At 47.0% G+C, this 144,179-nt stretch overlaps 4 protein-coding genes across 8 annotated transcripts in view; 3 read left to right on the top strand and 1 right to left on the bottom strand.

Moving 5' to 3' along the window:
- CHD4 (chromodomain helicase DNA binding protein 4) overlaps positions 1-3,532 on the top strand; it is a 22,998-nt gene extending 19,466 nt beyond the window's left edge. Inside the window, exons 34-39 of the mRNA XM_040434826.1 lie at positions 185-310; positions 421-529; positions 723-855; positions 1,603-1,798; positions 2,744-2,907; positions 3,013-3,532. Of these exons, the coding sequence (XP_040290760.1) occupies positions 185-310; positions 421-529; positions 723-855; positions 1,603-1,798; positions 2,744-2,907; positions 3,013-3,030 (746 nt within the window). The 3' untranslated portion in view covers positions 3,031-3,532. The remainder of the gene's footprint in view (positions 1-184; positions 311-420; positions 530-722; positions 856-1,602; positions 1,799-2,743; positions 2,908-3,012) is intronic.
- Positions 3,533-11,728: 8,196 nt separating this feature from the next.
- On the top strand, positions 11,729-25,026 carry NOP2 (NOP2 nucleolar protein). Of its 4 annotated transcripts, none has more exons than XM_040436166.1 (18): positions 11,729-11,811; positions 13,278-13,420; positions 14,202-14,241; positions 14,327-14,394; positions 14,475-14,713; positions 14,744-14,879; positions 14,964-15,015; positions 16,224-16,315; positions 16,529-16,725; positions 16,880-16,969; positions 19,505-19,592; positions 19,681-19,821; positions 19,899-20,038; positions 21,540-21,629; positions 21,733-21,855; positions 22,306-22,403; positions 22,898-23,028; positions 23,969-25,026. In XM_040436166.1, the coding sequence occupies exons 2-18, from the start codon at positions 13,315-13,317 to the stop codon at positions 24,736-24,738; spliced, it is 2,601 nt and encodes an 866-aa protein (XP_040292100.1). In that variant the 5' UTR covers positions 11,729-11,811; positions 13,278-13,314; the 3' UTR covers positions 24,739-25,026. The 4 variants fall into 4 exon arrangements, with proteins under 4 accessions (XP_040292100.1, XP_040292101.1, XP_040292099.1 ...); XM_040436167.1 differs by having other exon boundaries at positions 14,475-14,879; positions 23,969-24,430; positions 24,512-25,026; XM_040436165.1 differs by having other exon boundaries at positions 14,475-14,878; positions 14,966-15,015.
- A 7,487-nt stretch (positions 25,027-32,513) lies between these two features.
- Positions 32,514-79,003, top strand: IFFO1 (intermediate filament family orphan 1). 2 transcript variants are annotated; one of them, XM_040436956.1, is made up of 9 exons: positions 32,514-33,321; positions 63,333-63,393; positions 69,324-69,419; positions 69,881-70,054; positions 70,213-70,379; positions 70,904-71,024; positions 76,657-76,752; positions 76,846-76,982; positions 78,062-79,003. In XM_040436956.1, exons 1-9 carry the CDS (start codon positions 32,756-32,758, stop codon positions 78,150-78,152), a joined length of 1,509 nt encoding a protein of 502 aa, XP_040292890.1. In that variant the 5' UTR covers positions 32,514-32,755; the 3' UTR covers positions 78,153-79,003. The 2 variants fall into 2 exon arrangements, with proteins under 2 accessions (XP_040292890.1, XP_040292891.1); XM_040436957.1 differs by having other exon boundaries at positions 32,756-33,321; positions 69,881-70,021.
- Positions 79,004-120,387: 41,384 nt separating this feature from the next.
- On the bottom strand, positions 120,388-126,589 carry GAPDH (glyceraldehyde-3-phosphate dehydrogenase). The gene is made up of 12 exons (XM_040437334.1): positions 126,487-126,589; positions 126,368-126,411; positions 123,890-123,989; positions 123,547-123,653; positions 123,011-123,101; positions 122,819-122,934; positions 122,256-122,337; positions 122,015-122,166; positions 121,784-121,862; positions 121,328-121,411; positions 120,869-120,966; positions 120,388-120,607 (listed from the first exon to the last, which is right to left on the bottom strand). Exons 2-12 carry the CDS (start codon positions 126,385-126,387, stop codon positions 120,538-120,540), a joined length of 999 nt encoding a protein of 332 aa, XP_040293268.1. The 5' UTR covers positions 126,388-126,411; positions 126,487-126,589; the 3' UTR covers positions 120,388-120,537.
- Positions 126,590-144,179: the final 17,590 nt, after the last annotated feature.

The raw sequence follows: 144,179 nt of genomic DNA, 5'->3' as shown, positions 1-144,179 counted from the left end.
GGAGACTTTTTATAGTGCCATTGATTTTAAGTCAAGCTATAGCTTCAGTCAAAGGAGTACATCTTGCTCTATCCTATGGACTGTTGTCACTCAATGGTTAAACTTTAATCAGTAGTGCTACAAAGTTTGAGTTGCCGAGCTCTTAATGAATGTCTCAACACCCCAATTCTTCCTTCTTTTCTAGATGATGTCCAGCCTGTAACATTACAGAATGGAGAGACCCCCAAAGAGTCCACGGAGGAGATAAAGAAAAAGGCTGCAGCCACCAAGCAGAGGTTCATGTTTAACATTGCAGATGGAGGCTTCACAGGTAACGCCGGAGGGGTCTGCCTTCTTTTGGTTTGAGTGAAATTAATGTGGAGTGGTGATTTTGGCTGTGTGTTTTGCAGTGGTTTTAAGTGTGTTTTCTATGTACCACAGAACTACACTCGTTATGGCAGAACGAAGAGCGAGCAGCAACCGTTACCAAGAAGACTTACGAGATCTGGCACCGGAGACACGACTATTGGCTGCTGTCTGGCATTATAAAGTATCCTTTGATTGGAAAGCAAATGCGGTGTTAGTGCAGATAAACTCTTTACTTGGCCTGGTTTTGTGGACCAATGACAAGGAAATTAGTATGGGGGGGGGGGGGGGCTTACTACATTTTATAGCTTTGCACGAAGAGTTGTTATATGTGATGTTCTTGTATGAGAGACCTTTTCCTCAGCATCCTCTCTCAGCCATGGCTATGCACGCTGGCAGGACATTCAGAATGATGTGCGGTATGCCATCCTCAACGAACCGTTCAAAGGAGAAGTGAACAGAGGCAACTTCCTGGAGATCAAAAACAAGTTTCTGGCCCGACGGTTCAAAGTTAGTTCTGCGTCATTTCTTTAATAGATTTATTCCCTCATTTTCCTCCTAGTCATTCTCCACCTATTCTATGTTGCGATAAGAAGAAATAGTTAAAAGGGTTATCTGAGAATTTATATTTCCCCAATCCTCAGGATAAGTCCTCAATATCAGATCGCTGGGGGTCTAACCAAGGCGCCAGCTGTCATGGAGCACCTGGCCTCTAAGCCATGTGGTGTTGTCATACATCAGGGCTGGCCAACCTGCGGCTCTCCAGCTGTTGTAAAACTACAACTCCCACCATGCCCTGCTGTTGGCTAATAGCTGTAGGCAGTCTGGGCATGCTGGGTGTTGTAGTTTAGCAACAGCTGGAGAGCCTCAGGTTGGCCATTCCTGTCATACATTGTCACATGGCCTGGGTGTAGCTCAACGCCATTCAAATCAATGGGTCTGAGCTGCAGTGCCAAGCACAGCTGCTATACAATGTACGGGTGTGAGCACCCAGGAGGTTGAAGTGCTCACCAGAGGTCTGTGGAGCCCCACAGCTGATCAGTGGGGCTGCCGGGATTTGGATCCCACTGATGTGATATGGATGACCTATCCTGTGGACAAGTGAACAAGGTTCAGCTGCAATACCTGGCACTGCCCATGGAGGGGCATAGCGCTGTTTCTGGAGGGAAGTGTCTTAGGCAGTCCCTTTCGCTCACATACGGAATAACTTGCAAATGGCGTTCCCTGATTCCCCCCTCTTTCCTCCTTTCTGTACAGCTTCTAGAACAGGCACTTGTCATAGAAGAGCAGCTGAGACGAGCTGCTTATCTGAACATGTCTGAAGATCCCTCACACCCGTCCATGGCTCTGAATACTCGATTTGCGGAGGTGGAGTGTTTGGCCGAAAGTCACCAGCACTTATCTAAAGAGTCTATGGCAGGGAACAAGCCAGCCAATGCTGTTTTACATAAAGGTAAGAACTACACTACTTCCACTAGAGCACGGGTGCCTCGTAGCTAGCGCTGCAGTAAACTATCATTTTAGAAATAGAGTATTCTATTGATCGTAAAAATAGAGTATTCGAATAATAAAAAAATTAAGACTGTTTTTCCTTTATAAAAAGTCATCAGACCCCAACACCCTTTTTTCCCCCCTATGTGATCAGCCCAATTGCTTCAGTCCCCCCCCCCCCCCCCCCCCCCCCCCCCCCCCCCCCCCCCCCCCCCCCCCCCCCCCCCCCCCCCCCCCCCAGTGCCAGCAGCTCTCCCTCCACCCCCCTCTTGTGCCAGCAGCTCTCCCTCCACCCCCCTCTTGTGCCAGCAGCTCCCTTCCTGCTCCTTCTGACACCCGGAGTGCACAGCTTCATTGGTTGCTATGACGCTGTGCACTCCGGGCGCCTGGCCTTAGTCACAATTTCCAGCAGGGGTGCCCGACACTCCATCGTTCCGCGCTGCTCTGCGTCTGACTTCACACAGCGCGTCAGGTCACGGCGTGCATACGTCAGGAGATCAGTGCAGCGCGGGACCATGGATGTGCTGTGGAGTTTCCGGAGCCTCTTGCTGGAAAGTGAGTATTGCGGGAGATCACGGAGCGGGAGTAAATAGCAAGCGCTTCACTCCCGCTCCATGTTCATGTGACACAAGCGAATCTTCGATGCAAAAAAACTTGCATCGAAGATTTTTATTTTTTTTGTGTGTCTAATTACTTTAATCGCGTAATCGTTTCAGCCCAACCCATAGTCTATCCCTTGTACAGGCGCACGGGTGCCCCAGTAGCCTATTCTGTGCATGGGTGCCCTGTCGCCCGTTCCACACATTTGACTAGTTCCTGTGAATAATACTTGGTCTTTAGAGGCTGACAGGTGATTGTCGGTTCATAACGAGATGTCTCTGTATGTCGTCTTCTATCCCCTCCATAGTACTTAAACAGTTGGAAGAACTATTGAGTGATATGAAAGCAGATGTCACCCGACTTCCAGCCACCATCGCTCGAATTCCTCCTGTGGCTGTTAGGTTACAGATGTCAGAACGCAACATCTTGAGCCGATTGGCAAGCAGGAGCGGTGAACCTCAACCCCAGCAGGTAAGTCTGTGTTGCAGCATCTACTCGGTGCACTTGAAATACTTGCTGCCGTTCTTCCCAGATCGCATTTGTCTAATACAAGCCTTTCTCTCGCTCTCTCTACAGCAGATGGCTCAGCAATAACAATCCCCCTCCTCTGGTCAGGAGGAAAAAGCGTCCACCCACCCCATACATTCCCAACTGAGAGCAGATAAGCCGGGAAAGAGCACCGGACCTGTTCACCAAATCGACATCCAGGGAGAAGACTCAGCAGAGCTGAACCCCACCCCAGGAACTATTATTTAGGGGGGGTCACAGGAATCCTGATCCTGCGAGGCGTCACTGTGACCGCACTAGCCTGAAGGCAGGTCAAATGGTGCTGCTGCTTCAAAAAAATGGGGTCCACCCCTTCATCCAGGGGTTCAGGGTTGCACCAAAGGCCAGAAACTCGCCCTGTGCACAGGAGCAAAATGCATCCTGGCTTGAGAAGGAAATACTTTTGTTTTTGTTTCGTCTTTAATTTTATTTGCTCCAATCCCCTCATGCTGCCCGAGGGGGGCAGGAGGGGTGTCACCCAGGACAGACACCCTACCTCCATCCTTTTTAATACAGAACGCGTTGTCGTATAATAAAACACAAAACACTATTGAGAGCGCTTCCTTTCTGAGTTCTGTATGGTGGGAGGGGGGCAGGGACCCCCCGGCAGTCAACACACAAACCATACATTTTGTGAAATGGAAGTTCAGCCATTTTGCACTGAGTGTTTTTATTTTGTTTTTTTGGGCTGAACTAAACTTGTGAAGCCGGGGGACAATCTTGATGGAAAAGCCTCTCCTCTGAAAATCAAAATGTCGCTTGTAAACCTGGTCAGTTGGGTTGTACTTGTGGAACTTGAGGTGCCATGTGTGGGTTAAATCTTGTACAACCCCTTTATGTATGGGGAAACTGAATCTGAGGCTGCGGAAATTAAAGGGGTTTTCCCGGAGCTTAAAACTTGATGTCCTTTCATCCAGTGAGTACGGCGGCCTCTTCCTAGCCCAGTGACGTCACCTGGCCTACGTAAAGCGCAGTCCCATTCAAGTGTATGTGTCTGGGCTGCAATACCAAGCACCACCACTATACCATGTATGGCGCTCTTTAGTATGCTTGGAGGAGGGGGTGTCGGGTGTCTGATATTGATGACTTCTCCTCAGGCCATCACTACTGAACTCCTGGAAAACCCCTTAAAGGCCTCATCTGTATTGGCTTGCATCTATGGGCTCAGTCTGGTGTTGCATCTCAGCCCCATGGAGGTGAATGGTTAAATGCCAAGCACAGTCCATGGCAATAAAGCAGTCCTATAAAACTGCCGTAGGAAAGCGAGGTGATGGCAGTACTTACCACCCAGCTTTCTGGGTGCAGCTTTCAGGACCATAATGCAGGTTAATGTGTGGTACATGGTGCCTTTCTAGGTGACCTCATGTGAAGTGTTCCAAAACGGGCAGAAACTCCATGTTAAATAACGTGCACTGAGGGTTTTCTTCATATTGGCCCTGACCAGGGTTCGTTTGCAGTCGGCTACCTTGGGCACACAAATCTGCATAGGAGCTGTGTGCACAAAACGATAGGAGATTCTCAATGCATCTAAAACATGACCTGACGCAAGGTGTCCATGTCCTTGAGTAAAGTAGGAAGTCCACCTGCCGGTTAATCGGGGCTGAATAGGAACTTATTCAGTCACTGCTTAGAAAGTAAATGGGGTTTGTAGCTGCGGCATTTCACCCTGAATATAACTCGGTGTGGAAGTGTTCGGCTCGTCTGAATGGGCTGGAAGCTGCGGACAGGCTTGTGTGCGGACACCTTGTTCCCTCGAAGTAAAACTTCTAGCGGAGAAATCTCTCTGTATGTATGGAGTCTGATATACGCCTCAGTTTTCTATTAGATGCTTGTGTATGACATTAGATGTCCAGTAGGTGGCGTGCTATGGACCGTACATAGCCGAGCCCTGTACACTGCGGGGCAGATTCACTAATCCTGTAGGTGGCGCCCTATAGACCCGCCGAGATTCATCACAGGAGCTTCGCCTGGAGAGGTGGACGCTTTTTTCTGACACAGGATTGTGGTGGGAATTTGGGATTCAAACAGGACATCAAAAAGGTATGGGGTAACTGGTCACCCACCAGACCACGGGGCACCCAGCTTTCAACCTGCTCCTCACCCCAGACAATCCACCAGCTTGTTTATCTTCTCTCCTTCCAGCTGCAGCGTTTTTGTGTCCTTTTTTTCCTCCATTGGGCCATGTCATGTCTCCTCGGGCTGCCCGGGCTCTCTGTGATCACATGCCCGCAGGCTGACCATGGCACTCATGCCCCAGCTCGTTGCGGTATACTAGATTGCACCGCTCGAGAGCAGTGGACTGAGCTTTATTATTTTTCTTCACCCTATGCCCATGGAGCAGAGATTTACTGCGCCCTCTCCGTAGTCTACTAGGCCACCACTCCACAGCTGGCCGAACAATCCCAAATGATCGGCGAATTCAGGCGATCCTGCAGCATGGTCGCTCATAGCTTCGGCAGGCGAGAATATCCTGAGGTCCATCGCAAATGATTGTTCACACGAGAGTCGCCCATAACGTCCGGCCTCTACCTCGTGTGTATGGCCGGCATAACCGAAGTGCAGGCTTCATGTTTCTAATGAATCGGGTGGAGCTGCTTCCACTCCTCTCTCTCTCTCTCTGATCAATAGTCTTAGGGGGCGGTCATGCTGCAGTTAGGGAACGCATGCGGCCCACCACGTGTATAATCCCGCCGTTCCGGTGCCTGCGATCACACATGGGCTGCGGTTTGAACTGTTGTGAATTTTCGTGGTTCTTTATTATTCTGGATAACTTCAAATAGTGACGCGTCTGGGGGAAATGTCAAACGTATCTGGTCACTAGTGTTGAGAGAACTGGTGGTTTAAGTTCGGCGTCCAAAGTTTGGGTTCAGGTTATCGAAGAATCCCGTTATGATCCGTGGTAGTGGAATCCATAACCTGAACTTTGGTCGCAGAACTTGAAACACAAGTTCGCTCCACGCTACTGATCAGCTGTAGGGTCGGTGCGGTCAGCAGCCGTAAGTATTTGAGCATGGTTTATTACGTGCGGTCTTACAAGTGCAATCACAGCCCGAATAGTGAAAGGTCTGTCTCAGAAACCTATTTCCCCCTATTGTCTTCTAGTGGGAAAGGAGATGCTGCGGTTCGTGACCGCGGCGGGCGGTCGTACCCTTTAGGCTACTTTCACACTTGCGTTCAGGGCTCCGCTTGTGAGCTCCGTTTGAAGGGTCTCACAAGCGGCCCCGAACGGATCCGTCCAGTCCTAATGCATTCTGAGTGGACGCGGATCCGCTGAGAATGCATCCGTCTGCCAGTGTTCAGCCTCTGCTCCGCTCAGCGAGCGGACACCTGAACGCTGCTTGCAGCGTTCGGGTGTCCGCCTGGCCGTGCGGAGGCGAGCGGATCCGTCCAGACTTACAATGTAAGTCAATGGGGACGGATCCGTTTGAAGATGACACAGTATGGCTCAATCATCAAACGGATCCGTCCCCCATTGACTTTCAATGTAAAGTCTGGACGGATCCGTCTGAAGCTACTTTCACACTTAGAATTTTTTCTACAATATAATGCAGACGGATCCGTTCTGAACGCTAGTGTGAAAGTAGCCTCTCTCCTTCAGTATAGCACAGAGGGAGGCCCACCATCACTAGAGGGCAGCACTGATGGGGCCAGGCGTGGAGCCCGCTTGTGTACAGCTCTGCAGTGATTGCGGGTGTCAGACGCCATGTTACCCCCTCCTGTAGGGTGAGTAATTGTGTTCTACAGATTCCCTGCCGGACGGCGCATGTTGACTGGTATAACGTACGTGGCTATTGTGAGCACCAGGCAGCCATGTTACCCCCTTTCAGAAGCTGTTGTATTGCTTTAATTTAAAGGTTACCCTCTGCCTACAAAGTGTCTCACGTTACTACTGGGTCGATACTGCAGGCATTAGACGGCCATGTTTCCCTCCTTCCATAGCAGAGTATTCGCCAGGTTTCCTCTTCTGCTAGACTGTCATCTAGAGCTAATTTATACTCTGCACCTATTGGTGAACCATCCCTTCACAACCCCCCAGTTCTGAAAGCGTCCTCTGTGCCCCCTCCAAGTCTGATCTATACTGTTTGACCACCTTAAACTGGACTTGGCACGAAACTTGCCCCCCCACACTTCTAGGTATCCTGGACCAGTCAGCTGCGTCATCTCTTCCCTGGATGTTGCGGCTGAACCTCAGTTGAAGGTGCTACCCTCATGGGTGTCGGGTCTCGCTCTCCATCATCTGCCTCCTCTCCCACCTACAGTTTTGTTCTGACAACTTCTGTCAACAGCAAAAGGACTTGCCCCAACGCCCCCCTTATCTGAATGGTGCTCCAAGTGGCTGCCATGGTGGAATGCCTTATTGCTGAAGCCTGGGAGACCTTAAAGATTGAGACCCCTGGGCCCTCCACTCCAGTTGTGAGTTGTTTATTTTGGAGCAAATTCTTCTTTTCTGCACAATGGTATTCAAAAATAAAATAAAACCATTTGTAACGTTAGTCGACAGCAGCACGGTGTAGGATTATAGGTACATGGTTCGGCGGGAATGTTTCACACAAACCCACCAAATGTATATTGAATGAGGGGTGAGTTTTGCCAAAGCCACATGCACCGTCCCTATGGCGCCACTAGCATCCTGCCGACGCAAATCCACTTGTATCCACGCTAACGGTTCCCTGCTTCACTATTCCCTAGCCTGTGCACCCCGCAGGTGCAATGTGATGCCATGGAGGGGAGGAGCAGGAGGTCACCCTCTGGCCTGTGCACCCCCTGCCCCCCTCAGATCACAGTATTGCACCTGCTGTTGGGATCAGCATAATGTGCTCTGTTCACGGGGGAAAGGGGTTAGGTGAGTACTATCTTATTATATTTTTATATATATATTTTATTAAAGGTGTTTTCCAAGCGTACTGTACTCAGAATAGGCCACCAATATCGGATCTGTGGGGGTCCGACTCCCACCGCTTATCTATTTGCAGAGGCCCTGGCGCTACGGTGAACCTCCTCGCAGCTCACCAAGCACAGCGCCGTATGGTGGCTGTGCATGGTATGACAGCTCAGGGCCGTTCACTAGAATAGGGCTGCGGCCAGGTCATGTGACCGATAAACGTGACGTCACTGGCCTAGGAAGAGGATGCAGCGCCATCTGTTCAAACAGCTGGTTGGTGGGGGTGTCGGGAGATGGACCCCCGCCAGATATTGGTGACCTGTCTAGGCTACATTCAGACGGCCATAAACCGCCTCCAGACCTCCTAACGCAGGATCACGTTCCAGGGGCGGCAGCCCTGCGCACAGTCGCGCATATATGCGTCATCTCGCGAGACGCAAGATTTCCTGTGAACGTGCGCACACAGGATCGGAAGGTAAGCGAGTGGATTTCCGGCCTGCCAGCGGCGATCGTTCGCTGGCAGGCTGGAGATGCGATTTTTTTTTTTAACCCCTAACAGGTATATTAGACGCTGTTTTGATAACAGCGTCTAATATACCTGCTACCTGGTCCTCTGGTGGTCCCCTTTGTTTGGATCGACCACCAGAGGACACAGGCAGCTCAGTAATATGATGCACCAAGCACCACTACACTACACCCCCCCCCCCGTCACTTATTAACCCCTGATCACCCCATATAGACTCCCTGATCACCCCCCTGTCATTGATCACCCCCCTGTAAGGCTCCATTCGGACGTCCGTATGTTTTTTACGGATCCACGGATACATGGATCGGATCCGCAAAACAAGTACGGACATCTGAATGGAGCCTTACAGGGGGGTGATCACCCCCGTCATTGATCACCCCCCTGTAAGGCTCCATTCAGACATTTTTTTTTTTGGCCCAAGTTAGCGGAACTTTTTTTTCTTTTTTTTTTTCTTACAAAGTCTCATATTCCACTAACTTGTGACAAAAAATAAAATCTCACATGAAGTCACCCTACCCCTCACGGAATCCAAATGCGTAAAAATTTTTAGACATTTATATTCCAGACTTCTTCTCACGCTTTAGGGCCCCTAGAATGCCAGGGCAGTATAAATACCCCACATGTGACCCTATTTCGGAAAGTAGACACCCCAAGGTATTTGTTGAGGGGCATATTGAGTCCATGAAAGATTGAAACTTTTGTCCCAAGTTAGCGGAAATGGAGATTTTGTGAGAAAAAACTAAAAAAATCAATTTCCGCTAACTTGTGGCAAAAAAAATATTTTTCTATGAACTCGCCATGCCCCTCATTGAATACCTTGGGGTGTCTTCTTTCCAAAATGGGGTCACATGTGGGGTATTTATACTGCCCTGGCATTTTAGGGGCCCTAAAGCGTGAGAAGAAGTCTGGGATCCAAATGTCTAAAAATGCCCTCATTAAAGGAATTTGGGCCCCTTTGCGCATCTAGGCTGCAAAAAAGTGTCACACATCTGGTATCGCCGTACTCAGGAGAAGTTGGGCAATGTGTTTTGGGGTGTCATTTTACATATACCCATGCTGGGTGAGATAAATATCTTGGTCAAATGCCAACTTTGTATAAAAAAAAATGGGAAAAGTTGTCTTTTGCCAAGATATTTCTCTCACCCAGCATGAGTATATGTAAAATGACACCCCAAAACACATTGCCCAACTTCTCTTGAGTACGGAGATACCAGATGTGTGACACTTTTTTGCAGCCTAGGTGGGCAAAGGGACCCACATTCCAAAGAGCACCTTTAGGATTTCACCGGCCATTTTTTACAGATTTTGATTTCAAACTACTTTGCACGCATTTGGGCCCCTAAAATGCCAGGGCAGTATAACTACCCCACAAGTGACCCCATTTTGGAAAGAAGACCCCCCAAGGTATTTCGTGATGGGCATAGTGAGTTCATGGAAGTTTCTATTTTTTTTGTCACAAGTTAGTGGAATATGAGACTTTGTAAGAGCAAAAAAATAAAAATCATCATTTTCCGCTAATTTGTGACAAAAAATAAAAAGTTCTATGAACTCACTATGCTCATCAGCGAATACCTTAGGGTGTCTACTTTCCGAAATGGGGTCATTTGTGGGGCGTTTCTACTGTCTGGGCATTGTAGAACCTCAGGAAACATGACAGGTGCTCAGAAAGTCAGAGCTGCTTCAAAAAGCGGAAATTCACATTTTTGTACCATAGTTGGTAAACGCTATAACTTTTACCCAAACATTTTTTTTTATCAAAGACATGTAGAACAATAAATTTAGAGAAAATTTTTTATATGGATGTCGTTTTTTTTTTGCAAAATTTTACAACTGAAAGTGAAAAATTTCATTTTTTTGCAAAAAAATCGTTAAATTTCGATTAATAACAAAAAAAGTAAAAATGTCAGCAGCAATGAAATACCACCAAATGAAAGCTCTATTAGTGAGAAGAAAAGGAGGTAAAATTCATTTGGGTGGTAAGTTGTATGACCGAGCAATAAACGGTGAAAGTAGTGTAGGTCAGAAGTGTAAAAAGTGGCTTGGTCATTAAGGGTGTTTAAGCTAGGGGGGCTGAAGTGGTTAAAAACTGACACACTGACTCTGGCCCTTAAAAACAAGAATTTCATTGGCTTTTTTAAAAATCTCCCAACCCCCGCAGCGCCCTCACAGTATACATAATGCCCCCCATAGTGCCTCCAGGACATGACATGGCCAGCCCCCATAGTGTCTCTCCGGTATAAATAATGGGCCCAGCAGGACAGTCGCTCCTCTCTCGATGCAGAAGGACCCGCGGGATGAGGTCGCCCTGTGCTCATGCCCCTTCTGCGGCGAGAGAAGAGCGACTGTCCCTGTGTTTCCAGGTGCGTGAGGTAATTTTTATTTTAACGATTCAAAGGCGCTTTTACAGCCGTTAGACGAGTGCGCGCCTGTCTGAACCGCTAGCAGCAGCCCAGAGATTTCACGGCCAAAAATAGGACAAGTTCTGTGTTTTTCGCCGGCCGCTATCGGTGAATTGCCCTATAGATGGTGTGAATGTACCCTAACACTACAGGGGCAGCAGTGTCTGTAGGGGGACGACTGGGTGGCGGCACATGGGGGACTGGAAGGGGGGTGCCGCGTGGTACGAATGCTGATGCTGTTGACCCTCGTTGGGAGGTTTGTGTATTATAGACCAGGAGGCGCTGGGTGTGCCGCCACAGGTGCAATGCTAGGAGAATACCGCCATCATACAGCATCTGACAGAACTTGCCACAATTAGCGTTATACGATAAATTTAGAAAAACGCGTAGGCACAGTATGGACCCATATGGGAGTCATATAATGGATCAGTACTTCAGAAATCCGCGATGTGACTCCCTGCGGACACTGTGCGACAGAAATCTCAGCGCAGCCCCTTAAATGGCGCAAGTTCTGCAATCACCCTCCACAGGAATCCAGAAAAATCGCACATCGCCCCCCTCCCCCCAAGAGGATACAGATCGTGCATTCTGTGCGGTCACAATACAGAAAAGACAATCTCATTTACTGGACGATTTGTATGAACCACAAGTCCCAGCAGCACTAGCCTGGAAACAAGCGAAATGGCGATCGGACAACTCAGACTGCAAATGAATTCATGTGGCACACAGGAGGTTAATCGACGACACGTCACCCAGAGAAGTCCCACGAAGAGCTCTCCCCTAGAGCTCAAACTGTTCCTATCATGTGCCGCCATTTTTCTGGAGACCAAACTGACTAGTAGCGTCCAGTCTATGGCTCCTGAGAAGGGACATTCCGAAACACATAATCACGTTTCGCTCTTCCTTAGTCATGTGATCCCACGCGTCACTCTATCGAAGGAACGTGGTCTGACGTCACCAGGAAGCGCCTCTCTTCAAACACGTGAGGGAGACGGAGCGACGAGCAGGTCTGCGGGTCTCAGGTACGGGGAGGATTCCTGGGGCTCCTCTGTGTTATATGTAGCCGAGTGGGCGTCTCTTTCCTGTAATAGACTGAGGTCTGTGTTTTATATTAAATGTGTCAAAACGTTTACAGCTGCAATTTTCTTTATTTCCTGAAACTTAAAGGGGTTCCGCAAGATTTAAAAAAAATGTCTGCTTTCTTTAAAAGAGAGTGAAACGCATCCTTCGGTTACTCAATGGAAGAGATTGTTGCTGCAATACCTCACACAACCCGTGGATAGGTGGGGGGGCTCTTTGAAAGAAAGTAGTTGTGCTTTTCTAAATCTGTACAATCCCTTTAAAGCAAAACTCTCAACCCTGAGCTATGAGGCAAGGGGGTAATGTGAAGCTCCTTACTTATCCTGTACTGATCCTGAGTTGCATCCTGTATTATACCCCAGAGCTGCACTCACTATTCTGCTGGTGCAGTCTCTGTGTACATACATTACTTATCCTGTACTGATCCTGAGTTACATCCTGTATTATACTCCAGAGCTGCACTCCCTATTCTGCTGGTGCAGTCACTGTGTACATACATTACTTATCCTGTACTGATCCTGAGTTACATCCTGTATTATACTCCAGAGCTGCGTTCACTATTCTGCTGGTGCAGTCACTGTGTACATACATTACTTATCCTGTACTGATCCTGAGTCACATCCTGTATTATACTCCAGAGCTGCACTCACTATTCTGCTGGTACAGTCACTGTGTACACACATTACTTATCCTGTACTGATCCTGAGTTACATCCTGTATTATACTCCAGAGCTGCACTCACTATTCTGCTGGTGCAGTCACTGTATACATACATTACTTATCCTGTTCTGATCCTGTGTTATACTCCAGAGCTGCACTCACTATTCTGCTGGTGGAATTGCTAGTAGGATGGTACTGCAGTCCTCCTTTAGCAATACAAATCTGGTAAACTAATGAAAAAAGCTTTGGACGGTGGAGCGAGCTGCTGCAGACGTGCTGAGGATCTTTGTATAATGAACTGATACATTGTAGCAAACCATCAGGACTGGAGCTTCTGCTTGTTCTGACACAGGGGCGCCGAGCTCCATGGGGTCAGTGTAAACACATGTGAAACACATGAATTGCTGAAGGAAGCCAGGGCGCAGAAGTAGTGTGGTCACCCGGCTTACATCGGGGGGCGCTGCTGATCCCCACTAGATTCTGGCGCGGCTTAGCGGTATACAGACAGCTGCCACTGGTATATAGCCAGTACTAGAGCGCAGCTTCCCCGAACAGTTCTGCATATACTCTGGCACCAAAGGCGGAGGGGGCTCAGCAGCTAACCTGCCCCCATACTACTCATGTCCCTGTCTATTAAACACACCCAACTAGATTGTAAGCTCCTGGGCACAGGCACCAGTGTGATGGAGGACATTCTCTGCTGTACATTGCTGTCTATTCTCGCGTTCACTCTCTGCTCTTCTTACAGTCGCTTAGAACACCTGTCATATCCCTGAACGTGCATCATGGGTAGGAAGTTAGACCCCCTAAGGAAAGCGCCGCGAGGACCCGGCCGGAAATCAAGAAAGCAGCCTGGAGCCGAGAACGAGCTGAGCAAAATCCTTAGCGATGGTGAGTGCGACACGTGGTCAACCTACTGAGTGCCAGAGGGTAGCGAGTAACAGGTGACCGCTGCTGTTTGTAGTCTGTAACCATGGAGACACACGGGGCTGAATAGGGACTGTGAACACCAAACGGTACACTTACGATGAAGACTGTTTGCAAAGTCCCTTGTACCCAGTGTGCCTAAAACTTTCCAGCTCAGGCGCTCGGCTGTATTATGGATCCTTTTGGACTTGCGCAGCGGTGCATGAGGCCTCTTTTGTACCTCCCTATGCCTCCAAGTTCATCCAGGGGTTGTGTATGAATGGGACACAAAAAACGATGGTGCGCTTCAGCTGGAGCATTGCTCCATACACAAAAAGACCGGTGGAGGCTCTACAGCCGTTTACTCAAGGAGACCTAGAATATCTCTGCTTTCAGTCAGTGAATGGACCATATGCGTTAATTCTGTATTATTGAATTCAATGATTGTGCTGCTATAATGGGAAGAGAAAGTTTCCTCTGTTACATGTTGTAGGCATATAATGAAGGGGCGCGTGCGCTCACATTCCCATAGCAGAGCAGTGTTTATGCAAATTAGTACTTGAGGGGGTGTGTGGCTTAGAACACTACTGGCAACCAGGACAATCCAAAGCCTCAAGATCACAACTGAGCATGCTCGGGGTTCAGACACAGACGGCTCTTTTTAGTTCTGCACATCATCATTATCAGAAGATTAATGTTACACAGCTGTCAGAACTTCATAAAATGGATTTAAGGTGATTTCATCCATTGTTTCCCTTTTGAACAGACTCCGAAGTAAAGCGCCTGTCCAGCCACGGCAGAAAGAGGTGAGGCGCCCCCCTGTGGGCTTTCTTCATGGTTATTAAATTTGATTTGTTGTTCTCCTTATTTATTCTTATCTCGTCTTAACAGAGCAGCAAAGAGGCGACAAGTGAAAGAACAGAAACTGAAGCCAAGTAGACCAGAGGCGAAGCAGAACGGTAAGAAGAAGGCTCCTCCAGCATCACGTGCGCACTCGCCTTTTACAGGTTATCGCCATTTTCATATTCATGTTCCTTAGGTAACGTACACGCTGTCCTGAAAGAGAAGGTAAAACGGCCTGGGTTCAGCGATGATAATGCCGAGTGGCTGAAACCTGCTAAGAGACCGAGGACGGAGGAGGAGGAAGAGGATGAGGATGATGATGATGATGATGATGATGATGATGATGATAAGGAGATGAAGGAAGAACTCAGTGACCAAGAGGTAGACAGTGGAGATGAGGAAGCTGGAAATCTAGAAGAAGAGGATGATGATGATGATGATGATGATGATGATGAAGAGGTGGAGGATAATGAGGAAGAAGAGGAGGAGAGTGGAGATGATAAACCTGCTAAAGAGCTGGAGCTTTCCGACAGTGATGATCTGGAAGATGACTATGGAGCATCCTCAGAGGATGATGATGATGATGGTGGTGACGATGATGTAGGTCCCCCAGCATTCTTGTCCTCCACCCTTTCTAATAAATTTGTTTCCCACATTTTCACTCTGTGATTTGGCTTCTTGTTTTAGCTTCTTCCAATTGAGAAAGCCGCTGAGAAACAGAAGAAAAAGAGTAAAAGGTAAAAATTGGAAATTGGAGTCAAATGTCTCCTCCTCCACAGTGTGATGCTCCTTTCCCTTTCTTCTCTGTCTCCTCCTCCACAGTGTGATGCTCCTTTCCCTTTCTTCTCTGTCCCCTCCTCCATAGTGTGATGCTCCTTTCCCTTCCTTCTCTGTCCCTTGTTCTGTAGTTTCTGGTCTGTCTTCTGCTCCATAGCGATGCTCCTTGTCCTTCTCTGCACCCTGCCCTTTCTATCCTGTCTTCTGCTCCCTACTGATGCTCCTAGCTTTTCTCTGTCTCCTCCTCCATAGTGTGATGCTCCCTGCTCTTCCTTCTTTGCCTCCTGCTCCATAGTCTGATGCTCCTTGCCCTTCCTTCTCTGCCTCCTGCTCCATAGTCTGATGCTCCTTGCCCTTTCTGGTCTGTCTTCTGCTCCATAGTGATGCTCCTTGCCCTTCCTTCTCTGCCTCCTGCTCCATAGTGTGATGCTCTTTGCCCTTTCTTCTCTGTCTCCTCCTCCATAGTGTGATGCTCTTTGCCCTTTCTTCTCTGTCTCCTCCTCCATAGTGTGATGCTCCTTGCCCTTTCTTCTCTGTCCCCTCCTCCATAGTGTGATGCTCCTTTCCCTTCCTTCTCTGTCCCTTGTTCTGTAGTTTCTGGTCTGTCTTCTGCTCCATAGCGATGCTCCTTGTCCTTCTCTGCACCCTGCCCTTTCTATCCTGTCTTCTGCTCCCTACTGATGCTCCTAGCTTTTCTCTGTCTCCTCCTCCATAGTGTGATGCTCCCTGCTCTTCCTTCTCTGCCTCCTGCTCCATAGTCTGATGCTCCTTGCCCTTCCTTCTCTGCCTCCTGCTCCATAGTCTGATGCTCCTTGCCCTTCCTTCTCTGCCTCCTGCTCCATAGTCTGATGCTCCTTGCCCTTCCTTCTCTGCCTCCTGCTCCATAGTCTGATGCTCCTTGCCCTTTCTGGTCTGTCTTCTGCTCCATAGTCTGATGCTCCTTGCCCTTCCTTCTCTGCCTCCTGCTCCATAGTCTGATGCTCCTTGCCCTTTCTGGTCTGTCTTCTGCGCCATAGTGATGCTCCTTGCCCTTCCTTCTCTGCACCCTACTTCCCGCTGACATGAATTGCTTTATGTTGCCTGTATGAAGTGTTCCTGCCCTCTCTGTCTGATTGTCACTTACTCTTTCAACCTCCTTAATCTACAAACAAAGTCTCATTCAATACAGGGAGAAGACTGATGACGAACAAGACATTCAGCTCAATGTGGAGGCTGATGAGCATTTTACCCTGCCAACCACAGAGGAAATGGACAACCAACGTATCCTTGTTTGTACTGAAAAACCTTCTTGTCTGGGTGTAGCTTTTCAGAGGGGATCTTCAGTAATAGAAAAAAGCAGAGGCTTATTACTTCCATCCATAAGGGGTTTTATTTAGGAGCATGTGATTACCAGATCCAGTGCTGATTCCCCCCCTCATACTTGTGAACCTGTACATCGCTATTGCATGTCCACCTCCTTACATCACTGTGCAGTCTCCGGACCCCTGGACCTTACCAGCGTGCAGGAACGGATTAAGGATATCGTAGCTGTTTTACAAGATTTTGCCAAACGTGCAGGACCGCATTCAAGGCAGGAATACCTTACTGTGCTCCGCCGAGATCTCGCCACATACTACAGTTATGGTGACTACATGATTGAAATGCTCAGTGACCTGTTTCCAGTGTCAGAGGTAAGGAGTAGCATTAAGATTTTTATATATATATATATATATATATATATATATATATATATATATATATATGAAAAATGTATTTCAATGTACAAGGCGATGTTCTTCCCTCTTTCTACTAAACTGACCATTACTTCTCTCTGTTCCTCTGAAGTTGGTTGACTTTCTTGAATCCTGTGAGGTTCAGCGTCCAGTAACCATCAGAACCAACACTTTAAAGACCAGAAGACGTGACCTGGCACAGGTATGTAATCCTGTTAGGTCCATTCATACAACTATTTCATCTACTGTCGGTTACACATATTCTTGTATCCACAGAAGGAGAACTACACTAATACTGCTTCATATGTATTACTATAATACTGCCTCCTATGTACAAGAATATATCTACTATAATACTGCTCCTATGTACAAGAATATATCTACTATAATACTGCTCCTATGTACAAGAATATAACTACTATAATACTGCTCCTATGTACAAGAATATAACTACTATAATACTGCTCCTATATACAAGAATATAACTACTATAATACTGCTCCTATGTACAAGAATATAACTACTATAATACTGCCTCCTATATACAAGAATATAACTACTATAATACTGCTCCTATGTACAAGAATATAACTACTATAATACTGCTCCAATGTACAAGAATATAACTACTATAATACTGCTCCTATGTACAAGAATATAACTACTATAATACTGCTCCTATGTACAGGAATATAACTACTATAATACTGCTCCTATGTACAAGAATATAACTACTATAATACTGCTCCTATGTACAAGAATATAACTACTATAATACTGCTCCTATGTACAAGAATATAACTACTATAATACTGCTCCTATGTACAAGAATTTAACTACTATAATACTGCTCCTATGTACAAGAATATAACTACTATAATACTGCTCCTATGTACAAGAATATAACTACTATAATACTGCCTCCTATGTACAGGAATATAACCACTATAATACTGCTCCTATGTACAAGAATATAACTACTATAATACTACCTCCTATGTACAAGGATATAACTACTATAATACTACCTCCTATGTACAAGGATATAACTACTATAATACTGCTCCTATTTACAAGAATATAACTACTATAATACTGCCTCCTATGTACAAGGATATAACTACTATAATACTGCTCCTATGTACAAGGATATAACTACTATAATACTGCTCCTATATACAAGAATATAACTACTATAATACTGCCTCCTATGTACAAGGATATAACTACTATAATACTGCCTCCTATGTACAAGAATATAACTACTATAATACTGCTCCTATGTACAAGAACATAACTACTATAATACTGCCCCCTATGTACAAGAATATAACTACTATAATACTGCTCCTATGTACAAGAATATAACTACTATAATACTGCCTCCTATGTACAAGAATATAACTACTATAATACTGCTCCTATGTACAATAATATAACTACTATAATACTGCTCCTATTTACAAGAATATAACTACTATAATACTGCTCCTATGTACAAGAATATAACCACTATAATACTGCCTGATATGTACAAGAATATAACTACTATAATACTGCTCCTATGTACAAGAATATAACTACTATAATACTGCTCCTATGTACAAGAATATAACTACTATAATACTGCTCCTATGTACAAGAATATAACTACTATAATACTGCTCCTATGTACAAGAATATAACTACTATAATACTGCCTCCTATGTACAAGAATATAACTACTATAATACTGATCCTATGTACAAGAATATAACTACTATAATACTGATCCTATGTACAAGAATATAACTACTATAATTCTGCCTTCTATGTACAAGAATATAACTACTATAATACTCCTCCTATGTACAAGACTATAACTACTATAATACTGCTCCTATGTACAAGAATATAACTACTATAATACTGCTCCTATGTACAAGAATATAACTACTATAATACTGCTCCTATGTACAAGAATATAACTACTATAATACTGCTCCTATGTACAAGAATATAACTACTATAATACTGCTCCTATGTACAAGAATATAACTACTATAATACTGCTCCTATGTACAAGGATATAACTACTATAATACTGCTTCTATGTACAAGAACATAACTACTATAATACTGCTCCTATGTACAAGAATATAACTACTATAATACTGCTCCTATGTACAATAATATAACTACTATAATACTGCTCCTATTTACAAGAATATAACTACTATAATACTGCTCCTATGTACAAGAATATAACCACTATAATACTGCCTGATATGTACAAGAATATAACTACTATAATACTGCCTGATATGTACAAGAATATAACTACTATAATACTGCTCCTATGTACAAGAATATAACTACTATAATACTGCTCCTATGTACAAGAATATAACTGCTATAATACTGCTCCTATGTACAAGAATATAACTGCTATAATACTGCTCCTATGTACAAGAATATAACTGCTATAATACTGCTCCTATGTACAAGAATATAACTGCTATAATACTGCTCCTATGTACAAGAATATAACTGCTATAATACTGCTCCTATGTACAAGAATATAACTACTATAATACTGCTCCTATGTACAAGAATATAAGTACTATAATACTGCCTCCTATGTACAAGAATATAAGTACTATAATACTGCCACATCTTGCAAATATGCATTACATGGTCGCTCCTTTACGGTTAGACTGTTACTCCTTTGTACACTTATTCTTACTCCTTTCTTTAGGCTCTTATAAACCGTGGGGTCAATTTGGATCCACTTGGCAAATGGTCAAAGACAGGGCTGGTCATTTATGATTCCTCTGTGCCAGTTGGTAAGTTTGGAGTGTGGCGGTATAGAGCTTAGCACGGTCCTGTTCTCGGTATGATGTGGGTATATAATAAAGTATTTTCTGCTTCCAGGCGCCACTCCTGAGTATCTAGCTGGACATTACATGCTGCAGGGAGCATCCAGTTTGTTACCAGTCATTGCTTTAGCTCCTCAAGAAAACGAGCGGGTCCTGGACATGTGCTGTGCTCCTGGCGGGAAGACCAGTTATATGGGTGGGTATGGCGGAAGGCTGTGTCACTGATCTGTTCTTGTGCAGTAGCACTTACTGACAAGTCTGCCTTGCCCACAGCCCAACTGATGAAGAACACGGGGGTTGTTGTCGCCAATGACATGAACGCCGAGCGCCTCCGCAGCGTAGTGGGAAACTTGCACAGACTGGGAGTCACAAACTGTATAATCTGCAATTATGATGGGCGGCAGATCCCTAAGGTGAGTGGTCACATAAGCAATTACTTTCCTGCAATCTTTCCACATAGACATGAGTTTTTTTTCACCAGTTGTCTCCAGTCCATGGACTCCTTCTGACCCCTAAAAACTGTGGTTATCTCCCTTCACATTATTGGGGGTGACTAGTCAGGGATGTAGTGAGCATTGGCTAGGCGGATTTTAACCACCTAACAGCTTTGCCTTTGCTCTGCTCCGGCTTTGAGAAAAGCACTCAACAGTTCAGCTTGTGCAGAGCGCAGGCAGCAGGGTGAGGGGGCTACTGCTCATATCTCGGGATTGTTATCAGCTAGAGATATTGGCCTGGCTTTCAAACAAGACCAGAATCACAGCTTTATCTCCACCACATCAGAAGATATAGCTGTTAAGCTACTTTCACGGACCTCCGGCAGGCTATTCCGTCGGGTGAACAGCCGGTCGGATCCATCCTGCCGCTAGTGACCGCGTGCCTCCGGACTGCTGCTCCGTCCCTATTGACTATAATGGGGGCGGAGTTCTGGCGAGGCAAGCGAGAGGCTGCTGGAATAATGTCGGACATGTCGTAGTTTTATTCCGGCAGCCTCTCGCCATGCGCTGCCGTGCCTCGCCGAAACTCCGCCCCCATTATAGTCAATAGGGACGGAGCGGCAGTCCGGAGGCACACGGTCACTAGCGGCAGGATGGATCCGACCGGCTGTTCACTTGACGGAACAGCCTGCCGGAGGTCTGTGCCGCTAGTGTGAAATCAGCTGAAAGCAGTGAAATCAGCTTTTACGTTCACTTTCAGCTGCTTTCACTGCCAATCCAATTTCTAACCGTGATATATCTTCTGATGTAGTGGAGATAATGCTGTGATTCTGGTTTCATTTAAAAGCTTGGAATGCCGGCTTTCAGAAAAGGCCATAAATCTAGCTTCTACAACTCCCCAGATAAGAGCAGCTAAAACAACCCTCTTCAGTCTGGATGAGGGGGGGGGGCAGTTGGGATGCTGACAAAATATATATAAATCTGGCATTATCATCATTGTACTGACCGACAGAATAAAGTGATCATGTTACTTATACCAAACAGTGAACACAGTAAATAAATTCCACATAATGTTAAAATTGCTGAGTTGTTTTTTTTTTTTTTATATGTCCCCCTAAAATTAAGTGTCTTACACTTTGGAAAAACCCTTTAAAATGGTTTTGCCAAGTTTCGATGTTACCACCTATCCACAGGCCCTGGGGGCCCGTCCTATCATCCTAATAGAACAGCAGGTTGAGTGTGTGCCCTACCGATCCTTTTATTCTGTATGGGACTGACGGGGATAGTGACTACAGTGGTCGGCTGTCTACGACTGTCCACTCTGTGGCTGCTGCCTTCATATGCGGTGAGGGGCTCAGGATCCCTCGTTCTCGTGATTGGAGGGGGTCCCAGCAGTCAGACCTGTCCCCTTCTCTGTGGATAGGCGATAAGTACAAATGTTGGCACAACCCCTTTAAGCATCTCTTCCCCCTATTACCAGGTTGTTGGAGGATTTGACCGGGTGCTCCTGGATGCTCCGTGCAGCGGAACTGGCATCATCAGCAAAGACCCAGCTGTGAAAACGAACAAGGTGGGTGACGTAGCAGAGGGAAGAGATGGGTGTCTAGCCGGTTGTATCATTCAGGGGCTGGTGGGTTCATCTATGGACTGACATGCCTCTTCTATATCTGCAGAACGCACAAGACATCCAGAGGTGCGCCCACATACAGAAGGAGCTGATCCTGAGCGCCATTGACTCTCTGGATGCCCAGTCTAATAGTGGAGGATACCTTGTCTATTGTACTTGCTCCATCACAGTAAGTGTATTATTACACTAGGTCCCCCTCCCATCTCTCCCTACACTGGGACCCCCACGTGTTGATGGGTGGTCAATGGGTGGTCTATTAAATCTCAATCCATATAGGAGGAGGCTGGGAAATCGGAATTCTTCTTTATTTTTCCTTTAAAGGAGTGGAACATCAGAAGTGTCTTTCTTAAGGTGGTTGTCTCCACTGCTGGTGGGATGTCCTAGTGAAGTGAAATGGGACAAATGTTCCTGTAGGTTCTGGTCCCTGAAGATCTGTTACATAAAGTAGTGATCATGGGGGGGGCGCTACAGTCACGCCTCCCCCGGCCTAAAGAATGGGAACAATAGTGAAGCTGCAGTCTTCGAGTCCCTTTACTGTCGCTGTGAGACACTTTAGGGAACGTCGGCCGTTCGTCCCTTGACCCCCTTTATGTGTGTAACTTGTGGTTTGTGGCTACAGGTGGAGGAGAATGAGTGCGTGGTGGATTACGCCCTGAAGAAGAGAAACGTCAAACTTGTACCAACAGGTCTGGACTTTGGCAAAGAAGGATTTGTGAGGTGAGGACCCTGCTCGTCCGTCCCGTGCTCTCCTGCCTTCCAATATACTATGCGTGTAAAGGCTGTTATGGCGCTGCAGAAACGGTGCCGTCAGCCGCAGGTATCAGATGTGTGCAGCCAACATGCTGCTGCACTAATCGGGGTCGTAGATGGTCGTTTAACCCTTTAGGTGCTGCAGCCCATGGTGATAACAGCATGTAAGCGGTTAAGACCCATCGGCGCCCCTGCAGTGCGTTTGTAGGGTACTGATGGGTTGCCTAAGAATGGGCCTTATGTAACGCAGAACTATTGCAATGTATTATACAGAAGTAATCCAAAGATCGCAGGTTCAAGCCCCCTAGTTGGATTTAAAAAAAAAAAAAAGTTTACAGAGAAAAGTAAAAAATAAAAATGTGTATATAATTGTAATTGCCACATCCGTAACACGATTCTCAATGAAGAAATTTAGCGGGTACCCCAGGATTTTATAGTAATGTTTCTTCCGTCTCCTTTAGATTCAAGGAGAGGCGATTCCACCAGTCTCTGCGCCTGGCATGCCGGTTTTACCCTCACACTCACAACATGGACGGCTTCTTCATCGCCAAATTTCGCAAATTTTCAAACACCATCCCATCTACTAAAGAAGGTGAGTGACGTTCCATGTCTGCGTCTTATCCCTGATGGAAGATGTCATACACGTGAGCGGTTATTCCTGGCACTGCAACTCCCAGCAAGCCTTTTGTACTTATAAAGTGGGTTTTCCAGGACTTCACACTGGATAGGTCTGACCCCCCCGGTGCCCTCGCCAATTAGTAGACCGAAGGTAGTGGGTTGCAGTGTCGGGCACGGCCACATGGGCTGCGTGGTGTTGGTTACTGGAGCTGTTTTCGTTTCCTCCCAAACCAGGAGTTAACAGAAGATGAGGAAACTTTCTAACGAATGTTTTGTCTCAATTCTCAGCAAATTTCCTGATCAGTTTGCTGTCAGTGAACAGAAATATTCTGTACAATCAGAGGCTGAAGAGCCGCCCTGATCTTGTCATGCCCACACAGCTGTAGAGCTCTTATGTGCTGTAACCAGTCCAGCAGCTTTGTGAGCAGCACTGTTCCCATTCACTGACAGCAAGCACAGATCTTGATGAGTAGTTGAAGGTAGAACAGAATTGTGCAGAACCTTTTTAGTATAAAATAGTAATTTCTTACCCTCTGCAGCTGTCTCCAATATGACTGCCGACTGGGTAAATTCAGATGCGGCAGATTCACAGCGCTAATTCCTTGCCACAGATCTGCAGAACATGACGTCACAATGCATGTGGTGAAGAGTCGAAAGCCCCCTCCGCATAGTGGAAATATGCCACCATGTGTGGACCTACCCTAATGGTTTCTACAGGAGTCCTCACTTTACTAGCGTCCTTAGTCATGGTTGTGCCCCAGCTTTCCCAGAAACCAATGCTTCACCTTGACTGAGGAGGACTCCCTGAACCCCAACAGTATAGAAGACCTTTGCCTTTCTTAGGCTATTTTTATTGTTTTGGATGAATTGTTCTGCAATTTTCCATTTAATCCTTTTTCTCTCTCCCGTTCAAGGAGAAAAATCTGGTGCTGAGCAGACTGAGAAGAAAGAAGTAGAAGAGAAGAAAGCAAACCCTAAACCTGCACCCCAGGCGCAGAAGAAGGGGCAGAAGACCCTGCCAACGAAACCAGGGCAGAAAACACTGCCAACGAAACCAGGGCAGAAGACCCCGCCGACGAAACCAGGGCAGAAGACCCCGCCGACGAAACCAGGGCAGAAGACCCCGCCGACGAAACCAGGGCAGAAGACCCCGCCGACGAAACCAGGGCAGAAGACCCCGCCGACGAAACCAGGGCAGAAGACCCCGCCGACGAAACCAGGGCAGAAGACCCCGCCGACGAAACCGGGGCAGAAGACTCCACCACCGAAACCGGGGCAGAAGACTCCACCACCGAAACCAGGGCAGAAGACTCCACCACCGAAACCGGGGCAGAAGACCCCGCCGACGAAACCGGGGCAGAAGACCCCACCGACGAAATCGGGGCAGAAGACACCCTCAACAGAACCAGGGCAGAAGACACCCTCAACAGTACCAGGGCAGAAGACACCCTCAACAGAACCAGGGCAGAAGACACCCTCAACAGAACCAGGGCAGAAGACACCCTCAACAGAACCAGGGCAGAAGACACCCTCAACAGAACCAGGGCAGTCCCCAGAATCAGGCCAGTCCGCCCAAAAAACAAAGGAAAAGAAGCGTCTGAAGTATATAAAAAATCAGAAGATGTTGCTGAAGAGGCAGAAGCTTTTATTAAAGAAGAAGAAAGATAAAAAGAAGAGTAAATAGTATAACCGCCTCCTCCAGACCCCGACCACCATCTCCCGTTCTGCACTGGTCCCAGTTCAGTGCTGTTCCACCCTCCTGGATGAGCAGGCACGCGCTGGACTCCACGACATGACAGCGAATGGTCTCCGTATGTGCAAGGTGCTCTCCTCCACTCGTGGACTCTGATGCTCTGCAAGAGCTTGGACAACTATCCTGTGCGGCTGAGATGTTCTCATCTTCTCCGTTCCGTGAGCTCTCGGCTGATTTTGTCATTTGTGACTGTTTTATTATAAATTGGATACAAACGAGGGACTGTTTGTGTTGTGAATGCGTCATTCTCCACTGACAGAGTTCCTGGGCAGGGTCATTAGGGCCACACATGGTAATAGCTCTGGAGGTACTGTTACATGATTTTTGTTAAAAAAAAAAAAAGAGAGCATCTTAATGAGTGCACCTCCTATGCAGCTCGAAGAACCAGAATTGTGTGCTGTGCCAGGCATCCAGCTGGAAAGGACTTGAGAACGGAGAGATCTTCCTGTATGTCGGTCAGCTACTCTCAGCCAATTAGCATCACCAGGCATGCTGTTTGGCCAAGAGGACCTGACAGATAATAGCAATGCTCCTCCCATATTTCCTTTTCAGTTGGATGCCAGCCACTGTATATACAAGTCATGTCTGTAGAATAGTGAATGGTTGAGACGACGTAACCATGGGGTGCTGGCAAGTCAGTGGGGTCAGTATGTTTTTTTCTAAGATTACCAGTCAGCACCCATCATGCTGGGCACCATTGCCAGTCTCTTAGGGAGGCACCCTGCCACACATGCATCATGGGCTTCAGTTTTGCCATCTGAATTTATGCATTGAGCGGTGCTATGCTTGGGGCTTCTGGTTTCTATCCACTTCATGACTGGAGTCTCTGTGCAGCTGCAGAAGTCTCCGGTGTCTGGGCGATTATTCCGCCACTTGAGTATAACTCCCATCATACGTCACAGACGCCTTTAATGAATACAGACAGGCTGGGGGCAGCTGTCTCTGTCCTCTACCCCCGTGTATGGTAGCCGACAGCTGTGCCCGAAATCGGAGAGCGTGGAATCCTGGGACGTCTATAGAGAACATACGATGGGAGGTGCTGCGGTTAGACAAGCGGAAATTTTTGTGAGATCAAGTTCACCAATTATGTTATTGGTGTATCCTTAAAGGGGTTGCCCCATGAAAAACAGTGTACATTTTATAAACCAGCACCTGGATCTGAATCCTTTTGCAATTGCATGTAATTAAAAATTTAGTATCACCAGTGAGTTATTCACTGAAATCCATCTGTATAGCGCCACCTGCTGTTTGCTCTTTTTGTAATTTCTCTGACCTTTTTACACCGAGATGGAAGCACATGTTTAGTTCCATCTTTCAACTGCAGTAGAAAGGACACGCCCCCTGAGCGGCCAGCCTGAAATAAATCTACCGGATCAATGGACGGGGAGATCTCTGGATCCGTGTGCGGTGCAGGGCGGGTTCTAGCTTTGTTAGTAAGAGATTGAAATGTTCTAAATCTATAGGATATGGGATTTTAATTTTTTTACATTAATTATGAGATAACCCCTTTAAGGATAGGCTCTACCTGTCTGATTGGCGGGAGTGCCCGTCCTGAATGAGATCACTGCTCCCTCTAAGTAGACCATCAGTGTTTGATTAGTAGGGGGTCCGACCTCCAGGATAAGGAGGGGGCTTCGACACTCGCATGTGTGCCAGGCACAGCTGCCCCCCCATGCTGTGGTTTTCTTTCCGTCATGGGATGCGGAGCGAGACGGATCCGTCATGACCCCAATGCAAGTCAGTTTTCTCCGACACAATAGAAAAGTGATTCGTCCCCCATTGACTTTCAATGCAGTTCATGACGGATCCGTCATTGCTATGTTAAAGATGATACAACCGGATCCGTTCATGACGGACGCAGACGGTTGTATTATCAGGAACGGAAGCGTTTTTGCTGAACCCTGCCGGACGCGGTAAAGACGCTAGTGTGAAAGTAGTAGCCTAAGTCCGGTGTCCTTGGAGCTAAGAGCCACTTATTTAAAAGACAAATTGATTGCTTAGAGCCACAGACATGGATGTGAGTCTAATCCGTAACGCCTGCTCCTTCCTGAGCGCGGCGGCCGCGCCGGACCCTTTAAATACACGTCGTCAGATTAACCCTGGGTGAGAATGTTCTATCCCGATTTTCATACCAGCCATGGGGATTATTCAGACGCAGCGGTCTTGCTAAAAAAACTTTTCAAAAACTGCCACATTTGAATATCCCCTTAAGGGCACAAGCGCACGGCCGTAGCCCGTTTTTTTGCGATCCGCAAAACTCAAATACTGGCCACGTGCGTTAGGCATTTTACGGAACATCCAGCCCCTAATAGAATAGTCCAATCCTTGTTCATAATACAGACAACAATAGGACATGTGCGATTTATAAAAAAATTTGCGGGGCTGCGTAACGGACATACGGATGCGGACAGCACACTGTGTGCTGCGCGCATCTTTTGCGGCCCCATCGAAATCAATGGGTCCGCATCCGACCTGCCAAAAATGCGGATGTGGACCCAAACCACGACTGTGTGCATGAAGTTTTTGGGACTACTTGGTTTTTTTTCCATGTGCGGCCCTTTTTGAAAGAGGGTGGAGCTTAATGGGAGGGGAGGGGCCTGTGATTTACTATGACTTACAACAGATACTAAGACCAGCGTAGTAAACTCCAGGACAGAAGTTGTCATTAGAATCTCAGTAGTGCAGCCTGAGGCTTTGGGCCTATAGCTGAGCGATCAGATCTCTGTATGGAGCGTTATGGAGCATTCCTTTTGGGCTTGTAGGGAATTGCATTATGAGCAATTTTCCAATATATTTTACGATGTGAGAATTAGTTCCTTTATAATCGGGTTTGATGTGAGGTACTGGAAAATTGAAGGGGTTCTGCAGGATTAGAACAACATGGCCGCTGCCTTTAGCATAGTCCCTTTAAGGGTACTTTCACACTAGCGGTTTTCTTTTCCGGCACTGAGTTCCGTCCTAGGGGCTCAATACCGGAAAAGAACTGATCAGTTTTATCCTAATGCAGGCATGCTCAACCTGCAGCTGTTGTAAAACTACAACTCCCACCATGCCCTGCTGTAGGCTGTTCAGGCATGCTGGGAGTTGTAGTTTTGCAACAGCTGGAGGGCCGCAGGTTGAGCATGCCTGTCCTAATGCATTCTGAATGGAGAGCGATCCGTTCAGGACGGAGATAATACCGCAGCATGCTACGGTTTTTATCTCCGGCCCAAAAAAATCTGAACACTTGCCGGAATGCCGGATCCGGCAATTTTTTTTCCATAGGAATGTATTAGTGCCGGATCCTGTGCAGACTGGAAAAAAGGTGAAAAAAAATAAATGCCGGATCCGTTTTTCCGGATGACACCGGAAAGACGGATCCGGTATTGCAATGCCTTTTTCAGACTGATCAGGATCCTGGTCAGTCTTACAAATGCCATCAGTTGGCATACGTTTTGCGGAATCCTCTGCCGCAAGTGTGAAAGTAGGCTAAGTTGGCAATGATTCGACTATGTGATTTCCGCAAAGTCTATTAATCACAATATCACGTGCCCCCCCATAGGGGTTCATGAGCTGCGGTATTATTGCCGCCACGTTAGCGTGTTTGCATTGGCCGGATACAAGCAGGAGCTTCAGTTCAATCCCCATAACCTCAAGGAAGTGCATTGTTCTTGTAGATCTGCTGCTGTGGGGGGAGGGGCGACAGCTGGTGTCAGTTGAGGGTATTGTTTGGTTGGGAAGGGGGGGCGGGCGCGACCCAGAAGTCAGCGCCGCAGCATTCAAGCAGGTGACCAGAGAAACCTTCTCATAAACGTCAAGTGACTTTTACATGCTTTTCCCCACTTTCCTGGAGGTAAAAATTCACAAAAAGGCGAATGCTAAGTTTCCAAATTATTTGCTGTTTTTGCGCTTTTCTCGACAGAAAAGTGTAAAGAATTTTGCAGGAAGAAGCTGTCAACAGACTAAGGCTACTTTCACACTGGCGTTTCTGGGTCCGCTTGTGAGATCCGTCTAGGGCTCTCACAAGCGGCATAAAACGGATCCGTTCACCCCCAATGCATTCTGAATGGATAAGGATCCGCTGCGTTTGGTCTCTGTCGCGTTTTTTAGACGGTCACTAAAACGCAGCTTGACCGTCTGACTATGCGGAGCCAAACGGATCCGTCTAGACTTACAACGTAAGGCTACTTTCACACTCGCGTTTTGTGCGGATCCGTCTTCTATCTGCACAGACGGATCCGCACCGATAATGCAAACACTTGGATCCGTTTGCATTATTCATTAAAAAAAAGTCTAAGTCAAAACGGATCCGGACCCAGAAATGCCAGTGTGAATGTAGCCTTAGTCAATGGGGACGGATCCGTTTTTCACTGACACCGTATGATGCAATTGAAAATGGATCCGTCCCCCATTTACTTTCAATGTAAGTCAAGACGGATCCGTTTTGACTTAGACTTTTTTTTGAATGAATAATGCAAACGGATCCGTTATTAACGGATACAAGCGTTTGCATTATTCGTGCGGATCCGCCTGCGCAGATAGAAGACGGATCCGCACCTAACGTGAGTGTGAAAGAGGCCTTAGGGCTCACGTACAGTACACGGCCGTATGTATTTTGTGGTCTGCAAAACACTGTGTGACATCCGTACTTTATCCGATTTTTTTTTGCCGGATCCATTGTAACAATGCAAAACGGGCAAGAATAGGACATGTTCTATTTTTTTTTTTTTTTTTTGCGGAACAGCCATGCGGACATACAGACAACTGATCACGGAGTCATTTTTTCCAGACCCATTGAAGTAAATGGTTCCTCATACGCATAAAAACGGAACAGACACGAAAACAAAATGCGTTTGTGTGCATGAGCCCTTACAGTAATTTTCAGCATAAATTGGTGCAAACTATAACGGAATTCGACGCCTGTTCACGGCAGGAGCACATTTCAGTTTCTGGCGCATGAACAGCCAAAGATGCGCAAAATTTGACAAGGTGCTCGTCCCCGCAAATTGGCCTCTTGCTCCAGTGTAGTTCAGCTTGAGACCTGTGCACGAAATGAGAAAATGTCCCCCTTTGGGAATGAATAGTTAATTGTATTCCAGATCATTGCTTGCTGTCAGTGAATAGAAACATATTACCTTTCGAAGCTAACCTATTCAGCTCACGTGACACAGCTTTATATTCAACAACCACAAGCAGAGATCTCGAAAATTGGATTTTGATACAAACGGCCAGATTTATCATGACTGACGGCTCACTCCACTTTCACATACGGCTAAAGTCAGATTTATGATCGGCCCTTTAAGACTGTAATAAATGTCATTTGACGGTAGCAGTTTATCCGTCAGTAAGCAGCTTTACAAAAGTCGCACGTCTTTACGTAAAAGTCACACGTTCTATTAAAAAGTCGCATAAGATAAGCATGGTCCTCACTGGAGTGAAATTGCACATTTTTTGGCGACTTTTTAAATAGTCGCAATAGTAAATCTGTCTAGAGATTCATTTACATAAGAAAACACGCGCACTTTCAGAAAACTGGCGAGCATAGTGCAGAGCCAATAAAAGTCGCAAATTTTGCGCAGTTTAAGCGATTGCACAAAAATTTGCGTTTTTCACTCCATTATTCTGACTTGAGCTAATGATAAATCTGGCCCAAAGTGTATTAGAAAATCGGATTTAAGAATTTTTTGAGTTCTTAGATTTTCCAAAAATATATATATTTATTTTTTACTTTTTATTTATGTTTTTAGGCCTTTGTCTCGGTGTGTGCCCGTCGCATTGTCAGCAGCCCAGGTCCTCGCACCACTGCCCTTCCACCCAGCGAGCAACCACAACTATAATTAGTCTTTAGGAGGAATGAGTGCAAGGAGTTTTTTTTTTAAACTGATTTTTTATTTCTGCTGTTCAGTGTTAGTCATACCAGACACATGGGGCGAGGTCTACAAAAAGCATTCCTATGGTTTTGGCCTCATGCACACAACTCTCTATTTTGCAGTCCGAAAAAAATACGGATGACGTCCGTGTGCATTCCCCTAATAGAACAGTCCTGTCCTTGTCCGTAATGCGGACAATAATAGGACATGTTCTATTTTTTTGCGGAACGGACATACAGAAACGAAATGCACACGGAGTAACTTCCTTTTTTTTGCAGACCCATTGAAATAAATGGTTCCGTATACGGTCCGCAAAAAAAACCAGAACGGACACAGAATGAAAATACGTTCATGTGCATGAGCCCTTACAGGCCTGAGTATAAGAATGGCCGAGCCGCATATATGTAGCATGCCACGCGACGCTCTCCGTGCCGCTATATGCAGACTTACAAACATTCCTATTGGTCAATTTGAGGCATGTCTTTCGCCGTATCTTGCAGATCGTAGAGTGCACGCGGCCGATGGCCCCGTGTTTTTCGGACTCCCGATTTGCACGGAGGCACCACAGCCATGTGAATGAAGCCTTATACTAAGTGCAGCTTCACCCAGTTTTTTCAGACTCCTGAATGACACATCTGCAATGTTGCATACAGTAAGGTATCGTTCACGTTTCCGTTTTTCAATGACGTGTATGATCCGCATTTTCCAAGGACAGCACACATACCCATTGATATTAAAGCATCAGCATTTTTTTTTTTACGGACCATGGGTCAGTCAAAAAAAATAAAAAATCACAGCGACCTGCATTACATTGGGCCGTGATGCGGACCAAACACACCCACTATAGAGTGGCGTCCGTTTTCACTGACCGCTAATAGTAGATGCTCTGTAAATTAACTTTCAGTTGAACAGTGTATGGAGGGCAAAAAACGGACACAGGCACCAAAGACGGATCCTTCATAGATGTAACGCGGATTGATTTTTTTCAGAGATCTGAAACGGAAATGTTAGTGAGACCTAAAGGGAGTGGTAGAAATAAAAATTGCAAAAAAAAAAAACTGAAACCACCCTAAAGCATATTCACCAATTCTCCTGAAATGTGTGGGAGACGCCTCCATGACTCTCGGAAGTGTTGGCAAATCTCCCGCGCAGCGCATGAAGGATCGACCCTACGCAGGCTCGGACTGGCCCACAGGGGTACAGGGGAATCCCCCCGGCGGGCCCCTTAGTAAAGTGGGCCCCTAGTGTCTCACCCCCTGCACAAGTGGCACATAACACATTGAACTTACTGCACTCCATACATATATTCAGTCTACAGCACCGCAGCCTGTGTTCATATAAAAAAACTTGTTAGATTATTTATTATATTTGACTGTATCCGTATGGTGGGCCCCCAAAATAAATTTTACTGGTGGGCCCTAGGTACCCCAGTCCGACACTGACCCTACGTATAATTTAGGCGCAGCCATACGTGTTCTGAGGGGTCGGGACGCTCCACATTACCGCGTGTGCTCTACGGGAATCTTAATGTCCAGAGAGCGGCGGTCTGTACAGGGGGCTTCACTGCTCCTGACGGAATGTGATCATGTCCCTGGCCTCACCTCATAGATGAGAATGATGGGGGTGATTTCATTTTTCCATGAAAGCTCCATTCTGATTGGCTGCTATGGGAAACTTCTCCTTTGCACCAGTTTAGAATGATCCCCCCGATCATTGTATGTGTGGTTGTCCATGTTATCGCCCCTCCTGCGGGGGGGGGTGCCCTCCAGTCCCTCTTCCCCCCATGTCTGCCTCTCCTTCGGTCCTCCCCCACTCTCTGCAGTTGGTCTCTGTGTTGCCTGCGGTGGAGAGGAGGAATGTCCCCCCCTCTCACTGCACGTCACAGCTGATGTGCCCTCTTCCTCCAGCCCATTCCTCTCCTTCCAGTCATTATATTCTTCCTTCCCTGTTCCTTCAGTCGCCCTGCATCCCCTCACCTTCACAGATCTCCCTCACATCCATGTCCCCCAAAACATAGATGATGTGACTCCCCTTCCCACCACCATCATCCTCCTGCTTTTACTGGTCCTCCCCTTTGCAGTGCTCAGAACAGTCCAGCGATGAATCCTCTATTAACTCCCAATCTCCTCCTTGTCTCGTCGGATTCCCCTTTGCAGCCGGGGGACAGCCCCCCATCGCCTCCGCAGTCCTCGTTACTTCTAGGGGCCCCCTACGCTCAGGGTGGGGGGGCCTCAGCTTTGCGCAATGACTTTGGTTCCAACATCAGCGTCTTGAAGACCCTCAACTTGAGATTCCGCTGCTTCTTGGCCAAGGTGCATGAGCTGGAACGTAGGAACCGCTCTCTGGAGAGGGCGTTGGAAAGAGCCCAAGGAGCGGGGCCCATCACCAGGGACCAGGCTGTCCAGACCGGCTTTGTGGGGCCCATTTTACCGCCGCCTCTTCTGGGTCTGACTCGTCCAACTCCAACTCCTCCTCAATCATGGGTGTATGGGCCACGGAGGCTGGTGACCAGGTCCGACGTGGGGTCGGTCAGTGGTGGATGCGGAGCTTATTGGGGTCACGCAGATGGGGTTGGAGTTCAGATCGATACCATCACCCCTGAGATCAGAGCTCTGTACAATGTTTTGGGGAAGGTCAAGAGGGAGCGAGATGCCTACAAGCAGAGGTAAGGACCAGATCCCTACATTTCATGCCTATAAAGGACATTTTCCTGAAAGGACTCCAAGTCGGCCTCTTTTGTGAAGTCCCGTAGTATTCTGCTGAACTGTTCCTGACAACCACAAATGTCCACCATTACTCTGCCCCAGCAGTTGTCGCTGAGCTTTTTCTCTAAGTACCATGTGAATGCTCTGCACTGCTCTCTATTTGTTTCCATAACTCTTCGGGCAATTCTATAGCAATAGCCTAATGTTCATGAATCATGGGGCTCAGGATGAACATTCCCAGACATGGAAATGCTGCAGTACATGGGACTGTGAGAACAAAAAACTGAAATGTAGATGGTGGCATCAAAGTATGGCAGAGCCAACGTGTTACCCCGCAGCTCTGCAGATGATTCAAATTCCTGGGCCACAGAGCTTACACTCTACACTAGGCAGAATGTGAACCACATAGAAGACCGAGGAGGGCTGAGATGAGGTCTCAGCAGGGATTGTTTGGTGGAGTCATAGAGACAGTCCATAAATAAAGCATTAAATATAAGTGTGGACTGGATCTTGTACAGAGGGGGCAGCAAGGGCTCCGGCCCGTAATACAGCAGGAATCTGTAGGTTATAATTTACACGGGACGCAAATATCGCCTCTCATTACAGCACAAATGTAATATATAATTATAATGAATGAGTGACAGGAATATGAGTAACATCACAATGTGCAGATGGCTGTTTAGTCTGGGCTGTCAGGGTACTCAGTATCCCAATATCAAAGTGCAACTCCATAAATCTGTGGATGGCACACTGTTAGGGGGATCTGTGGAGGACATACTGTTATGGGGTATCTGTGGATAACACTGTTATGGGGTATCTGTGGATGACACTGTTATAGGGGATCTGGGGATGACACACTGTTATGGGGGATCTGTGAATGACACTGTTGTGGGGTATCCGTGGATGACACTGTTATGGGTGATCTGTGGAGGACACACTGTTATGGGGGATCTGTGGATGACATTTATAGGGGATCTGTGGAGGACACATTGTTATGGGGGATCTGTGGAGGACACATTGTTATTGGGGATCTGTGGATGACACTGTTATGAAGGATCTGTGGAGGACACACTGTTATGGGGGATCTGTGGATGACACTGTTATGGGGAATATGTGGATGACACTGTTATGGGGTATCTTTTGATGCAACACTGTTGTAGGGGATCTTTTGATGCAACACTGTTATGGGGGATCTGTGGATGACACACTGTTATGGGGGATCTGTGAATGACACTGTTGTGGGGTATCCGTGGATGAAACTGTTATGTGGACCTGTGGAGTATACACTGTTATGGGGGATCTGTGGATGACACACTTTTATGGGGGATCTGTGGATGACACAGTTATGGGGGATCTGTGGATGACACACTGTTATGGAGGACCTGTGGAAGACACACTGTTATGGGGGATCTTTTGATGCAACACTGTTATGGGGGATCTTTTGATGCAACACTGTTATGGGGGATCTGTGGATGACACTGTTGTGGGGGATTTTTTGATGCAACACTGTTGTAGGGGATCTTTTGATGCAACACTTATGGGGGATCTGTGCATGACGCACTGTTATGGGGGATCTGTGGAGGACACATTGTTATGGAGGATCTGTGAATGACACTGTTATGGGGTATCTGTGGATGACACTGTTATGGGGATCTGTGAATGACACACTATTATGGGGGACATGTGGAGGACACACTGTTATGTGGGATCTGTGGATGACACAATTATGGGGGATCTGTGGATTACACACACTGTTATAGGAGACCTGTGGAGGACACACTGTTATGGAGGATTGGCGGAGGACAAACTGTTATGGAGGACCTGTGGAGGACACACTGTTATGGGGGATCTGTGGAGGACACATTGTTATGGGGGATCTGTGGACGACACAATGTTATGGGGGATCTGTGGATGTCACATTGTTATGGGGTGTCTTTATTTGACACACTGATATGGAGGATCTGTGGATGACACTGTTGTGGGGGATATTTTGATGACAACGTATGGGGATCTGTGAATGACACACTGTTATGAGGGATCTGTGGATGACACACGGTTATGGGGGACCGGGGGAGGACACACTGTTATGGGGGACCTGTGGAGGACACACTGTTATGGGGGACCTGTGGAGGACACACTTTTATGGGGGATCTGTGGAGGACACATTGTTATGGGGGATCTGTGGATGACACACTGTTATGGGGGACCTGTGGAGGACACACTGTTATAGGGGATCTGTGGAGGACACATTGTTATGGGGGTTCTGTGGAGGACACATTGTTATGGGGGTTCTGTGGAGGACACACTGTTATGGGGGACCTTTGGAGGACACACTGTTATGGGGGACCTGTAGAGGACACACTGTTATGGGGGACCTGTAGAGGACACACTGTTATGGGGGATCTGTGGATGACACAGTTATGGGGGATCTGTGGAGGACACATTGTTATGGGAGATCTGTGGATCACACTGTTATAGGGGATCTGTGGATGACACTATTATGGGGGATCTGTGGATGACAATGTTATGGGGGATCAGTGGATAACACTGTTATGGGGGATCATTTGATGCAACACTGTTGTAAAGGATCATTTGATGCAACACTGTTGTAGGGGATCTTTTGATGCAACACTGTTATGGGGGATCTGTGGATGACACTGTTGTGGGGGATTTTTTGATGCAACACTGCTGTAGGGGATCTTTAGATGCAACACTGTTATGGGGGATCTGTGAATGACTCACTGTTATGGGGGATCTGTGGGTGGAGGACACATTGTTATGAAGGATCTGTGAATGACACACTGTTATGGGGGACATGTGAAGGACACCCTGTTATGGGGGATCTGCGGAGGACACACTGTTATGGGAGATCTGTGGATGACACAGTTATGGGGGATCTGTGGATGACACACTGTTATAGGGGACCTGAGGAGGACACACTGTTTTAGGGTATCTGGGAATGACACTGTTGTGGGGGATCTGTGGATGACACTGTTGTGGGGGATTTTTTGATGCAACACTGTTGTAGGGGATCGTTTGATGCAACACTTATGGGGGATCTGTGCATGACACACTGTTATGGGGGATCTGTGGAGGACACATTGTTATGGAGGATCTGTGAATGACATACTGTTATGGGGGACATGTGGAGGACACACTGTTATGTGGGATCTGTGGATGACACAGTTATGGGGGATCTGTGGATGACACACTGTTATAGGGGACCTGTGGAGGACACACTGTTATGGGGGATCAGCGGAGGACAAACTGTTATGGAGGATCTGTGGATGACACACTGTTATGGGGGACCTGTGGAGGACACACTGTTATGGGGGATCTGTGGAGGACACATTGTTATGGGGGATCTGTGGACGACACACTGTTATGAGGGATCTGTGGATGTCACATTGTTATGGGGTCTCTTTATTTGACACACTGATATGGAGGATCTGTGGATGACACTGTTGTGGGGGATATTTTGATGACAACGTATGGGGATCTGTGAATGACACACTGCTATGAGGGATCTGTGGATGACACACTGTTATGGGGGACCTGTGGAGGACACACTGTTATGGGGGACCTGTGGAGGACACACTGTTATGGGGGACCTGTGGAGGACACACTGTTATAGGGGATCTGTGGAGGACACACTGTTATGGGGGTTCTGTCGGTGACACACTGTTATGGGGGACCTGTGGAGGACACACTGTTATGGGGGACCTGTGGAGGACACACTGTTATGGGGGACCTGTGGAGGACACACTGTTATGGGGGACCTGTAGAGGATACACTGTTATGGGGGATCTGCAGAGGACACACTGTTATGGGGGATCTGTGGATGACACAGTTATGGGGGATCTGTGGATGACACACTGTTATGGGGGATCTGTGGAGGACACATTGTTATGGGAGATCTGTGGATCACACTGTTATAGGGAATCTGTGGATGACACTATTATGGGGGATCTGTGAATGACACTGTTATGGGGGATCTGTGGATAACACTGTTATGGGGGATCATTTGATGCAACACTGTTATGGGGGATCATTTGATGCAACACTGTTGTAGGGGATCATTTGATGCAACACTGTTGTAGGGGATCTTTTGATGCAACACTGTTATGGGGGATCTGTGGAGGACACATTGTTATGAAAGATCTGTGAATGACACACCGTTATGGGGGACATGTGGAGGACACCCTGTTATGGGGGATCTGCAGAGGACACACTGTTATAGGGGACCTGTCGAGGACACACTGTTTTGGGGGATCTGTGGATGACACTGTTGTGGGGGATATTTTGATGACAACGTATGGGGATCTGTGAATGACACACTGTTATGAGGGATCTGTGGATGACACACGGTTATAGGGGACCTGTGGAGGACACACTGTTATGGGGGACTTGTGGAGGACACACTGTTATGGGGGACATGTGAAGGACACACTGTTATGGGAGATCTGTGGAGGACACATTGTTATGGGGGACCTGTGGATGACACACTGTTATGGGGAATCTGTGGATGACACACTGTTATGGGGAATCTGTGGAGGACACATTGTTATGAAGGATCTGTGAATGACACACTGTTATGGGGGACATGTGGAGGACACCCTGTTATGGGGGATCTGCGGAGGACACACTGTTATGGGAGATCTGTGGATGACACAGTTATGGGGGATCTGTGGATGATACACTGTTATAGGGGACCTGTGGAGGACACACTGTTTTGGGGGATCTGTGGATGACACTGTTTTGGGGGATCTGTGGATGACACTGTTGTGGGGGATATTTTGATGACAACGTATGGGGATCTGTGAATGACACACTGTTATGAGGGATCTGTGGATGACACACGGTTATGGGCGACCTGTGGAGGACACACTGTTATGGGGGACTTGTGGAGGACACACTGTTATGGGGGACCTGTGGAGGACACACTGTTATAGGGATCTGTGGAGGACACATTGTTATGGGGGATCTGTGGATGACACACTGTTATGTGGGACCTGTGGAGGACACACTGTTATGGGGGATCTGTAAAGGACACATTGTTATGGGGGTTCTGTTGATGACACACTGTTATGGGAGACCTGTGGAGGACACACTGTTATGGGGGACCTGTAGAGGACACACTGTTATGGGGATCTGTGGATGACACAGTTATGGGGGATCTGAGGATGACACAGTTATGGGGGATCTGTGGAGGACACACTGTTATGGGGGATCTGTGGAGGACACATTGTTATGGGAGATCTGTGGATCACACTGTTATAGGGGATCTGTGGATGACACTATTATGGGGGATCTGTGGATGACACTGTTGTGTGGGATCTGTGGATAACACTGTTATGGGGGATCATTTGATGCATCACTGTTGTAGGGGATCATTAGATGCAACACTGTTGTAGGGGATCTTTTGTGGCAACACTGTTATGGGGGATCTGTGGATGACACTGTTGTGGGGGACTTTTTGATGCAACACTGCTGTAGGGGATCTTTAGATGCAACACTGCTGTAGGGGATCTTTAGATGCAACACTTTTATGGGGATCTGTGGAGGACACATTGTTATGAAGGATCTGTGAATGACACCCTGTTATGGGGGATCTGCGGAGGACACACTGTTATGGGAGATCTGTGGATGACACAGTTATGGGGGATCTGTGGATGACACACTGTTATAGGGGACCTGTGGAGGACACACTGTTTTGGGGGATCTGTGGATGACACTGTTGTGGGGGATATTTTGATGACAACGTATGAGGATCTGTGAATGACACACTGTTATGAGGGATCTGTGGATGACACACGGTTATGGGGGACCTGTGGAGGACACAATGTTATGGGGGATCTGTGGAGGACACACTGTTATGGGGGACCTGTGGAGGGCGCACTGTTATGGGGGATCTGTGGAGGACACATTGTTTTGGGGGATCTGTGGATGACACACTGTTATGGGGGACCTGTGGAGGACACACTGTTATGGAGGATCTGTGGAGGACACACTGTTATGGGGGACCTGTGGATGACACACTTTTATGGGGGACCTGTGGAGGACACACTGTTATGGGGGACCTGTGGAGGACACACTGTTATGGGGGACCTGTAGAGGACACACTGTTATGGGGGATCTGCAGAGGACACACTGTTATGGGGGATCTGAGGATGGCACAGTTATGGGTGATCTGTGGATGATACACTGTTATATGGGATCTGTGGATGACACACTGTTATAAGGGATCTGCGGAGGACACACTGTTATGGAGGATCTGTGGATGACACAGTTATGGGGGATCTGTGGATGACACACTGTTATGGGGGACCTGTGGAGGAAACACTGTTATGGGGGGTCTGTGGAGGACACATTGTTATGGGAGATCTGTGGATCACACTGTTATAGGGGATCTGTGGATGCCACTATTATGGGGGATCTGTGGATGACACTGTTATGGGGGATCTGTGGATGACACTGTTATGGGGGATCTGTGGATGACACTGTTATGGGGGATCATTTGATGCAACACTGTTGTAGGGGATCATCTGATGCAACACTGTTGTAGGGGATCTTTTGATGCAACACTGTTATGGGGGATTTTTTGATGCAACTGTTGTGGGGGATTTTTTGATGCAACTGTTGTGGGGGATTTTTTGATGCAACTGTTGTGGGGGATTTTTTGATGCAACACTTGTGGGGGATAGTTTGATGCAACACTGTTATGGGGGATCTGTGGATGACGCACTGTTATGGGGGATCTGTGGAGGACACATTGTTATGAAGGATCTGTGAATGACACACTGTTATGGGGGACATGTGGAGGACACCCTGTTATGGGGGATCTGCGGAGGACACCCTGTTATGGGGGAACTGCGGAGGACACACTGTTATGGGGGATCTGTGGATGACACACTGTTATAGGGGACCTGTGGAGGACACACTGTTTTGGGGGATCTGTGGAGGACACACTGTTATGGGGGATCTGTGGAGGACACATTGTTATGGGGGATTTGTGGATGACACACTGTTATGGGGGATCTGTGGACAACACACTGTTATGGGGGATCTGTGTATGACACATTGTTATGAGGTGTCTTTATTTGACACACTGATATGGAGGATCTGTGGATGACACTGTTGTGGGGGATCTTTTAATGACAAAGTATGGGGATCTGTGAATGACACACTGTTATGGGGGATCTGTGGATGACACACTGTTATGGGGGGTCTTTGGATGACACTGTTGTGGGGTATCTTTTGATGACAAACTGTTATGGGGATCTGTGGATGACACTGTTATGGGGGATCTGTGGAGGACACACTGTTATGGGGATCTGTAGAGGACACACTGTTATGGGGGATCTGTGGATGACACTGTTATGGGGGATCTGTGGAGGAAACTTATGGGAGATATGTGGGTGGCACAATGTTATGGAGGATCTATGGATGACATTGTTATGGGGGATTTGTGGATAATACTGTTATGGTGGATCTGTGGATGACACACTGTTATGGAGGAACTATGGAAGACACTTTTATGGAGAATCTGTGGATGACACTGTTATTGGAGATCTGCGGATGACACACTCTTATGGGGGATCTGTGGATGACACAGTTATGGGGGATCTCTGGATGACACACTGTTATGAGGATTTCTGTGGGTGACACATTGTTATGGGGGATCTGTGGATGACACTGTTGTGGGGGTTCTATGAATGACACTGTTGTGGGGGATCTGTGGATGACACTGTTGTGGGGGATCTGTGGATAACACACTGTTATGGGGGATCTGTGGATGACACTGTTGTGGGGGATCTGTGGATAACACACTGTTATGGTGGATCTGTGGATGACACTGTTGTGGGGGATCTGTGGATGACACTGTTGTGGGGGATCTGTGGATGACACACTGTTATGGGGGATCTGTGGATGACACACTGTTATGGGGGATCTGTGGATGACACACTGTTATGGGGGATCTGTGGATGACACTGTTGTGGGGGGTCTTTTGATGACACACTGTTATAGGGGATCTGTGGAGGACAATTATGGGGGATCTGTGGATAACACACTGTTATAGGAATCTGTGGATGACACTGGTATGGGGAATCTGTGGATGACACACTGTTATGGGGTTTCTGTGGATGACACACTGTTATGGGGGATCTGTGGATGACACAATGTTATGGGGGATCTGTGGAGGACACACTGGTATGGGGGATCTGTTGAAGACACACTGTTATGGGGATTTGTGGATGACCCACGGTTATGGAGGATCTGTAGATGACACACTGTTATGCGGATCTGTGGATGACACTATTATGGGGGATTTGTGGAGGACACTTATGGGGCTTCTGTGGAGGACACACTGTTATAGTGGATGTATGGATGTCACACTGTTATGGGGGATATGTGAATGACACTGTTATGGGGGATCTGTGGATGACACACTGTTATGAAGGATCTGTGGATGACACTGTTGTGGGGGATCTGTGGATGACACACTGTTATAGGGGATCTGTGGAGGACAATTATGGGGGATCTGTGGATAACACACTGTTATGGGGATCTGTGTATTACACTGGTATTGGGAATCTGTGGATGACACACTGTTATGGGGGATCTGTGGATAACACACTGTTATGGGGATCTGTGTGTGACACTGGTATGGGGAATCTGTGGATGACACACTGTTATGGGGGTATCTGTGGATGACACACTGTTATGGGGGATCTGTGAATGACACACTGTTATGGGGGATCTGTGGATGACACACTGTTATGGGGGATCTGTGGATGACACACTGTTATGGGGGATCTGTGGATGACACACTGTTATGGGGATTTGTGGATGACCCACGGTTATGGGGGATCTGTAGATGACATACTGTTATGGGGATCTGTGGATGACACTATTATAAGGGATTTGTGGAGGACACTTATGGGGCATCTGTGAAGGACACACTGTCATAGGGGATGTATGAATGTCGCACTGTTATGGGGGATCTGTGAATAACACAATGTTACGAAGGATCTGCGCATAACACACTGTTGTGGGGGATTTGTGGATGTCACTTTTATGGAGGATCTGTGGATGACACACTTATTGGGGATCTGTGGATAACACTCTCATGGGGATCTGTGGATGACACATTGTTATGGGGGATCTGTGAATGACATACTGTTATGGGGGATCTGTGGGTGACACACTGTTATGGAGGATCTGCGGATGACACTGTTGTGGGGGATCTGTGGATGACACTGTTGTGGGGGATCTGTGGATGACACTGTTGTGGGGGATCTGTAGATGGCACCGTTGTGGGGGATCTGTGGATAACACTGTTATGGGGGTTCTGTGAATGACACTGTTGTGGGGGATCTGTGGATGACACTGTTGTGGGGGATCTGTGGATGACACACTGTTATGGGGGATCTGTGGATGACACACTGTTATGGGGGATCTGTGGATGACACACTGTTATGGGGGATCTGTGGATGACACTGTTGTGGGGGATCTGTGGATGACACTGTTGTGGGGGATCTGTGGATGACACTGTTGTGGGGGATCTGTGGATGACACTGTTGTGGGGGATCTGTGGATGACACTGTTGTGGGGGATCTGTGGATGACACACTGTTGTGGGGGATCTCTGGATGACACACTGTTATAGGGGATCTGTGGATGGCACACTGTTATGGGGGATCTGTGGAGGACACATTGTTATGGGATCTGTGAATGACACTGTTATGGGGGATCTGTGGATTACATGTTATAGGGGATCTGTGGATGACATGGATGGCACACTGTTATGGGGGATCTGTGGATGACACAAAGATATGGGGTATCTGTGTGTGACACACTATTATGGAGGATCTATGGATGACATTGTTATGGGGCATCTGTGGATGACACACTGTTATGGGGGACCTGTGGAAAACACTTATGGGGGATCTGTGGATGACACACTGTTATGGGGTATCTGTGTGTGACACATTGTTATGGAGGATCTATGGATGACATTGTTATGGGGGATCTGTGGATGACACACTGTTATGGGGGATCTGTGGATGACACACTGTTATGGGGGATCTGTGAATGACACACTGTTATGGGGGATATTTGGGTGACACACTGTTATAGGGGATCTGTGGAAGACACACTGTTGTGGGGGGTCTGTGGAATATACACTATTAAGGAGGATCTGTGGATGACACTGTTATGGGGATCTGTGGAGGACCCTTATGGGGGATCTTTGGGTGACACACTGTTATAGGAATTAGTGGATGGCATTGTTATGGGGGATATGTGGATGACACACTGTTATGGAGGATCTATGGATGACATTGTTATGGGGGATCTGTGGATGACACTCTGTTATGGGGGATCTCTGGATGACACTATTGTAGGGATCTTTTGATGACACACTGTTATGGGGAATCTGTGGAGGATACACTGTTGTGAGGGATCTGTGGAAGACACACTATTATTAAGGATCTGTGGATGACACTGTAATGGGGGATCTGTGGAGAACATACTGTTATAGGGAATATATAGATGTCACACTGTTATGGGGGATCTGTAAATGACACAATGTTATGTAGGATCTGCGAATGACACACTGTTATGGGAATCTGTGGTGGACACTTATGGGGGATCTGTGGATGACACACTTGTATTGTGGATTTGTGGATGTTACTTTTATGGAGGATCCGTGTATGACACACATATGGGGATCTGTGGATGACACACTTATTGGGGATCTTTGGATAACACTCTCATGGGGATCTGTGGGTGACACACTGTTATGGAGGATGTGTAGATGATATACTGTTATGGGGGATCTGTGGATGACACTGTTATGGGGGATCTGTTGATGACACTGTTATGGGGGATCTGTGGATGACACTGTTATGGAGGATCTGTGGATGACACTGTTATGGAAGATCTGTGGATGACACACTGTTATGGGGGATCTGTGAATGACACTGTTATGAGGGGTTCTGTAGGTGACAAACTGTTATGGGAGATCTGTGGATGACACACTATTATGGGGGTTCTGTGGATGTCACTGTTATAGGGGACCTGTGGAGGACATTGTTATGGGGAATCTGTGGATGACACTGTTATGAGGGATCTGTGGATGACACTGTCATGGTGGATATGTAGATGACACACTGCTATGGGGGATCTGTGGAGGACACACTGTTATGGGGGATCTGTGGAGGACACACTGTTTTGGGGGAACTATGGGTGACACATTGTTATGGGGATCTGTGGAGGACACACTGTTATTGGGGATCTGTGGAGGACACACTGTTATGGGGGATCTGTAGATGACACACTGTTATGGGGGATCTGTGGATCACACACTGTCATGGGGGATCTGTGGAGGACACACTGTTATTATCTGTGGATGACACTGTTATGGGAGATCTGTGGAAGACACACTGTTATGGGGATCTGTGGAAGACACACTGTTATGGGGGATCTGTGGAAGACACACTGTTATGGGGAATCTGTGGATGACACACTGTTATGGGGGATCTGTGGATGACACATTGTTATGGGTGATCTGTGGATGACACACTGTTATGGGGATCTGTGGATGACACATTATTATGGGGGATCTGTGGATGACACGGATGACACTGTTATGGGGGATCTGTGGATGACACACTGTTATGGAAGATCTGTGGATACCACTGTTGTGGGGGATCTTTTGAGGACACTGTTATGGGAGATCTGTTGAGGACATATTGTTATGGGGAATCTGTGGATGACACACTGTTATGGGGAATCTGTGGATGACACTGTTATGGGGAATCTGTGGATGATGCTGTAATGGGGATCTGTGGAGGACACACTGTTATGGGGGATCTGTAGATGACACACTGTTATGGGGGATCTGTGGATGACACACTGTCATGGGGGATCTGTGGATGACACACTGTTATGGGGATCTGTGTGTGACACTGTTATGGAGGATCTACGGATGACATTGTTATTGAGGTTCTTTTGATGACACACTGTTTATGGGGGATCTGTGGAAGACACACTATTATGGAGGATCTGTGGATGACCCACTGTTATGGAGGATCTGTGGATGCCAATGTTGTGGGGGATCTTTTGATGACACAATATAATGGGGGATCTGTGGAGGACACTGTTATGGCGGATCTGTTGAGGACATATTGTTATGGGGGATCTGAAGATGACACACTGTTATGGGGAATCTGTGGATGACACACTTTTATGGGGGATCTGTGGATGACACTGTTATGGGGAATCTGTGCATGACACTGAAATGGGGATCTGTGGAGGACACACTGTTATGGAGGATCTATGGAGGACACTTATGGGGGAACTGTGTGTGACACTGTTATGGGGGATCTGTGGATGACACACTGTTATGGGGGATCTGTGTGTGACACACTGTTATGGAGAATCTATGGATGGCACGCTTTTATGGGGGATCTGAGGATGACACACTGTTATGGGGGATATGTGGACGTCACTTTTATGGAGATCTGTGGATGACAATGTGAGGGGAGATCTGTGAAGGACACACAGTTATGGGGGATCTGTGAATGACACACTGTTATGGGGGATCTGTGGATGACACTGTTATAGGGGATCTCTGGATAACACACTTATGGGGGATCTATGAATAACACTGTCATGGGTTTCAGTGGATGACACACTTTTATGGGGGATCTGTGGAGGACACACTGTTATGGGGGATTTGTGGATGACACACTGTTATAGGGGATATATGGATGATACACCATTATGGGGATCTGTGAATGACACAATGTTATGGAGGATCTGTGAATGACACACTGTTATGGGGGATCTGTGATTGACACACTGTTATGGGGGATCTGTGATTGACACACTGTTATGGGGGATCTGTGAATGACACACTGTTATGGGGGATCTGTGAATGACACATTGTTATGGGGATCTGCGGATGATATGTATGGGGAATTTGTGGATGACACTGTTGTGGGAGATCTTTTGATGCAACTCTGTTATGGGGATCTGTAGATGACACACTGTTATGGAGGACGTGTGGATGACACTGTTATTGAGGATCCGTGGATAACACACTGTTATAGGGGATCTGTGGATGACACACTGTTATGGGGGATCTCTGGATGACACACTGTTATGGGGGATTTGTGGATGTCACTTCTATGGAGGATCTGTGGATGACACTGTTATAGGGTATCTATGGATAACACTCTCATGGGTTTCTGTGGATGACACACTATTATGGTGGATCTGTGGAGGACACACTGTTATAGGGGATATATGGATGATACCCTGTTATGGGGGATCTGTGAATGACACACTGTTATGGGGGATCCGCGGATGACACATTGTTATGGATGATCTGCAGATGATACTTATGGGGAATTTGTGGATGACACAGTGTTATGGGGGATCTGTGGATGACACTGTTGTGGGAGATCTTTTGATGCAACATTGTTATGGGGTATCTGTGGATGACAGACTTACGGAGGATCTGTGGATGACAATGTTATGGGGGATCTGTGGATGACACTGTTATAGGGGATCTGTGGATGACAGACTTATGGAGAATCTGTGGGTGACACTGTTATGGGGGATCTGTGGATGACACGCTGTTATGGAGGATCTGTGGATGACACACTGTTATGAGGGATCTGTGGATGGCACTGTTATGGGGGATCTGTGGATTACACTGTTATGGGGGATCTGTGGATGACACACTGTTATGGGGATTTGTAGATGTCACTTTTATGGAGGATCTGTGGATGACACACTGTTATGAGGGATCTGTGGGTGACACTGTTATGGGGGATCTGTGGATGACACTGTTATGGGGGATCTGTGGATGACACTGTTATGGGGGATCTGTGGATGACACACTGTTATGGGGATCTTTAGATGTCACTTTTATGGAGGATCTGTTTGTGGGTGACACTGTTATGGGGGATCTGTGGATGACACACTGTTATGAGGGATCTGTGGATGACACTGTTATGGGGGATCTGTGGATGACACACTTATGAGGGATCTGTGGATGACACACTGTTATGGGGGATCTGTGGGTGACGCACTACTATGGGGGATCCGTGAATAACACACTGTTATGAAGGTTGTGCGAATGACACACTGTTATGGGGGATCTGTGGGTAACGCACTACTATGGGGGATCTATGAATAACACACTGTTATGAAGGATATGCGGATGACACACTGTTATGGGGATCCGTGGATGACGCACTATTATGGAGGGTCTGTGGGTGACGCACTGTTAGGGCTTGTTCACACGACCGTTGGTGTTCCGTTGCCGTATTGCGAACCGTATTCACAATACACAGGAACCGTTCCGTTGTCAATCTACATCACGGATGCGGACCCATTCATTTCAATGGGGATCTGTGGATGACACGCTGTTATGGAGGATCTGTAGATGACACACTGTTATGGGGGATCTGTGGATGACACTGTTATGGGGGGTCTGTAGATGACACACTGTTATGGAGGATCTGTGAATGACACACTGTTATGGGGGAACTGTGGTTGATACTATTATGGAGGATCTGTGAATGACACACTGTTATGGGGGAACTGTGGTTGATACTATTATGGAGGATCTGTGAATGACACGCTATTATGGGGGACCTTTGGTTGATACACTTTTTGGGGGGATCTGTGGATTTCACTGTTAAGGAGGATCTGTGGATGACACTTATGGAGGATCTGTGGATGACACTTATGGAGGATCTGTGGATGACACTGTTATGGGGGATCTGTGGATGACACTGTTATGGGGGGAATCTGTGGATGACACTGTTATGGGGGTCTGTGGATGACACTGTTATGGGGGATCTGTGCATGATACACTGTTATGGGGGATCTGTAGATGACACACTTATGTGGATCTGTGGATGACACTGTTATGGGGGATCTGTAGTTGATACACTTATGTGGATCTGTGGATGACACTGTTATGGGGATCTGTAGTTGATACACTTATGTGGATCTGTGGATGACACTACTATGGGGTATCTGTGGATGACACACTGTTGTGTAAGTATGGCTCTTGCTCTGACAGAACTGGCTCACACATAAATTACTACATTGTTTAGAGAAGTTAATAAGACAACTATTTATTATTTAAGACAATTATTTTCCAGCTTCAAGATCTATGATTGCTGTCAGTGAATAGAAATGTTCTTGTTTATCTACAGAGGTCGATCTAATCCTTCTTACAACTGATCTATACCCATATCCAGGATTCCGTAGGATCACTGCTGTCCCTTTCTGATGATGAGCACCCCACCACCCCCATGCAGTATTTATGGTCAGAGATGATAACTGACTATGTAATAACTTGTATCAGCAGAGTGGCGGCACATTTCTCAGTAATTTATAGACCGTTATCTGAAGAATGAAGGTTCAGCCACGACAGCAGCTGCCAGCCCTTTGGCGTGGCTGAGGGGACGGGTGGGGGAGGTGTGTGTGTTGGGGTGGGGGTCATCGCATATTTTTGCAGCATGAATACTGGCATTATTTAAAGGAGTTGCCCACCTTTCATAATCCCTTTGTCAGCTGATCATAAGGTGACCTGTTGCTGCTTACACCCAGCTGTAATCTAAGGAGGAACCTGGCAGCACATGCTCAATTTCCCTGCAGCGCCTCCACAGGAGAAAAGAAGCATTACACAGGTTACATTGAAATCAATGGACTGTCCACACCCAGTGCTTAGATGTGCCTGGTCCTCCAGAGAAAGAGTCATTATTTTAATTTGCTCTTCGCTCTAACAGATGAGGGTCCTGAATACGGGACCCCCTGCATTAAAGCTAAAGCTGCACTGAGACATTTTGGAGCTTTACTAATTGATTTTTTCTATAAAGTGACAGCTGCAGTCCACAAGATCAGAGACTTTATCAAGTCCCCTGCGCTGAAAAAACCTGCACATTATTATTCCTCTATTTGCACTAAACTTTTCTTTAAAGCGGGCAGAGAGAATCGTGGCCTTAGACTGCCGGGGCTTAGGCTAGGCCGCCAACTTATTGCGCCAACCTAGTCTAAGCACTGCACAGAGCAGGAATATATTACAATATAATAATATATCAGTATAGAACTGACAGTATAATACATTGTACTACATAAGAAGTACAGTGTATTATAAAAGCAATGGCGCATGTCAGTATAGCACTGACAGTATAATACACTGCACCGCATAATTAGTACAGTGTATTATAGAAGCAATCAGAAGATCATTTGTTAAAGTCCCCTTGTGTGGCTAGTAAATGTTTAAAAAAAAAAGCGAAAGTTTTATTTAATATAGTTAAAAAATGCTTATTTTTACCATTGAAGAAATGCTTTTCACTGGAAAAAAATAGCAAAAATAAAATCCCCTCCACATATATGGTATTGACACGTCCATAACGACCAACACCACATAACCACATAACTATCAGGAAATGTATCCCAAAAAGCAGTGCTAGAATTTTTATTTTTTCGCTTATTCACCACAAAAAAGGGAATAAAGCAACCAAAGGCCTCATTCACACGACCGTATATTTTTTCAGTTTCTGTTCCTTTTTTTTTGCGGACCGTATGCGTAACCATTTATTTCAATGGGTCCGCAAAAAAAAAATGGAAGGTAGTCCGTGTGCATTCCGTATTTCCGTTCCCGCAACATTTTGAGTCTTGTCCTATTATTGTCCGCAAATCAAGTTCTGTGACTCCGTTCAAGTCAACGGGTCCGCAAAAAATACGGATCGCATACAGAACACATCCGTATGTTGCGGATCCATGCCCACTTTGCCCATGTGTTTACTGTTCACAAACATTACAGTACATCACAGTAATGATTGCAAATTGTCTGTTTCCGTTTGCGATCCGCAAAAAAACGGATGGCATACAGAAACCGTACCGAGATTTTTTGCGGAAATATGGAACGGAAACACTACGGATACAAAAAACGGAACAACGGATCCGTGAAAAACAGACCGCAAAACACATACGGTCATGTGAACAAGCCCGAAAAGTGTTATGTATCTCATGATGGCGGCTGTCGCTTTCTGCTCTAACGTTCAGAAACGCAGTAGTTGACTATGCTGTCCTATGTCAAGTCAACCCCCCAAAAAAATGTGCTGACGGGGAAGTGGTGCATGGTTTGCGCCTGTAATTATGGAGACTCCTAGGTCTGCACAGGAGTTGCAAGACAAGATGGTAGGAGAATCACGACTGGGAGGATGATTTGTTTTGTATTTCGCGGCACTAATAGCATAAAATTAATTTTCACACATTCAGTGCTGATTATTTTCACCCCTGTATAGGGAAGCTATGTTTTCACTGTACTTTATACACTTCTGTCTGCCATCGGGCACCACTAGAGGGAGCCATCCTCGGGACAGGCCATCTATATCAAATTGGTGGCGGTCTCACACTCGGCATCCCCACCGATCAGCTGTCTGAGGCAGCAGCCGGCACTGGAAACCATACCATGGACGGAAATGGAAGCAGAAGGTTCCCTCCGCTATGTAGTGGCCGTTCGCAGCTCAGCTCAAGTGGATGGGAGCTGAGCTGCAGTATGCTAGTGCCAGTAACTACACACTGGACAGAGCCAGTGCCAGCAGCTGATCGGTGAGGGTGCCGAGTGTTGACCCGCCATTAATCTGAGGATAGGTCATCAATTTAAAGTACCAGAAAACCCCTTTAAGGTTGCTAATGGGAACACATTGATAAAGGGGCTTTTACCAGGACGTAGATTTTGATGACCTATCCTCAAGTAAATGGGAGCTGAGCGGCAGGAGGACCCTGGCAGGGCCACTACAGAGAACAGGGGTCAGCAACCTTCGGAACTCCAGCTGCTTTGAAACTACAACTCCCAGCATGCACACTTGCTCAGAAGTGAAAGGAGGATTCTGGGAGTTGTAGTTTCAGAACAGCTGGAATGCCGGCAGAGGTTGCTGATCCCTGACATAGAACCTTGCGATTCCAGCTCTGTCCAGGGTATCAGCGCCGGTATTTTTTTTTAAAATGACGCCCACTGTGCTCGCCAACGAGTTTCTGTCCTTTTAAACTTCAGACACCGGAGGCTAATGTCTGTAATTGGCGATAACGGTGATCACAGACGTTTAGCCCCTCAGATACCGTGGTCAACAGCTTCCCCGTGTAGAGGTGGGGGAAGCTGTTGCTTCTATATAAAAGCCCTGGTCTCTCCAAAAGATCATAGAGTATCTGCAATACATTGCAATGGTAATCCATTTCAATGTATTGGAAAAGCGATCTAACGATTGTTTGTTATAGCCACCTAGTGAGACTTAAAGGGGTCGTCTCACTTCAGCAAATAGCATTTTTCATGTAGAGAAAAATACAAGGCACTTACTAATGTATTGTGATTCTCCATATTGCTTCCTTTGCAGTCTGGATTCATTTTTCCATCACATTATACACGGCTCGTTTCCATGGTTATGACCTCATTGTAATCCATCAGTGGTGGTCGTGCTTGCTCACTATAGGAAAAAGCATTGGCCTCTCTGGTGGCCGGGACCATGGGAGCGTATGTAGACTAGTGCTTTTTCCTACAGACTGCCAGACTGCAGGGCGGTCGTAACCATTTTTTTTTACATTTACATTAGTAAATGCCTTGTAAAAAAATTCTCTACATAATAAATGCCATTTGCTTGTGAGACAACTTAAAAATAAAAAATGTAAAAATTTTAATATTTTAAAAATATTAAAAAGAAAAATTAAAATCAACTCCCTTTCCCCATAATTAAAATAAACAATAATAAAAAATAAATGTCATTGGCATCGCAAAGTTCCCAAAATGCCCACACTATTAAAATATAAACTTATTTATTCTGTATGCTGAACTTCGAAACAGATTTAAAAAACAAAACAAAATGGCTGATTTGCCGTTTTTTTCGTCGCTTCACCCTCCCTCCCCCCAATTTTTTTTTTAAATAAACAAAAAAGTGGTCAAAAAGTCCTACACATTCCGAAATGGTGTTAGAAAAAAAAAAAACTACATATCTCTCCACAACAAATGCGCCACCACACAGCTCCATAGACTATAAAAAGTTATGGCGGTGAAAAAAAAAAAATTTTTTTCCCAAAGTATAAATTTTTTTCCCAATATTAAAACACAAGAACTTTCGTATTGCTGTAATTGTACTGACCCTAGAGAATGAAGAGCACAAGTTAGTTTTACCGGATAGGGAACACCGTTAACACAAAACCCATAAAACTGTGGTGGAATTGCTTTTTTTTTTTCTAATTTCATCCCATTTGGAATTTTCGCTTCAGCTTCCCACTACCTCATATGCAATATTATTAATTGGTGCCATTAGAAAGTACAACATGTCCTGCAAAAAACGAGCTTTCATATGGCTATGGGAATGAAACAATTAAAAGGTTATGGCTCTGGGAAGGCAGGGAGCGAAAAAGGAAAAACGGAAAATCACAGGGTGCTGAAAGGGTTAATCTGTATGTGGCACGCTCCCCCTGGTGGAGGCAGCCAGAACTGTTTTAGGTAGCTCTCAGGTTGAGGAAAAGATTTGGAGCTTTATATCAGTAACTTCTATGCTCACTGGGTTACAGTTGCGCAACGTGAAGCGACATCGACACTTGGAGAATGTCTTAAAAAAATGTTTGTAAATGAAGGAATTGCCTGAAGGACATGAAAGTGAAGCCGGATATCAGACCGTGCTGAGCTCCTTCTCCTTCACTATCTTTATCACGTGTGATGGGCCCCGACAAGAACCTCAGCTCTTTATTCTTTCATTTAGTCATTGCACAAGATTGTCAGGGGATTCTGAGGAATTCAGAGCGGCCCCGGGCCCCAGCGGTTCACTGTAAGGGGCTACTGTAGTGTGACCAAAGAGCTGCCAATACTACGATGGCACAGTGTTGGCATGGGCTCAGGAGCTGTGGGTGCACCGTTACTAGTGGGTGCCAGCTGTATTACAAAGCTGGAACCTCACTCTCACCGCCAGGATCAGAGTTAACGCCGATCCCGGCAGTTTAACCCCTTAGATTACACTGTCTAAGGCCTGTTTCACGTTTGCGGGCAATAATGTTGATCACCCAATAAACGAGTGTCTGCACTGTTGGGGGGGGGGGGGGTTTAAGAGAGGAAGCCCCTTCCCTTTTTCTTACCTAATTGGTCTGTCCATTACCAGGATGCCTGCCGGCCCCATTGATATACACGCAGTGGTATTTGTCTGGCCAAATCCCGGCATATTTGCTGGGTAGCATCTGGACCCCATTATAGTCCATGGACGGTAATGGAGAGACCTATTTGGTTAGAAAAAGGAAGGGACCCCTCTCTTCCCCCCTTCCCCCAAACATGCAGACACTCATTTGTCGAATGATCAACATTATTGGACTGTGTAACAAGACCCTAAGATGTAAGTTTCAGAAATTTTCCAGTTATGTCTTTCCAGCAGGGGCCGACTGGCCATAGACTCTGCAGGGAAATATCCCAGTGGGCCAATGCCCAGGGGGCCACTCAAGCCCTCCTCAGGCCCCCGGGTATGTGACAATCTGACACTTGACACTCTTAAAGCTCTTGGGCCCCAGTTCTAAATGTCAACTGTCCCGAGTTTGGCGGGACAGTTTCAGCAAATTTATAATCTGGCGAGCCGAAAATGGGTGGAACTAGCATAAACCCTGCCCATAAGAGGGTGGGATCAGGACATTCCTAGGGGTGGGGGCTTATATGTCATAATTTTACCAAATGAAAAGTCGGTAGAGGGACCTTCTGGCATACTTACCAACATAGCAGCTGGTAAATTTGGGTCATGCAAGCCTAGCGTTGCCACCTTTGCCCCAAAAAATACCAGCCAAGTTAAGCCACACCCCAAAGGGGGCATGGCTTAATACGGTGTGTTATGTCGCTATCATACTGTGGCTCCCAATAATATTAATGCTGCCCAGAATTAATAATGCCCCCATTAGTGCCCCCAGTAATAGTAATGCCCCATTAGCGCCCCTCACAATTAATACTGTCCCCATTAGTGCCCCCAGTAATATTAATGCCCCCATTAGTGCACCCCAGAATTAATGCCCCCCATTAGGGCCCCCAGTAAGAGTAATGGCCCCAATAGTGACCCCCAGTAAAAAATAATGCCCCCATTTAGTCCATTAGTGCCCCCCAGTAAGAATAATGCCCCATTAGTGCACCCCAGAATTAATGCCCCCATTAGTGCCCCCAGTAAGAATAATGCCCCCATTAGTGCTCTCCTGTAAGAATAATGCCCCATTAGTACCCCCCAGTAAGAATAATGCCCCCATTAGTGCGCCCCAATAAGCATAATGCCCCCCATTTGTGCCCCCAGAAAGAAAAATGCCCCCATTAGTGCACCCCAGTAAGAATAATTCCCCCCATTTGTGCACCCAGGAAGAATAATGCCCCTATTAGTGCCCTCAGTAAGAATAATGCCCCCATTAGTGCGCCCATGGAAGAATAATGACCCTATTAGTGCCCCCAAGGAAGAATAATGCCCCCATTAGTGCCCCCATGGAAGAATAGTGCCTCCATTAGTGTCCCCATGGAAGAATAATGCCCCCATTTGTGCCCCAAGGAAGAATAATGCCCCCATTAGTCCCCCCATGAAATAATAATGCCCCCATTAGTGCCCCATGAAAGAATAATGCCCCATTAGTGCCCCCAGGAAGAATAATGCCCCCATTAGTGCCCCCAGTAAGAATAATGCTCCCATTCATGCTCCCTAGGAAGAATAATGCCCTCATTAGTGCCCCCAGGAAGAATAGAAGAATAATGCCCCTATAAGTGCCCCCAGTAAGAATAATGCCCCGATTAGTGCCCCCAGTAAGAACAATGCCCCCATTAGTGCCCCCAGGAAGAATAATGCCCCCATTAGTGCCCCCAGGAAGAATAATGCCCCCATTAGTGCCCCCCAGGAAGAATAATGTCTTATTAGTGCCCCCATGAAGAATAATGCCCCCCATTAGTGCCCCCAGTAAGAATAATGCCCCCATTCGTGCTCCGTGCCGGTAGAAAAAAATTACTGGCACTGGCAGGGCAACTAAAATACCGGCCGAGTGGCAACCCTATGTAAGCCCCTCCCCCAGGAATGCCCATTTATGGGTGGGGATAACATAAGCCCCACCCATTTACAGCTCGGGACAGTTCAAGTTTGCCAGGACCGTCTCTGAAAATTTCTGGGCCTCTTCATGCTCCAGGGCAGTATTTAAACGATTTGCAATATTACTCATCGTTTTCTCTACATATGGTACTGAAAGTCGGTGTCCTCCTTTAATTGGAACCATGTGAGAAGTATACATGGGCTGGGTACCCTGTCTGACCATACAATACATGAAATGCGCCAAAAATTCACCTTGGAATCTGCTATGAACCCAGTCTAATGCTGAACTAAATGGGGGAACCCTGGGCAAGCAATTGCCCATTGCAACCAATCAGATTCCTCCTTTCGTTTCTCAGAGGCCCTTTGGGAAATGAAAGCTGCATTATGATTGGTTGCTATGGGCATCTGCTCAGTGATATTATGGCTGTGTCGTCCTCTAGGGCCGGTTGCCTTCTCAGCGCATGGAGCACAACATGCAGCTGCGCAGTGTTTGGGCTCTAAGGCACGTAGGCCAAAGCCTGGAAATGGGGACAGACTCCACAACAAGCTGACCTCGGGAAAGGGACTCTTCGAACAGCATCTTCTAAACCTCCCACCAAATTCTAGAAAACACAAAATTATTTCCCTCCCTGCACTGACATAATAATGAAAACATATGGGATCATTTATCATATTCATGTAAAGTAGAACTGGCTTAGTTGCCCATAGCAACCAATCAGATTCCACCTTTCATTTTTGACAGCTCCTTTGGAAAATGAAAGGTGGAGTCTGATTGGTTGCTAGGGGCAACTAAGCCAGTTCTACTTTACACCAGTTTGGTAAATGACCCCAATAGAGTCACGTGTGGTGTTCCCATATCTAATGTGCTGGAGTAGAGGAACAAGGGCCCCAGGTCCCCCATATTTGTGAAGCAAAATAGTTTTACTGATACAGGATATACATATATGTGATAGATGATAAATAATAAGAGATGGGCAGCACCCTCCAAAAATACCAAGAAAAGGTTCTTTTATTCACCAAATGGTTGCCGCATTGTTTTCTTTTGGAGTGTGCTGCCTATCTCTTATTTTTTATAGATAGATAGATAGAGTTTGCAGGACAAGTTGTACTTTCTAATGGCACCATTAATTATGGCATAAAATGCAGTGGAAAGCGGGGAAAAAATTCCAAACTGGGTGGAATTGGAAAAAAAACCTCAATCCCTCCACCGTTTTATGGATTTTTTTCCCCAGACCGTTTTGTTTACGGCAAAACTGACCCATGCCCTTCATTCTCTGGGTCAGTACTATTACAAGGATACCCCATATGTATAGGTTTTTTATGTGTAAATAGTGTAAAAATAAATGTAAACTTTGAGAATTTTTTTTTTTTTTTACATCACCATATTCTGACCCCCATAACTTTTTTATACTTATGTCTACTGAGCTGTTTAGAGGCTCATTCATAGTTTTTATTGATACCATTTTGGAGTGTGCATGACTTTTGGATCACATTTTATTTCATTTTTTGGGGTAAAAGAAGCAATGAAAAAATGGCAAATCGGCCATTTTGACGCCATTTGCTGTATTGGATTTTTTTTTAGATTTTAATATTATAGGCGTTTTCGGTTGCGATACCCAGGATGTTTATATTTATTGTTATTTAGGTTTTTGTATTGTTTTTTATTATACGGAAAGGGGGGTGATTTAAACTTATATATATTTTTTATTTTTTATATATTTTTTTACTTTTGTATAAAAAATTTTATCATCATTTTAAGGCTCATAAATGACCTTATAAATTATGTTTTTTTAATTCTTAATTTTGACCTGTAAGGGGTTTAAAAAAATGACCATTTCTTAGCATTTTGCTCATTTCTTATGTTGGCCTGCCATCTGGTGGCCAAAAATAAGAATTGCAGCATTAATGCTCTGACTTTCCATAGAGACTCAGAGCATTCAGCGCATGTACTGAAGTCCCGATTGGTCGCACGCGGCTTCAGTACTAAGCCCGGAAGAGTGAGCTTCCGGGTTTTTGCGCATTCAGGTGCCGTGATCTCGCTTGATCACGGCATCTAAAGTATTTAATTACCGCGATCTGCATTATTGCCGGTTGCGGTAATTAGCCACAGGTCTTTGCTGTTTGAAACAGCAGAGACTTGCCGGCCATGAGGCCTGCTGCACGAGCAAGCGGGCGTCATGCTTGCACAGCGCTACCAGCGCCGTACATGTACGGCGCTGGTAGCGAAAGGGTTAAACAATTCTGGACTGCGCATATGATGATGTCATGTGTTTGGAAGCCTCTGTTAGATTTGTTGGCAACATCTGGGTTAATTAGAGACACACCTGTGGATGTATTTAAATGCACACCTGAAACACACGGCTTCTTTGTGTAGCATCATGGGAAAGTCTAAAGAAATCAGCCAAGATACCAGGAAGAGAAATGTGGACGTGCACAAGTCTGGCTCAACCTTGGGTGCAATTTTACGATACCTGAAGGTTCCTCGTTCATCTGTACAAACAATTATATGCAACAAGATGGGAATGTCCGGCCATCATACCGCTCAGGAGGGAGACGGGTTCTGTGTCCCAGAGATGAACGCGCTTTGGTCCGGCATGTGCATATCAACCCAAGAACAAAAGCAAAAGACCTTGTGAAGATGATGGCGGAAGCTGGTAAGATTGTGTCCATATCCACAGTGAAACGAGTGCTGTATCAACATGGGCTGAAAGTCCACTCTGCCCGGAAGAAGACATTACTCCAAAAGAAACAGAAAAAAGCCAGATTAATGTTTGCAAATGCACACAGGAACAAAGACCTACATTTTTGGAGACGTGTCCTGTGGTTTGAGGAAAATAAAATTGAACTTTTTGGCCATAATGACCATCGTTACGTTTGGAGGAAAAAGGGAGACGCTTGGCGCAGCGTCATGTTGTGGGGTGGTTTTGCTGCAGGAGGGACTGGTGAACGTCACAAAATAGATGGCATCCAGTGGCGGATCCAGAGCCTGGTCTCGGGAGGGGCACTTCCAGATTATTTTGTGTCCGCCGGCACAAAACAATGGTGCTTATAGAACAGACTCCACAGTGTAGAGGTATACTGTATATTGTGGGGCACAGTGTAGAGGTATACTGTATATTGTGTGGCACAGTGTAGAGGTATACTGTATATTGTGCGGCACAGTGTAGAGGTATACTGTATATTGTGCGGCACAGTATAGAGGTATACTGTATATTGTGCGGCACAGTGTAGAGGTATACTGTATATTGTGTGGCACAGTGTAGAGGTATACTGTATATTGTGTGGCACAGTGTAGAGGTATACTGTATATTGTGTGGCACAGTGTAGAGGTATACTGTATATTGTGCGGCACAGTGTAGAGGTATACTGTATATTGTGGGGCACAGTGTAGAGGTATACTGTATATTGTGTGGCACAGTGTAGAGGTATACTGTATATTGTGTGGCACAGTGTAGCGGTATACTGTCTATTGTGGGGCACAGTGTAGAGGTATACTGTATATTGTGGGGCACAGTGTAGAGGTATACTGTATATTGTGTGGCACAGTGTAGAGGTATACTGTATATTGTGCGGCACAGTGGAGAGGTATACTGTATATTGTGTGGCACAGTATAGAGGTATACTGTATATTGTGCGGCACAGTGTAGAGGTATACTGTATATTGTGTGGCACAGTGTAGAGGTATACTGTATATTGTGTGGCACAGTGTAGAGGTATACTGTATATTGTGTGGCACAGTGTAGAGGTATACTGTATATTGTGCGGCACAGTGTAGAGGTATACTGTATATTGTGGGGCACAGTGTAGAGGTATACTGTATATTGTGTGGCACAGTGTAGAGGTATACTGTATATTGTGTGGCACAGTGTAGCGGTATACTGTCTATTGTGGGGCACAGTGTAGAGGTATACTGTATATTGTGTGGCACAGTGTAGAGGTATACTGTATATTGTGTGGCACAGTGTAGAGGTATACTGTATATTGTGTGGCACAGTGTAGAGGTATACTGTATATTGTGGGGCACAGTGTAGAGGTATACTGTACATTGTGTGGCACAGTGTAGAGGTATACTGTATATTGTGTGCACAGTGTAGAGGTATACTGTATATTGTGTGGCACAGTGTAGAGGTATACTGTATATTGTGTGGCACAGTGTAGAGGTATACTGTATATTGTGGGGCACAGTGTAGAGGTATACTGTATATTGTGTGGCACAGTGTAGAGGTATACTGTATATTGTGTGGCACAGTGTAGAGGTATACTGTATATTGTGTGGCACAGTGTAGAGGTATACTGTATATTGTGCGGCACAGTGTAGAGGTATACTGTATATTGTGTGGCACAGTGTAGAGGTATACTGTCTATTGTGTGCCACAGTGTAGAGGTATACTGTATATTGTGTGCACAGTGTAGAGGTATACTGTATATTGTGTGGCACAGTGTAGAGGTATACTGTATATTGTGTGGCACAGTGTATAGGTATACTGTATATTGTGTGGCACAGTGTAGAGGTATACTGTATATTGTGTGGCACAGTGTAGAGGTATACTGTATATTGTGGGGCACAGTGTAGAGGTATACTGTATATTGTGTGGCACAGTGTAGAGGTATACTGTATATTGTGTGGCACAGTGTAGAGGTATACTGTATATTGTGTGGCACAGTGTAGAGGTATACTGTATATTGTGCGGCACAGTGTAGAGGTATACTGTATATTGTGTGGCACAGTGTAGAGGTATACTGTCTATTGTGTGCCACAGTGTAGAGGTATACTGTATATTGTGTGCACAGTGTAGAGGTATACTGTATATTGTGTGGCACAGTGTAGAGGTATACTGTATATTGTGTGGCACAGTGTAGAGGTATACTGTCTATTGTGTGCCACAGTGTAGAGGTATACTGTATATTGTGTGCACAGTGTAGAGGTATACTGTACATTGTGTGGCACAGTGTAGAGGTATACTGTATATTGTGTGGCACAGTGTAGAGGTATACTGTATAATGTGGGGCACAGTGTAGCGGTATACTGTATATTGTGTGGCACAGTGTAGATGTATACTGTATATTGTGTGGCACAGTGTAGAGGTATACTGTATATTGTGTGGCACAGTGTAGCGGTATACTGTATATTGTGTGGCACAGTGTAGATGTATACTGTATATTGTGTGGCACAGTGTAGCGGTATACTGTATATTGTGTGGCACAGTGTAGAGGTATACTGTATATTGTGTGGCACAGTGTAGAGGTATACTGTATATTGTGTGGCACAGTGTAGAGGTATACTGTATAATGTGTGGCACAGTGTAGAGGTATACTGTATATTGTGTGGCACAGTGTAGAGGTATACTGTTTATTGTGTGGGACAGTGTAGAGGTATACTGTATATTGTGTGGCACAGTGTAGCGGTATACTGTATATTGTGTGGCACAGTGTAGAGGTATACTGTATATTGTGTGGCACAGTGTAGAGGTATACTGTACATTGTGGGGCACAGTGTAGAGGTATACTGTATATTGTGGGGCACAGTGTAGAGGTATACTGTATATTGTGGGGCACAGTGTAGCGGTATACTGTATATTGTGTGGCACAGTGTAGCGGTATACTGTATATTGTGGGGCACAGTGTAGCGGTATACTGTATATTGTGGGGCACAGTATAGAGGTATACTGTATATTGTGGGGCACAGTGTAGAGGTATACTGTATATTGTGGGGCACAGTGTAGCGGTATACTGTACATTGTGGGGCACAGTGTAGCGGTATACTGTATATTGTGTGGCACAGTGTAGAGGTATACTGTATATTGTGGGGCACAGTGTAGCGGTATACTGTACATTGTGGGGCACAGTGTAGCGGTATACTGTATATTGTGTGGCACAGTGTAGAGGTATACTGTATATTGTGGGGCACAGTGTAGCGGTATACTGTACATTGTGGGGCACAGTGTAGCGGTATACTGTATATTGTGGGGCACAGTGGATGCTATATGTGTATAACATAAACATACTCCACATGAACACTTACAGTTACTTGACCCTTGGGGATCTCGGACACCACTTCCACACTTTGGCCGGGGGCTCGGCGGAGCTGATGTTGTGTTTTATCCTAATGAGAAAGATTTCATAATAAGGATTTGGAGAAGGGGCAGAGGGATAGCAGAGCAGGGAGAGGCTGGTGCTGCTACTACGGGGTCATACCATGAGGGAGTAATAAAGCCCACCATAATGCCCCCCCAGTAGAAATAATTCTCCTTATAATGTGAAAATGCAAAAAATACCCCCTTGTAAACAAGAGCCCCCCCAATGTGCCAGTAACAAGAGCCCCCCCCCCCCCCTCCTATATGCCAGTAAAACTATTGTACATATAAAAAAAAAAACACTTATACTTACCTCCATGTCAGCGATGCGATGCAGGCCTCTTCCAGCCTGTGTCCCGCGCTGTACGGCTCAGGCGTACGTCATCGCGCCGCCTGCGCCGGCCTCTGTTAGGCTGCAGCCACTAGGCCGGCAGCCTATTAGAGGAAGGGGAAGGGAGACGCCTCTCGCTCCCCTGCCCCCCCCCAGAACCACAGGCATCTGTTTCGCTGTCCTGAGGACGTTGCCCCCCACTTCTGAGCAGCTTGGTGGGGGGGTAATTGCCCCGTTGCCCCCCCCCCCCCCCCCCCTGGATCCGCCAGTGATGGCATCATGAGGAAAGAAGATTATGGAGAAATACTGAAGCAACATCTCAAGACATCAGCCAGGAAGTTAAAGCTTGGGCGGAAATGGGTCTTCCAAATGGACAATGGCCCGAAGCATACTGCCAAACTGGTTACAAAGTGGCTCAAGGGCTCATGCCCACAAACATAAGGCTCCGCGCATACAGCAGTTCTGCAATACACGGGTCACCAGCCTTGTGCTTTCCGCATCACAGATGCAGACCTATTCACTTGAATGGGTCCGCAAATCTGGAAATCCGGAGGTGTTTCTGGCTGTGCCTCCGTACAGCAAAAAAGTACTTTTTTGCGGTGCGGATCGCGGACCCCATTTAAGTGAATGGGTCCGCGATCCGGATGCGTTACCCTACAGTCGGTGCCCGTGCATTGCGGACCGCAATTTGCGGTCCGCAACATGGGCACGAAGCCCTTACTTTCGTGGGCATGAGCCCTATGGATAACAAAGTCAATGTTTTGGAGCGGCCATCACAAAGCCCTGATCTCAATCCTATTGAAAATTTATGGGCAAAGCTGAAAGGGCTCAGTCACACCAGTTCTGTCAGGAGGAAAGGGCCCAAATTCCGACCAACTATTGTGAGAAGCTTGTGGAAGGATATCCAAAACGTTTGACCCAAGTCATACAGTTTAAGAGCAATGGTACCAAATATTAATGAAATGTATGTCAACTTTTAACTTTGCAGAAAGTAATAAAAATGCCTTAAAACGTTCTCTCTCATTATTCTGGCATTTGGCAAATAATAATAATGATGGTAATCCTAATTGACCAAAAACAGGAAAGGTTTCTTCTGATTTCATGTCAGATATTGAGAAAATCCTGCAGATGTGTCCTTTTCTATAGTGTATGTGAACTTCTCTCCCCTCATTCTAGAGACTGGCGGGGGTCTCAGCGCTCTGACCTCCACCAATCTAATTATTTTTATTTATTTGACTAAAACTCATTCCTTTTGGAGAAAGCTTTAAGATCCTTTTTGTCGCAATTTACACCAAATCTGCGCAAATTGCATAATGAATATGTCTGCAATATGAATCTGTCTACATGCAGCATGGACGTGTAGAATACACCCCTTCCCCAATAAAACCCGTCACGGCCCTTGTATTGAGGCCCGGCTCCTGATCTTTCTGTGTCTGTCTCTTGTAGATGGGAGGAGGAGTACACGGCTCGCGTTCAGCTGCAGCAGAGGGTGGCCGAGCTGGATGAGGTGAGACAATCCCTTCCATGATATCATCCCATATACACCGCTATGCATCAGCGCTACGCCCTGCTGCATCTCAGTAGTCACATACCCCATCTCTCTGACTTACAGTATGGCCTAAATCCTAACTTCCGTCACAAAACTGCACAATCTGCAATCTGAAATTATTGCCACACATAGCATCCCCAAAAATAGTGCCGCATATTGTGCTGCCCAATAATAGTGGCACATTCCTCTGAGCTGTATGCTGCATTGTATCCTGCCCATTACAACAGAGGTGCCCTGTGCCTCAATCCCCAGAGGAGCGGAGAGGAGGATGGGAGTGTTGGTGACCTTGGCTGAAACAGTTATTCACAGTGGCAATCCTCACACCGACGCTCCCTAGGGCATAGGCAGTGACGAGGGGGCACACCCTTTCTTCCCTTGGGGCACACCCTAATGTTAGGGCTCCTTCCTGATAATAGTTGGGGTGACCTTGCTGTTCTGAATGTTGTATAGATGCAAGGCAGGAGATGTGGGTGCAGAGGCCGGCAAATGGTGCTGGAGTCAGTAACCAGGCCAGATGTAGAAAATTGATAAGCCTCTCTTTACTAAAGTGCAGAATTGCAGTTGTAGTACATCCAGCAGTATAAAACACAGTTCCAAACAATTCACAGTGTAAATCTCCCCAGATAGCGATATTTGGATAAGAGCAAAGATGGGGGTTGTAGTATGCCCTCTATCTCTCTAAAGTCTCTCTGCAGAATCTAAGGCTGTCTGTAATTCCCGGCGGAGGGGCACAGGATTAAGATACGGCTGGCCAGGCCCGTGTTCAGGTGTGAAGCATGTATTAGCAATGTTCCTCCCCCTGCAGTAAAGTCTCTCAGCCGTAAACAGCGAATACCTTACTGACTGACTCCAGTGCTCGGCCTTGAAGATTCTGGACCTTCTAGTTCTCTCTCGCTCTCTTTCTGGAGTACAGTTAGGGCTCTTTCACACTTGCATTCTTGTCTTCCGGCATAGAGTTCCGTCGTCAGGGCTCTATGCCGGAAGAATCCTGATCAGGATTATCCTAATGCATTCTGAATGGAGAGAAATCCGTTCAGGATGCATCAGGATGTCTTCAGTTCCGGAACGGAACGTTTTTTGGCCGGAGAAAATACCGCAGCATGCTGCGCTTTTTGCTCCGGCCAAAAATCCGGAACACTTGCCGCAAGGCCGGATCCGGAATTAATGCCCATTGAAAGGCATTGATCCGGATCCGGCCTTAAGCTAAACGTCGTTTCGGCGCATTGCCGGAGCCGACATTTAGCTTTTTCAGAGTGGTTACCATGGCTGCCGGGACGCTAAAGTCCTGGCAGCCATGGTAAAGTGTAGTGGGGAGCGGGGGAGCAGTATACTTACCGTCTGTGCGGCTCCCGGGGCGCTTCAGAGTGACGTCAGGGCGCCCCAAGCGCATGGATCATGTGATCACATGGATCACGTCATCCATGCTCATGGGGCGCTCTGACGTCATTCTGGAGCGCCCCGGGAGCCGCACGGACTGTAAGTATACTGCTCCCCCGCTCCCCGCTCCTACTATGGCAACCAGGACTTTAATAGCGTCCTGGGTGCCATAGTAACACTGAACGCATTTGGAAGACGGTTCCGTCTTCAAATGCTTTCAGTACACTTGCGTTTTTCCGGATCCGGCAAGTAATTCCGGCAAGTGGAGTACACGCCGGATCCGGACAACGCAAGTGTGAAAGAGGCCTTACTTAGACGTTGTGCCATGTTACTGTACCTTAAAGAGACCAGCTGTGTATAGAGACTTATAGGCAATTAAGAGAACCATCTCGCTAGTGCCACCTTGTGGAAGTACTGTAAAGTAGAGATGGCCTTCTTGATAGCACCACTCGCGTTTGGTGCAAATCCGTGATGGATCTGCACAGATGGATCCGTTCAGATAATACAACCGCCTGCATCCGTTCAGAACGGATCCGTTTGTATTATCTTTAACATAGCCATGACGGATCCGTCTTGAACACCATTGAAAGTCAATGGAGGACGGATCCGTTTTCTATTGCGCCAGATTGTGTCATAGAAAACGGATCCGTCCCCATTGACTTACATTGTGTGTCAGAATGGATCCGTTTGGCTCAGTTTCGTCAGACAGTTTGGTGTCCGCCTCCAAAGCGGAATGGAGACGGAACGGAGGCAAACTGATGCGTTCTGAGCGGATTCTTTTCCATTCAGAATGCAGTAGGGCAAAACTGATCCATTTTGGACCGCTTCTGAGAGCCCTGAACGGATCTCACAAACGGAAAGCCAAAACGCCAGTGTGAAAGTAGCCTAACACTACCTAGAGTCACACTTACTAAACTAGGGGCAGACCTAAGTCAATCACCTAGCTTCCTACAAGGGCAGTCAGGATTGTTAACCCTGACTGATCCATACAGAGCTATATGGGTTATTCAACACATCACAACATTATGCATCCTAGGACCCTATTCTGGGGTTGGACATGTACTCGTTGGACATCTGGTTCTCCTGATCCAGTTGGGATTTAACATCTGGATTGAAAGAACTGATCTGTCTAGGTAGGATGAATAGAGGATACCCAGTAGGTCCAAAAAGTCGTGGAGACCCTGGGGCGTATGCCTTGTGGGGCGTATGCCTAGTCCATTCCTTTTGAGGAACCCACCAAAAACTTCTCAAATTCATTGGGCATGGTAAACTGTTGGGAAAGGGGGGGGGGGTTAGTGGGGGTGTAGGAGTGATGTCATGTGGTACAGCGAAGGGCAACCGACAGGAGCGATATTAATTTATGGCAAGCGCCCGTCACGCATGGATTACATTAGAATATGTTCCAGTTAGCACACTAATTAGATCTGATGTGACCTACATAGATGGCAGTCAGGTCATCCTCGGCCTCAAGGCTCCGGGTTCTGCCATGAAATATATTTCCACAGATGGGAATAGAAAATTTCACATCCATGTTCTTCAGTCACATATCTTCCCTTTTATTTGCTCACTTCTGTCTTGCAAAAAGAGAAGCTAGCTACTTCCTCCCTCACTGATGTCATCACTGATCTCCTTTTCCCAGCATCCATTGTTTTCAGTGGTCCTGACGGGAGACTTGGTGTTGGCTAGACTATGGTATGAGGTATAAATAATCTACACAAGGAGGTAAGGCCTTTCCTGGTCGGATCCCAAGGTTGAAATCACCAAAAATATATTCCATTTGTGACTGCTGCTCTGAAGGAACCGTAACACACCCGTGAGCAGAGAAAAGGGATGTCACCAGGATTTGATGGGCCAGAAGACACAACGAGTATGTGGTCAGATCCAGGAGTAGAACAACAGGTACCACTCTAGTCAGAGGACAGAGACGAGAGCAGCATCCAGAAACAAGGACAAAGTCAATCAGAAGGAGACATGATGTCATCAGAACCACTTAGTAGTGCCGCTTTAGGCCGAGGGCCTCATTTTTCTAGGGGATCCAAAGAATAGGACTCACTGATACAACCTATGAATGTATACCTCCAGCAGCAGTGATGTACAGCACACCATTGTGTATGCGTACAGTGCCATACGCTGCCCATGAGCACCCATGGTGGTATACTCTTTTATTGTATTCTTCTGTATAAGACGATTCAGCAGAATACAATGCATTAGGAAAGTCTTTAAACCCTTTCACTTTTTTTCACATTTTGTTACGTTGCTCCTTGTGACAAAATAAAAAGATCAAGTTTATCCCCCATCATTCTGCAATCAATCCCACATAATGAGAAAGTGAAAACCGAAATTTTGAAATTCTTGCAAATTTATTGAATCTAAAATTTGGCCTGGACATAACTATTCAACCTCTTTGCGATGACACTTGACATTCAGCTCTGGGGTCTCCCGTTTCTCTGGATCATCTTTGAGATGTTCTACACCTTGATTGTGGAGTCACCTGTGGTAGATTCAGGTGACTGGACATGATTTGGAAAGACACAGCCTTGTCTATATAACTAAGGTCTCCGAGATGACAATGCATATGAGAGCAAAAACTAAGCCAGGAGGAGGAGGAAAGAACTGCCTGTGGAGCTCAGAGACAGGATTGTGTGGAGGCACAGATCCACAGAAGGGGGCAAAACATTTCTCTACACTGAAAGTTCCCAAGAGCATAGAGGGCCTTGGTAAGAAAGGTGACCAAGAACCCAATGATCACTCTGGAAGAGCTCCAAAGATGCTGTGTGCAGATGGGAGAAACTTCCAGAAGTTCCACCATCAATGCAGCCTCCACCAATCTGGGCTTTATGGCAGAGTTGCCAGAAAGAAGCCTCTCCTCATTGAAAGACAATAAAAAGCCGCCTGGAGTTTGTAATAAAAGCACCTAAAGGACTCTCAGACTGTGAGAAACAAGAGTCTGATGAAACCAAGATTGAACTTTTTGGCCTCAATTCTAAGCGTCATGTCTGGAGGAAACCAGGCGCCGCTCATCACCTGCCCAATACCATTGCTACAGTGAAGCATGGTGATTAACTATTACTCCTATACACAGCCTGTAGGACATAATACACACATTAAAGTTACATAACCATTCATTGGTCACGTGGCCTATGTGCAGATCTGTACCATTCAAATCATGGGCTGCCATACCAAGCACAGCCACTATACAATCTATGGCGCTGTGGTTGATATGCTGTGAGGGGACCATAGCCCCTGATGGGCACAGGTGCTGGGAGTCGGTCCCACTCCAATTTGATATTGATGACCTATCCTGAAGGTACCCCTTAAAATATTGAACTCTCATGGGACATAAATTCAGCGGGGGGGGGGGGGGGGGGGATCTGCGGATTTTGCAAAAAAACAATGAATCCACTGCAAAATTTATTGCAAAGAGTATTGTTGCAGATTATACTGTGGATTTTACCCTATGCGGAGCAAGGGTACAACTACATGCGGCATAACAATCTGCACATTTTTTTTAGAAAAATCTGCAGCGCTTTACAGTAGCAGCAAGGTGCATGAGAGTTAAAGAAATCTTATACACACATAAAAAAAAAACTGCAGCGGAAATTGACTTGGGGTGTGGCTTACCAGCGCGGTTTTCATCTTTTGCAATGCATAGGGTGAAATCCGCTGCAAAACCAAATCTGCAGCAGATTTTCTGCTGTGAAGATCAACGCCGGTCAATTTCTGCAGATTTTTTTTCTGTAGTGTGTGGCTGAGATTTGGTAAAGACTCTTAAAGGGCATCTGTCAGCAGTTTTGTACCTAAGACACTGGCTGACCTGTTACATGTGCTCTTGGCAGCTGAAGGCATCTTGCCCGCATTGCTGAGAAAAATTGTGTTTTAATATATGCAAATGAGCCTTTAGGAGCAACAGGGGCGTTACCATTACACCTAGAGCCTCTGCACTCTCTGCAACTGCCGCGACCTCTGCACTATGACAGGACCAGGCGGTGTAAATGCTTTCACTGCCTGGTCCTGTCAAAGTGCAGAGTGCTCGGCAGTTGCAGAGAGAGCTGAGCCTACAGGTTTAACGACAATGCCCCCATTGCTCCTAGCGGCTCATTTGCACATATTAAAACTTCAATAATGGCACATATGAACATGAGTCCAACACAGATGCCTTCAGCTGCCAAGCGCACATGTAACAGTGTCAGCCAGTGTCATAGGTACAAAACTGCTGACAGATGCATATATATATTTCTGTTTCATATGAATGTACTGATACCCAATACAATGTAATAATGTGGACAAAAGGATCAGTCTGCCACACAGTGGTTGTTAATGGTACTGCATTTCTCTTAAAGCAGAATGGCCTCTGTATCTTCATACCAGCCATGTATTTTACAACTATTAATGACATTTGAAAAAAAAATTAAAAGAATAGAGAAAAATAATTTGTAGAATGGTCTACGGGTGAGGATCTTGGGTAGACTATCTCACAATGCTTGGTAACCGCATCTGCTCTCTCCACACAGGAGGCGCAGGATTCAGCACTTTACCAGGAAGAGCTGGCAATGAAGGTCAAGCAGCTCAAAGCCGAACTTGTTGTCTTCAAGGGGTTAATGAGCAATGTGAGTATCTGGTGTATCAAACATATTTACCAATGTTGTGTATTTTTCATGCTTTTTATCCAGTTTTCAGTTCTTATTTTCAAGGTGCAATGCAAATGTAAAAAGCTCTTAATTTTAAAAATGGAAACCGTCGATAAGCAGGCTGACTACTGTTGCTGATGGAGCTTATTGCTCCTATGCTATGTGAATATGCTCATCGATACACAAATATCTAAATCTATAACCCTATGAATGCCTGATGCCTACGTGGGGCGTTCACATTTATAAACTCAAGGGGAATTATTGAGGGTGCTTATTAAGATTTGCAGCCCAATGACAGTAGGTCACCATTATGCACTCAAAGAACGAAATATAGACCCATAAAAAGATTGAAAGATCCGTCAAAAGCACCTTGTTGATGGTTTCCATATCATTTGGGGGCGAACTGGACAATAGGTGATCCCTTCCATTCTGTGTCCTAGAACTTGACAGACCTAGATACCAAGATCCAGGAGAAGGCCATGCGGGTAGATATGGACATCTGCCGACGCATCGATATCACTGCCAAGCTGTGCGACGTGGCTCAGCAGCGTAGCTGCGAGGACATGATCAACATGCTGCAGGTTGGAATGAAATCCCAAGACGTCTCTGCAAAGGTTCATTATTGTGTGAAAGCATTTGAGAATGAATTGTCTTAAAGGAGAATCATAGCGCCCCCTCTAGTAACCTGTGACTTCATCGACAGCACTCAAAAAGTTGCTATGGGGCCCAGTCAGTTCTAGTTATGCCAGTTGTCTCACTCCATTTTCCCCAGACCGTCCACCTCTCTCCTATGAAAGTTTTGGGAAGAAGAAAAGAGAGGAAACCCGCAACCGACGATGAGACATCTGTGTGCGAGAGCGAGAGTGCAAGAGGAGGAGAGGAAGATGAAAGTACTGCTCTGAGTATCAACGAGGAGATGCAGAAGATGCTGAACCAGCTGTGCGTCATTTACTTTACCAGTACATTATGAAACTAGAATTGATCTGTGGTTACAAAACTACAACTCCCAGCATCACTGTGACTCTCAGAACCTAAGAGCAGTTGTAGTTTTGCAGCCCCAGGTCAGGGAACTGGGGCTGCAGCAGAAACAGTCACCACCAGAGACTTGGGGGCCCCATAGTGCCCTGGTCCTGCATAATGGAAGAGGTCCACTATATGATGGCAGTAATTGCATCCGTATTGCACGTAGCGGAATGAGACCATGCACAGAGGTATGTGGCACTTCTGTAGGCTGCATCCTTTTAAAGTTAGTGTCGTTTCATTTAGCAAGTTCACTAACTGGGGGCGCTGTTGCATTAGATCTATAGAGAGTATTTGGCACCTGAAGTGGTGGAAAGCGGTACTGCAAGTGCAAAACACAATTGTAAAAACTTTTGGTGGAAGGATCCACTGTGCACTGCAGATGTAACATGACATATAAAATGTATAATAGTATCGTCTCTGATAATGGTTTCCTTCTGCAGACGTGACTATGATTTTGAGGATGACTGTGACAGCCTTGCTTGGGAAGAGACGGATGAAACGTTGTTATTATGGGAGGACTTCTCCGGATACGCCATGTCTGCTGTCGACAACCAAGGAGAGGTAATGCCTCCAGTTTCCTATAGGGGGTGCAAAAACCTGAGAGTTTCATAGATGTCATCTTCACATTATTACATAACATCATCAGTGCCAGAAACAAATCGTTAATTTCTAACGATAATTTGTTTTCCCTTAGACCTAACAGCAGCACAGATGGGGATAACCACATCCCGTGGACTGGTAGGACCAGCGGAATTATTAATGAGCCCAAGTAAATAAAACAATTAAACAATTAAGTATCCCCTATAAAGGAGGGAATCACCCCCAGCCCACTGTGTTATAGCAAGGAAAAAACTAGACTTACTAGGGTGGGATCTTTGTGTGATGCTGTTAGGACTAAGGGAAAACAAATTATCGTTAGAAATTAACGATTCCCTTACGTCCTACCAGCAGCACAGATGGGGAGATAGCAAGAAGAACCCCTAGGGAGGGCCCTCATGCCTGGCAGAATCCAGTAAAGTCTGCCCAAAGGCCGAGTTTTCAGCTAATCTGGCATCCAATCTATAATGGGAGATGAATGTTGATTTAGAGCTCCAGGAGGCAGACTTGCAAATGATGTTGAGAGGAAGAAAACTCCTCTCGGCAAAACAAGTAGCTACGACCCTAGTAGAATGGGCCTTCACTAACCCCGAAGGGTCCAGAGATTGGGAAACAAAGGATTCTCTAATAGCCTCCTTAATCCATTGACTGATGGATGGTTTAGATGCCTTACGGCCTTTAAACTTACCGGAAAACAGGATTAGAAGATTTTCATGTTTCCTGAACTTCTTTGATCTATCCACATAGATCCAGAGGCATCTCGAGACGTCCAGAGGATGTCTAACAGGTTCCTCGGAGGAGGTAGAAGGTGTAGAAAGAACCGTGAGGGATATTACCTGGTTGATATTCTGGAACGAAGGAACTTTAGGCCTAAAGTACGGGAGAAATCTTAGAAGGACCCGGTCTTGCAAAAAGATGGTATAGGGCTCGTGTGCTGAGAGAACTTGAAGCTCAGAGACCCTCTTGGCCGAAGTCACTGCAAGGAGAAAAAGTTTCCATGTGACAAACTTGAAATCCACCTCCTCCAAAGGCTCAAAGGGGGGAGATGCTTACCCCTTGAGAACTACTGATAAATCCCATTGAGGAATGGGTCTCAGTACTGTAGGCTTTAATCTTTAAGCTCCTTTAAGGAACCGTTTGATGAGATGGCTGAAACTTGAACCCTCAGAGTAGATGGAGCAAACCCCTTGTCAATGCCGTCTTGCAGGAACTGAAGGATGGCGGAGAGGGGCGGATCTGCAGACGCTATCTCCTTTGAGGTACACCAGGATGAGAATATCCTCATAATCCGTGAGTAGGCTCTCTTGGTGGAGTCCGCTCTTGAATGAGACAGCATTCTCAGGAACGACTCTGAAAGCCCTTCTATTCTGGGAAGGGACTGATCAACCTCCAGGCTGTCAGGTTGAACCTGTGCAGATCTGAGCAGAGGTGAATGTCCCACAACACCAGGGTCTGCCGAGAAGGGAGCCTCCAATATTGCCCTCGACTCATTTGGGTGAGCTGGGTAAACCAGGATCTCTTCGGCCAAAACGTTATGATGGCTATCACAGAGGCCTGATCCTGACGGATTTTCATCAATACCCTCGGAATCATGGAAAACGGAGGGAAGATGTAAGCCAGCCTGAACCTTCAGGATATTGACAGAGCATCTATCGCCAGGTAATTGTCCTCCCTGTAAAGGGAGTAAAACCTCTCCACCTTGGCATTGAACCTTGTTGCCATAAGATCCACCTCTGGCATTCCACACTTGAGGACTATCTGCTTGAATATCTCTGGATGTAAAGACCACTCCACTGTTGGAAAAACGCGGCTCAGCCGATCAGCTATCATATTGAGGGAGCCTCGAATGTGGATCGCAGATAAGTGGGAAAGGTTCGACTCTGCCCAATCCAGAATCACCCCGATCTCTGATAGGAGGGGAAGTGATCTTGTGCCTCCCTGCTTGTTGATGTAAAGTACCGCAGTCATATTGTCTGACTAGACTTTCGCAGCTTTGCCCCGAATCTGAGGGGCAAAGTGAAGAAGGGGTAGCCGCATAGCTCGAATCTCGCGGAGATTGGATGAGAGAATCCGCTCCTAAGGAGACCAGGTTCCGTGAACTGGAGAGTCGTCTATGTGAGCGCCCCAGCCTAGTTGGGACGCATCTGTTGTCAATATGATCCAGGTTGGCTGGGTCATAGACTTCCCATCTAAAAGATGGAACCACCATCTGAGGGAATACCGAGTTCGCCAAGACAGAGAGCACAGGGAGTTTATTCCATTTGGAGAGGACCTCCGACTGTAGAGGGCGGAGGTGCCATAGAGCCCAAGGAACTGCTTCCGCAGACGCTGACATGAGCCCCAACATCTTCATGAGAGTCCGAATTGGGACTCGTCGAGGAACGGATAGAAACTCTGCCATGTTCTGTATCCGGGATCTTCTTTCTGGAGTCAACTGGAGAGACATCCCGACGGAGTCGATTATGAAGCCTAGATATCTTACCGAAGTTGACGGGCTCACGTTCGACTTCTGCCAGTTGATGATCCAACCCAGGCGGAACAGAAAGGAGATTGCTACATGAAGATGGTGGGTGAGGACCGGTAGAGAAGAGGCTTTCAAAAGACAATCGTCCAGATAAGGAATGATGGTCAGTAGTCCTTGAAGTCTTAAAGCCGTCACCACAGAAACCACCACTTTGGTAAAAGTGTGAGGGGCAGAAGAAATGCCAAAAGGAAGGGCAACAAACTGAAGGTATCTGGTGACACCGAAACCTGGACCGCGATCCTGAGATATTTCCTCGAAGCAGGATGAATCAGGATGTGCCGATATGCATCTTTGAGGTCCAGGGTTGCCATCACGTCCCCAGGATTGAGAACGTGAACCACTGACCTGATGGTCTCCATACGAAACTTCACCTTCCTTATATACCGATTGAAATACCTCAGATCGATAATCATCCGGAGATCTCCTGACGTCTTGGGAACCAGAAAAACTGGTGAGTAGTTCCCTAAGCCCCGTTCCCCTGCCGGAACCTCCTCCAGTAAATACCTCTTGGAGATGATATTCAGGACCCAGGGATCTGAAATATTTCGGATCCAATCCTCCTTGAAGTGAGAGAGACGGCCCCCGTCGGGTAGATGAGGCAGAGGAATGAGGAAGCTTTCTGGCAGGACGGCAGGAGTAACGGGAGTCATCCAAGAGCCTCGAGGAGGCCCATAGTCAGAAGGTGGATTTTCTATCCTTGGCTCCTTCGCGAGAGCGCTTCGAACCCCTTTGCTGCGCTCCCCAGTCCCTTCGAGCTCTTGACTGCTGGCCAGACCTACCTCCGCAGTCCTGTCTGCCCCACCCTCGAAAGGACTGTTGGGGAAGACTCTTCCCCTTCTTATCTGATAGGCCTTCCATAATTATAGCAAGCTCCGAGCCGAACAAACGGCTGGGCTCAAAGGGAAGGCCACATAAGTTGTATTTAGAGGAGTTGTCAGCGACCCAAGGCTTAAGCCACAAAGGCCTACGGGCCGCTGACACAAGGGCTATGGATTTGGCCCCAATTTCAGCTGAAGCTGCGCAGTATCGCACATGAAATTCGTAGCCAGGTTAATGGTCTTGAAGGCAGCCAGAATGTCTTCATGAGACACCTTCTGATCCACGTCAGTCTGAATCTGGTTCAGGCGAGTCCGGAGGAACGTAGAGACCTCGGTAGCAGCAATGGCTGTAGAAGCGGATGCTGTGGCTGCCGTGTAACCTCTTCTCAGAGTGCACTCCGTTCTCCTGTCAAGGGGATCCTGAAAACTAGACCCATCGTCTGCTGGAACCAGAGTGCGTCTGGACAATTTGGCAATAGCCATGTCCACCTTGGGAATGGAACCCCACGTTTCCACCAAGGATTTAGCCATCGGGAACATGGTTCTAAATTTCTTGGTTAGAACCGGACCTTTCTCAGGTCTCTTACACTCTGTACGCATGACAGAGAGGAGGGTCTCATCCGCTTTAAAGACACGTGGTGCCCGACTAGCGGGATCGGAAAGGCTCCCCCGGGTCAACATCATGGTCCTCCGACCTGATGGACTTGAGTAGCTTTTGTGTCTTTTCTGGAGGAAAAAAACACAAGGTAAGCTCCTCCTCATCTGAGGAGGAAGAAACTAAGGAGACCACAGAAGGTCTCTCCACCGGAGCAGAGGTCTCCATAGGCGTCTGAGCAGGAGTAGGAAGCCTTTCATCAAGCAGGTTCACGACTCCCTTGATGGACCCATCCACATAGCTCTTTACCCATGCATACATGTCCTGCATGGTAGGTTCACCCGAAGGTTGGACCCTCGGATAGCTATCCTCCAAAGGAGTGCTACAATCATAGCAGGATAAATGCTTCCTCTTAGAAACTGACTTTCTGCTATCAGGATCCCGCGGAGAAGACATCACTGCAGGAAGAAAAGACGTATAAAATATTTGTATATTAAAAATAGATGTTACTAAGCAGAAAAGGTAAGAGGCAGACCGGAGGAAGCTGAAAAAAAGGGCCAGACGAAGAACAAAGCACCAGTAAGCAGAGAAAACACCATCTTATAGGGACTCTGGGAGCAAGCTGAGAAGCATGTGCAGCTAGAGACCGAGCAGGTGCACAATGCTTCCTTAAATAGAAAGAGGCTGGACCCCGAGGAAAAAAAAAACGCCCCAGGTGGGAAAAAAAAATAACCACTGTATAAACATATAAACCAATGCTACCTAGCAGGGCAAGGAATAACAAAAATCCTCCCAACAGGAGGAAAGAAAGAAATAACAATAATAATATCCCCGGCGAACATGCAACATGCCGCGAGGAAACCCCGGAAGTGACGTCAGAGGACACTCTGACGCCACCTCCGGAAGATGGCGGCGCCCAACGGGCGCAGAAAACCGGACCAAGGACTCCGCCGAGAGACGCGAAACGGAAGCGCAAATGCGAGGAGCCGACAGCAGGTAAGCTGCCGGCCGAAGGAGCTAAAAGAGAAGACTGGGCAAAAAGCCCGGAAAAATATTTCCCCAAGGGGAAAAAAATAGGGCTAAAACCCCTAGGCACCCGGGAAAAGAGAAAGATCCCCTAGAAAGAGGGGATCACCGCCAGTCCTCCTGTCCGGGAGGACAGAAAAAACACAGTGGGCTGGGGGTGATTCCCTCCTTTATAAGGGATACTTAATTGTCTTATTTACTTGGGCTCCGCCGGTCCTACCAGTCCACGGGGGGTGGTTAACCCCATCTGTGCTGCTGGTAGGACGTAAGGGAAAACACAAATATCCTGAAAAAGTGTGACGTGGTCCTAAAGGGACTGCCCAGGATTAGTCAAAAAGACCTGTTTTTTTTTTCTTTATTTTTTTTTTTTACTAGGAACAGCGTCACTGTGGCTGTCTCTGGTACTGCAGCTCAGCCATGTTCAATGCTGCAATACCAGACATGGCCTCTGTACAAAAGTGGCGCTATTTCTGGGAAAAGGGTATTGTTGTTTTTTACACAGGTCACATGTTAGGCCAACATTTGGACTAATGAGACCCTTTGTTGGTTTCTAATCAAAATTCAGGAAGATATCACTTGGTATATGAGACCAGTAGTACCCCCTAAGTCATAAACGTTTCTTCTCTTTCTCAGACCCAGGACGACAGCTTAGAAGAGGTCATAAAAGACACAGAGTCTCTCTTCAAGAACCGGGAGAAGGAATACCAGGAAACCATAGACCAGATAGAGGTAAGATGGGCGGAGAAGCTACGAGGGCAACCTAGAAATGCAGTCCTACGAATGACCATGGGGCGTGTAGACTAAGGTCATCCTATTTTCCAGCTGGAATTGGCGACGGCTAAGAACGACATGACGCGGCACCTTCATGAATATATGGAAATGTGCAGCATGAAGAGAGGACTGGATGTACAGATGGAGACGTGCCGGAGGTTAATCACCCAGTCAGAGTCAGAGGAGAGGTGAGCCGGCCGCCCTCCGAACAAAGCATGTTCTTCCATGCTAGTAGATACTGTATAAAAAATTCAGATGTGTGGACCATTAGAACTTTGTAATTTGGTGGACCCAAAGGCGACTTTGGTCATTGTCACTGCTTAGGACAGATCATAGGGACGCCCACCTGTCTCTTATGTAGCAGAGAACTGCCCGATCACTTCGTTCGCTGCATTACTCAGTAGTCACCCAAACAGCAGGTCAAGTGGTAGGCAACCCCCTGAACATGAAATGACTGCTATGAGATTAGGGTGATGTGATACTGAGGTCATGTACATACTCTACGATATATGTTCACAGTTAAAAAGATGTAAAAAAAAATATAATGTTAAATCAGTGCGTTAGAGACAACTTTATGTATGGAATACGGACGTCATTTCTCGCATGGTGATCACCCAAAATCTCAACTCAAAGGTAAGGTCATACATGCCTATTTATAAAAAGTGACATAAAGGAGCGCCCAAGAAACGCTCAATTAAGCTGCACTATTTTATTTTATTTTTTACATATGACCCATTCATTTGTATAGGACAAACCTAGGGCATTTTAATTTTTAATAAGTAGGGCATATGACCCCCTTCATTAGAACGCAAAATGAGACCAGATCTCTGACCAGACCCCAGACCAGAGCCACAAATATATACAGCCCCCAGACCAGACCCCAGACCAGACCCCTAAATAATTACAGACCCTGGACCAGAACCCCAAATAAATATGGACCCCCCCCCCCCCCAAATATAAATACAATCCCCGGATCTGACCATCAAACATATACAGTCCCCAGACCAGATTGCCTAAACTAATATAGACCCCAGACCAGCACCTTAAATACAGACCCCAGACCATCGTAACCAATACACACCACAGACCAGTCCTCAGAGCTACAAATAAATACAGACCCCAGAGTGGAGCCCTAAAAACTAAATAAATACAGACCGGGGGCACCAGCATAGTGAGTAGATGCTATATAGAAATGTAATACTCATGGACCTATATGTATGCAATTATGGAGCGAGACTAATTATGTATAATTTGATGCCTTTATCAGGTCTCCACCCCCTAGTAGTGAATCCGCCTGTAATGAAGACCCTGAAGACTCAGATCGGGACCCTGCATCTTCAGACAGCTCGGCCAGATGATGAATGTCCTGCCTGTGATCCCACACCTGCCACCACTGCCTTGGAGAAATGTGACTCTGGATGTATATAAGTCTCCTGACTAGTAAAGACGCTTGGCACATAGGGGGGGGGGGGCAATCCTACAAAATGCTAGTAAGACTCCTGGTGCATAAAGGGTGCAATAAGGGTTATACCCCATGTTTGGGGGTGCCACGCTGCCAGGTCTATACATAGATGTGATGCTTTATCCAATGCTGGTTGAGTATAGCTGCTATACTGTCTCTATGGGTGTGAGCACTAGGCATGCATTTTCTATAGTCTACTGGGAATCGTATGGGTGTTGCAAGGCAATGATCGATGATTATGACTCGCCATCAAAGGCAATCTGTATATAATAGACTGAGGATGGGTACATATAGACGTGCAATGCCCACTGAGCCTACATATAGAGTAACTTTTCTATAGAAGCCATAGGGTCAACCCCGTGAACATCTCAAGCGTATATGCTGTGATCAGGGGGGGAACCTGGCAGAGTGTACAAATGTAATGTACATGAACAGGGGTGCACCTAGCCTTTCTGCTGCCTGAGGCGAAAACTAAAACGGCGCCCAACCCCTACTGTTTAAGGCATACTGTGATACAGTTGAATATACAGAGATATTCCCACAGCTTTGCCACTGCCCCCACTTGTCTCTATGTCTTGCCGCCTTAGGCAATCGCCTCACCTGGCCTCATTGGTGGTGCACCCCTGTACATGAAGCGTGTGCCTATATATTGTCTATATATATATATGGTCACAGAGCTCTCTGTATAAATGATGTACATATACAGATCTATATCTTAAGAAAGTCTTGATGGATCACTATTTTCCCAAAAAAATAAAAAATTCTATATTATAAGATTATAGACGTCAAACCCTCTGGAAGGGCAATGTAAGATATGGAGAAGACAGATATATCGACCCCGGGTTATGTATAATATGAACCAATGATGAAATGTGAGATTAGGGTCATGTGATACCGAGGTCATGTACATATAAGATGATGCGCGAGAGAGGTCATGTATGTTCACGGCTGAAAAAGATGTAATAAAGATTCAATCAATCAGAAACAACCTCACGTATGGAATATGGACGTTATTTCTTCAATGGTGATTGCGCCAAAGCTAATCTCAGATGTCAAGATACAGTCACGCTTGCCTACCTTGAGGCATGGCACAATTTCATTTCATTTAATAGAGAACGGTGTAGGTAGCAAATATCTAAATCAATTCATTTAAAAAATCTGCCTGCATCCACCTGAAAAAAAGCTGTAAAGTCATGGCCACCAGGGGTCTCACTTCCACCTAATTTGCAGTCCACTTCCAGTTGTTAGGCAAGATCCGTCCCTGCTAACAGACTCAGAAGACGGCAGATAGGAAGTCGGGGCGAGTCAGAGCTAGCTGAGATCCTGAGCCTGACAAAAGAACTGCTTCTACACAGCTTCTGAGCATAACAGGAGTGTTCTGCCTTTCTGTAAGTGTGATTTATCCTTCCTTATCTGTTCTGTGAGCTCCAGAGCTGAAAACAAACATAACTGGAAGGGAAAGGACGTCACAGCAGTACAGTGCTGGCTTCACAGAAGGAAGATGACCCCTCCTTCTGAGTGAAATGCATCTAGCTGTGCAGCAGCAAGAGGGAATAATATATTAGGGGAGCTCAAGAAAGACCTGTTCCTTCACAGTTATGATTGTACAAAAAAGCACAGCCATTATGCAAACTTTTTTTAAAATTCAGATATGCTTTAAAGCAGTGCTTCTCAATTATTTTCTGTCATGCCCCCCCTAGGAAGAAGAAAACATTTCGCCCCCCCCCCGCGCGACTGTAAATAGTATCATTTGTCTATAAAATTGTTATAAGTACACCTCTGCATAACACTGTATCCTTATTAACGTATAAGAGAATAAAAAAAGAAAGAAATGTGGATCGGACACACACTTATGGGGGGATCTGTGGATGACGGACACTTATGGGGGGATCTGTGGATGACGGACACTTATGGGGGGATCTGTGGATGACGGACACTTATGGGGGGATCTGTGGATGACGGACACTTATGGGGGGATCTGTGGATGACGGACACTTATGGGGGGATCTGTGGATGACGGACACTTATGGGGGGGATCTGTGGATGACGGACACTTATGGGGGGATCTGTGGATGACGGACACTTATGGGGGGATCTGTGGATGACGGACACTTATGGGGGGATCTGTGGATGACGGACACTTATGGGGGGATCTGTGGATGACGGACACTTATGGGGGATCTGTGGATGACGGACACTTATCGGGGGATCTGTGGATGACGGACACTTATGGGGGGGATCTGTGGATGACGGACACTTATGGGGGGATCTGTGGATGACGGACACTTATGGGGGGATCTGTGGATGACGGACACTTATGGGGGGATCTGTGGCTGGCACTGTTACAGGGGGATCTGTGGCTGGCACTGTTATATATGTGCCATCCACAGACCCCCCACCCCATAACAGTGCCATCCACAGTGCCCCCCCCAGCCCATAACAGTGCCATCCACAGACCCCCACCTCTTAACTGTGCCATCCACAGATTCCGTGTGCCCGCCGCCGCCGTTTAAAGTTATTAAACATGCCCCCCTCACTCCTAATAGTACTGTATATCCGAATTTCTTCAGTATAATGCCGGCAGGCGGGCCGGGCAGGCGGGCCGGGCAGCCGGCGCGTCCCTCAGTGACGTCACTTGTCTGCGCCGCCTGCTTCATTCATAAAGCAGGCAGCGCAGGCACGTGACATCACTGAGGGATGCGCCGGCCGCCCGGCCTGCCTGCCGGCATTATACAGAAGAAATTCGCACACCCCAAAGGCCGGCCCTGAACGAGCCCCCCTTTACGGAGCCTGGCGCCCCCCCTGGGGGGCGCGCCCCACTATTTGAGAAGCACTGCTTTAAAGGGAGTCTTTCAACCAGATTCACCCTATTAACCTAATAACAGTGTTATGTCCACGGCACCCCCTTATTAAAACTGTGCTTACCGTTAGTTCCTTGCAAGCATCGTTGTGCAGAAAAACACTTTTCATCCGTAAGCAAATGAGGCTGTGAAGGTGCCCAGGGGCGGAGTTACAACGGCCGGTGCCCAGGCCCCTCGGTCATTCTCATACGAAGCCACTCCACCGCGTCTGCCCGCCCTTAGTCTCTGCTCTAACCTCCCTCCTCCCGTCCATAATCCCGCGCATGCGCCGATGAACGCGATAACGCACGGTAAACTGCGATGCCCCGGCCCGACTGGGCACCTTCACAGCCTAATTTGCATACGGATTAAAAGTGTTTTTCTGCACAACAATGCTAACAAGGAACTAACGGTAAGCACAGTTTTAATAGGGGGGATGCCGTAGACATAACACTGTTATTAGATTAATAGGGTGAATCTGCGTGAAAGACTCCCTTTAAGGCTATTCTGAGAAGTTTTCTATTAAAGGGATTATCCCATGACTAATTATTATTATTATTATTTATTATTAAAGAGCCATTCATTCCATAGCGCTGTACATATGATAAGCGGTGCACATACATAATACAGACAATTGCACTAATCATGACGAGTTACAGACTGGTACAGAAGGAGAGAGGGTCCTGCCCGTGAGGGCTTACAATCTACATGGCATGGGAGAAGGACACAGTAGGTGAGGGTGAAATTGGTCATGCCGGTATGGAGGCAGCAGGGTCACTGCTTGTAGGCTTGTCTGAAGAGGTGGGTTTTCAGTTTTTTATTGAAGGATTCCACTGTGGGTGAGAGTCTGATTTGTTGGGGTAGCGAGTTCCAGAGTATGGGGGATGCGCGGGAGAAATCTTGGAGGCGATTGTGGGAAGAGGTGATAAGAGAAGAGGAGAGAAGGAGGTTGTGTGAGGATCGGAGAGCGCGTGTGGGGATGTATCGGGAAAGTAGCTCAGAGATGTAGGGAGGGGACAGGTTATGGACGGCCTTGTATGTATTTGTTAGTACTTTGAAGTGAATTCGCTGGGCAGTGGGGAGCCAGTGAAGGGATTGGCAGAGGGGAGAGACAGAGGAGTAATAGGGTGAGAGGTGGATAAGTCGGGCAGCAGAGTTGAGGATAGATTGGAGGGGTGCGAGAGTGCTAGATGGAAGGCCACAGAGGAGAGTGTTACAGTAGTCCAGGCGGGAGATGATGAGGGCATGTACAAGCATTTTCGCAGATTCAAAGTTAAGGAAAGCGCGGATGCGGGAGATGTTTTTGAGTTGGAGGCGGCAGGTGGTGGAAAGGGCTTGGATGTGCGGTCTGAAGGAGAGGGCAGAATCCAAGGTCACTCCAAGGCAGCGGACTTTGTTGACCGGAGAGAGTGTGCAGCCATTGATCGTGATAGATAGGAATGTTGGGGGGGTTGAGCAAGATGGGGGAAAGAGGATGAATTCTGTTTTATCCATGTTAAGTTTTAGAAAGTGAGAGGAGAAGAAGGATGATATAGAAGATAGACATTGTGGGATTCCTGATAGTAAGGTGGTGATGTCTGGACCAGAGAGGTGGATTTGTGTGTCGTCAGCATAAGAGTGATACTGAAAGCCATGGGACTCTATGAGCTGTCCCAGGCCAAAAGTGTAGATAGAGAAGAGCAGGGGTCCTAGGACAGAGCCTTGCGGGACACCAACAGAGAGGGAATGAGACGAGGAGGTGGTGCGGGAGTGGGAGACGCTAAACGTCCGGTCTGTGAGGTATGATGTGATCCAGGAGAGGGCCAGGTCAGTGATGCCAAGATATGAGAGAGTTTGCAAGAGAAGGAAGTGGTCAACAGTGTCGAAGGCAGAGGACAGGTCAAGGTTGTATATAATGAGAATCAGACATCATATAGAACATGACAATCTCTTTCTAACAAAGCTAGAACCAGCGCTGTACCTCACATGGATCCTGAGATCTCCTCATTCATTGCTCTGCTAGATTTATATCAAGCTGACAGCTCAAGGGGAGTGTCTTTTCTGCTGCAGCTCAGGGGGTGTGTCTGTGCTCTCCCTATCACAGCTCAGGAGGCAGTTGAAGGATGAGACTGAGCATGTGTGGCCTTCTCAGTGAGCAGGACAAAGAAATAAGAATAAGAACAAACAGCAGGTGGCGCTATACAAATACATTTTATTGAATAACTCTGTGACTATGCAACATTTTTAATTACTTGCAATTACAAAAGTATTTAGATCCAGGTGCTGGTTTGAAATATTTTTCATGGGAAAACCCCTTTAAGCTTTTATATAGGGCATGCCACCAACCTAGGGCATTTGTATCATAAGTAGTGTATATGACCCCAAAATATATACACAATAAAGACACCAGACCAGACTTCTAAACAAGTACAATACTACAAATAAAAAACCCAGACTAGACCGATAAATAATTATAGATCCAAGACCAGACACCTTAAGAAGGACAGATCTAGAACCCCCAAATAAACACAGAACCTCTAAACAAATACAGACCAGCTTAACTAATGCAACCACCAAACAAAACCCCTAAACAAACAGACTCAAGACCCCCCAAATACAGTCCTCAGAGCAGTATCCAGAAATACAGTCTCAAATACATACTCCAGATCATACCCCCTAAATAAATACAGACTTCAGACCCTGTAAACTAACACAGACTCCGAACCAGACCATACATAATTAAAGACCCCAGACCGCAGATCAACCTCCCTAAATATATACAGACCACACCAGACCCTGTAAACTAATATAGACCACAGACCAGACCCATACATAATTACAGACCCAGACCAGACAGTTTGAACTAATACAGAGCCCAGATCATACTCCCTAAATATATACAGACCACACCAGACCCTGTAAACTAATATAGACCACAGACCAGACCCATACATAATTACAGACCCGTACATAATTACAGACCCCAGACCAGACAGTCTAAACTAATACTGACCCCAGATCATACCCCCTTAAATAAATACAGACCACACCAGACCCTAAAAACAAATACAGTTAATAGTTTCTTGTTTATTGAAGTTCTTGATGTACAGCACCTTGGAACTAATGGCGCTCTCAAATAAGTAACAATAATAATAAGACCAGACCTTCTAAACACATATAAACGCTCAGACCAGATCCCAGAATACAGACCTCAGACCATACTCCCTAAATAAATATAGGGGGAGATTTATCAAACTGGTATAAAGTAGAACTGGCTTAGTTGCCCATAGCACCTAATCAGATTCCATCTTTCATTTACCAGAGGAGCTCTGGTAAATGGTTGCTATGGGCAACTAAGCCAGTTCTACTTTATACCAGTTTGATAAATGACCCCATAGACCTCACTCCAGACAGACCCCAGACCGTGCACTAATAGAACATAACCCTCTTATTAATGCAAAAATTAGATTCTGCATGTACTCCTTTCCTAATTCCTGCAGTTGTTGCCAGCCTTAGCAGCACCTGGCCATGCAGAGGGCGGTATGAGGGAGGATAGGTGGATATTTAGTTGGGACGTGGCACATGGGAGACTTCTGGTAGTCCGATAAGTGGCCCCTTCTTCAGGGAGCAGTGTGGTTATGGTGCGTAGGAGCTGAGATGTCCTCATCCTTGGGATGGTCTGTCAGTGACATTCCCTCTGGACTGACATTGTAATTCAAAGTTAATGAAGGAAATGTTTGTCGTCATCTGATTCACAATCTACGGTTGCCTAGTAACCATATTTGAATAGATGTTGGTACTCTGAAGTGGTCGCAGGAAGTTGTCTCCTATACCAGAGACTGCCTCTACACAGACTCTGTTAGAGTTCTTTACAAACTGTCTCAGACAAGAGAAACCGGAGACAATTACAGAGGAAATCATGGAGCTTTAGGAAAAAGGAACGCGATGGGCTCCAGTAGTCGACAGATATATTGGTTGAAGGGTTCCTGAGGATGTCAACATTGGTGGTTTGTTCTTGGAATAGACCATCGATGTGTGATTGGTGGTGACCTGACCCTCAGGAACCCTGACAATCAGCAGAATGAAGGGGGTCACTGTATTCCAGAAGGCAACACCGGCCCCTTGTTTTCGCTGATCTTGGTTGTCCTTGGAAGCTGGATCCCCACCATTCACAACTTGATGGTCGACCTTAAGTCTCAGAAAAAAAAACACATGAAGTCCTTTTACTGAAAACCACATCATCAGCTGATAGCCAGAAATGAAAGCAAATTCAGTAGGATGGTTCACCGCTTGTCTGCACATAGTCTACATACTGTATAATGACTTGGTGGAACGGCGGATCGATGCACACTCAGCGCTTTGCCTGCAGAGCACAATGAGGTCATTGCTGTGTGTGCTGCATATCATGAGCCTACATTTCCTGCTGCTGCTGCCACGTGGCACTGATTCCAGACCTGGATACGGCACAGCCCTGGTCCCAAAATGTGGTTCTCCAGCTGCTGCAAAAGTACAACTCCTATCGTGCCTTCATAGCCTCTGGTTGTATTTTTGCAACAGCTGGAAAGCCACATGTTGGAGACCACCAGCGCTTCTGTTAACATAAAAGACATTATATTGGTCTCCACTAGACCTTGGAGCTGAAAACTGGCTTCATGGATTTTGAATGTTCAACCATTGGGTGATTAATGCTTCAGGCCATGATGTGTTGTGTCCTGAAATTTCATCGAGTCATTGATTTTAATACTATGCTTGGCCGAGTTGCATATCACGGATGTAGGGATGTCAGTAATTCACTGATTTGCACTGATGTTTGCCGGGATGCAGTTTCCTGTAGCAGAAACCTCTCTCACTGGGCAGCAGCCTGGAAGGAGCCGGAGCAGAGGGTGGGAGTGGTAGTGATTTTGGCTGTTATAGTTCATCATAGAGGCTTTCCTCACACCATTGCTCCCTAAGGCTGCGCAGTGAAAGGAGGGCACACCTTTTTTTCCCCCCGGGGCATAACCCTGGTCCTGGGGCTCCTGCCTGATGGTAGTGAGGATGCCTGTGATATTCAGTGTCTGTAAAGGTGCAAGGCAGGGCGTGTGAAGTGCAATGGCCGGCGTATGGTGCAGGAGTCAGTAAACCAGGCCAGATTTTGCAGAATAAAACATCTCTCTTTACTCAGGTGCGCAATGAGAACTGTAATGCAGAATGAGGACTGTAATGCAGAATGAGGACTGTAGTACATCCAACAATAGCAAAACACAGTTCCCACAATATACAGTGCAATTCTCCCCAGGTGGGTCTGTATGGATTTGAGCAAGGATGGGAATGATCCTACTCTTTCTTCTTCATCTTTTTCAAGTCTCTACCTGCAGAATCTATGGCAGGCAATATCACTTTTGAAATTGTGCCTGTAATTCTCAACTGAGGCGTACAGGTTTTTCGAGATGCGACTGTCCAAGTCGCGTCCAAGTGTAAAGGATGTGTTAACACTGTTCTCCTCGCTGCACTGAATAGCTTAGGTAGCAGGATACCTCACTGACACCAATTCTTGGACTTGCAGATTTCTGAGCCTTCGTGTCTACTTCTCTCATTCAGTAGATCATGCAGAGATCGGTAAGTCTCTGTAGCTTTTGTTGAGTCAAGTGACTTCTTGCTAACTCCAGACTAAACTCTCCAGACTGAGCTGGTGGCGAATACATGATCCACACCCAACTTCCTATAGAGGCTGTGTCAGATTAACTCCTACACTTCGATCCATAACCATACAGGGGGGCGTACATAATATTAAATCATAGTAAATAGCAGTCAATAATGTGGCAAGTATCAAACAAAAAACGATTTGCAAGTTCCCCCAGTCTGGACCGTCACCATCTGCATAAGATTGCCCTAAACATATGTATGATTCATATAAGAAAAGGATGAGACCCCATACCTTCCTCTTCTACTGGTGGGTCTGAACTCCAGCTCTCTTGCCCGTTTTGGATATGAGCATTGAGCCCCTGAGGAACCAGTGCAGAGAATGGGAGTGGTAGTGACCCTGATAAGATGTTGTGTCCCTGGTTACTCCCTCAGGCAGTTGCTCCCTGGGAATCAGTGCAGTGGTAGGGTAGTTTGAAGAATCAGGCCAGAAATAAAAGAACAGTCTCCTGCAGAATATAACTCGAGGCACATCCTGCAGTATTCAGTACAAAGTGTAGATTCTGGCACCAGATGAAGAGGTATGGTGGCTGCTTGTGTGGAGATTCAAATGGTACTTGCAGGCACTAGGAGATATAGGTGTCCACTGTAAGATACAGGCTTGAAGTTATTATGGCCTGGTGGTTGTGCAGAAAGCCGGATTGGAATAATGCACACTGACGCTATAATATGCACTGACTGGGTCAGGTGTAAATGATAGTTAATAGTTTTTGTTCGTGACGCCAATTGCAGCGTGCACAGGGTACAGTCTCAGGGCCCTTTAAGGTGTTGCAACTCACGTACCAGGTTAGGAATGCCAGAGTGGTGTAATGTGAACTTCCCTCCCTCCCCATGAGGCAGGACATGGGCGAGCCCACTCTGCTCAAAGAGGGGGGAGCTAAACTGGAATATACTATTCCAGTCTAGATATGCTAAACTGAACTAAGTCCCTGGTAGCATTGCTGCCACCTGCTGGTGAACATAGAAATTACAGCAAATACATTTAACAAGGATTTCAATGCACATTTGTGAGGATGTGATGGAAAATTACATTAGATGACAATGCAGATACACTTGACAGGTTGTAGCAGGGTAAAAGAGTTTTGTAACATAACTCTGGGATGTTACAGTTGTTCAAGGTGATTAGTGTCTAAGCTGTAGTCCCTCACCTGCAGCAGGGTCTATAAAGAGGTGATTTTGCTGATCACTCTGCTATCTTGGCACACTGATGCTTTATGGAAGCTGTGATCTGGATTCTGAAGATCTCCCTGGAGTGAGGACCTCACAGGAGAATAGATACGGTCCCTAGGAGTAAGAGCTCTGACATGTGCTTCCTCTCCCTTCTCTGTCTAACTGGAACTCCCTCACCTGGCAGGAAGCAGGACCAGCCCACTCCTGCCAAGAGAAGAGAGACAGGGTGATTAGCTCTGTTCCTGCCAACCAATGCCAACCATTCCTCCTCTGCTGGAGGAAAGATTACAAAGAATTGCAGATAACCCCAGGTCTGGGATACTACACATGGGTGAGACCGTCCTCCAACATTAGACTGAAGAAACACTTTAACCTTAAAAAAAGGTATCACTGGAGCCTCTGACATAATGAAGAGATGGTTGGAGAAGAATGGAAACATTGGTTTAGGAACATCCTCCTTGATACCAAGATTAGAGCCCAGGTCGTCCCAGTCTACATGTGGCTAACTGATCTGAGCAGCCAAGATGTAGAAGAAGCAGGGGACAGGTTCTACCCGCTGCCAGTGACATCTAACAGTATGGCAGGAGAGACTGGCAGCAGGACATGGAGTTGGGTCAAATATGCACAGATGAGGCCATGTAGTTTTGTACAAATAACCACCGTCCACCGTAAAGCTAGGTACACTTTTTTTTTTGCTTTGCTTTTTTCGTTTTTCCCCCCACTAAGTAATGGTGGAGTAAGGGTCCATTCACACGTCCGCAAAATGGGTCCGCATCCGTTCCGCAATTTTGAGGAACAGGTGCAGACCCATTCATTTTCAATGGGGCTAGAATGTGCTGTCCGCATCCGCATTTGCGGATCCGCACTTCCGTTCCGCAAAAAATAGAACATGTCCTATTCTTGTCCGCAATTGCGGACAAGAAAAGGCATTTTCTATGAGAGTGACGGCGATGTGCGGTCCGCAAAATGCGGAACGCACATTGCCGGTGTCCATGTTTTGCGGATCCGCTAAACACATAAGGACGTGTGAATGGACCCTAAATGAGATGATTTTCTGTGTGATGAGCAGAAGTCATATCACATGAGGAGAGAGATATGTGCAAGACAAGGCTGCCACCTGGTGGTGTGGATATGAAATCAAAATTATTTTCCAAGGCCACCAAGGGGGCCTAGTCTTAGTTGGGATTATCTCTTCTTCTACTGGAGGGGAAAACTTTGTCAGGACTCTACCGTCTAAAGCAGGGATGGCAAACCTGCGGCTCTCCAGCTGTTGCAAAACTACAACTCCCAGTATGCTCAGTCTGCCTACAGCTATCAGCCTACAGTAGGGCATGGTGGGAGTTGTAGTTTTACAACAGCTGGAGAGCCGCAGATTGGCCATCCCTGCTCTAAAGGAACAACTTTTAGCAAATGAGGCAGTGGAAAAATGGCCAAAGAGTCATTGAAAAGGGTTTAGGCAGAAACCCCTATGGTGGTCATATGAGTGTGTAGACCAGTAGTATACGAGCAGTCTTCGTCCTAAATTCGCACACTGGCAATTGTTTGGCACGTGTAGTCAGACCTTCACCATGGAATCAGGTCTTACAAGTTGTTTGTCGAATATACCATTTGTGTGGCGGACGATCTCTCTTTGCGAAAATACGATACAATCCTCCAGCTTCCCAAGTGGTTCCAGAGTTTGGGGTCCTGTCTAGGCTAGACGCGTTTCGGGGTTTCAAATTGCCCCTTCCTCAGTAGCTAGGAAGGGGCAATTTGACACCCCGAAACGTGTCTAGCCTAGACAGGACCCCAAACTCTGGAGATCGTCCGCCACATGAATGGTATATTTGACAAACAACTTGTAAGGCCTGATTCCATGGTGAAGGTCTGACTACACGTGCCAAACAATTGCCAGTGTGCGAATTTAGGACGAAGACTGCTCGTATACTACTGATCTACACACTCATATGACCACCATATAAAGGAACTTTGTCGAATCAACAAGTGAGACGGTAAGACCGTTCGATTTTTACCCGGCTTTATTCAAACTTTGGTTACCAACATCCCAGTGGGACGCCGCTGGTTCATGCAAGTAGCGGGACGCCGCTTCGTTCTGTTTTCCTATTGTCTAATGAGACATTAGAACCTTCGGACACCACTGCCAACGCATCGAATTGGGTGTATATTTAGGACATTGCTTTATCGCCACCAATAGAGTCGATACTTTTCCCATACGAATAACTATACAAATTATTTATACGATTTGCAACTTCTGACTCTTTTATGTGTGGATCGATTATTTCATTTTTTCCAATTTTATTCCTCGAATTTTAGAATCATATCCCATTGATTTTAGGTATTTTTATGGAGTACTGCATGTTGTGGATTTAGGTTATGTTTGTTAGCCATTTGTGATATTATATAATAGTACCACCGTTTATTGCCACTTATTGAACTACATCTATTGATTTTATATGCTAATAAACTTCATATGGTTCAGATATCTTGAGAGTGCCCAGTTTTCTTTGTTTACTCAGTTTCATATTTTGAGTGGACAGGGTGAGTCCACTTGACTGAGTGCACCTCTCTGTGGTCAGTAGTTTACCATAGTTACCATTAGTATCACACATTATAGGCTTAGATACAGGGGCTAAGCGGACAGTATCACATATTATAGGCTTAGATACAGGGGCTAAGCGGACAGTATCACACATTATAGGCTTAGATACAGGGGCTAAGCGGACAGTATCACACATTATAGGCTTAGATACAGGGGCTAAGCGGACAGTATCACACATTATAGGCTTAGATACAGGGGCTAAGCGGACAGTATCACACATTATAGGCTTAGATACAGGGGCTAAGCAGACAGTATTACATATTATAGGCTTAGATACAGGGGCTAAGCAGACAGTATCACACATTATAGGCTAAGATACAGGGGCTAAGCGGACAGTATCACACATTATAGGCTTAGATACAGGGGCTAAGCAGACAGTATCACACATCATAGGCTTAGATACAGGGGCTAAGCGGACAGTATCACACATTATAGGCTTAGATACAGGGGCTAAGCGGACAGTATCACACATTATAGGCTAAGATACAGGGGCTAAGCGGACAGTATCACACATTATAGGCTAAGATACAGGGGCTAAGCAGACAGTATCACACATTATAGGCTTAGATACAGGGGCTAAGCGGACAGTATCACACATTATAGGCTTAGATACAGGGGCTAAGCGGACAGTATCACACATTATAGGCTTAGATACAGGGGCTAAGCGGACAGTATCACACATTATAGGCTTAGATACAGGGGCTAAGCAGACAGTATTACATATTATAGGCTTAGATACAGGGGCTAAGCGGACAGTATCACACATTATAGGCTTAGATACAGGGGCTAAGCAGACAGTATCACACATTATAGGCTAAGATACAGGGGCTAAGCAGACAGTATCACACATTATAGGCTTAGATACAGGGGCTAAGCGGACAGTATCACACATTATAGGCTTAGATACAGGGGCTAAGCGGACAGTATCACACATTATAGGCTAAGATACAGGGGCTAAGCAGACAGTATCACACATTATAGGCTTAGATACAGGGGCTAAGCGGACAGTATCACACATTATAGGCTTAGATACAGGGGCTAAGCGGACAGTATCACACATTATAGGCTTAGATACAGGGGCTAAGCGGACAGTATCACACATTATAGGCTTAGATACAGGGGCTAAGCAGACAGTATTACATATTATAGGCTTAGATACAGGGGCTAAGCGGACAGTATCACACATTATAGGCTTAGATACAGGGGCTAAGCAGACAGTATCACACATTATAGGCTAAGATACAGGGGCTAAGCGGACAGTATCACACATTATAGGCTTAGATACAGGGGCTAAGCGGACAGTATCACACATTATAGGCTAAGATACAGGGGCTAAGCAGACAGTATCACACATTATAGGCTTAGATACAGGGGCTAAGCGGACAGTATCACACATTATAGGCTTAGATACAGGGGCTAAGCGGACAGTATCACACATTATAGGCTTAGATACAGGGGCTAAGCGGACAGTATCACACATTATAGGCTTAGATACAGGGGCTAAGCAGACAGTATTACATATTATAGGCTTAGATACAGGGGCTAAGCGGACAGTATCACACATTATAGGCTTAGATACAGGGGCTAAGCAGACAGTATCACACATTATAGGCTAAGATACAGGGGCTAAGCGGACAGTATCACACATTATAGGCTTAGATACAGGGGCTAAGCAGACAGTATCACACATCATAGGCTTAGATACAGGGGCTAAGCGGACAGTATCACACATTATAGGCTTAGATACAGGGGCTAAGCGGACAGTATCACACATTATAGGCTAAGATACAGGGGCTAAGCGGACAGTATCACACATTATAGGCTAAGATACAGGGGCTAAGCAGACAGTATCACACATTATAGGCTTAGATACAGGGGCTAAGCGGACAGTATCACACATTATAGGCTAAGATACAGGGGCTAAGCGGACAGTATCACACATTATAGGCTTAGATACAGGGGCTAAGCGGACAGTATCACACATTATAGGCTTAGATACAGGGGCTAAGCGGACAGTATCACATATTATAGGCTTAGATACAGGGGCTAAGCGGACAGTATCACACATTATAGGCTTAGATACAGGGGCTAAGCGGACAGTATCACACATTATAGGCTTAGATACAGGGGCTAATGGGACAGTATCACATATTATAGGCTTAGATACAGGGGCTAAGCAGACAGTATCACACATTATAGGCTTAGATACAGGGGCTAAGCGGACAGTATCACACATTATAGACTTAGATACAGGGGCTAAGCGGACAGTATCACACATTATAGGCTTAGATACAGGGGCTAAGCGGACAGTATCACACATTATAGGCTTAGATACAGGGGCTAAGCGGACAGTATCACATATTATAGGCTTAGATACAGGGGCTAAGCGGACAGTATCACACATTATAGGCTTAGATACAGGGGCTAAGCGGACAGTATCACACATTATAGGCTTAGATACAGGGGCTAATGGGACAGTATCACATATTATAGGCTTAGATACAGGGGCTAAGCAGACAGTATCACACATTATAGGCTTAGATACAGGGGCTAAGCGGACAGTATCACACATTATAGACTTAGATACAGGGGCTAAGCGGACAGTATCACACATTATAGGCTTAGATACAGGGGCTAAGCGGACAGTATCACACATTATAGGCTTAGATACAGGGGCTAAGCGGACAGTATCACACATTATAGGCTTAGATACAGGGGCTAAGCGGACAGTATCACACATTATAGGCTTAGATACAGGGGCTAAGCGGACAGTATCACACATTATAGGCTTAGATACAGGGGCTAAGCGGACAGTATCACGCATTGAGTAAACAAAGAAGACTGGGCACTCTCAAGATATCTGAACCATATGAAGTTTATTAGCATATAAAATCAATAGATGTAGTTCAATAAGTGGCAATAAACGGTGGTACTATTATATAATATCACAAATGGCTAACAAACATAACCTAAATCCACAACATGCAGTACTCCATAAAAATACCTAAAATCAATGGGATATGATTTTAAAATTCGAGGAATAAAATTGGAAAAAATGAAATAATCGATCCACACATAAAATCGTCAGTAGTTGCAAATCGTATAAATAATTTGTATAGTTATTCGTATGGGAAAAGTATCGAATCTATTGGTGGCGATAAAGCAATGTCCTAAATATACACCCAATTCGATGCGTTGGCAGTGGTGTCCGAAAGTTCTAATGTCTCATTAAACAATAGGAAAACAGAACGAAGCGGCGTCCCGCTACTTGCATGAACCAGCGGCGTCCCACTGGGATGTTGGTAACCAAAGTTTGAATAAAGCCGGGTAAAAATCGAACGGTCTTACCGTCTCACTTGTTGATTCGACAAAGTTCCTTTATATAGTGGTCATATGAGTGTGTAGACCAGTAGTATACGAGCAGTCTTCGTCCTAAATTCGCACACTGGCAATGGTTTGGCACGTGTAGTCAGACCTTCACCATGGAATCAGGTCTTACAAGTTGTTTGTCGAATACCCCATTCGTGTGGTGGACGATCTCTCTTTGCGAAAATCCAATACAATCCTCCAGCTTCCCAAGTGGTTCTAGAGTTTGGGGTCCTGTCTAGGCTAGACGCGTTTCGGGGTTTTAAATTGCCCCTTCCTCAGTAGCTAGGAAGGGGCAATTTGACACCCCGAAACGTGTCTAGCCTAGACAGGACCCCAAACTCTGGAGATTGTCCGCCACACAAATGGTATATTCGACAAACAACTTGTAAGACCTGATTCCATGGTGAAGGTCTGACTACACGTGCCAAACAATTGCCAGTGTGCGAATTTAGGACAAAGACTGCTCGTATACTACTGGTCTACACACTCATATGACCACCATATAAAGGAACTTTGTCGAATCAACAAGTGAGACGATTTTTACCCGGCTTTATTCAAACTTTGGTTACCAACATCCCAGTGGGACGCCGCTGGTTCATGCAAGTAGCGGGACGCCGATTCGTTCTGTTTTCCTATTGTCTAATGAGACATTAGAACTTTCGGACACCACTGCCAACGCATCGAATTGGGTGTATATTTAGGACATTGCTTTATCGCCACCAATAGATTCGATACTTTTTCCATACGAATAACTATACAAATTATTTATACGATTTGCAACTTCTTACTCTTTTATGTGTGGATCGATTATTTCATTTTTTCCGATTTTATTCCTCGAATTTTAGAATCATATCCCATTGATTTTAGGTATTTTTATGGAGTACTGCATGTTGTGGATTTAGGTTATGTTTGTTAGCCATTTGTGATATTATATAATAGTACCACCGTTTATTGCCACTTATTAAACTACATCTATTGATTTTATATGCTAATAAACTTCATATGGTTCAGATATCTTGAGAGTGCCCAGTTTTCTTTGTTTACTCAATGTGTGATACTGTCTGCTTAGCCCCGGTATCTAAGCCTATAATGTGTGATACTGTCCGCTTAGCCCCTGTATCTAAGCCTATAATGTGTGATACTGTCCGCTTAGCCCCTGTATCTAAGCCTATAATGTGTGATACTGTCTGCTTAGCCCCTGTATCTAAGCCTATAATGTGTGATACTGCCTGCTGAGCCATTGTAACGTTATCCTACATGATACTGCCTGCTGAGCCATTGTAACGTTATCCTACATGATACTGCCTGCTGAGCTGTTTTGCATCTATCACTGTCTACAGAGCCCAGGTATACACAGCTGCAGTGCAGGGTAACAGGGCGTACACATCAGGGTGGCGTGTTTCCTGGTGATGTGGCATCCGCCCGTTTTGCGTGCATCATATGAAAGGACCAAACACACAGAGTCTCAGATTTCACATTCTCCGTGTTGCTGCAGGTGAAACAAAAAAAGATCCAGTAACAGCAAAACAGACTGGAGGAAATGCTATGAAACAGCAATGTATGGACTAAACCAATATCTACATGGGTGGGGGAGAAAAATAAATGTCTCACAGTACAATGTTATATGACTGCAGTTCAGGACCTCCATCTTTATCTCCATCAGTAATACCAGATACAAACCTCTGCCATGTATGCACACCCGCACATAGTGTGGGACTTGCAAGTAAAACAGAATGAAAAGAGCCAGGTTTGAACTAATTTAAAAATGGGTATTTCTGGACAATATGGTGGAAGAGGGTGTAGCTTAAAGCATGAATCCATTCACTACTCTAGACCACTAGGGATGTTGTCATGAATCCATTGACTACTGTAGACCACCAGGGATATAAGTATGAATTCCTTTACTACTGTAGACCACTAGGGATGTTGCAATGAATCCCTTCACTACTCTAGACCACCAGGGATGTTATCATGAATACCTTTCTTACTCTAAATCACCAATGATAGTATAATTAATCCATTCACTAATCTAAACCTCCAGGGATATTATAATGTATCTCTTCATTACTCAAAACCACCAAGGATGTTATCATAAATCCTTTCACTACTGTACACCACCAGTGATGTTATCATTAATACCTTCACTACTCTAAACCAGCAGATATATTATAGTTAATGCCTTCCCTACTCTACACTACCAGGGATGTTCATATTAATCCTTTCACTACTCTAGACCACCAGGGATGTTATCATTAATAAATTCAACACTCTAAACCACTAATGATGTTATTACTAATTCCTTCACTACTCTACACCACTACGGATGTTATCATGAATCCCTTCACTACTGTAGACTACCAAGGAGGTTATCATGAATCCCTTCGCTACTGTAGACCACAAGAGAAGTTATCATAAATCACTTCACTACTCTTGACCACCTGGAAAGTTTTCATAAATCCCTTCACTACCCTAGGCAACCAGGGATATTATTGCAGTGCCTTGGAGAAGGGGTACTTTGAAGTCTGGATATTTGTGGACATTTGTCTATTTTCCCTATGCAAAGTTATAAATGTCTTACTTTATTGCACTATAAAGAGTTAACTTGCAATGACTTATACCGTTTCATACTGTATAACTGGATTTGTGATATACACTGACCTAAAGAATTATTAGGAACACCTGTTCTATTTCTCATTAATGCAATTATCTAATCAACCAATCACATGGCAGTTGCTTCAATGCATTTAGGGGTGTGGTCCTGGTCAAGACAATCTCCTGAACTCCAAACTGAATGTCAGAATGGGAAAGAAAGGTGATTTAAGCAACTTTGAGCGTGACATGGTTGTTGGTGCCAGACGGGCCGGTCTGAGTATTTCACAATCTGCTCAGTTACTGGGATTTTCACGCACAACCATTTCTAGGGTTTACAAAGAATGGTGTGAAAAGGGAAAAACATCCAGTATGCGGCAGTCCTGTGGGCAAAAATGCCTTGTGGATGCTAGAGGTCAGAGGAGAATGGGCCGACTGATTCAAGCTGATAGAAGAGCAACGTTGACTGAAATAACCACTCGTTACAACCGAGGTATGCAGCAAAGCATTTGTGAAGCCACAACACGCACAACCTTGAGGCGGATGGGCTACAACAGCAGAAGACCCCATCGGGTACCACTCATCTCCACTACAAATAGGAAAAAGAGGCTACAATTTGCACGAGCTCACCAAAATTGGACTGTTGAAGACTGGAAAAATGTTGCCTGGTCTGATGAGTCTCGATTTCTGTTGAGACATTCAAATGGTAGAGTCCGAATTTAGCGTAAACAGAATGAGAACATGTATCCATCATGCCTTGTTACCACTGTGCAGGCTGGTGGTGTAATGGTGTGGGGGATGTTTTCTGGGCACACTTTAGGCCCCTTAGTGCCAATTGGGCATCGTTTAAATGCCACTGGCTACCTGAGCATTGTTTCTGACCATGTCCATCCCTTCATGGCCACCATGTACCCATCCTCTGATGGCTACTTCCAGCAGGCTAATGCACAATGTCACAAAGCTCGAATCATTTCAAATGGGTTTCTTGAACATGACAATGAGTTCACTGTACTAAAATGGCCCCACAGTCACCAGATCTCAACCCAATAGAGCATCTTTGGGATGTGGTGGAACTGGAACTTTGTGCCCTGGATGTGCATCCCTCAAATCTCCATCAACTGCAAGATGCTATCCTATCAATATGGGCCAACATTTCTAAAGATGCTATCAGCACCTTGTTGAATCAATGCCACGTAGAATTAAGGCAGTTCTGAAGGCAAAAGGGGGTCCAACATCATATTAGTATGGTGTTCCTAATAATTCTTTAGGTGAGTGTATATCCTGTTCATTTGCACTGTATTTGCAAGGGTCTGTTGAAAGGGCTAATGAATACTGAGAGACTTTTGGGACTTTGAATAAGAAGCTGGTCATTTTCCACAGCTGCCATAGGGTTTAAAGAAGACCATGTTTTGGAGGGAAAACCCCAGACTTGTTTACCACCAAAACCAAACAGACTGACCTTTTTAATGTCTCGATTTAGCTCTATTATTATGTCTGGAAACTTGTTTGCGTCTGGAATAACTGCTGAATCATTGCCATTGAGTATCGTTGAAGCTCTAATGTAAGTCTATGACGGACGGGAGTGGTAACTTTGTAATTGTTTGTGCTGAGTTTCTCCACTCCACCCCTCCTACTAGAAGGTTCATGTTCAGCTAGAAATGGTATATAAGTCAGAGCCCCTAGTGTTCTTCAGTTAGGGACCAGTGCTTGGAGGGGAAGACTCTGCCCGACTACATGAGTGACCAGTAGAAGACGCTGAGATGGGGACTCTGAGCCACAGACCATGGGTCATCTTCCCTGTGACCCAGGAGCTACCTGGACTACTGAGCCACAGACCATGGGCCTCCAGCCTTTGGCCAGGGTGCCAGCCTTCAGAGAGAGAGAGAGAGACAGCTAGCATAGGCCTTTCTTCAGCATCAAACCCTTCTTCTGCCAGGGAGGAGACTGGAGAAGCCAGCCCTATGCCTCGCCTGTATTGTTCTGCACCTGAATTCCTCCAGTAAAGAAGCACACTGGTTAACACTGACTGGTTAACACTGACTCTCTGGACTTATTTCCCATTGGGGTGCACTACACCTTATGATCCCTTCCGGAGAGCAGCAACATGTGATGACACCTCAATAGTTTCCGGGGGACCCAGTGTAGCATTAGGGCCAGAGGAAAGGCCATCAGCTAAAAAATCTCAGACAAACCCTTTTACCACTCTACATTATCTAGATGAAATCTGTTCACTACTAATAAATGTAGATTAATAACTGCAAAGATTATTGGGTGGCCCTGTCAATTAAACCAGCCAGGGAGGGGCTGGCCACAGAAAGAAGTGAAGCACCAAAGGCCTAATTTGCATATTTGAAAAAGTATCATAACTAAGGAATGGAGCCTTAAATCGACAAAAAGAAAAACAGCATTTTAATCACATAAATCGCAACTATGTGTCATGAGTAATCTACTAGATTACTACTACCAGGGGGCACATAATGCACTTGCCCCGTCTACAGGTTTTCTATTTCATAAGGAAAATATTCCTCTGAAATAGAAGCGGAAGATACAAGCTTCCATGAGCAGGACACAGGACGGGATTGATGGCACACACTGCACAACCTGGGATAGACTTAGGCCCCTTCTAGACGAGCGAGTTCCATGTATCGGACTCGCAGCGAGAGTATGTGGCAGCACCCATCCTGACCTCCCAGCACTGACGGATTGCATAGCATTATATTGATTTATGATGCTCTGTAAACCTTAGGCCCCTTTGACACGGGCATCGCGGAAGAGGTCCGGATGCGTTGCGGGAAACCCGCGCGAGTGCGCACGCAATTTCAGTCAGTTTTGTCTGCGATTGCGTTGCATTGTTCAGTTTTTTTCCATGTGAGTGCAAAGCTTTTTAATGCGTTGCAAAAAACTTAATGTGGTACCCAGACCCGAACCCGGACTTCTTCACTGTAGTCACGCGGTGAGTGCGATGACGTCAGCGCAGGTCCTTTTGTAGGTCCTGCAAGAATAAGAAAGAAGACGATAACGGCTGAGCGATTAAGTGGATGAGGTGAGTAATTTTTTTAATTATTTTTTAACTTCAAGGGTCATTTTACTTAGCATTCTGTATTAAAGAATGCTATTATTTTCCATTATAACCATGTTATAATGGAAAATAATAAAGTGAATGGACCTCATCCCTATTTAATAACATCATCTCCTTAGCAACCATCTGTGAAAATCGCATAGCATCCGCACTTGCTTGCGGATGCTACGCGATTTTCACGCAGCCCCATTCACTTCTGTGGGGCGTGTGTTGCGTGAAAAACGCAGAACACAGAACATGCTGCGATTTTCACGCAACGCACAAGTGGTGCGTGAAAAACATCGCTCATGTACACAGCCCCATTGAAATTAATGGGTCAGGATTCAGTGCGGGTGCAATGCGTTCACGTAACGCATTGCACCCGTGCGGAAAACTCGCCTGTGTGAAAGGGGCCTTAGAGTTCTGGAATGTACTGGATAACACTGACACCATTATGTCACTGTTATCCAATACATTCCAGAACTGTAAGGGTTACATAGCATCATAAATCAAAATAATGCTATGCGATCCTATCGGTTCTGGGAGGTCAGGATGGGAGCTGCCGCATACTCATGCTGCGAGTCTGGATCGTGGAACTCACTCTTCTAAAAGAGGCCCTAGGTTTCTTCCATAGATGTTCTGTTGGGAAATCTCACCATGTTCAAAAAAACGTAAGATAGATCAGAACAAGAACTGATAATCTGCACACCACAGGAGCACCAGAACAGATACTGATTTAAACAGCTGGAAGGGGTGCAGAAGATCTACAAGCACAGGTCTGGCTGCAAGACAAACAGATCCTAAGTCAGGGCTTTATATTAAATTAAAACTAACAATTACATACATATTAGAGTCTGCAACCATATCATACATTACTAAAAGTAACCCCCATGTACACAGTAGAGGCTGTAGCTGTCTCGTATCCTGTCAGGATCCCCCTGAAAAATAGAAAGTTAGCCTTCCAGCCAAACTGGCTGACAACAGAGGACACTAGCATGTATATACCTGCAGACATGATGGGGGTCATTAATCAAAGACCAGCGTTTTATGCCACTCTTTGATAACCTCCCGCGCTGCCGGAGAATGCGTCTAATTTATGGCCAGGCTCAGGCAGCGTCATAAATTAGTCGCATCCTCCTCCAGTCCATGCGCCTGGAGTAAAACCTACTGCTGCCTCTGACTGGAGGAGATTTCAAGCATCACTTAGGCCAGTTTCCCGCCGTACAGTATGATTAATACCCGGGACACTCGCTCAGGTTTAAGAACAAACTTGATGCCAAAAACATTCAGTCATGGTGGGTTGCCTCAAGGCCTGGAGGAGCTGAGCGGAGGATTGCCAGGAGCTGGACCTGATATTGATGTTGTATCCTGAGGGCCGGCCATCAATCCTGGAGAACACTTTTATCATTCTAGGTGGGCTGGTCCATAGGGTGGAGACTGGGGGACATAATACCCGCTCTGTGCTGCCTGAGGACGATGAGAAAAGTTGTTATATTCTGCCTCGGAGAACATTCAGAAGTGGACTCTCCTTTTTAACCCTGTGCTAACATTCCGGGCACATTCCCATGTCAGAGTCACAAAGACCGGGATCGTCAAATGGTGTGTTGTCTTCCTGGTGCTCAAGTTTGACACATCGCAGATCGGGTTGAAAGATTACTGGGAGGGGCTGGAGAAGATCCAGCAGTCATGGTCCATATCGGAACGAATGACAAAGTTAGAGATAGGTGGAGCGTCCTTAAAAATTATTTTAGGGATTTGGGTCACAAGCCTAGGGCAAGGACCTCAAAGGTAGTGTTTTCCGAAATACTACCTGTACCACGAGCCACACAGGAAACAGGTTCTTGGCAATAACCAAAGACAATTACCTTTCCCAACTGGTTCAGGACCCGACTAGAGGGACGGCCATACTGGACTTAGTATTAATCAATAGACCTGACAGAACAACAGATGTGCAGGTTGGTGGACACCTGGGAAAGAGTGACCATAAAGTAATAACCTTCCAATTGTCATTCAAAAGAGCGTTTCTTCAGGGAGGAACAAAATACCAAACTTCAAAAAAAGCAAAATTTTGCCAACTAAGAGACGCCATAGGCATAACTAACTGGGACAAATTCCTCCAAAATAAAAAAATACAGCCACAAAATGGTATATTTTTGAAAGAATCCTAAAATCTAATTGTGAGAGGTGTACCGTACATACCTTATGGGAATAAAATGTTAAGGAACAATATGGATAAATAGAACTGTAAAGAAGGCAATAAATGACAAAAAGAAAGCATTTAAATCACTAAAACAGGAGTGTAGCGAGGAAGCACTAAAAAACTATAAGGAAAAAAATAGAATATGTAAAACACAAATAAAAGCAGCCAAACTAGAGACCGAGAGATAAATTGTCAAAGAGAGCAAAACTAACCCTAAAATGTTCTTCAATTATATAAATGGTAAAAAGTATAAATCTGAAGGTGTCGGCCCTCTACAGAGTAATGAGGGGGAGTTGCAGAGAGCGATGAGGAGAAAGCAAAGCTATTAAATATTTTTTTCTCCGCTGTATTCACTGAGGAAAATAAACTGTCAGATGAAATGCAGAATGTAAAAGTAAATTCCCCATTAAAAGTGCCCTGTCTGACCCAGGAAAAAGTACTGCGGCGTCTTAAAAAGATTAAAATAGACAAATTGCCAGGACCAGATGGCATACACCTCCGTATCCTAAGAGAATTAAGTAATGTCATAGCCAGACCCTTATTTCTAATATTTAAAGACTCTATACTGACAGGGAGTGTTCCACAGGATTGGTGCATAGCAAATGTGGTGCCAATATTCAAAAAGAGTCCAAAAACAGAGCCCGGAAACTATAGGCCGGTAAGTTTAACATCTGTAGTGGGTGAACTGTTTGGAGATGCTATCTTGGAGTACCTCAATGAAAATAAGCGAATAACGCCATATCAGCATGGCTTCATGAGGGATCAGTAATGTCAAACTAATTTAATCAGTTTCTATGAGGAGGTAAGTTCAAGACTTGACAGGTAAGTTCAAGACTGGACTTCTCCAAAGCATTTCTGTGTAATGAAGTCAGGCGGCACAGCGTACTGGTTGAGGGGTGCTCGGTTTGTGTGGAGGTAATCCCAAAATCAGAAGAATGAAAAAAAACCGGCACTCCCAAAAATCTTTGCTGGTGATAGATTTATTGGTCACTCATATATGAGTGACCAATAAATCTATCACCAGCAAAGATTTTTGGGAGTGCCGGTTTTCTTTCATTCTTCTCCAAAGCATTTGACACTGTACCACATAAAAGGTTAGTATATAAAATGAGAATGCTCGGACTGGGAGAAAATGTCTGTATGTGGGTAAGTAACTGGCTCAATGATAGAAAACAGAGGGTGGTTATTAACGGTACACACTCAGATTGTGTCACTGTCACTAGTGGAGTACCTCAGGGGTCAGTATTGGGCCCTATTCTCTAATATATTTATTAATGATCTTGTAGAAGGCTTGCACAGTAAAATCTAAATTTTTGCAGATGACACTAAACTGTAATGTAATTACCATGGAAGAGGACAGTATAATCTATGTAACACATGTTTTGCTATACACATGTTTATTCCGTTTGTGTGTATTGGAACAAAACCAAAAAAAGGGAGGGAAAAAAGCAAATTGGACATAATGTCACACCAAACTCCAAAAGTGGGCTGGACAAAATTATTGGCACCCTTAATTTAATATTTGGTTGCACACCCTTTGGAAAAAATAACTGAAATCAGTCGCTTTCGATAACCATCAAAAAGTTTCTGACACCTCTCATCCGGAATTTTGGACCACTCTTCCTTAGCAAACTGCTCCAGGTCTCTCTTATTGGAAGGGCGCCTTTTCCCAACATCAATGTTAAGATCTCTCCACAGGTGTTCAATGGGATTTAGATCTGGACTCATTGCTTGCCACTTCAGAACTCTCCAGCGCTTTGTTGCCATCCATTTCTGGGTGCTTTTTGACGTATTGGGGTCATTGTCCTTCTGTGCAGTGACCAGGATGCGGGTTTAATAGTCTATAGTTTTGTTTGTGACGCCAATTGCAGCGTGCGCAGGGTACTGTCACAGGGCCCTTTAAGGTGTTGTAACTCACGTACCAGGTTAGGAATGCCAGAGTGGAGTAATGTCTCTGTATGATAGTAGTAACGGTGTCAACGGTGTCTCCTACCTGGGTACAGCTGGACTCCTGGATCACTTGCAATAAATTGAGTGTGGTGCTAGTAGGAGTAATAGTGGGATTTGCAGCAGTAATTGAGATCCAGACTTTGGGTAAAGTTCAAACTTGTCTTTACTGGTGGTAGCTTTCAGCCAAGCAAGATACAGCATTAGTCTTTGGTCCCAGCAGGTATTGGCAATGTGTGGCAGGAATCTATCTTCTGCTCTATCATGTACCTGGAGCTTTGCAGGAAAGGACGTCTGCTTAGTAGCTCTGTAATATGGCAGGAATTTGGCTTCTGCCCTTTCTATCTTCTGCTCTCTGGGGACTGACTAGCTGAGGAGGAATATGGCTTCTCCTGGGTCTCTGGATGGTACTCACAGCTATCTTCACAGGGTATGGTTTCTTACTGGAACTGGAGTTGTCTGCTTGCTTTCTTCCAGCTGAGGCTGCAAGGCTCAGGCTGTGGATGATGATCAATGTCTCAGCCGAGACAAGATCCTGGCTTTGGATCCCTATATCTGGGAGCTCCTACATGCACAGCCTTCCCCTAGCAGGGGGTGGGTTACACACTAACTTAACTTCCTTCTCTCCCCATGAGCCCACTTTGCTCATAGAGGGCGGAGCTAAACTGGAATGAACTATTCCAGTCTAGAAACACTAAACTGGCTCTAACTCCTTGCTAACACATTGCTGCCACCTGCTGGTGAACATAGAAATTACAGCAATATACATGTAACAAGGCTTTCAATGCACATTTGTAAGTATGTTATGTGAAATTACATTAGATGACAATGTAAATACCCTTAACAGGTTGTAGCGGGGTAAAAGAGTTTCATAACACAACTCTGGGATGTTACAGCTGGAAGACCCAAGATCTCGGACGCAAACCCAGCTTTCTGACACTGGGCTCTATAGTGCAACCCAAAATCCGTTGGTAATCCTCATATTTCAAGATGCCTTGCACACATTCAAGGCACCCAGTTCCAGAGGCAGCATAACAACCCCAAAATATCAATGAACCTCCACCATATTTTACTGTAGGTACTGTGTTCTTTTCTTTGTAGGCCTCATTCCGTTTTCGGTAAACAGTAGAATGATGTGCTTTACCAAAAAGCTCTATCTTGGTCTCATCTGTCCAAAATAAATTTTCCCAGAAGGATTTTGGCTTACTCAAGTTCATTTTTGCAAAATGTAGTCTTGCTTTTTTATGTCTCTGTGTCAGCAGTGGGGTCCTCCTGGGTCTCCTGCCATAGCGTTTCATTTCATTTAAATGTCGACGGATAGTTTGCGCTGACACTGATGCTCCCTGAGCCATGGGTTGCAAACTTCTTGATAATGTTGCGCACCGTGGACAAAGGCAAATCTAGATCTCTGGAGATGGACTTGTAACCTTGAGATTGTTGATATTTTTCCACAATTTTGGTTCTCAGACAGTTCTCTTCTCCTCTTTCTGTTGTCCATGCTTAGTGTGGCGCACACAGACACACAATACAAAGACTAAGGGAACTTCTCTCCTTTTTATCTGCTTTTATGTGTGATTCTTATATTGCCCACACCTGTTACTTGCCCCAGGTGAGTTTAAAGGAGCATCACATGCTTGAAACAATCTTATTTATCCACAATTTTGAAATGGTGCCAATGATTTTATCCAGCCCATTTTTGGAGTTTGTTGTGACATTACGTCCAATTTGCTTTTTTCCTCCCTTTTTTGGTTTTATATACACACAAAGGGAATAAACATGTGTATAGCAAAACATGTGTTACTGCAATACTTTTGTGTAAGAAATACTTCATTTTCTTGAAAAAATTCAGGGGTGCCAACATTTACGGCCATGACTGTATATATATATATATATATATATATATACATATACTACTACAGTGGACAGTATACTGCTACAGATGGATCTGGATAGATTGGAGGCTTGGGCAGATAAGTGGCAGATGAGGTTTTACACTGACAAATGTAAGGTTATGCACATAGGAAGGAATAATGCAAGTCACCTGTACATACTAAATGGTAAACGTTAATTTTTTACGTAAATTTGTTTTCCCTTAGTCCTAACAGCAGCACAAGTGGGGATTCCTCCCCTGTGAAGCCGGTCAGGACATGCAGAATTTTTGTTGAAAAAAAAAATTACTGTCAAGTATCATTAACTAATTAAACCCACCCCTATATAGGATTCCCCGCCCTGGCAGGAGGTGCTTTTTAGCAAGTAGAAATAATAACCAAGATGGGGTGCTGTTAGGACTAAGGGAAAACAAATTTACGTTAAAAATTTACGTTTCCCTGTCGTTCTAACCAGCAGCACAAGTGGGGACCTAGCAAGGAGTACAGCACACAAATTGGGAGGGGCCCCCTTCTTTTTTTTTTTTTTTAAGAGACAGCGGCACTTAGAATAGACTGTCCAAAGGCCACTCCCTCAGACTGCCTAGAATCTAGACGTTAATGTCTAATAAAGGTGCTCTGGGAGCTCCAGGAAGTGGCAGCACAGATCTGGTCTAGCGGAATCAGCTTCTTTTCGGCATAGGAAGTGGAGACTGCCCTGGTGGAATGGGCAGTCACAAAGAATGGAGGAGCCAAATCTTGAGATAGGAAAGCTACCCGGATAGCCTTTTTTACCCACCTGCTCAAAGAAGGTTTAGAGGCTTTCAGACCTTTGTTTTACCGGCATATGATAACAGGAGATTTCCGGACCTTCTGAAGCCCCCAGTTCTGTCCAGATAACTTCCTGATTAGGGGGTCTTGAGAAAGAGATCTGCCAAGACAGGCAGATAAAGCAGAGATATGGACTCTGAGTGTAGATGATCTTAGACCCTTGTCCAGACCATCTTGAAGAAACTGTAAAATAGCTGAAAGAGGAGGATCTGAGGCTACTACCTCTTTATCAGCACACCATTGAAGGACGATCTTGTTTATACTGGAATACTTCTTATTTGTAGACTCCGCCTTGGAGTGTGAAATTGTTCTCAAGACCTCCGCTGAAAGCTCTCTAGCTTCTAGTAGGGACCTGTCAATCTCCAGGCTGTCAGACTGAGTCTCCTCAGATCTAGGCAGGAACCTGTGTCCTAATACACTAGGTCCTGCGTTAGGGGAAGTCTCCAATATACACTGTAACTCATCTGCATGAGCTGGGTGAACCAAGACCTCTTTGGCCAGAATGGAATGATGGCAATCACTGAGGTCTGGTCTTGCTTGATTTTCATCAATACCTTTGGTATCATGGAAATTGGAGGAAATATATAAGCCAGCCTGAACCTCCATGTTATGGACAGAGCATCTATTGCTACAGGATTGTCCTCCTTGTAAAGGGAGCAGAACCTGTTCACCTTGGCGTTTAGTCGAGTTGCCATCAAATAGATCTCTGGAGTTCCCCAGCACTGGGTTATCCTGGTGAAGATGCCCTTGTTCAGCGACCACTCGTCTGGAACTGGAAGGCCTCGACTCAGGTGATCTGCAACTATGTTGAGATCTCCCCTTATATGAACCGCCGTTAGGTGGGATAGGTTGGTCTCTGCCCAGGAAAGAATTAAACTCACTTCTCTGTGGAGTAGTTGGGATCTTGTGCCTCCCTGTCTGTTGATGTAGGCGAGATGGGCTCCCCAACCTAGAGGGGAGGCGTCCGTGGTCAACATGATCCAACGAGGTTGAATTAAAGACCTCCCATCTGACAGGTTCTTCCACCACCTGAGTGAAGAACGGACTTCGGTGGACAGGGAGTGCGTCTTGTTCAAACCCCTGGAATTGAGATTCCAAACCACTAACACTTCCTCTTGGAGGGGACGCAGATGCCACATGGCCCAAGGAACTGCCTCTGCAGATGCTGACATGTGGCCTAACATCTTCATAAGAGTTCTGATGGAAACCCGCCTGGGTACCAGAAGGAAATCCGCTGCTCTTATTACACGATTTTTCCTTTCCGGAGAAAGAGTCATGTGATCGGAATTAATCACAAACCCCAGAAATTTCCTTGTGGTGGAAGGAAGAATTTCTGACTTGTCCCAATTTATAAGCCAGCCTAGGCGTTGAAGAGTTTGAAGAGCCAGCTGAAGATGAGATTGCAAGATGTCTAGAGTGGCGGCTTTTAAAAGCCAGTCGTCTAAGTATGGGACAATCTCTAGTCCTTGAAGCCTGAGCTGGGCGACAACTGGAGCCACAACCTTGGTGAAGGTGTAAGGGGCGGAGGAGATGCCAAAAGGCAGTACAGCAAACTGGTAGTGCTTCACCACACCATTTATGGATACAGCAACTCTCAGATACTTCTTGTGTGCTGGATGGACGGGAACATAAAGGTACGCATCCTTCAGATCTATGGTGACCATAAGGTCTCCGGGATTCAGAATATTGATTACTGTGCGTATGTTCTCCACCCGGAAGCGCTTTTGCTTGATAAAGCAATTTAGATAGCATAGGTCGATAATCATCCGCCACTCGCCCGACGGCTTTGGGACAAGAAAAACCGGGGAATAGACCCCTCAACCCTGTTCGAGAGGGGGGACCTCCTCTAGAGCTCTCTTTCGGACGTACTGAAGAACAGAGTCCTCCAAGACTAGCTGCTTGTCGTGGGCAAGGGGTTTTGTCAGGATAAACTTCTCCTGAGGGGGGGAAATAAACTCGATTTTGTACCTGGATGTCACTACATCCAAAACCAAGGGATCCGGAATTTCTTGAAGCCAAAAATTCCTGAACAAACTTAAACGTGCTCCGACTGGAGGAGGATTTGGGGATAGTGCCACATGCAGCAGAACTGGAGGGGGTAGGGGAGGGTGACTTGTAGAAGGCTGATGAGAGTCATGGGTCAGCCTTGCAGTCCTTTCCATGACCGCGACCTCTACCGCGTCTGCGGCTCTCAGAGCGTTTCTGGGACCTGGACGAACTCTGATATCCCCCTCCTCTAGCTCTTCCTCGGCCTCGAAAGGTCTGTTGTGAAAAGGGACTTCCCCTTCTTGTCAGCCAAGCTCTCTATCAAGCGATCGAGCTCTGACCCAAACAATCTTCCAGGCTCATATGGGAGACCACACAGATTGAACTTTGAGGTGTAATCTGCCACCCACGGTCTGAGCCAAAGGGGGCGTCTATTGGCTGAAGAAAGAGCCATAGTCTTGGCTGCTTGTTTAAGATGTTGGGGTGCAGCATCACATAGGAGGAGGGTCTTGAATTGGTCCAGGACATAATTTCTGGCCACACCAGATTCTAAATCGGATTGAATCCAAAGGACGCGGGCGCGTATAAAATTCGCTACCTCACTTGATGCGATAGCAACCGATGCTGAGGCAGCTGCAGCAGCATAATTGCGTCTAAGGGTGCATTCCGCTCGTCTGTCCAGGGGGTCCTGGAGATTACTGCCATCATCGGATGGCACGAGGGTTCTCTTAGAAAGTTTAGATATCGCCATATCGACTTTCGAAGGTGGTATCCAAAGATCCGACTCTTTTTCCTGCAGGGGAAACGTTAATTTAAATCTCTTAGTGAGAACCGGACCCTTTTCGGGGTGTTTCCACTCCGTTTTCATTCGTTTCCTTAGAGACTCGTCCACTTTAAAGGCTCTTGGCCTCCTGGAAGTGGACTCTGGAGCTTCCCCTTGCTCAACATCCTGGTCCCTTGACCTGATGGAGTGTAGTAGACGTTGAGTCTTTTTGGCCGGAAAAAGAAAAGCCGAACCCTCATCCTCAGAAGAGGAATCATCCTCGACCAAAATAACCTCTTCGGACATAGAGACAGGACCAGGAGAGGCCTGTCTAGGTCTCTTACCAGAGACCGCATTCCTTATCTCCGTAATGGAAGTATCCATAAATTCCTTCATCCAGGAAAACATATGTAACATCCCAGAGTATGTCACTAAAACTCTTTCCATCTGATGTAATATAACCGTGCATTACCAATGTATGTATTTCTATGCCTGTATTTTATATATTTGCTGTAATTCTCAATGTACACCAGCAGGTGGCAGCAATATGTAGGCAGACCATAGCTAGTTAATAGACCTAGACTGGAATATACCATTCCAGGCTAGCTTCCCCCTATCTGAGGAGGAGTGGAATGTTCCCACATCCTACTTCAAGGGGAGGAAGGAAAGTTCTAGGCAGTGTGCCAGCCACCCCCTGTTGGGGTAGGCTGTGTTGATAGGAGCTCCCAGAAACAGGGACCCCAACCAAGGATCCAAGCCTCTGCTGAGGCCCAAGATCAACCTTCCCAGCCTGAGTCCCTTACCTCAGCTGGTGACCCAAAGAAAGCAGCCATCTACAGAACTATCAGATCTCCAGGAAGAAACCATCATCCCCTGCGAGCAGTTCTGTAAGTAAAGATCCCAAGACAAGGAGAAGATAAGTACCTCCACGGCTAGTCAGACCCAAACCAAGCAGACCACAGACAGAGCAGAAGATAGATACCTGCCAGAATTTATAGGCGTATGTACCAGATGCAGAATAGATATAAATTCCTGCCACATATTGCCAAAACCTGCTGGGATCCTAGACTAAAGCTGTATACTTGTATGGATCAAGAGCTGCATATCATAACATCAAGTAAAGACAAGTTGGACCCTATTATCTGTGTGGAATTCCATCATTCCTCCATTACTCCTATTAACAACACTCAATTTGTTGCATGTGAGCCGGGATACAGGAGTCCAGCCGTACCACAGGTAGGAGACACCGTTGACACTACACATAGATAATATCCCCCTCTGGCATTCCTCACCTGGTACGTGAGCTCATACCATCTTAAAGGGCCCTGCTACAGTACCTGCGCAAGCTGCAACTGGCGTCACGAACTTATATACATAAATACTGACCCACTGCATAGCATCCCCACTGACCCAGTGTCCTGCTCATTGCACATATCACAGACTGTAAGCTCCGTACTGGGAGGCATGGGCCGACAGCCAGGGCAACGATGGAACTCATACGAATCTGGCAATGGAGTGCCACAATTAGAACACACAAGATGCCTCTGTTTTTGCGTAGATTTTCCATGCCCGGAACCTGGAGATGTCATATTGAGGCAAAGTGTAGCACACTAGCAGGATCTCGACTGACCCCCTGAAGTGCAGCTCTGAATGTGACTGGAGTACAATCCTTACTCCTGCCACCCTGAGCTAGGCAGACTGGCTTAAATAGCCAGAGGGCAGAGGTAACCCCCTACCCGGAAGTGAGGTCAGAATGAAAGGCCCGACTCAGCTGAGGCCACATTCTAGAAAGAACTATAAGTAAAATTTTAAAATAATATTAAGTTGGCCACTGCCTCCTGTCATCAGACACGCATCGAGGACAGGAGGTGAAGAAAATCAGATGACGTACTTCCGGGACGCAGCAGGAGCGCTGGCCGCCCTAAGCTTTAAAAAAACAATGCCGAAATGGCACCTACACGAACACAGGGGCCTGGACTCAGGAGGAGATGCCCAAGGGCACCTCAGGAAGTATTCCAAAAATAAAAAAAAAGGCAATAAATTTAAGAAGATGTAAAGAGACTCCAGCTTGGGAGTCTAGCATGTCCTAAGCTCACAGGACAGAAAAAAGCACCTCCTGCCAGGGCGGGGAATCCTATATAGGGGTGGGTTTAATTAGTTAATTAATGATACTTGGCAGTAATTTTCTTTTTTAACAAAAATTCCGCCTGTCCTATATAGGGGTGGGTTTAATTAGTTAATTAATGATACTTGGCAGTAATTTTCTTTTTCAACAAAAATTCCACCTGTTCCGACCAGCTTCACAGGGGAGGAATCCCCACTTGTGTTGCGATTAGGTTGACAGGGAAAACACTGGGTCACACTGACATAGAAAAGGACCTAGGAATTTTAGTGAACAGCAAACTAAGCTGTAGAAACCAGTGTCAGGCAGCTGCTGCCAAGGCCAATAAGGTAATGGGTTGCATCAAAAGGGGCATAGATGCCCGTGATGAGAACATAGTCCTACCACTTTCCAAATCACTAGTCAGACCACACATGGAGTACTGTGTACAGTTCTGGGCTCCTGTGAACAAAGCAGACATAGCAGAGCTGGAGAGGGTTCAGAGGAGGGCAACTAAAGTAATAACTGGAATGGGGGTGTGAGATAGGGATGCAGCTCTCATTGTCTGAACACTGTTTCTGTGATTAAATTAAATGTTCTGGACTGACATTCTGCTGTTTGGCCACAAGATGTCGCTGTTTCCTAACAGCTACAGACTGCACATATACTGTATGTCCATATTCATGAGAGAGGTGGGGTTTACACAAGGTCTGGAGAGGAAAAGAAAAAGACAGAACATCCATTTTAGAGGGAGGTGAAGCTAAGGAGCTGTGTGAGCAGAGAGTCTGATGGCATTCAGGTGTGAGAGCAACCCTCAGATACCAGAGCTGCAGCTGAGTGAAGCTGATCATGTCCAAGACCCTAATCCTGTCCAGAGGAAGGAAGATTGTGGCTAGGAACGCTGACGAGAGCAGAGGAACAAAGCAACATACACTGCGGTACCTCATGCTTGTTGGAGAGACGTTTGTTCTGTTCGGAGTCACCAGCGGATGCAAAGCAGTCACGAGTCGGTAAGATCGTGCACGCACCTCATCACAGTGTTGGCGTATAGAGACTGAGACCAGGCCTGTAGTTAGTTATTTAGTTAGGGTCTCTGTTTGTGTCAGGCCACAAGTGTTAATACTGTTCATTGCAAGGACTCCATAACTTAAAGGGACATTTCAACTTGGAGAGCTAATAATTCCCCCCAAACTCAAGCCAGGCTGACGTTTTGCTCAGAAGAAATACTCAGGCACGTGCTACAGGACCAGTTATGGGAGGGGAAATACTGTAGATCTATGTAATATTGTAAGCTGTTGTGCTGCACCACAGGCTAGCCCGTACCACACTCCCATACAGTGAGTCTTGTTCTTTTAGGGTAATAACAGGTAAGGTGTGACAGTTTAGTTGTGCCTGCCAGTAGGTAAATTACTGCCCTTTCTTCCTGGAACCATCGGAGGGCGCCGTGCTGTGCAGCACAAGGGTCTCAGCCTTCGGGCTGGGTGTGTGTGTATGTAGGGTACATCCCCATGGGGGCTCTGTTGTGTCATCTGCCAAAATTTGACGGTAAAAATATGATGTTGCAGGACTGGACTGAAAGGGTGTGAAGTGCGGTTAGAATGTGTAACCTTACCCCCAAACTACGGGCAGAGGTTGCATTGGGGGCTCAAGAGGGTGACGTCAGATGGACAGTGATGGTAAGGCCCGAATCCGAGAGAGACACCCTAGAGAAAATATTCTCCCTGCTGGAGAGAGCCCAGGGGTCGCGTGCTAAACTAGTGCAGCTGCGGAGCCACTTCTTCAACAGACCACAGCAAGAGGGCAAGACCCTGATGCAGTATTCCAATGCCCTACAGGAGACACTAAATGAAATACAGCGGCGAGATCCAGAGGCCATGGGAGCTTTCCGGGAGGTGGACCGGCTACTACGAGACCAGTTCATAGTGGGGCTCTCCAACAAATTCTTACAGGACAAATTGCAATAGATGACCCGGACGACGCCCGGCATGACATTCTACAGTGTCTACCTAGCCGCCGTGGAGAGAGAGGAAGAGTACAGGAGAGGAGAGAGTAGTCAGTAGCACCCATGCTACAGGAGGTCGGCCTGAATCTGAAGACTCCGAGTCTTTAAAGGATGTGGTCCAGGCCCTGCGGACAGAATGGAGAGAACTTCAGCTGGAAGTGTCCTAGATGAAGGCAGGGTCGCCCCGGCCTCCAGAAATGACCCCAGCCCCCCGGGCCACTCCACCCAGGATGACTCAAGTGCGGGGGCTCGTCAAAAGAGGGCCCCCCCCCCTCTGCTGGGCTTGTCGACAGTACGGCCATATGGCCAGATAGTGCCCCGAACAGATGAAGTCTGAGCCGACGTTAAACTTCCGACGCCCAGCTACTGCGGCGGTACACCACAAGCTAAGCCCTATGCATGAGGAACACGACCTGTATGCCAGCAGCTCCGTTATGGAAGCCGAGTTGGAAGGCCAGAAGGTAGCTGCCTAGTCGATACAGGGTCGGAGTGCACCTTTATGCCTCTGGAGTTCTTCAAAAGACACTTTGGACATATGATGGAGCTGAAAGACGGGAGCGTCATTAGGCTGACAGCTGCCAATACCAGAGAGATGGACGGCTGTTTGGGCAAGATGTCGGCAAGAAGGGCGTCGTGCTGGTGGACCATTCGTCCCGGAGAGGGATGGACATGATGCTAGGTATGAACGTGCTGAGAGACCTAGACCATCAACTCTATGCCAAAGAAGGGCAGTATTGGCAATGGGCCATAACACACCAGCCGACCCAGAAGGTTCTACAGCAGATGGGGAGAAGCTGTAGTCTGCAAAAGAGCAACATGTCCGGTCGGCCCATTGGACACATGAAGGTGCCGAGGAGGACCCCGATGAAGATCCCACCTCGATTCCTCAAACAAATATTGATGCTACCGGTGGGGGCTGGACGACAACTGAATGGACCGGAGGTCCTGATCGAGTTCGCAAGATGGATGAGTGCCTGTACACTGCCTCAATGTTGAAGACTGAGTTAACCGTTCCTGGGAATACCTTGCTGGCCAAAGTTTATGTGTCCGAAGGGGATATTCCTCGACGAAGGAGCTTCACGCTACAGCCAGATAGGAGGTCAGCCTGGACCTATGCTGTAGAGGCCCATCAAAGGGAGACCCCGACAGAGACCCGGGAGTGGAACTTTCGAGTGATCATGGCCCGGATGGGGTGGACTGCAAGACCCTGACTCCAGGACAACAGAAGTTGCTGGAAGACACCCTTTGAGAATTTCAGGAGGCATTCTCGAGACATGATGAGGACTTTGGGTGTGCTTCCACCATCGAACACGAAATCCCCACCAGCGATGCTGCACCGATCAGTGAACGTTACCGGCAAATCCCACCTAAAATGTACCAGGAGGTGAAGGATATGGTGGCCAGCATGTTGGAAAACCAGGTGATCCAGGAGAGTCAAAGTCCTTGAGCTGCTCCAGTAGTCTTGGTGCGTAAGAAAGATGGGAGTCTCCGGTTCTGCGTGGATTATCGGAAGCTGAATGCCCAGACCGTCCGAGGTGCCTAACCCCTTCCATGGATTGAGGAGTCGTTGTCCGCCCTGAGTCATGCAAAGTTTTTCTCGACTCTTGACCTGGCCAGTGGGTATTGGCAGGCACCGGTGACCAAAAGGACAAAGTGAAGACAGCCTTCATCCTACCTATGGGACTCTAAGTTCAACCGGATGCCATTCAGCCTTTCCAATGCCCCAGGAACATTCCAGCGGTTAATGAAGCACTGTCTGGGAAATCTCAACTTCAAGTCGGTATTGATATACCTGGACGACATATTAGTGTTTGGGGCCTCCTTTGAGGATCACCTCCAGAAGCTGTGACAGGTCCTAAGACAGCTGCGAGACCATGGGCTCAAGATCAAGCCCAAGAAGTGCCAACTGTTTCAACAGCAGATAGAGTATTTGGGACATTTAGTCACCCAGGAGGGGGTAAAGCCAGCCAGGTGGAGGCCAGCCAGAAGTGGGCCCAGCGGAGTACACTACGAGAGGTGCTTGCGTTCATGGGACTGGCCGGCTACTACAGGAGGTTTATATCCAAATTTGCTCATGGGCCCGTTAAACGAGTTATTAAGGGGCACTGCAGGGGGCCCAAAGAATCGTCCCATTGAGTGGGGACCACGGCAGCAAGAGGCCTTTGAAGCAGTGGAGGGGCTGACCAGTGCCCCAATTCTGGCTGGGTTCGACACCCCATTCCTGCTGTACACTGACGAAAGTCTACATGGTCTGGGGGCCGTGTTATCCCAAGTCCAGGATGGACGTGAGAGAGTCATTGCCTATGGCAGCAGGTCTCTGAAGGAGTCAGAGCTCAACCCTGACAACTATAGCTCCTTTAAATTGGAACTACTGGCACTGGTGTGGGCCATGACCTAAAGGTTCACAAAATACCTGACAGGTGCAGAGGTGACCGTGATGACGGTTAACAACCCGTTAGCACATCTGGAGAATGCCAAACTCGGCGTGCTTGAGCAGAGGTGGATGGCTCGCCTTTCTAAGTACCAATACCACATCAAGTTCCGGTCAGGTAGGGAGAACGGCAACGCCGACGCACTCTCTCGAGTCCCCGTGGGGAGCTAGATGACACTGAAACTCCTGACCTTGGTCGATTACCTTTTTTCCAGGACGTGGCACATTCAAGTGGGGTGGCGTCCGGTGTGCCCATGGTGCTGGGAAAGACCTTGGCTGATTGGGAGAGCGTCAAGAATGGCTGCCCGGACCTGTGGGAAAGACATTGGCTGATTGGAAGAGCGTCAAGAATGGCTGCCCGGACCTGTGGAAAGTGAAAGAATGGGTCTGGACCAAGAACTGACCTCGGCCAGAAGAGCGGGCTCGTCTGACTTCAGAGGGCCAAAAGTTGTTGAGGCAGTGGGATAAGCTGACTGTTACCCAGTGCCTCCTGTGTCGGACCATATATTTGCAGTCAGAGCTGCAGTACCAGCAAAAGATTGTCATCCCCATGTCATTCGGAACGGAGGCCGCCCGGGAAGCCCAAGAGAGGGGCACCTATTTCGGGGAGCGACAAAACGCTCAAGTGGCTCCAACGGCTGGTATACTGTCCAGATCTGGCAGACATGGTGGCCGAGGCATGTCTTGAGTGTCGGCCCTGTGGGCTGAGTAAGAGTACTGAGCAATGAGCTCCTATCCAGGCCATCCGGACCTCAGCGCCCCTAGAGCTCCTTATGATTGGTTATGTACAGATTGGGTACCCTACCTCGGGACACTCGTACTGTCTAGTCATGGCAGATCATTTCACAAAGTATGTGGTGGCTGTACCCACCAGAGACCAAACACATTATACAGGTGTTCGGGTGTCCACGGCAGGATACATTTGGATCAGGAGGCATATTTTCATGGTACTCTAATGAATGAGTTGTACCAACTGTACGGGATCGAACGTTCCCGCACCACCCCCAGGGAAACTGAGCGTGCGAGTGATTCAACCGCACCTTGCTCCAGATGCTGCAGACTCTGGAGGACAGCCAAAAGGCTTATTACTGGGGGCACAATGTAGGCATATTACTGGAGGGCACAATGTGGGCATAATGTAGGCATATTACTGGGGGGCACAATGTAGGCATATTACTGGAGGGCACAATGTAGGCATATTACTGGAGGGCACAATGTGGGCATAATGTAGGCATATTACTGGGGGGCACAATGTAGGCATGTTACTGGAGGGCACAATGTAGGCATATTACTGGAGGGCACAATGTGGGCATAATGTAGGCATATTACTGGAGGGCACAATGTGGGCATATTACTGGAGGGCACAATGTGGGCATATTACTGGAGGGCACAACGTAGGCATATTACTGGAGGGCATAATGTGGGCATATTACTGGAGGGCACAATGTGGGCATATTACTGGAGGGCACAATGTGGGCATATTACTGGAGGGCACAATATGGGCATATTACTGGAGGGCACAATATGGGCATATTACTGGAGGGCACAATGTGGGCATATTACTGGAGGGCACAATGTGGGCATATTACTGGAGGGCACAATGTGGGCATATTACTGGAGGGCATAAATACTGCGCGGTGCCCAAAGCGTGCCGCACAATGAGTCCCTCTGTTTGTTTACAAGGTTGGGAGGTATACATGTCACCTGTAAAAACTGCATTTAATGTGTACAGTGCTCACAGGAATCATCTGCAAAATATCCTCAGTAAAGTACAATGGACTTGTTGCACCTAAATCCGGCCATTGTGTGCACCCACAGCACTTCCCTGCTTTTCACCTACAAACATACCAACAAGGGCACCCCACCTAACACCAAAGCGAAGAAAGGTTGCACCCTTCCTATCACTGCATGGCCCAAGGAGTGTCTGACCTGTGAGTACAACTACCCCCAACCTTCACACGATCCCTGGGTTGCTATGGGAAACTGCGCCACTTTTGACAAATCTTCACCAGACTAGGATTGGAGCCTGTGCTGTGCAGTGAGTGACCAGCAGGTGTCGCTGTTTCTCCTGTGCCCAGGAGAAGCTGATCAGTTATGGCGGAATTATTCATAGATCTGAATGCATTGTAATTCCAGGCACACGCCCAGGTCCTTGAAATGTGTCTCAGGAGCTGGAAACCACAAGATGGACCCACACTGAAGTCAGAAAAAGGCTGAGGGGGGGGGGGGGGGGGGGGGATGTGGCCAAAGTGATGCCCAGGGAACATTATAGAGATAAATTGTGAAATGGCGCCTCCAGTCCTAACAGGATGATTGAAGGTATATCTGCCAAAACGCTGCCCCCTGCAGTCTGGGAAGGGTACTGCCTCAGGAAGTGTTCTCCCTCTGTGTGTCGCAGTTATGTACAAGCCTCGTGGTCATAATGGTAGATTCCAAACCGGCGAGGACAGTCGGTGTAGTCACAGCTTCACCGGGCACATGTTACGGTACTTGTAATTGTGCTTATAATGCACTTAGTCCTCGGATATCTACTCTTATGCTTCTATGTTGTGCCATTCCTTTCTAGCCGTTATGAATGAATTCCTAACAATTTGCAATGAAGGTCCAGATGGGTGTTACTGCACATTCTGACCCTGGCAGCACTGATTGGATAGTGTCAGACTGTGCATGGACACCACCCCCCACTGGTAACACTCATCTGGACCTTCATTACAAATGCATAGGAATTTATCCAAAACTTCTAGCAGGAATAATAAAGGACTGGCACAACATAGAAGCATCCAGAATTATTACACGGTGAAGGCAGGTAGTTACTAAAACAGACATGTCAGGAGAGGGGATGGGTGCTCCAAGTAGACCTGGGCTGTTCCAGAAACTTGGTTCTCCCTATTCAGCCCCTGTAATCCACCATCGAGCTACATGTCGATAGGGACAGTGAAAAGCGTAATAAATCCTCTCCTCCCTCCGCGTGCTGTGGTTTTATATTGCACAGCTCCATGTAGAATTTACTGTATAGGCATCACCGACACCTCATAAAAAGGAACAGAAAGCCTGTTGTCAGGCCCCTGCCTCCCCCCCCCCTCCTCTCACTGCCGAGAACAGGAAGAGGCGAGATCTCAGGAGCTACGTGCGGCCGGACCACCACCGGAGGGAGGCAGAACAGCGCCAGGCCTCGGGCAAGAACCAGCAGCTCTAAGGCTCAAACATATACAGAGTCTGGACACGAGGTCACCCCCCCAAATAGCACAAACGAGGCATGCATGTGTAGGACGGGATCAGCAGCCTTCGGCACTCCCACAGAAGTGAATGGAGCATGCTGGGAGTTGTAGTTTCAGGACACCTAGAGTGTCAGGCCGCTCATCCCTGGTGCAGGATAGCACAGCCTGGTGCCATTTATAGCACTGCTGAGAAATATATATGTGCGATTCATGCAGTACTCTAGTATGATACTCCTTCTGGGAAGGGGGGGGGGGGTCTTTAAAGGGAGTCTCATCCATTTTGCTCATATCGCACTGCAGGTCACATACACCATTTACAAATGGTTCACTTTCATTGCCTTGTCTGCTGCTCCAAAAACAAAAACCATATGCAAATAAGCTCACAAGCACGGGGAAGGGGGGGCACAGCGTCAATTGCTTCCCCCCCCCCATAAGGGCCCCAGGTGTTAATCAGCAATAGCGCCTCTACCAGCCTTGCACCCTCTCAAATCCAGTACCAAAATCCTGTGCACGTTTCTGCTGCACCATACCAACAGGGCAGTGGCATCGGTGAAAGAAAAGCAAGTGTGCAGGACTTCAGTAGCGTACTAGGTTGTCGGCGAGTAACACCAGGGGTCCGGGCCCTTACAGCAATAGACAACGTGCAGTTCCATCTGCATGTGGCTTCAAAAGGTCATTTTTGGACCACGAGATGTTTTAGGACAAGCTGCTCAGATGAGCTGGGAGGTACATGTCCAATTATCGCAGCACAGACCAGTGTGCCCATTCATCCTGGATTCTAGAGGGCACAGTGCCATTTGGGAGGATACTGGAGACCTGGGTAATAGGAGAAGTGGCTCCTAAAACTCCAGCCAGCACTTTGGCAGTCAAGAGTGCCCCTCGTTACAAGTCTCAACCTGACTAAGCTGGCACCATGCCACCTACAGAGGAATGCCACTGGGTAGTCATCTCACCATGACATTCCTCAAAGGATCAGCTTTCACATTGGAGAATCTGGAGAATCCCTTCAAGCAGGTAATAAAACTGAAGTGGGGGGGGGGGGGGGGGGGGGTGCACAACACAAATGGACCATTTGCAGCAGCTCCTTCTCTAGGTTGGGTGGGTTCCCAGTTCAGACACCCGTTTCCCATAAGGGGTCCCCAGGTCAGAAGCTTCATGCCTAGGAATATTTGGTCGCATGGGATCCCAGGAGTGTCATATTGATCTCCTCATGATAGACCCCCCCTGCTGATAATGACCTGACACCCGACGAGTGTGGTGGCCCCTTCCTAGGTGTGACATCACGGTACATGAGGTCTAGGTGCAGCTCAGCCCCAATCAAGTGAATGGCCCTGGACTGCAATGCCAAGCAGCCACTATGATGTACAGCGCATCCTGCAGCACCGGGAGATCTCGATCTCCTTCTCCTCTCCCCTCCCCCCCCCCGGTCTCATTTTAAGGATAGGATACAAAAGTGAAAAATCAGACAATTCTCCCCCAGTACAGACACAAGATGCAGAGGTTCAGTGTTTCACAATTTATTTAACACAGAAACTGACAGACAGACTAGCAGGGGGTGACTCTGGGCCCCTTCAGTGACAGTGGAGACATCACTGGGTGAAACATTGGGCCCTGCAGTGACAGGAGAGGGGTTGACTTCCATGATGACACTTTACTCCTTGGTGGCAATGTACGCTATGAGGTCCACAACACGTTGGCTGTATCCAAATTCGTTGTCATACCTGCAAGAGAGAGTTTGCACAATGAGAGTCACTGATGTGGCCAAGTGCGCCTCTAGAATGGAGTTAGTGGAACATCTGGGCTCCAGCAGACGTCAGAATTTAAAAACCATGGACCTGCAGAGATTGTTGGCGATCCCACAAGTTAGAGGGACCAGCCAGACGGCCCCAGTCCATGGCACATGTAGTTCAATGTGGTCCGTTGCTTCCAGTTATCAGAAACTGGATCCATTACAATAGCCTCAGATTCCCTTTAAGACTCACCAAGAGATCAGTTTAACAAAGTGGTCGTTCAGTGAAATTCCAGCGCCAGCATCAAAGATGGAGGAGCAGGTACAACCATTGAAGTCAGATGAGACAACCTGGGGGGTGGAAATGAGAACATTAAGCCTTTGTCCAGTCTGGGGCACCTACGGGTTATCACTAGGACTTGCCACAAGCATCAGACAGGTGCAGATTCTGACTCCAGGACAGCACTCCCCAAAGCCAACAGATGGTCACCCTCCAGTCACTACTATGGGAGCCCAGAGAATGAGCATGCTCACTTTGCCATTTTTTGGAAGTCCCAAACCAGTGAGGAAAGGATGGCACAAATGCATGGCATGTCCAGCTTCCTTGAGGGCCCATGCAGACACCGGAACCCCACAGCTGTGACATTGGTAATATGCAGCTAGTGTCCCATTAGTACAGGTTAGTCATATACATGACCCAAGCTGAACGCACCTCATCCTCCGTGTATCCCAGGATGCCCTTCATTGGGCCTTCAGCCGCCTTCTTTACTGCAGCCTTAATGTCTTCATATTTGGCCTGAAAATTGAGAGCAAGACAGATTAAAGGGGTTTTCCAGTACAGACAAGTTGAACCATGCTGGAGTAGATTTCCTTCTAATTGCTACAATCAGTATATGGACTGACTCGACCAACTCCATGCATAGGGCTACAAAAATTGGAAGGCGAGCTGGAAACCAACCCTTACTTTTCTAGACAAACTCTTGGTGGTCTGACAACTGGCACCCCACCCATCCAGTTGGCAGAAGACTCCAAACCATCCCCCAGCTCCCATACCAATGACGTGAGCTCCAGTAGACCAGCACAGTCCGTGGGGTGCTGGACCAATATGCTGTAGAGAGTCCTGTAACACCCCTTTAACTTCAGGCTTGAAAGAATTTGCATTACTTACTGGTTTCTCCAAGCGGGCAGTCAGGTCAACAACTGACACATTGGGAGTAGGGACTCTGAGGGCCATACCAGTGACCTTCCTGTAAGACAAATAGAGAAGCTTCAGCGTACGGTGCAAACCTACCCAGTCTCCCATCTCCATATTCTCAAACACCCCCCCCACATACAGCAGCCAAGTCCCCACTTAAAGCTATAGACAAACTGCCTGGCCCAGGATGAAGCAGAGCCATACCCGTTCAGGGCTGGGATGACTTTGCCTACAGCCTTAGCTGCACCAGTTGATGCTGGGATAATGTTCTGTGCTGCACCCCTGCCATCACGCCACATCTTTCCAGATGGTCCATCCACAGTCTTCTGGGTAGCAGTGTAAGCATGGACTGTGGTCTGAAAGGAGAAGCAGTGATTAGGAACCATTTAATCCTGACAATCATGGGTTATCTGAGGTGTTTGGTAGGTGGTGGGGGTTTACATACCATCAAGGCCTCCACAATGCCAAAGTTGTCATGGATGACCTTTGCAAGAGGAGCAAGGCAGTTTGTGGTGCAGGAGGCATTGCTGCGGAGAAGAGCAGAAAGTATTAACGTAGGTCACTGTCCATGCCACTATAAGCAGCAAGTAGACAGTCCCCTTACCAATGTGTTCCTGAACCACCTCAACATGGTTACAGGTCTGTGCAAGATGCCCAAGTAGTACCTTCAGACAGAACCACATGTAGCCTATTCAATCCTCAGACGGTGTGCTCGAGGCATGAGTATTACCCTACAGGAATCACTAAATTCTAGTGTTCATAGTCTGCAGACAGGGACTTACCTGTAGTTGGTGCTTTGAGACAAGATCAAGACCAGTGGGACAGGGACTATTGGGAGTGACTGCACCAACCACATGTCAATTACACTCCAGCAGACCACGCATTATATAGGCCACAAGCAGAGAAAACCTGAAGCTCATGGACACCCCCCAACCCACTACCTTCCATAGGTGGTCAAATGACTAATGGACCTTCTTAGGAACCAGTACAACACCCAACTATAGTTACCTGATAACCTTCAAGGAGTTGTCATAGGTTTCATGGTTGACCCCAACAACAAACATGGGAGCATCGGCTGATGGGGCAGAGATGATGACACGCTTGGCACCTCCTTTCAAGTGAGCCTGAAGGAGACAGACTGGATGAGTTATGAGGCACAGGTTTTGTGCTAGCATTAGAAGAGCTGTTGAGGACACTTACTGAGGCCTTATCGATGGTGGTGAAGACCCCGGTGGACTCAACCACATAGGTAGCGCCAGCATCAGCCCATTTGATGTTAGCTGGGTCACGTCTACAAGAGAACAAAGGGTTACGAGTCAGTTCTAACTTCTCTGGGACCTCAAGAGACACTAATGGTTTTTGGCCTGTGGGAAGACATTACTTCTTGGACGGCAGCCATAGGGGAAGTGTTAGTGCAATCTGACTCCATGTTCATAAATGGATATGACAGGCTGTGGGGAATGTCTTGGCAGAAACTACTTACCTGCAGTACCCCAACACTGCGGCTTAAATGCCAGTACTGTCCCCAGCAGGCTTTGGTAGATTGGCAGCTGTAGTAAAAGCCTCCACAATACTCAGTTGGGAGGGGGACCCCCACTCATCTGCACCCTTGATCAAGGACATGGCCAGGAACACACGATGCCTCCAGAGGCCAGACACCATGCAGTTGGGGGGGGGGGGGGGGGGGGGGGGGGGAATCCATAATTTGGAGGGCCAGCACAGGCGACTATACTCACTCCTGAAATACTGTGATGGCGTGTCCATCGATCACTAGTTTTCCGTTTTCAGCTTTAACTTCTCCCTTGAAGCGTCCATGAGTGGAATCATATTTGAACATGTAGACCTGAGGAAGGCATACAATGAGTGTTAATAAAGCTGCCGTTACACACCAGGCCCGACACCACAGCCAACCTACAAAGAAGCTGCCAGTCTACCCAACCCCCTTTAGGCAAGACGAGCTACTGAAATGTGAGACCACACTGCCACCTGCAGGTGGTTACTTAGCATTACAGCAAGAGCTAAATGCCAGCCAAACCTTGCACAGCAGTTTCAAGCATCTGCGAGGCACTGCCAACATACCATGTAGGGCAGATCAATGAATGGATCATTGATTGCAACAATGTCTACTTTTCCAGACATAATTCCAGCGCGGGTGACCAGACGCCCGATGCGGCCAAATCTGTAAGAGAGAGAGTACAGGTGTGAAAGACAAGTTAAGGCCATTAGTATTGGTGTAAAGCTGCTGCATCACCGATCATGTATAGGGACCGGTAAGGCCACAAGGGAGACCTGGTCCATACATAGTCTTAGAATTGCCTCACCTTATACATACAATAATCAGCTTACAGAACACTGCAAAAATCCAGCTGTCCTGCTCAAGAAACAGCACCCCCCCACCATAGGTTGTGTTGTATTGCAGCACTGCACCATAGAAATCAATAGAGCAGAGCTGCAGTAATACAACCTGTGGATGGAAGGGGGGGGGGGGGGGGGGGTTTCTGGAAGAGATCTGCCCTGCACAATCCCTTCGAGTCAGGCGTGTCAAACTCCTGGCCCTCCAGCTGTTGCAAAACTACAACTTCCAGCATGCCCTGATAGCCGTAGGCTGTGTGAGCATGAAGAAAGCCGAGGGCCAGGAGTTTGACATGTGCGCTTTAAGCTACAGGCTATAAAGTAATAAAACTGTATAAATCTACAGACAATAAGCATTACATGATGGGAAAGTAGTCCAACATCAGCGCTCACATGCTTACGGAATATGCAACTCATCCCTGCAGGGCCAAGGATGGCTCGGCAGGCCTCAATTTTCATATTCAAATACATTTCTTAATGTGCCCCCTAAGGAAGGGGAGCGGGGGTGATCCTGGGGTGTCTGGGAGGAGACCCCCCATCCTTTTTTTTTTACACAAATCCCGCATGTGCAACGCACTCGCCATTCACTTTTATGGGAGTTCTAAGAGCCAAGCAAGTGCAGAAGTGAGGAGTGTGGTGGCAGCGTTAGCTTTTGGGGGGGGTAGGATATGCCACCCAACATGATTGGCTGCAGCAGCGAGAAGTATATGATCCTGGGGGTAAGTGACTGGCAGCAGTCACAGGCTTATATGTGATTTCATCACTGCAGAAGAATAAGGCTAGGGTCACTAGCGGCAAGGAACTCCAGCGGGTGAACAGCCTGTCAGATCCGTGCTGTCGCTAGTGCACATGGGCCCCCGGACTACTGCTCTGGCTCCATTGACTATCAGCCGCACAGCAAACACATTGTAGTTTTATTACAGCCGCCTCCCCGCATGTTTGTTGTGTTGCCGCCAGAACGCCATCCATGTACTTTGTTTTTAAAAACCTCCATGTACTTTCACAGACCCTGCCCACCCCTTTAAGGCCATGGAAGTCTGAGCTCATACAGCTTGGCCCGGCAGGGTCTTCTGGATGATTGGGCACCTAAGCCCCGAGCATAAACTTTCCCAGGGACCTGAATAAACACTTCAGATCCAGATGCAGGTGCAATGCCCTGCAGGGCTGTTCAGTGCAAGCACTGGCTGCAGAACAACGCCTCCCAGGCTGGAGCAAAGTTCACGGCTGAGTGTGCAAAGTGTGAACAAACAGGAAGACACGGCGGCGGATGAAGTCCGGCTGGGAAACAAGGGGGGCCGTGTAAGGACCCAGTGTCACAGCACAACTAGATGACAGGGCAGCCAAATCACACACCCCAGTAACCAGGAGATGAGCCTGCCCCCTCCTCCTCCCTGCCCCGGCAGCTGGCATTCCTCTATTAATAGGAGACCTACTTTACACTGCAGGGAGAGGGGGTGAGAGCAGCTCTCAGCAGAGGTCACCCCATTCACATAACTACCACTGGAATATTTAGAAGAGCTGATGAGCCCCCCCATCCATCTACGTGCAGCACCGGCAGGACATGAGTCAGCTTCCGCACGCTTGTGCAAGCTCTGGTCGTGTGGGGAGGAGGAGACGGCAGAGGCACACCCCCGTACATGAGGCAGGTATGAGGTGAGGGACCAGAGCCCCCCCCCCCCCCCCCCCCCTCCAAAAGGAACAGATGACCTGGATGAGACCACGACCTTGAGATGTCCTTGCAGTGCATCAGATGGGGGGGGGGGGGGCACACAGGGATTACACCGCACATCATCCACCTCCCTGCAGAACACTGGGGACACACGCAGTAACTGCAGAGGGAGATGGTGGGTGTGACTCAGGGGGACGTGACAAGAGCCGCATTGGCAGGGGTTAACAAAGCAGCCATCTTAAGAGCTTGCATGTGCAGTGGACCAGGAGCCAAGTGCTCCCCCCATCACCTACTGCCCCAGGAGAGCAGACACCACCCCTACTCACCATCACGGTCTTTGTATAGCCAACCCCTTGTTCACCATACATCACTGAAGCATAGTTCCCAATAAAGCTACAGGTCCTAGGTGCCCCCCCAACAGGACCCACCCCCCTCTAAGTGGTCTTCTTACAGCCAGTACCTAAACTCAGTCCCCTATTTAACCCTCTAATGGCAGAGCCACAATCCACCTGAGGGTCAATGGGAGCCGCACTCACCCGTTGATGCCAACCTTCATGATTGCTGCCTGTAGTTTCTGCTCCTACAAAAGAGAACAGAGATTAGGCACCACAGAGAGGACGCGAGGACCAGCCCGCCAGGCGCCCCATACACCAACCTCTCAGAAGTCCTGCTGCAGAGTGAGGAACTGCGAGCAGAGCCGCCTTATATACTCAGCCTGGTGATTGACAGCGCCTTCCCCGCCCACCAACAGCTCCCCGCCAATCACCGCCCGCTGAGTCACACAGTCGCTTGGCACCTTCTGTCATCTGTAGAGCGGACTACGTGCTGCCGTATTGGCGCTGATAGACGCGCATTCTCTTCCTCCTCTTACTGTACGGCGGTCGCCCCGTTTTCTGATTACCGTAATGTTCTTTCCTGTGATATAAGTATATGGCACTCCCATCCCCCGTGGTGTCTACGTTCTTCCTCCATCCCTGGATCTTATTGCTCCCTGCCCCCTCTTTCATGAGATTGCAGCATCTATTTCACCCTGTGACACCATTCAGTTTTCCCGTCTCATCAGAGTCATAAATCTGTATATGTGACATTAGAATAAAATATGGACCCCCCCTCCACCACTATGGGGGTCTTTTACTAAGATGGCTACGCCAGTTTTTACAGTACGATGTTGGGGGTCATTTCTGAACATTTTTATGCCTGTTTTTGGGGTAAATATGTTGCACGACTCTATGAATGCCACTGGCGCGCCGACGTCAGTAGTGGTGGGCCGTGCCCCTCTAAATTCACCAATATTTACGTCTGGAGACAGGCGTAAATGTTGGCGAAAAACGACTCCAGCCAGGGGCCGGTCTAGTTTTTCCAAATGCGCCCTGATGTCTCAATAGTGCAGCCTCAGGCTTTGGGCCTGTAATATCAACTGATCATATCTTAGCAAGGAAGACACGACCAGAAAACATTTTCATGGGGTTTTCCTTAAAATCGCCCCAACAAGGAATGGGGTTATGGGAATGTACGGACATCGGGCATTCCTGGGTTTAGAGGGCGGGCAGTGACTTCATTTTGTGGGACTGAAATGACAGAGCTATAATATGGTCCCCTGGGGGTGCACGTGAACCTCTGTTTTAGGCTCCGTGCCCGTGCTGCGGGCACCGTGGGGCAGCCGCATGCAGACCGCTGACCCATTTACTTGAATGGGGTCCGCGATCCGCATCAGATTGTCCGCACCGCAAAAAAGTAGTGCATGCGCTACTTTTTTGCGGTGCGGCGGCATGGCCAGAAACACCACGGAAGCAGTCCGTGGTGCTTCCGTGGGGTTCCGAACTGTGCCTCCGTTCCGCATCTCCGTGATTGCTGACCCATTTAAGTGAATGGGTCCGCGATCCGCATGCGGCTGCCCTATGGCCTGTGCCCGTGCATTGCGGACCGCAATTTGAGGTCTGCAGCACGGGCACAGAGCCCTAACGTTCGTGTGCATGTAGCCTAAGGCTGGGGCTACACGGCGACACCTGTCGCGGCCGGGATCGCTGAGTCGCGGTAATCCTATAGAAGCGTCAATTTTGACGTAAATTTGTTTTCCCTTAGTCCTAACAGCAGCACAAGTGGGGTATTTGCCCCTGTGAAGCTGGTCAGGACAGGCGGAATTTTTAATGAACAAAAATTTCTGCCTAAGTATCCTAATTCAGTGGTCCCCAACCTTTTTTGCACCAAGGACCGGTTTCATGCAAGACAATTTTCCCAGGGACCGGGTGGGGGGGAAGGGGGCGGGGGTTCTGGGGCGGGGCTTAGGGGGTGGGGGGGCCGACTGATTCACGCGCGCAACAAAAAACAAGGTGCATATTAAAATATATAACACTATATAATGACTATATAAACTGACTATGGTCTCTGCTGCACTGGTCTCTGCTGCACTGGTCTCTGCTGCACTGGTCTCTGCTGCACTGGTCTCTGCTGCACTGTACCGTATTTTTCGCCCTATAAGATGCACCTAGGTTTTAGAGGAGAACAATAAGAAAAAAATATCTTTCATTACACCTCAGGTCAGACCAGCAATCAGACCCCCAATGTTAATCAGACCTCAGATCAGACCCCCAATGGCTCAGATCAACCCCCAAACCTTTAGCCATCTATCAGCCCCCAATGTCAGCCATAACCCCCCCCCCCCCCCCCAATGTCAGCCATAACCCCCCCCCCCGATGTCAGCCATAAACCCCCCAATGTCAGCCATAAGCCCCCCAATGTCAGCCATAAGCCCCCCAATGTCAGCCATAAGCCCCCCATTAGCCCCTCATGTCAGCCATAAGCACCCCATTAGCCCCTCATGCCAGCCATAAGCCCCCCATGTCAGCCATAAGCCCCCCATTAGCCCCTCATGTCAGCCATAAGCACCCCATTAGCCCCTCATGCCAGCCATAAGCCCCCCATTAGCCCCTCATGTCAGCCATAAGCCCCCCATTAGCCCCTCATGTCAGCCATAAGCCCCACATTAGCCCCTCATGTCAGCCATTAGCCCCTCATGTCAGCCATAAGCCACCCATTAGCCCCTCATGTCAGCCATAAGCCCCCCATTAGCCCCTCATGTCAGCCATAAGCCCCCCATTAGCCACTCATGTCAGCCATAAGCCCCCCATTAGCCACTCATGTCAGCCATAAGCCCCCCATTAGCCCCTCATGTCAGCCATTAGCCCCTCATGTCAGCCATAAGCCCCCATTAGCCCCTCATGTCAGCCATAAGCCCCCCATTAGCCCCCATGTCAGCCATAAGCCCCCCATTAGCCCCCATGTCAGCCATAAGCACCCCATTAGCCCCTCATGCCAGCCATAAGCCCCCCATTAGCCCCTCATGTCAGCCATAAGCCCCCCATTAGCCCCTCATGTCAGCCATAAGCCCCCATTTGCCCCTCATGTCAGCCATAAGCCCCTCATTAGCCCCTCATGTCAGCCATAAGCCCCCCATTAGCCCCTCATGTCAGCCATAAGCCCCCCATTAGCCCCTCATGTCAGCCATAAGCCCCCCATCAGCCCATCATGTCAGCCCCATGTCCCTCATGTCTGCCCAATGTCCCCCAGGCCCCAGGTCAGCCATCAGCCCCCAGTGCAAATAAAAAAATAAAATAAAAAAAACACTTACCTCTCCTGCTCCTGGTCACCATCGCGATCCTCTTCATTCTGCTGTCGGCTGTGTATAGCGGCGCACAGCGTGACGTCACAGAGAGACCACACGCTGTGCGCAGCCATGCACAGCCGATAGCCGAGCCGAGGACCAGGAAGCGGTGAGTACAGATCCTTCACCGCTCCCTGGTCCTTCTGTACTAATGAAGCGCTTCCATAATGGAAGCGCTTCATTAGTACAGAGTTAAAGACTGCCCTGATCGCCGCGGCCCGGCTAACATTCCTCCATGGCCCGGTCCTGGGCCGCGGCCCGGCGGTTGGGGACCGCTGTCCTAATTAGTAATTAACTAATTAAGCCCCTACCCCATAAAACCCGGCCCCCAACTGGACGGGGGTTGCTTTATAACAAGTAAATGATAATAATCACACAAGGGGAGGGAAATTTGTGTGCTGCTGTTAGGACTAAGGGAAAACAAATTTACGTCAAAATTGACGCTTCCCTTTCGTCCTAACCAGCAGCACAAGTGGGGAAGTAGCAAGAAACTTCACCCAAATTGGGAGGGCTCCTACTCCCCTCTTAGGAGAGGGCGGCACTTAAAACGGATTGTCCAAAGGCCATTCCCTCCGCTCGTCTGGCCTCTAGACGATAATGTGAGATGAAGGTGTTCTGGGAACTCCAAGAAGCGGCTGCACAAATCTGATCCAGGGGGATCAGTTTCTTTTCAGCATAAGAGGTGGATACAGCCCTGGTAGAATGGGCGGAGATAAAGGAAGGAGGCGTCAAGTCTTGGGACAGAAAGGCCAGACGGATTCTTTAATCCACCTGCTCAGAGTGGGTTTGGAGGCCTTCAGACCCCTATTCTTCCCTGAATAGGTCAGAAGGAGGTTTTCCGATCTTCTAAAATCGCTTGTTCTGTCCAAATACACCCTAAGACCTCTTGAGATGTCCAATGTACGGAGCCTTTCTTCCTCGGGAGAAGACACAGCCGGTAAAAAAGTGGGTAGACATATCGTCTGATTGATATTGGAAAAGGTAGGAACCTTTGGCAAAAAGGTTGGCAACAACCTTAACAGGACCTTGTCCTGAAGGAATTTTAAATAGGGCTCAGAAGCCCCCAGAGCCTGAAGTTCCCCAACTCTCTTAGCTGATGGGATAGCTAGTAAGAAGGTGATCTTTAGGGATAGGAACCTCAAGTCTACCTCATTCAAAGGCTCAAAAGGGGGAACACATAACCCTTTTAGAACCACCGTTAAGTCCCACTGCGGGATTGGTCTCAAGATTCTGGGTTTAAGCCTCTCGGCTCCCTTCAGGAACCTCTTGATTAGGTGGTCCTGAGAAATCGGTCTGCTAAGGCAGTGGTCCCCAACCTTTTTTGCACCAAGGACCGGTTTCATGCAAGACAATTTTTCCAGGGACCGGGTGGGGGGGGGAAGGGGGCGGGGGTTCTGGGGCGGGGCTTAGGGGGTGGGGGGGCTGACTGATTCACGCGAATAACAAAACACAAGGTGCATATTAAAATATATAACACTATATAATGACTATATAAACTGACTATGGTCTCTGCTGCACTGGTCTCTGCTGCACTGGTCTCTGCTGCACTGGTCTCTGCTGCACTGGTCTCTGCTGCACTGGTCTCTGCTGCACTGGACCGTATTTTTCGCCCTATAAGATGCACCTAGTTTTAGAGGAGAACAATAAGAAGAAAATATCTTTCATTACACCTCAGGTCAGACCAGCAATCAGACCCCCAATGTTAATCAGACCTCAGATCAGACCCCCAATGGCTCAGATCAACCCCCAAACCTTTAGCCATCTATCAGCCCCCAATGTCAGCCATAAACCCCCCCAATGTCAGCCATAAACCCCCCCCCCCAATGTCAGCCATAAACCCCCCCAATGTCAGCCATAAACCCCCCCCAATGTCAGCCATAAACCCCCCCAATGTCAGCCATAAACCCCCCCAATGTCAGCCATAAGCCCCCCAATGTCAGCCATAAGCCCCCATTAGCCCCTCATGTCAGCCATAAGCCCCCATTAGCCCCTCATGTCAGCCATAAACCCCCCATTAGCCCTTCATGTCAGCCATAAGCCCCCCATTAGCCCCTCATGTCAGCCATAAGCCCCCCATTAGCCCCTCATGTCAGCCATAAGCCCCCCATTAGCCCCTCATGTCAGCCATAAGCCCCCCATTAGCCCCTCATGTCAGCCATAAGCCCCCCATTAGCCCCTCATGTCAGCCATAAGCCCCCATTAGCCCTTCATGTCAGCCATAAGCCCCCCATTAGCCCCTCATGTCAGCCATAAGCCCCCCATTAGCCCCTCATGTCAGCCATAAGCCCCCCATTAGCCCCTCATGTCAGCCATAAGCCCCCCATTAGCCCTTCATGTCAGCCATAAGCCCCCCATTAGCCCTTCATGTCAACCATAAGCCCCCCATTAGCCCTCATGTCAGTCATAAGCCCCCCATTAGCCCCTCATGTCAGCCATTAGCCCCTCATGTCAGCCATAAGCCCCCCCATTAGCCCCTCATGTCAGCCATTAGCCCCTCATGTCAGCCATGATTAGCCCCTCATGTCAGCCGTTAGCCCCTCATTAGCCCCTCATGTCAGCCATAAGCCCCCCATTAGCCCCTTTATGTCAGCCCCATGTCCCTCATGTCAGCCCCATGTCAGCCATCAGCCCCCAGTGCAAATAAAATAAAAAAAAAAAAAACACTTACCTCTCCTGCTCCTGGTCACCATCGCGATCCTCTTCATTCTGCTGTCGGCTGGCTGTGTATAGCGGTGCACAGCGTGAGGTCACAGAGAGACCACACGCTGTGCGCAGCCATGCACAGCCGATAGCCGAGCCGAGGACCAGGAAGCGGTGAGTACAGATCCTTCACCGCTCCCTGGTCCTTCTGTACTAATGAAGCGCTTCCATAATGCAAGCGCTTCATTAGTACAGAGTTAAAGACTGCCCTGATCGCCGCGGCCCGGCTAACAATCCTCCACGGCCCAGTCCTGGGCTGCAGCCCGGCGGTTGGGGACCGCTGTGCTAAGGCATGCCGATAAGGCAGAGACGTGAGCTCTGAGTGTAGATGGGCTTAGACCCTTGTCTAGACCATCCTGGAGGAATTGTAGATTAGCGGAGAGAGGAGGGTCTGAGGCAACTACCTCTCTGTCATTACACCATTGCAGGAATATTCTGTAGATTCTAGAATACTTTTTGCTTGTAGATTCCGCTCTGGAGTGAGAGATTGTTCTCAAGACCTCCACAGATAACCCTCTAGCTTCTAGAAAGGACCTGTCAATCTCCAGGCTGTCAGATTGAGCCTCCTCAGATCTAGACAGGGACCTGTGTCCTGATACACAAGGTCCTGTATTAGGGGAAGTCTCCAATAAATGCCCTGACTCATCTGCATGAGCTGGGTGAACCAAGACCTCTTCGGCCAGAATGGCATGATGGCAATCACCGAGGTCTGGTCTTGCTTGATCTTCATCAATACCCTCGGTATCATGGAAATTGGAGGGAAGATATATGCCAGCCTGAACCTCCAAGTTATGGACAGAGCGTCTATCGCTACCGGGTTGTCCTCCCTGTAAAGGGAACAGAACTTGCTCACCTTGGCGTTCAATCGGGTAGCCATCAGGTCGATTTCCGGGGTACCCCAACGCTGGACTATCATGGAGAAGATACTCTTGTTCAGGGACCATTCTCCTGGAACCGGTAGGCCCCGACTCAGGCGATCTGCCACCACATTGAGATCTCCTTTGATATGGACTGCCATTAGGTGGGATAGGTTGATCTCTGCCCAAGAGAGAATAGAACCCACCTCCCTCAGGAGGGTTTGGGATTTCGTCCCTCCCTGTCTGTTCAGGTAAGCGACCACAGTTGTGTTGTCTGTCCGGACTCTCACCGCCTGACCGCGGATGAGAGGAGCAAAATGAAGGAGGGCTAGTTTGACCGCTCTCAGCTCTCTCCAGTTGGATGAGAGGATTTTCTCCTGGGGATTCCAAGTACCTCGTACTGGGTTGTCCTACAGATGGGCTCCCCAGCCCAGCAGGGAAGCGTCCGTGGTCAACGTGATCCAACGAGATTGAACCAGAGACCTCCCATCTTTTAGGTTCTTCCACTACTTGAGCGAAGAACGGACTTCTACCGACAGGGAGTGCATTCTGTCTAGGTCTTTGGGCTTGCGACTCCAAGCTGCTAAGACCTCCTCCTGAAGTGGGCGTAAGTGCCATAAGGCCCAAGGAACTGCCTCTGCAGATGCTGACATGTGGCCTAACATCCTCATAAGAACCCTTATGGAGACTCGTCTGGGCGGTATAAGAGACTGTGCAGCTTTTATTACTCTGTCCCTCCTCTGTGGGGACAGGTACAGGGTCATCAGTTGTGAATCGATCACAAACCCCACGAACATTTTCGTGGTTGACGGGACTAAGTGCGACTTGTCCCAATTTATGAGCCAACCCAAACCCTGGAGAATCTGGAGAGCTTGTTGAAGCTGAGTCTGCAGGATGTCTGCGTTTGCGGCTTTTAAAAGCCAATCGTCCAAGTACGGTACAACCTCTAGCCCAAGAAGTCTTAAATGGGCAACCACAGGAGCCACTACCTTTGTGAAGGTGTGCGGAGCTGAGTATATGCCGAAGGGCAATACAGCAAACTGGTAGTGCTTCACTACCCCTTGCAAGGCCACAGCAACTCTGAGATATTTCCTGTGTGCTGGGTAGATGGGAACATGAAGGTAAGCATCCTTCAGGTCTATAGTTACCATCATATCTCCTGGGTTCAGGATGTTTAATACAGAGCGAATGGTTTCCATCCGGAAACGCTTCTTCCTGATGAAACGATTTAAGTAACGTAAATCGATGATCATCCGCCAGTCTCCTGATGGTTTTGGTACCAGAAGGATGGGAGAATAAACCCCCTGCCGCCATTCGCGAGGAGGAACCTCCTCTAATGCTCCTTTCCGTATATACTGGAGAACCGAGTCTTCCAGGATTGAATGTTTGTCGGGTGCTAAAGTCCTTGTTAGGACGAACTTGTCCCAAAGAAGGGAAATTAAATCTATTTTGTACCCTGATGCTATCACCTGTAGCACCCAAGGGCACCCAAGGGTCTGGAATTTTTTGCATCCAAAAACTTTTGAATAAACTCAAACGTCCACCGACTGGGGGACTGAAAACTGGTCCTTCCTCTGGGACTCCGGGGGGTGGGGAAGGGGAATTGACGGGCTTTAGAGAGTCATAGATCAGCCGTGCGGTTCCCACGACCGCGACCCCTACCTCTTTTACTACCTTCAGAACGCCTCTGGGTTCTATCTCCCCCCTGAAATCTTCCTCCTCCTCTACCTCTTCCTCGACCCCGAAAGGACTGCTTTTTCGGCCGGAAAGAGGAAGGCCGAACTCTCTTCCTCAGAGGAAGAATTATCCTCCATGGAATTAACGTCTTCAGATATGGGTACAGGACCAGGAGAAGCCTGTCTGGGCCTCTTGTTAGAGACTGCTCCCTTGATCTCGGCAATGGACGTATCCATGAACTGCTTCATCCAGGAAAACATCTCCACCACCGTTGGTTCTGGGTCCGTTGGTCTGGGTCGGCAGCCTGGAGGTGGAGTAGCCAAACAGCAGAAGTCAGTTGAGCTCAGAAAACTGAGAGCAACACTGACCTGCCTCACACAGGTGCCTTAAATAGTGCAAGGGGGAGGAGCTATAGTCACTCCCCCACCCTGGGGGTGGATCTCCAGAGGTAAAATCGCAACTTTAATAAAAATAATATAAACTCTCCATTTCCCCCAGTAGGTACCCCTGTCCCAGAGTAATCCACCGGAGGCACACTCCCACCGAGGCAGGAGAGGGCAGGACACACTCCGGATACCTAGGAGATAAGAAGGCAGAATTAAAACATTATAATATTACAATATTATAACACTACAAATAACAATGGGAGACTCCAGTAAGGAGTCTAGCCTGTCCTGGAGTCCACAGGACAATAAAAAAGCAACCCCGTCCAGTTAGGGGCCGGGTTATATGGGGTAGGGGCTTAATTAGTTAATTACTAATTAGGATACTTAGGCAGAAATTTTGGTTCATTAAAAATTCCGCCTGTCCTGACCAGATTCACAGGGGCAAATACCCCACTTGTGCTGCTGGTTAGGACGAAAGGGAAATGAATGGGGTCGCCACAGCAGTCGCAAGAAATCCAGCCGTGTTGGATTTGTTGCTGCTGCTGCGGCGGCGATCCCATTCATTTCTATAGGATCACCGCTGCTCAGCGATCCCGGCCGCGACAGGTGTCGCCGTGTAGAGTTAGCCTAACATTACAGGTACCAGCCGCCCTGCGGACCTCATTGGCTTACAATGCTTTGGGTTTGGCGGCACTGACAGTTGTTTTGATGGTATGTACCGTATGGCGGTACAATAATGCCTACAGCCAGTCCTGTGCGTGGTACTGGAGGGTCTGCCAGCTCCATCGGCTTGGTCATGACCAGTTCCTCATCCTGTGACAAGTTTTTGGAAGGGGCCGCACTGTAGACTGACAGTAATTTACTTCGCAGCCGCCTGACTCAGCGTCTGGTAAATGTCACACTTGATTTTGTAAAAATGTTCACACCCAACGGAAGATGTGATCTGTGAGAGGGAAAAGGAGGAATCACAACCTGACTCAGGAGCCAACGTGCACAGGTAAAATCATGAGCTCCACCTGCAGCCAAGGACCTGGGGGCACATTTACTAAGACCTCGTTCACATCTCTGTTCGGAGAGCCGTCAGAGCAGCCCGCCGGATCCTCTACTTCACTGCTGGATCCCCATTGACTGCAACGAGATCCGGCCGCGATCCATTCAATTTCCAGCATAAATACCGGGTTTCAGCTGGACAAAAACCATTGCATGCAACGGCCAGATCAGGCTGCCGGATCTCCCAAACGGAGATGTGACTGCAGCCTAAGGGCTCATGCACACGACCGTATGTATTCTGCAGTCCGCAAAAATAAGCGTGGCATTTGTGTGATGTCCGTGTTACATCAGTTTTTATGCGGATCCATTGTAACAATTCCTGTCCTTGTCCGCAAAACAGACAAGGATAGGACATTTTTTATTTTTTGCGGAAAGGCCTTGCGGACATACGTACACAGTTTTTTAAAGCGAATGGTTCCGCATATGGGCCGCAAAAAAACAGAACGGACAACAAAGACGTTAGTGTGCATGAGCCCTAAGACAGGCTTGTTATGCCAGTGTTAGTTTCCTCCTTGCGCCTCGTCATAAGTTAGGCGCATCTATGTCAGTCCTTGCGCCTGGCGAAAACACGTTCTGGCACAGGCCCAACCTCCTCTCGCACCGCCTTCGTCTCGCTCAACTGCAGGACATGGCTGGTTCAAAAAGGGGTTTGCAACTATTTTTACAACTAAAATAGTCTGAAGTCCCGTGACAAATGACCCCCAGTAGGATTTGGCTAATTTATGGCAAGGTGGGCGCCTCGTCATAAATTAGGCCCACTTTAGACCACCTGCACACATTGCGAAATACGTGCAGTTTTTCGTTACAGTACCAGCAAGGCGTACGAGATGACACTAATCTCATGTACACTTTGCTTCTTCTTTTTTTTGTGCCGTAATTGACCTGCGGTTTTCAAATTTTAAAGTATGTCAATGATGTTTCTGTTTTTAGCTGCGGATTTCACCCTTTTCAATGGAATGGTGAGATCAGCGGCAAAACCGCATTAAGGCTAGGGCTACACGACGACAATAAGTCACAGATACACTGCAGCATGTGTCGCGCAACTATTTTTATGATCGTCTATGGTGTTTCATCTTGGATGGATTTTTTGCTACTGTCGCAGTCGCAGCATGCCGCGGTGCGACACCTTAGACTATCATTATAAAAATTGTCACGTAGCTCTAGCCTAAATCCTTACCAAAAACGCTGTTAGGCTGCGTTCACACGGGCGAGATTTCCGCGCGGGTGCAATGCGGTAGGTGAACGCATTGCACCCGCACTGAATACCGACCCATTCATTTCTATGGGGCTGTTCAGATGAGCGGTGATTTTCAGGCATCACTTGTGCGTTGCGTGAAAATCGCAGCATGCTCTATATTCTGCGTTTTTCATGCAACGCTGGCCCCATAGAAGTGAATGGGGTTGCGTGAAAATCGCAAGCATCCGCAAGCAAGTGCGGATGCGGTGCGATTTTCACGCACGGTTGCTAGGAGACGATGGGGATGGAGACCCGATCATTATTATTTTCCCTTATAACATGGTTATAAGGGAAAATAATAGCATTCTGAATACAGAATGCATAGTAAACTAGCGCTGGAGGGGTTAAAAAAATAAATTAATTAATTAACTCACCTTAATCCACTTGATCGCGTAGCCCGGCTTCTCTTCTTTGCTGTGTACAGGAAAAGGACCTGTGGTGACGTCCCTCCGGTCATCACATGGTCCATCACATGATCCATCACCATGGTAAAAGATCATGTGATGACCGGAGTGATGTCACCACAGGTCCTTTTCCTGTACACAGCAAAGAAGAGAAGCCGGGCTACGCGATCAAGTGGATTAAGGTGAATAAATTAATTTATTTATTTTTTTAACCCCTCCAGCGCTAGTTTACTATGCATTCTGTATTCAGAATGCTATTATTTTCCTTCTGTCTCCTTTGTTGAACAGGACCTGTGGTGAGCATTAATTACAGGTAAAGGACCTTTGGTGACGTCACTCCGGTCATCACATGGTATGTCACATAATCTTTTACCATGGTGATGGATGATGTGATGACCGGAGTGACGTCATCAAAGGTCCTTTACCTGTAATTAATGCTCACCACAGGTCCTGTTCAGCAAAGGAGACAGAAGGAGATGCCGGGCTACGCGATCAAGTGGACTAAGGTGAGTTAAATTATTTTTTCTTTTTTTTTAACCCCTCCAGTGCTAGTTTACTATGCATTCTGTATTCAGAATGCTATTATTTTCCCTTATAACCATGTTATAAGGGGAAATAATACAATCTACAGAACACCGATCCCAAGCCCGAACTTCTGTGAAGAAGTTCGGGTTTGGGTACCAAACATGCGCGATTTTTCTCACGCGAGTGCAAAACGCATTACAATGTTTTGCACTTGCGAGGAAAAATCGCGGGTTTTCCCGCAACGCACCCGCACATTTTCCCGCAACGCCCGTGTGAAACCCAGCCTTAGACATTTTGGCGCAGATATAACTTCTTATGTGTCTTCACCCCCTCTCGTGTGCAGGTGGCCTTAGGCAGTCCTTGCCACAGTCTTTAAAAACAACTTCACCCCCTGACTCAAGTTGTTTTTCGCCAAAATTTACGCCTGTTTTCAATTTGCCCGGGCTGATGTTCAGGCTACTGACACGTCCCCGCCATGCCCCAGCCGCTCCCAAGTGTCAAAAATAATAAAATATTGTCACACAGACTTTTTTTTAAAGTCGAAAACAGGTCTGGTGACTATTTTTATGCCAAAAACTGGTGTAAAAATTATAGTAAATGACCCCCAGTGTTTGATGAGTGTTTTCCATCAGTGATTGAGCCCAAACCAGGTGCAGGTCAAAAACACAGAACAGGTTCAGATCTTTCCCTTATACCTCATGTCTGTGCCGCCTCCAGTCCTGGTTTTGGCTCAGAATCACTGATGGACAGTGATGGCCAGTTGGCATTGTTCGCCCGCGAACATATGCGGGCTGCCATCTTTTTTCACAAGTCCGGCGAGGCACAGGTAAGCCCTTACCTGTGCCTGTGCGCGAGCCGGTCTGAAAACAAGTGCGGTCAGCGGGAGCAGGCAGTTTCGAGAACAGCCACCGGGGGCCTTCATCGGGCTGTTCTCGGAACTGCCTGCTCCTGGTGACCGCATTTGTTTTCAGACCGGCTCGCGGCACAGGCACAGGTAAGGGCTTACCTGTGCCTCGCCGGACTTGTGAAAAAAGATGGCAGCCCGCATGTGTTCGCGGGCGAACAATTCAAACTGGCCATCACTGCTGATGGAAATCACTGACCAAACATTGGGGGCCATTTACAAAGACTGACTTTTTACCCCGGACTTTGGAGGTCATTTTTGAACATCTTTACACAATTTTTTTGGGTAAAAATGTTACACAGCCCCCTTTTTGCGACTTTTTGGACACACGTGACAAAATATAGCATTTTTGTGCGTTTGACACATAGGAGTTTTGAGGGTGTGGCGGGGGCGTGCTGAGAAACAGGCGTACATGTTGGCGAAAAACGACTCCAGGCAGGGGCTGGTCTAGTTTTTCCCCAATTGCGGACAAGAATAGGACATACTACTACTTTTTGCGGGAACTACGGAATGGGTCCGCACCTGTTCTATTGAAATAATGGGTCCGCACCTGTTCCACAAAATCGCGGAATAGGTCTCATTCATACGGTTGTGTGAATGTAACCATAAGCAGTTGATGTTGGTTACAGGAGAATACCAGTATTAGTGTTGTACAGGAGAATACCAGTATTAGTCAAAACTGGTGTTTTGGGGCTTATTTCCATATGGCGATCATGACGTAGAGTTTTTTAAAAATTTGACGAAATCACTGCAAAATCTGCAACCTGACTGCAATATGTGAATAAACCCTTATATTTTATCTAATGTCAATTCTGCACTGTAAGGTCAGGTTTGCAGTACACCAGTGAGGTCAGGGCTGGCTCCAGCTGTTTGTGGGCCCTTGGGTGACTTTGGAGTCATATGGACTCCAGTCTACCCACCTGTTTGCCCACCTCAGACCATGTTTACCCAGTTGTCATGCTCCTCACATGCCCATTGAGACCTGGCATCTGCCTTGTGCTGACCCCTGCCATGATTAATTTCTTTTTGTGTCACAATGACAGTCATTTTGGCTATTTGTGTACTATTATAACAGGGCCTTATAATCGTTAATTTCTAACGATAATTTGTTTTCCCTTAGTCCCAACAGTGGCACAGATGGGTATTCTGCCCCCGTGGACTGGTTAGGACAGGTGGAAATTTTATTGACAAGTGAAAGTAATTAAACAATTAACAAGACCCTCCCACCCCAATAAAGAGGGGGCTCAACCCCAGTCCCCTTGTGTAGTTACAAGCAGAAATAAAGGCAACACTAAAGTATAACTAAGGATGGGGGGGATATTTGTGTGCCACTGTTAGGACTAAGGCCCTTTTCACACGGGCGAGTTTTCTGCGTGGGTACAATGCGTGAGGTGAACGCATTGCACCCGCACTGAATCCGGACCCATTCATTTCTATGGGGCTGTGCACATGAGCGGTGATTTTCACGCATCACTTATGCGTTGCGTGAAAATCGCAGCATGCTCTATATTGTGCGTTTATCACGCAACGCAGGCCCCATAGAAGTGAATGGGACTGCGTGAAAATCGCAAGCATCCGCAAGCAAGTGCGGATGCGGTGCGATTTTCACGCACGGTTGCTAGGAGACGATCGGGATGGAGACCCGATTATTATTATTTTCCCTTATAACATGGTTATAAGGGAAAATAATAGCATTCTTAATACAGAATGCATAGTAGAATAGCGCTGGAGGGGTTAAAAAAAAAAAGATTTAAACTCACCTTAATCCACTTGCTCGCGCAGCCGGCATCTCTTCTGTCTTCTTCTTTGCTGTGTACAGGAAAAGGACCTGTGGTGACGTCACTCCGGTCATCACATGGTCCATCACATGATCCATCGCCATGGTAAAAGATCATGTGATGGACCATGTGATGACCGGAGTGACGTCACCACAGGTCCTTTTCCTGTACACAGCAAAGAAGAAGACAGAAGAGAAGCCGAGCTGCGCGAGCAAGTGGATTAAGGTGAGTTAAATTATTATTTTTTTTTTTAACCCCTCCAGCGCTATTGTACTATGCATTCTGTATTAAAAATGCTATTATTTTCCCTTATAACCATGTTATAAGGGAAAATAATACAATCTACACAACCTCGATCCCAAACCCGAACTTCTGTGAAGAAGTTCGGGTTTGGGTACCAAACATGCCGATTTTTCTCACGCGCGTGCAAAACGCATTACAATGTTTTGCACTCGCGCGGAAAAATCGTGCATGTTCCCGCACCTTTTCCCGCGACGCCCGTGTGAAACCAGCCTAAGGGAAAACAAATTATCATTAGAAATGAACGATTCCCTTACGTCCTAACCAGTGGCACAGATGGGGATTAGCAAGTAGAAACCCCCATGGGAGGGCCCTCATGCCTGGCGGAAGATAATACTGTCCGGCCAAATGAGGAATAGCTATCTATCCTAGAATCCACTCTATAGTGTGAGATAAAAGTGGAGTGAGAACTCCAAGAAGCCGACTTACAGATGACATCTAGCGGAATCGAGCTTCTTTCTGCAAAGGAAGTAGCCACCACTCGAGCAGAGTGGGCCTTCACAAACTCAGGTGGCTCCAAACCTTGAACCACATAAGACTCCCGAATTGCCTCTTTGATCCATCGACTGATGGAGGGTTTAGAGGCTTTCCTACCCTTGTCGGTACCACAAAAAAGGATAAGGAGGTTTTCATCCTTTCTAAAAACCTTGGACCGTTCCAGGTAAATCTTGAGACATCTCGAAACGTCGAGGGTATGGAGCCCCCTTTCTTCTAAAGAGGGGAGAGGAGCCTAAACTGGAAGAAAAATCACCTGGTTGATGTTGCTGAACGTAGGCACCTTTGGAATAAAGGTAGGTAAAAACTTGAGCAGCACCCGGTCTTGCAGGTACTTGGTGTACGGCTCAAAAGCAGAAAAAGCTTGGAGTTCCCCAACTCGTTTTGCAGAAGTGATAGCTAATAAAAAAGTAATTTTCCAGGTTAGAAACTTGAGCTCCACCTCCTCTAAGGGCTCAAAGTGGGGAGATGATAACCCCCTGAGCACGACCGTTAAATCCCATACCGGGATAGGTTTAATTATCGTAGGCTTTAACCTTGAAGCTCCCCTAAGGAACCTCTTGATAAGGGGTTCTTGAGAAATGGACCTGTTGAGACAGGCCAAGATCGCAAAAGTTTGCACTCTGAGGGTTGAAGGTGACAACCCTTTATCCAGACCATCCTGCAGGAACTGTAGGATGGTAGGCATGGACACATCAGTGGATGACAGTTGACGACTGGAACACCAAGTTGAGAAAATCTTCCAAGTTCTTGAATAAGATCTGTTAGTATCCTCAGATCTGGAGTGCTCTAGGGTTCTCAAGACAGACCCCGATAGCCCTTCTATTCTTGGAAGGGACTGATCAACCTCCAGGCTGTCAGGTTGAACATTTGAATATTTGAGGAGGTCTGAGTGTCCCCCGACACCAGTACTCTCTCCGGGGGAAGCCTCCAAAATTGCCCCCGACTCATTTGAATGAGTTGGGTAAACCAAGCACTTTTCGGCCAGTTTGAAATGAAGGCGATGACTGACGCTTGGTCCTGCCTGATTTTCATCAATACCCTCGGATTCAAGGACATTGGAGGGAAGATATAGGCCAGCCCGAACCTCCATGGGACTGACAGTGCATCTATTGCCACCGGGTTGTCCTCCCTGTAAAGGGAGCAATACCTCTCCACCTTGGTGTTGAACCTCGTTGCCATAAGATCGATCTCTGGCATTCCCCACATGAGCGTTATCTCCTTGAAGATGTCTGGATGGAGAGACCACTCCCCGGTTGGAAGACCTCGGCTCAGGCGATCTGCTATCATATTGTGAACTCCACGAATGTGGACGGCTGATAAGTGGGTGAGGCTCAATTCTGCCCAATCCAATCGCACACCTATCTCTCTCAGGAGACTTTGTGACTTTGTGTCTCCCTGCTTGTTGATGTACATTACAGCGGTCATGCTGTCTGACTGTACTCTCACGCTTTGCCTTGAATGCAGGGAGCGAAATGAAAAAGGGCTAGCTTGATCGCCTTGATTTCTAGGAGATTCAATGATAATAACTTCTCCTGAGGTGTCCAGATTCCTTGGACTGTCTTGTCTAGAAGATGTGCTCCCCAGCCTACTAGGGATGCATCTGTGGTAAGTATGATCCATGAGGGTTGGATCAGGGACTTGCCGTCCTCGAGATGGGTCCACCATCTTAGGGAGGACCGGGTACGATAAGACAGGGATTGCACGGAATTTAGTCCCAACGGACTGTGATTCCACTTGGCTAGTACCTCCGATTGTAGCGGATGTAGATGCCATAATGCCCAAGGAACCGCCTCTGCGGTTGATGACATTAGTCCCAACATTCTCATCAAAGTACGAATGGTTACCTTCCGAGGTAATGATAGAGAGAGAGCGGGCTGAATTCTGAACAGATAGCCTTCTTTCGGGAGTAAGATGAATAGACATTTCCACTGAATCCACCAGGAATCCCAGGAACTTCACTGAGGTAGCTGGTAGGAGCTGGGACTTGTCCCAGTTGATTATCCATCCTAACTGGTGGAGGAAGGCTACAGCCCGCTGAATGTGTTGGGCAGGCCTGTTGCTAACAGACAGGCAAAACAAGCAATTGCTTGGGGCCCCGAGCTGGTGCCATCCACAGATCCCCCTACAGTGCCATCCACAGATCCCCCCTCCCCTAAACAGTGCCATCCACAGATCCCCCCCCTAAACAGTGCCATCCACAGATCCCCCCTAAACAGTGCCATCCACAGATCCCCCCTAAACAGTGCCATCCACAGATCCCCCCTCCCCTAAACAGTGCCATCATGGCAGTGTTTAGGGGAGGGGGGATCTGTGGATGGCACTGTTTAGGGGGGATCTGTGGATGGCACTGTTTAGGGGGGATCTGTGGATG

Source organism: Bufo bufo, chromosome 6 (assembly GCF_905171765.1).
Source record: "Bufo bufo chromosome 6, aBufBuf1.1, whole genome shotgun sequence".
NCBI lineage: Eukaryota > Metazoa > Chordata > Amphibia > Anura > Bufonidae > Bufo > Bufo bufo.
This window is presented reverse-complemented; position numbering and strand designations above follow the sequence as displayed.

Coding starts and splice junctions, on each gene's coding strand:
- IFFO1 (XM_040436956.1), top strand. CDS start 32,756: ATGAATCCTCTATTAACTCCCAATCTCCTCCTTGTCTCGTCGGATTCC. Junction 70,380..70,903: donor CAGAAGATGCTGAACCAGCT/GTGCGTCATTTA, acceptor TTCCTTCTGCAG/ACGTGACTATGATTTTGAGG. Junction 71,025..76,656: donor CTGTCGACAACCAAGGAGAG/GTAATGCCTCCA, acceptor TCTCTTTCTCAG/ACCCAGGACGACAGCTTAGA.
- NOP2 (XM_040436164.1), top strand. CDS start 13,315: ATGGGTAGGAAGTTAGACCCCCTAAGGAAAGCGCCGCGAGGACCCGGC. Junction 19,822..19,898: donor CGGGAAGACCAGTTATATGG/GTGGGTATGGCG, acceptor CCTTGCCCACAG/CCCAACTGATGAAGAACACG. Junction 23,029..23,968: donor CATCCCATCTACTAAAGAAG/GTGAGTGACGTT, acceptor CTCCCGTTCAAG/GAGAAAAATCTGGTGCTGAG.
- GAPDH (XM_040437334.1), bottom strand. CDS start 126,387: ATGAAGGTTGGCATCAACGG. Junction 123,990..126,367: donor ATGAAGGTTGGCATCAACGG/GTGAGTGCGGCT, acceptor TCTCTCTTACAG/ATTTGGCCGCATCGGGCGTC. Junction 122,935..123,010: donor CCACCATCGATAAGGCCTCA/GTAAGTGTCCTC, acceptor TGTCTCCTTCAG/GCTCACTTGAAAGGAGGTGC.